Below are 144179 nucleotides of genomic sequence, written 5' to 3'. Positions count from 1 at the left end.
TACGGTGGGCTATAAGGCTATATTCACATTCAGCATGAGCGATACCACCAGTAATCATATCACAGTAAATTCCCAGGAGGCACATCGGATGTTTGTGCGCATTTCTTGAGATCCCCCAGCCAGGCACTTTGGTATTATAGAAGGGCAGCAGAAAAATGCGAAGCTCCTTCTAATACACTGATTGCGCATTTTGCACCAGTTCAAATGCCAGGGATGTGCCCTCATTTGCTTGGGGTCTTTACTCTATGCAAACTGGGAAATACTTTGCCTCCTTGCGCTTGCCACATTTTAAACACAGTGGCCAGAATGGCAAGATTGTTGGTAGAAACTGGATAGAGAGAAGGTTGCTCCCTGTTAAATTGTGTGTTAGACATGGTAAAGGATACATTCTCAAGCACTGGACAATTGTTCAAACCTATTACGTCAAATGCCTAAAGACAGTTCAGGGAGTTTCTGGATCATGCTCAAATAGGTTTGAGTGAAAATAGTTTTTCAAGCATATCAGGTCATTAACATTGTAAAAAACTGAAAAGGATTTAAGTACAGATTCCTTTAATTGTAGGAAAGTTCTCTTCTGAGAATTGTGTTGCGAAAAAGCACCAAATTCTGTACCGTACAGCAGCATTTGGTTTAAACTGTCTAGAATGTAAATTCAACCTTACAGGGGAACTTCATAAATATCCCACAAGGAAATAGGGCATATATGTGCAAATGATGGATTTCAAACTACAATTGACCAAAATAACATTGAAAACGTAACAAGTTGTAAAGGAATCTTTGCATCCATGAGGGTAAAGACATTGACACATAGACATAGGTGTACATTTAACAGACATCCAGGTGCATGACAGGTAGGAGGCTGGGGTAGGTCATTGGGGCAGTTTGAGCAGGGCAGGTGATGACTCCGGCCTGGTTGCGTGTATCAAGTGGACCTCTAGTCACAGTAACATAACCGGAAACTGAAAGCACCCTGCACCAGATCTGCAGCCTCCATCCCCCGTGGCTCTGGCAGCAGATTCAGTGCCCAGCAGCCGCGGTCCATGCAGTTAAGAGCGGTGGGACCGTGGGGTTGGGTAAGGGGGGTTTTAGAGGGACGATGCAGAGGGAACATTAATTATTTATTAATTTTCCTTCGGCATCCTCCCTTACCTGGCTCCACTGCCTCCCCACTGTTACCTGCATAGACCTCGGCTGGTGCTCAGGTTTTATGCAAGCTCCAGCACTGTGCTTGAGTCTGTCTCCGCAGATAGTGGTACTTGCCATCCAATTTAGCAAATTGGGTTTCGAGTACAGAGACTGAAATGATCAAGAACACCCAACCACCAAAGTAACAAATCCTTCCTTTTCTCCACTTGCAGGAGGCCCAGATTGTGGTACCTTTGAAGGTGGCTTACTCTCTGAAGATGCCTAACACTGCTCCCTTCTACTGTTCTTTACTACTGTCACTCTTCTTTCTAGGTCTCATTGGAGAGAATTTCAGGTCTTTAAAGAAATGAGAATTAATGCAGAAAATTATAAGAGGAAACTACAGGGAACGAGCATATCTTTTATTAAAGACAATCAATTAAGTAGTTTCATTGAACCACATGCTGAAGTTTGCAGTAAAAAATATGTGGAGGAAAAAGTAGCCTGAAAATATGTTGAGTAAAAACTGTTGTCTACTGAAAAAATAGAATTAAAAGAGTTTTTGCTACAAAAAAATGAAAAAATGCCCTGCATTATGGACCAAAGGTACGTGTTAAGGCAGGGGTGGCTCCTCCATGTGGTCGGAGGGCCATCGCCCCATTGCTTTCTCGCAGTGCGAGAAGCGGATACAAATAGTAGAAATACCATTTTATGTTTCTGCTTCTCGCACGCGAGAAAGCAGAAGAAGGGTTTGGTTGGGGGCACGGGGAGGAGTGGCTAGCCCAATGTTATGGGCTCTGACTGTTTGGTCGGGCCCAAGGCCGACCAAACCAGTCATGAGCACTCTCCTGTTTTGCATGGAGAAAACGACCTCCCCATAGACGGATGTACGGACAGCGTCCTAGAGCCTGTACGGACAGCGTCCTAGCCAATCACAACACTGACATTGCAGCGTTGTGATTGACTTAGGGAAGGAGAGGGAGGCTGCCTGCTTCTGCTTCCTGTGAGCAGAGAGAGTGCAGGAGACACGACGTGGAACTGGAGGCAAAAGTACGTTTTTAATTTATTTTCTATTTCATTGAATTAACCCTCGCTCCCCACATGACCCCCCTGCTTGCGCGACCTCCTGCCCTCCCACCTGCAAGTCATGCCGGTCGCGACTGTGTTAAAAACTAGGGGGACGGGAGCATCCTGCTGCAAATGTAGAGAGGAGCATTTACAGTGGGAAATGGGGACGAGTGACTAGTGAGGATTTCTTAGGATTCAGGGAAGGGTCTTAAGGTGTAGTAAGTGGTTGGTAGAGATCAGATATTAGTAGCACTAAGAGATAGTTAGGAGCTTTTCTGCTTCAGGGAAGAGTAGCTTTGAGGAGTAGTAATGTTTTTTTGTGTTTTGAGAAGGTAGTATTAATAGGTGGTTTGTGTTTTTAAAGTTCAGGGATACGTAGCATAATAGTGAGGTAAGGGATTTTTAGGGTTCAGGGTAGGGTAGAATTTGGATGTAGGAAGAATTGCTTAGGGTTCAGGAAAGGATAGGAATAGGAGGAAGTAAGAACTTTTAGTTTGAGGTAAGGGTAGCATTGCGAGATACTAAGGAGTTTTGGGGTTCAGGGAACTGCAGCTTTAAGGGGTCATTCAGTGTTCTTATGATTCAGGAAAGGATAACATTAAGGGGCAAGAAGGGATTATAGTGTTCAGGGAAGACTGATAACAAATTTTAGGTGTCTGACAAGTGCATTGTTAAGGGGTTATAATGTTTTTCTTGGTTTGGTTCAGGGAAATAAAAGCATTAAGGTGTGATTTGTGGTTGTAAAGATTCAGAGAGTGGAAACTGTTGGACCCAGCCCTTTCTGCAACATCATCCCAGATGTTTGCATTCCTTTGCTGAACCCACTTTTGCTGTGTTTTTAGGGCTCTGAGCACTTTGCTTCTGCTAACCCGTGTAAAGTGCTTGAGCTTCCCCTTGTAAACCTGGCAAAATTGGCCTACATCTGATTGGTACATTTAATTTCCTTTTATGACTAGTATATGGTACTACATGTACCCAGGGCCTGTAAATTAAATGCTACAAGTGGGCTGCAATATTCATTAACTCACCCTTAGAAGCCGTGGAAAATAATTTTAGGGCCTGCCAACGATCCTTTAGAGAAGTATTAAAATGCCTCTTTGACCTGGAAAAATAATCCTTTTGCCAGGCCTCAACCTTCATTTAATACCTATAAATCACCACCAAGGTACCCCCTAAAAGATCATAGGGCAGGAGGCATGGTATTGCAAAAGTAGAACATATGTACTCAAGTTTTAGGTGCCCTGACAGTGAGAAGTTCCTAAAGCAGTTTTTCACTATTTTAAGCTATCATTCCCATAGACTAACACTGGGTTGCCTTATTACACTCATTAAGTGATAACTTCAGTTTGGAATCAGATACTGAAATACTTCTACAGCTCATATGAATTTTAATTTAAGATCTATTTGAGTGGTATGGAATTATTTTAAGTTGCTACTCTGAAAATGCCCTCTTTAGAAAGTTGCCATTTGTTTGCCTAAACCAAATGTGCCTTTCTGCCAGTGTCCAGGGTCACATGACTGTGAATGACTCACCATTGGTGTGTTGTGTATTCCTTATAGGCGCGGGGGCAATTGGGGCCTGGGTGTATGGGTGTATATAGAGTGGGTATTCCTGACAGGTTGGCTGGGGGGAGTTGTGCCCTGCCCTGATTACACTTCAAATAACTCTGACACCAGGCCTGCCCATGCCTTTGTTATCCTAGACAGTTTAGAGCCGAACCCAGGGTAGGGAAAGAACTGACCAGAACGAGTTTGGGAGTAGGGCAGGGATTGCCACCTCCCCCTACACAAAGGCTGGCACTGGGTATAAGTGTAGAAGCTGCAGAACCTCTCATCAAACTACTTCTGAACCTGTCGAAGAGTCAGAAAAATGACAGTCCTGCTGTCTGAAGAAGGAAGACTGTACCTGCTTGCCTTGAACCCTGGATCCCCAGAAATGGCTCCAATGGTCATTTGGCTGACACCCTTTTTGAGCTACTGGGACCCAACTAACTTCCAGAAGCCTTCCTTGCAACTTCCCAGCTGACCAGCACGAACTAGACCTGCTGGAACCCTACTGTTAGCCTGCTCTAAATTGGATCCTGTTTCCCAAGAGGTGTCCCCCAGGTCCTGGACCCTTGACTGGCAGCAGAGTGTACTCCTCCTGCCTCACAATAAAACAGTAGGTGAAATTCCAGAAGTTTCGGCTCCTCACAACAGTGAGCGGATGCTTGGTGACAAGTACGGTCATCTGAAATGCCTACCAGCACGAAGTTCCAGAGGCAATCTGCTCCTGGCATCAGCTAAGACCAACCCTGTCAGCAACGATCGCCGTGTCTCCCTCCAATGTGAAGCTCCAGTGACCACCTGCTCTTCATGTTAAACAGCAACCGCCTGAGTCAATTTCAAGTACGAAATAGCAGATCTTATGGATAAATTGTGACTGCTTGCTAGATTGTTTATCTGAGGCTTTTTAGCTCATGCCTGCAGGGGATTTTCTGAATTCACATAGCAAGTGCTGTTAGTTTGAGAAAATAAATTAATCAAATATTGCCACAATAACCACAAGACTAATATTTGGAATACAGCAATGAATAATTATTGGTAGTTTCTCTGGGCAGCTAAGCCAACTAGGTAGTAAACAATAGCACTGTATTTTGATGAGAAGTTTAGATGGCTTTTCCACTGATATCTCCTGCCAGGATGCTCAGGAAATAATAATTCTAAATATTGAGTAATACATTTAGAGCCAAAATTTTCAAGGTTTTGTCATCACTCTTGTGTCACACAAGGGGGCACAAAGGTGTTGCAAAACCTAAGTGAGAATTATTGAGCCATGCTAGACTACCTTACATGGCCCTGCATGGCTTGATAATTCTAGTTACACAATGTAGTGCAAATCGCTGCCTTCCATTACTCTGCCCCAGGGAGGTGTTCCCTGGGTGGAGCGTGGGTGTTCCCATTCATCTTCTCATGGATTTTGGCACATTCCCAAGTTTACCATTAGTGGTAGAGATGGGAATACATCAAAATGCGACCTCACGGCCGATCACTATGTTCCGACAACCCGGAACACAGTGATCGGCAGTGAGGTTTCCTGGCATACACACCTCGGATCTTTCTATTGATACCGAAGATCCCCGCTAAACACTGAGTCACCCTCATGGCAATTGCAATGTAGAGCACTACTGACACCACAGTTACAATTGAAACTTTTCCATTACTTCTGGAGTTACACAAGTGAGCCGGAAGATTTTTTTGCCGGCCCAGTGATATCCTCAGAGTGAGCCAATTCTGCTTGAGTGTTCAGCCCAGCCGGGTTGGAAGTATCACCGACTGAGCGACGACCAAGACCACTGCCCACCATATACAGCCCTGAGGAAGTCGTTGAATTATTTTCCACAAGCGACAAAACACGTGTTGGCTGGTTTGCCTTTGTTCATTGGCTCAATGAGAAAGAAAAAGAAAGACAGAACAATTTCCAACCCACCAGAAGACATTTTTTTTAACAACTGTTGTTACTGTGTTGTAGTCCCTATAATAACTTACATACCATTTTGCCACTGTTTTTGTGTGCCTATGTTTTGGCTTTAATTTGTATTTGTGAGGGAATTTGTTCCACACAGAAATTGAGGGGTTACAGGGATTATCCCCTCATCTATCTGCCCATACTTATACTTTCGCATCCTAACACTAGCATGAATCAGCAGAGCGCCTATTTCTCCCTGGCCACTAAAAACCCTTCTTTAGGTAGCTCTTATGTCCAGCATTGGCTGAGCTCTCCTGATCCTCATGGCAGCACCTGCAGTGTGAATGCAGAGGCTCCTCCTGACCGTGACTGGCTCCGGTAAGAAGACTCCGAAGTCGAAAGGCACCCCTGCACTAAAGCCCCTGGGTCTTGGTGAGCTGACCTGATGGTGCTCCTACAACCCTCCTACATCTTTACTTAATTCTGCTGTCATTGGTCTTCTTCCTGCAACCTCCAGTGCAACGTCTGCAACTTGTTTGCCCAAAAGAAGAATCTCCATTAACTACATGTATGCTGGAGTAATTCCTCTGCTGGACAGCAATAAAAACGGGTGTGGTCATGACGAGCTCAGCTCGACATGAGCACCTGAGAGGTGTATGCCATGACGAGCTGAGCTCGTCATGAGCACCGAAGGGGTTAAAAAGCATTGGGCACTCGTTGCTGAAGTTGCACCCTGCATCCAGGCCGCCTTTGTGCCGCTGATGGTATGTATTTGGTGCTGCTTTGTGGCCCACCCCGGGGCTGGTTCTAACCACCAAAGCTTGACCCCTTCAACATAGTTACCTACCTGCAAAAAGTGTGGCTCCAGGCACCCCCAGTCTCCATTGAAAAGCATTGGGTCAAACTCCGATAGTCACCTCTGTACCAGACTGCTCCTGTGCCGGTAGTGGTGCAGTTATGGTACTCACCTGATGCGCTAGAGGATACGAGTATCTTGGTCAGTGAACGGCGCACCTGGCAAAGGGCTCCCAGCAATTTTCTATGCGCTACTAACACACTCTGGCAAAAGCATTGTAAATTCATTTGTGAAATCCATTTGTGAAATCAGTTTTAAACTTGACTAATTTTAAATCTTAATCATTTTTTAATTTACCTGAAGCAACCTTTGCACATTGTGTCTTTCCTGGTCCACCACAGATTGTTCCGTTTGCGTAGAGGGAATTCTGACACAGACCGGAAGTGCTGTTCTTTTGGCACAAGGCACAGCAGCGGTTAGCAGTCTCGCTGCTCAACCGGCTACATAAATACGGATGCCTTGAAGGACTGGACTTTTAAGAACCAGCGGTGCCAGGGAACAACACCTGAAACCTTCGTAGGATACCTGTTCGGCGCACAAGTGACAGAGACACGGGACACTTCCTTGGGCGTCAAAGATCAGCGTTTATTACTGCAGGGATGCAAAAGTCATGGGAAGTACAACAGAGTGTAGGTTCCAAGAGTCTGCTTCAAATTGCAAATGTGGATCGCTCCTTTTATACACATTTTCAGCATTCAATAACGTAACGAACAAAAGGTTACAACTCAGTTCCCACAATAAACTTAAAAGGGCTTCATTCATGGTGTCGGAAACCCGGAACATAATCACAGTAACATTTGTCGGTTCCCAACTGTAAAAGCACATTATCCTGCTGCTATGCACATTCCACTCTAGTTGTAAAAGGACGAGAGTAAGAGACAGGAACAGGTGCAAGGAAGTCAGACAACAGAAGAAGAAGGAGTGTGGAGGTAATATCGGAAGCGCAATCCCAGGATCAAAGGATTTGAGCCGAGCGCATGCAAGGCTGAAACAATAGGCCAACGTGGGAAGATTACCCAGCTGCGGAGCCATCTGTCTCTGCCGTGTCATCCCCCAGTCTTGGGAATCACAGGGTCATGAGGCGGACATTTGCTTGTTTGCTGACTACGTGAGGGCAAGAAACAAAATGGATGCCGTCTCTAAAATGGAACCCGAGGGTTCAAATGAAGAAACCTGTAAATAAGACGAACCCTTCTAAGTAGCGTAGCGAAAATGCGTACACCTATTAATCTCGTCATTTACGGTTCATAGATACCACCCTCGCTAGCATCGTAACGGTTCTCATTGGTCCTCAGACGCTCCTTTTGCCCTCATGTAGGCAAGCACTAGTCGGAATCATAATTAATTTCGATATTCATCAGATCATTGAAGTGTTGCTGGAGCATCATCTTATTCATCAATGTCTCGCCGGTAACAGATGGCCCTTTATGCACGTTGTAGCACAAAGGCCACATAAGGCAGGACCACACTGCACACAAAGACAACACGTGAACAGAAACGTCACAACAACCCCTATAATCATCAGAATTTTCCAACCCCAAGTTGACATCAGACCCCAAAACCATCCTAGAAGCGTCCAATCTCCCTCGTCCACGTGTATGGACTCTGAGATTTTATGCAACTTCGAGATGGCTTGATAAACCGTTGGAGCGTTATCAGGTATGAAAATGCAGCAGCTCGAATGGATGACCTTACACACACCACCTCTGTCTGCTAGTACTACGTCTAGAACCATACGGTTCTGTAGCGTCATAAGCCTATCCGCTTGAAGCTCTGCTGTCAGATTACCAAGGGCGCTTGCAGTTATGTTAGCAGTTGCTTCCACTACACGAGTTAACTGTCTCAGATTCCTGCTATTGACCATAGGGTCCCAAAACGGTAGGAAACCCTTAAAGAAATCTCCTGCTTCTTGACCGGCAGTATCTTCTTTACTAATGACACCTCTCACAACTCTAGTTTTGTGGTAATCTGAGGCAACAGTGAAAGTCGGAGGCAAAAGATTCGCGATATAACAGGTACCCGAGAAGTCATGAGGTAACCACGTATATGCGCGATAATAACATACAAAATAGGTACCCTTGGCAGTCAGAAAGACAAGGGAAGAGAGCATTGGTAAAACGTAAGTATCAACACAAGCACTCTTCCCAAGCTGAGCTCTCGGATTGCGACCAAGACCTTGCAGACAGAAATGACCGAGATGAGGTACGATCCAGATTGGAGATGAGCTTTTAAACTGCCTATCATTCACTGATGTACTATACTCGACCTCACTCAGATCCTTATAAGCTCGCACCTCTTCCTCTGGGATAAGTGTTGCGTCAAAAATATCTCTATTTAAATCTGCAATTGCTATCGCCAAAGACTTGTGGTACGGGCCAGGACCAAGGTCTGCAGAGCGAGGCTCTCGATGGGGGTAGGAATCTAGTGCACTACGGAACATGGTCTGGAATGCTCGAGCTGACCCCTGGGGGCTATAAGGAAGAACAAAATACGGAATACCCTTATCCATGGTATGTGGCATTAACCCACATACCCAACAATTGGTAGTGTTCATCACCAACTGATGCTGATGTAGAAGTTGAACAAAAGAATTGTTCATAAATTCCGCACGTCTGACCTGTTCATGTTGGGGCAGAAGATGAAAGGAATGTGGAGACATAGTGGAAACAGAATTTAAATCATGAGAAGGAGGAGTAGGTAAAGTAGAAGGCAGCAATGATTGAAAACCAAAATATACTCCACCCACCAGCAGCATAGAAACAGTTAGGAACAACATAAAAACCTGTAACAAAAAACATTTTTTTCGAAATGTCTTGTGCAATTTGGATCTTTGCGCCACCATTTTCTCAATTTCCAACAGCTTAGAAGACTTCATCTTCCTAAAGCCGTCCGTGACGTTCTTGACGCACTTCGTTCTGAGTAGCGATTATCAATCCACAGGAGTTCCCAGAAATCGACAAAAGTAATCGACCTAGTGTCAGATACCTGCTAAACAGGAGGAAGTACCCGCACGGCCCTACGGTTAACCCAGATGAAAAGGTTTTTTATCAAGAGTTCATTGAATTCAATAAACGCCTCCTAGCTGTAAGGGAAAAGGTACACAATATATATACATATATATATATGTAATGTCCACAATTTTTATGGCAACAATAGAGGTGATGTAGATTCAAAAAAATTTAAAAAACAGAATTTATTAGTCTGTTAGCGCGGTCGAAGAAAGTATCGACTTCTTCCGGGGCGAGTCTGCTCTTCAAACAGTGGATCAGACGGCAAAAGAGTGTTCGATTGTCCACGCAATTGTTCAGAACTTGAATTCTCCAATGCTGCTGAAAGAGGGTTAACTTCGGATGGTTCAACAGGGGTGCCGGGTCTTACTGTGTTATCTCCTACAAGCTGTGCGTCACTAAACGGCACGTAACTTAGAGGGACGTACGTTTCAGACGAGCCGAATCCTTTTCTGATCCAACTATCTGCTGGCAATGGGAGCGGAACTTTCTTGGTGTGGGTGGCATGCACCCAATGTTTTCTCCCTTCCAGCCGAACCGCAGTCCTCGTTGCCAGCAACACCTGGTAAGGTCCCACGAACCTTGGCTCAAGATTTCGTTTTCGTCCAAAGTTGCGGGTAAGAACCCAATCACCTGGTTGGAGCCGATGACCAGGACCCTCTGTTTGTGCCGGTAGAGCCTCAAAGACCTGGTGATGAATCAAACTCAATTTAGCAGTCAGATCATAGAGATAGTCAATTAACATTGGATATTCAAGTCTGTCAAATTCTTTAGGCCTCGGAACTCCCCAAATGTTCGCAGGACGGCCGAACACAATCTCATATGGGCTGAGCCCTACTCGAGAGTGCACAGTCGCCCTGGTCGATAAGAGAGCTAAAGGCAAAGCGTCGGGCCATGATAGACCAGTCGTTGCCTGGATTTTGGCAAGTTTCAGTTTCAGAGTGCCATTATATCTTTCCACTAAACCCGCAGACTGAGGATGATTAGCACTATGAAACTTCTGATTTATGCCAAGACCACGACATACACTCTTCATTACACTTCCCACAAACTCACTTCCGTTATCTGATCATACAATCCGTGGCATTCCATACCTGGGGAAATATTCTTTGAGTAGAACCTTTGCTGTGGACAGGGCAGTATTATCCTTTAGGGGGTAAGCCTCAATCCATCTGGAGAACGCACAAACTACAACCAAGACGAACTTCAAATTATTGCATCTCTCCATGTGGATAAAGTCTAACTGAATAATTTCAAAGGGACATGTGGGAGGAGCAAAATGACCACGTGGAGTGGGGTGCCCTTGCCAGGATTATACATCAAATATACCATGCAATTTTTAACCACTCTCTCCGCACATTTAGTAATTCCATCATTCTTCCATACGGGCGACAGCAACTTACATATGCCTTTCGTATTAATGTGTGATGTACCATGAGCCATAGTAACAACAGCAAGCACGTATGCATCTGGTAACATCCATCTCTGCTTTTCCGACAAATCAACCCAACATCCATTCTCGTCTAATTTTCCCGTACTTTCTTTCCACTGAGTCTTTTCCATCTCAGTAGCTTCATTCTGTATCTTCTTCACACTCTCAACTGTGTCCTCACACATACTAGTCTCCGCTGGCCATCTTACTGAACTCGCAACGTACATTCGATTTGTCAGATCTCTAGCCGTCTCCTTCGCAATCTCATCCTCAAACGCATTACCGCCACCAACATCATCCTTCACCTTCCGATGCGCACTACATTTGATTATTGCCACCTCTTTAGGCAATGTAAGTGCGTCCAAAAGGTCATTCACAAGCTGTCCGTGCTGAATCTTCGTACCATGCGACGTCAAAAATCCTCTTTCTCTCCACAATCGACCAAAACTATGCGCCACACCAAAAGCATACTGGCTGTCTGTAAACATATTCACCCGCTTCCCTCTGGACAACACACACGCTCTCGTCAAGGCGATCAACTCAGCCTCTTGGGCCGAATTCTGACTCAATCTCGCAGATTCCACAACCGTACTCAATGTTACTACAGCATACGCAGTCGCCACATCACCATTTGGTAACTTAAAACATGACCCATCCACATACAAAGTACCATCGGGATCTACCAATGGAGTGTTTTTCAGGTCAATACGACCCTTCGTCTCCTCTTCAGTTCTCAAATAGCAATCAAGTGGTGTTACATCACTTAATTCCATGTCGATCGGCAACAACGTTGCTGGATTCAACACATTACACCGTTTTATCCGTATGTGACTTGCCAATAACGTCAACTCATATCCAGACAACCTTGCGCTCGTCAAATGTTGAGTTTTCGTTCGGTTCAAGAGAGTGTCGACTGCATGCGGGACCATCACCGTGAGCATATTATCCATGACCAGACCTGCGGACTGTCGAATGGACGCCGCAGCTGCCGCTGTTGCTCTCAAACAACTCGGCAAGGCTCTAGCTACTGGGTCTAAGGTTGAAGAAAAATATGCGCATGGACGCTGTTTGTCGCCAAATTGTTGTGTCAGAACACTCAACGCACAACCGTCCCTCTCGTGAACATAAAGTGTGAACGGCTTATTGTAATCAGGAGTACCCAACACAGGAGCCGAACACAAAGCATTACGCAATTCAGAAAAACTTTTATGACACTCTTCAGTCCATGGCAAAGGAGATGAAACATCCTTGCACGTAAGGGCTATCAATGGTTTCGCCGACAATGAAAAATTTGGAATCCATTGTCTGCAGTATGACGTAATACCTAGAAAGGCACGTACATCTCTCTGAGTCTTTGGCACAGTCATTCGAGCAATCGCTGCAATTCTCTCTGGGGTCAACCTTCTCCCATCCTTTGACAGTAAGTGACCTAAGTAGGTTACTTCTTGACAACAATATTGTAGCTTAGAAGGTGACACCTTGTGATGTAAGTCACATAGGTGCTGCAACAATGATACTGTAGCGGTTTTGCAAATAGCCTCTGTATCAGCTGCCACTAATAGGTCGTCAACGTATTGAACTAAGGCTGCGCCTGTCGGCAACACAAATGCATCAAGCTGACTTTTAAGTGCTTGGCTATAGATCGATGGACTCTCACAGTAGCCCTGTAGTGCGCGTTTAAATCTAAAACTGCGACCACCCAGTGAAAATCCGAATAAGTCTCTGCTTTCCTCAGCGATCGGAATACTAAAGAAAGCATTCTTTAGATCGATTACCGTGAACCAGGAGGCAGAAGCCGGAATCAGGGTCAACAAAGCCGTGATGTCAGGCACCACAGGAAACTGGGGAATCACGATTTTATTTACTTCTCGTAAATCAATTACAAAGCGGTATACAGGAGGTTTAGTTGGATCTGTGCGTTTCAAAATCGGTAACACAGGACTATTACACACATTGCCTCGAGTTTCTTCAATGACATCCTTTTCGATCAGGTCATAAATGATCGCTAATAGTGCTCGCTCACCATCAAAAGAGATACGATACTGTGGTATACTTGGGAAACGCACATTCGATTTCAACTGAACCACATAAGGTGGGATGTTCAATAAGCCTACATCATTGGGACCCGTAGCCCATAACGACGCAGGAAGGGAACTCAATTCCGGTGGGAACTTATCAATTGATAAGTACATAGGAGAGATCGCTCTCTGACCTAATGTAAGCTCCACTCCCGCAGGAGAGCAGTACAAAGTCGCATATAACCGTTTTAACAAATTCAAGCCCAAAAGATTCTCACCACAACCAGTAGATAAAATCAATGGGGCCTCTAGCTCATGAGGATCAATCGTAAGGGACAAAGGGCTAGAGACAGGATTGCTAACAGGGGCGCCAGAGAATCCAATGGAAACATTTGTTAAGCCGGACAAAGGTGCGCCAGGGAGTTTCGAATGCATGATGGAACTTTTCGTCGCACCAGTGTCTACCAGAAAAGGCTCAACTACGCCAGATGTAGCAACTGCGACGTAAGGCCCACTCTGATCAACCGGAACTGATACTACTCCCTCTCTCTGTCGGTGGCTGTCCTAGTAGTGGTTACCTGCATCAATCTCATGTTCGACGTAATAATCGTCCACATGATACTGTGCTGATTTATCGGACCTCACATTTCGTTGGTCAAAATAATTATTCGCATCTGATGGGGTATGAGGGCGCTCATGATTTTGGTTTTGAGGGGCACCGCGGCCTCTACCTCGGGTGCTTGTTGAGGACCACCATGACCCCCTCGTGCCGACACACCGTTAAGCCGGTCACGCAAAGCTGGACAATCATATTTTATATGGCCCTCTCTTCTACAATATGCACACTGATTATACCCAAGTGTAGATCTAAAGTCGGAGAAGTCAGATCGGGACTGCATCCTGGAAGATTGTAATTGTGGTCGATATTGCTGTTGCGAATCATTTTGATTTGAACGTGGAGGATACGCTTGCTGTAACAAAACCTTCGTTTTAAGCTCCTTCGTTTTCTTGTCTGAACGATCACTTTCTTCCTTTTCCCTATTCTCATAGTATTGAGCTGTCGCTAATATTTGAGCAGTAGTTGAAACCGCCCAAGCACTTTCTGAATTTTTCAATTTGTTGCATAGCTCAGGCAACAAATTCAATACAAATTTATCAACAAATAACCGTTGGCCTCCCTCGGTGCCCATATCCTGACCACTATGATCGACAAATGCCTCTTTGAATCTGGTAAAGAAATCGGAGACACTTTCGTCCTTCTTTTGCTTACAAGCTGCTAATTTATCCCAGTTCACCCTCATCGCTGGCATAATCGTTTTCATGAACGTAATGATGCTTTGGGGCAGATCCGTAATTAACTGCTCAGGCTTAGCCCCACCCACTTGTCGGCCATCGGCCGCTATTATTGCAGCCCAAACACCGCCTAACTCATTCGCATGGTTTTCTTGGCGAATTTTCGCCCAAATCGGTTGTGGTACGACATTGCCAAACAGCATGTCGATGTCCGCAAGATTCATAATAGTAGCGTCTACCAGTTGAGACAACTCCTTATAATAACCCGCCGGATTCTTGCGTGGATCAGGCAAGGACTGCTTCACCTGTAAGACTTCTGATCGCTTCCATGGGAGGTGTATCCAAACTCTTTGGAAATGTGGCAGAACCGCAGGATTTCCATCAGGATTACCTGGCATCCATACTGGCGGAACCTCTCTCATAGGATACTGACCAGGAGTCGCTTTCCAATTGTCGGAGTCGTCATCAAACGACACTCGAGGAGGCACTGTGGATCTATAGGCTAACAATCGCTCTAAGGCACGTCGTACCTCTCCACCTACTATCGTACCGTTCGAAAATTGACTCTGAAGTTCAATCATATCGGGCGGTACATCATCTACATCATCACTATACCATTGTTCTCTCAAAAAGTTACACATTTCTTCGAACACGAATCTCTGCGTAGGCTCATTAAACTGAGAAAACGTGTCGAAAACCATGTGTGGAGGGTAGTTAGCAGGGTGTCTTATCCACCTACGCGCCATATTCGCTAACGTTGCACTCTCCCTTCCACCAGGGATTTGACTTCGTCTCTGGGGAGTTTCAGAAACATCGGATGGAAATAACTGCCCAAGGAGTGGTGAATAGAGGGTAGCAACAGTATTAGGGATACGGTTACGAACAGAAGGAGAAGAAGAAAGAAGAACAGGAGCAACAACATTAGAAGTGAAAGTAGGAACAGCGGGGGTAGTCAAGGTAGTTGGAGTAGCAGAAACTAGAGGCTGAGGAGGTACAGGCAAAGGAGCAGTTGGAATAGGAGTAGTTGGAGGGACAAACACAGGACCAACAACGGGTTGAGCAGCAGCCGCTTGAATAACGGGAGGGACAACAGGAGGGACTATAGGAGCCGTAGTATCCTGTGCATAAGGAGGTGGTGATTTCAATAAATATGCTAGCAAAGGATCCTCTTTCGCTTCATTCGCGTCTTCGTTCTTTTTATCAGAACTAGACGATAAAACCGTATAACATTTATCCACCTTCATATGATGCAGTCTGGTGGAAATTTCTATATCTTTTTCTACTTTATCCCGCTGACATTGCTGCACGACTTGCATTATCGGAATGATACCCTCTCTTCGATTCTTCTTAAGCTGTTTGATTTCTTTCTGCTTGGCCTCTTTACGCCATAACCGAAGGGAATCAAACATAGCTGGCCTAGCTTTCTTCTTAAATAATTTAGTTTCTAGATTATCTAAAATCTCCATTTCAAAACGTCCGTGTGGTGGCCAACTAAGGACACCATCCTTTCTCGTATAACGGACCCAACAGTCATTATATATAATAGGGCCCACACCATGTCGACTATAGAGCTCATATAGCGGAGTTCCAACTGGAGGTATCGGACACGAGTCCTCCAACCGGGAATCCTTGTTGCAACATTTGAAGAAACCAATGAAACCACTACGGCTAGGCATCATGCAAACTAACCAAGTATCAAACTTCAAGGGTTACCAAAGTACTAAATCTTCGTGAAAGACAAAACCCTCGGTTTTTGGCAATTGCAACTGTCAAATAACAACTAAGGACCAACAACTAAGCACCACAAATGCAATGGAACCATGCAAACAACTAAGCACCAACAACTAAGGACTGGGAGCGACCCACAAATACTTAACTGAGAGCTCGATGGCGTCACTAGGAAGGCCCGTCTATCGTCTCGCCATACAAAGGACTACGCCAGGCCCCAAAACAGGTCGACAGTCAGAGCATCGATCCGTTGCAGCCGTCAGGAGGCGGGAATCTTCGCGGGAAAAATCTTTGGACCACTTATTTCGACAACAGGATCGATGAAGCGGGGTGCACCTTTTCCTCAGAGATTTCACACGAAGTTCCTCGCAATCGTCAGGTTTTGGACCGGTACCGCTGAAGTAGCCCCATGTTGGGCGCCAACTGAAGGACTGGAGTTTTAAGAACCAGCGGTGCCAGGGAACAACACCTGAAACCTTCGTAGGATACCTGTTCGGCGCACAAGTGACAGAGACACGGGACACTTCGTTGGGCGTCAAAGATCAGCGTTTATTACTGCAGGGATGCAAAAGTAATGGGAAGTACAACAGAGTGTAGGTTCCAAGAGTCTGCTTCAAATTGCAAATGTGGATCGCTCCTTTTATACACATTTTCAGCATTCAATAACGTAACGAACAAAAGGTTACAACTCAGTTCCCACAATAAACTTAAAAGGGCTTCATTCATGGTGTCGGAAACCCGGAACATAATCACAGTAACACTTGTCGGTTCCCAACTGTAAAAGCACATTATCCTGCTGCTATGCACATTCCACTCTAGTTGTAAAAGGACGAGAGTAAGAGACAGGAACAGGTGCAAGGAAGTCAGACAACAGAAGAAGAAGGAGTGTGGAGGTAATATCGGAAGCGCAATCCCAGGATCAAAGGATTTGAGCCGAGCGCATGCAAGGCTGAAACAATAGGCCAACGTGGGAAGATTACCCAGCTGCGGAGCCATCTGTCTCTGCCGTGTCATCCCCCAGTCTTGGGAATCACAGGGTCATGAGGCGGACATTTGCCTGTTTGCTGACTACGTGAGGGCAAGAAACAAAATGGATGCCGTCTCTAAAATGGAACCCGAGGGTTCAAATGAAGAAACCTGTAAATAAGACGAACCCTTCTAAGTAGCGTAGCGAAAATGCGTACACCTATTAATCTCGTCATTTACGGTTCATAGATACCACCCTCGCTAGCATCGTAACGGTTCTCATTGGTCCTCAGCCTGCCTCGACGCGCAGCGGATGCCCTAGAGGATACTAGTAATCTTGGTCAGTGAATGGAGCGCCTGGCAAAGTGCTCCTAGGAATTTTCTATGCGCTACTAGCACACTGTGGTTAAAACATTGTTAATTCATTTGTGAAATCCATTTGTGAAATTCATTATAAACTTCCCTAATTTCAAATCTAAAACATATTTTAATTTCCTGAACCAATCTTTGCACATTGTACCCTGCACTCGGTCAGCTCGGCATCTTCCATGGTCCACCACGGAATGTTCAATTTGCATGGAGGGAATTCTGACGCAGCCGGGAAGTGCTGTTCTTTTGACACAAGGCACAGCGGTGGTTAGCAGTCTAGCTGCTCAACTGGCTGCATGAATACGGATTCCTGCCTCGACGCGCAGCGGACGCGCGCAGAGGATGCCCGTCTGCGCCCGTCTGCTCCCGACCGGGCCCAGGGGCCAGAAATGCTGCCCCCCCACACCTCAAAAAGCCTTCCCCATCCCATATACTCACGTGATGAGCTTATGAACCTGGCTGACAAACAACAATCTTACATGTGCTGCATTAAAGCTGCTCCAACAGAGGTGGAATGACCTTTTTCCTGCCTCGACTGTAAATGGGGATGCCATTTACAGACCACCTTTAGCAGCAAACTTAACCCATCACTATAGTAGCCTGCCACTAACATGCATCTATTTTAACACCAGGTAATTTCCAAAACATAGCATGGAGATTTGGGTACACTGGACGATTTAAGCCCAGACCTGTCCTTCGCCACCTAAACTTGGCTTGACGACAATAACTCACCTGATATTGTTTCAGCCCTTCCACTTGATTACAAAATATAAAAACAAGACAGGAAAGGTAAGAGAGGCGGAGATATCGCCATTCTCTTTAAAAACCATCTCTCTTGCATTCACAACGCAACTACTCAAGTAGGCTCCCAAGAGATCCTAGCCTTTACAGTTATGAACGGTGCCCATATATTACTGGGAGGAGCAGTGATTTACAATCCTAAAGGCCAATACCCCGGACTAAGGGGCCGATTAGGATCGCGGACGGACTTGAGTCCGTCCGCGACCCCTGAGGAGGAGGGAACGTCCGCATGGGCTGCGGCGTAACCTCCGAGCAGATTAGGATGTGACCGCCAGGGTGGCGGTCACATCCTCTATCTTTAACATTGCGGCGGATGCAGCTTCAAGCTGCTCCCGCCGCAATGTTAAAAATGCATGCATCGCATTTGCATGCACAAAGCAGCAGGCACTGCGCAGTGCCTGCCACTTTGTGCATGCAAATGCAGGGGAGTACCATAGGTACCCCCTATGTGCACCACCCACCCCCCTTTCACCCAGGGGGTCCGCAACGGGCCCCCGAAGTGAAAGTCCGTATGCTTTTCCACGGCGGAAAAGCCACCGCGGAAAAGCATGTATTCACCACCATCCTAATATGGCTGGCGGTGTCTGATAGACACCGCCAGCCATGTTAGAGCTTTTCCGCCGCGATCCGAAGGCGACCGCGGCGGAAAAGCTGCGACGGAATTCCAGACCCACCAGCCATCCTAATTTGGCGGTGGGTCTTTGGAGGCTCCGCAGCGTTTTTTACGCATCCTCCGGGCCGGCGGTGGCTTCCGCCGGCCCGGAGGATGCGGAAAAAACGCAATCATAATCGCCCCTTAGTTCTAATTCACTTGCACAACGTTTTCATCTCTGCCTAAAACAGAATCAATTCCTGGTCTTAGGTGATTTTAATCCCCATTATGAAAACGCTGCTGATTCAGGTGTTAAACACCTGGAAAATGATATGGCCATAATGCAATTAACTTAAAGGCTATCAGATCCAACACATGTGGCTGGACACACACTGGACCTAATATTCTCAAATATAACAACCATCAATATTCATGAAATTAAACCACTTACATGGACAGATCACTTCTTAATCTCCTTTTCCCTATCTATTCCAACCAAGTCATCTAAGGCTGAAGCTACACAACAGTTAGGGTTAAGATCTTGGAACCTAAATGCTCAGGAAACCTTTCCTATGCACTTCACTCACCTAGACCAGGACACATTCCACTCTCACTGTGCAAGCGCCTCAGCCACTCTACTACAACAAGAAATAGTGAAGTCGCTTGATAAATGGGCCCCCAAACTAAAAAAAAAAAAAAAAACTACCAACTTGAGATCCGAAAAGTGGTACACTCCTGAACTAAAAATAAACAAACAAAAATCTCGCACTCTGGAGCATAAATGGAGACTGTCAAAGGACAACGTAGATAGGCAGAACTACCTAACTGAACTAAAAATGTACCACCACGCTCTAAAAAATGCCAAAACAAAGTACTATACAAGAAGGATAGAAGAGAACAGCAGCTCGTCCAAGAAACTCTATAAAGTGGCTCGTGAACTGTGTAAACCCACCAGCCAATCACAAACCATGGCTCCTATGGTAGAAAACTGCAAATTAATAAATAATTCCTTCACTGACAAAGTGACAAAAATGTATGCATCCTTCGATAATCCTACCGAAGAGGATAACGTTGAGTGGGAAAATCTGGCTCCTCACCCCTTTTACAGAGGAGGAAGTGACGCCCTTTAGACCTTTGCCTTGCTGCTGTTTTGGAAGGATTTGACACCACGCCTCGCGGAACCCGCTTCGCGGGTCCCGCTTCGTCCAGGCAGTGCATCTGAAGTGTTGGCCCCTGCTGGGTGAGTGACAGGGCTGCGAGCGCTGGGACCGGGACTCGCTTTCCCAGGAGTCCCGGCTATCCCAAGGCCGAGTCACCTGGCCCGCTCTCCCTGACCGCCCCGCCCCGCCTAATCACTTCAAAAGGACCCTGCCTGCTGTTGCTACGTGGGACGCCCTTTAGACCTTTGCCTTGCTGCTGTTTTGGAAGGATTTGACACCACGCCTCGCGGAACCCGCTTCGCGGGTCCCGATTCGTCCAGGCAGTGCATCTGAAGTGTTGGCTCCTGCTGGGTGAGTGACAGGGCTGCGAGCGCTGGGACCGTGACTCGCTTTCCCAGGAGTCCCGGCTATCCCAAGGCCGAGTCACCTGGCCCGCTCTCCCTGACCGCCCCGCTCCGCCTAATCACGTTTCCACGCCCATAAGAGTCGGCGAACCCCGCTGCGCGGGAGCGCCCGGGGCTAAGCCCGGGCAAAGGGCGGGCCCTCTGAGGCCCTTGTAGGCCAGTGTAGGCTGGGCTGGGCCTACCCTCTTTCGCCTGCTTTGTACTGGATCAGTGGTCCTTGATACAGGCGACGGACATGACTTCGCCGGCTGTGGAGGGAATCACTGGGAAGGTGGTGGGAGCCAGAAATGGGACTTTGGATAACTTTTTCTCTAGGGCACCGGGTGATGGGTATAAGGAAACCTCCCTGGCTGAGCGTAGGGCTGAGCGTCGTCGCTCTATTGAGAACCTAAAAAATAGGCCCCTTACCGACACCTTTCACCATCTTGTTGCCCAGGAGGGAGGCTCATCAAACATTAGTGAGGACCTATTATCTCAGGATGGCGTCCCTTTTTTATTGCGAGATTGTATTCCCAACCCTTGTTTGCCTCCCGACCAGGACTCAAGTGCCCCCCCCCCCTTCCAAGTCTCAGTTGTATGGCTGTTGATCTAACCACCCAGATCCCTACTGCAGTAAACCTAAGGAAAACGAAGCCGAAGCAAGTAGTAGTGGTAGAGATGCATGGCCCACCTCCAAATAAGAGAAGAAGGAAGTTGAGGGGAGGGCAGGGTAAAACCAAAATCCCCCACTCCGATTTTGGGAAAGTTTCAAACCCCCCCCCATCTCTGATAGGGCAATAGTGGAGGTGCCAGAAGTTCCATCTGTCAGGGGTACCAACCTCACAGACCATGACAATGTTCTTGGGGATACACAATCGAATGTATTACCCCCCGTTACTTCGTTAGGGAACCTGGAATTTTTACTTAGGTCATTGCTCCTGCCCATTAGTGAGAGCATAAAGAAAGTGGAAGTTAGACTCACCAACCTGGAGACTGCCATAAGTAGTATGAAAACCTTGGCTACTATCTTAGGTAGACCCTCTGAGTCTAATTCGCCCTCTAATCCTCCTTCTAACTCTCAAACCCTTGCAACTAACCTAGGACCTCCCTTAGTGATTACTACTGCCCCCCCTCCGCAACCTCTTATGGTCAACCCTGCCCGATACTAAATAGCAAACCTATTATTCCACCTTTGCAAACAGTAGGTCCAGTTCACCCTACGACCGCTTCCAATGGGGCTATATCCAATGACTACTTAGCTCCCCCACCCCCTGAAAAGCCTGCCCTTAGACCACGTAGACCCGACCTGCCCCCTGAGGCCAACCGCTTCATGGTAGTTATGGCTGGGGTCCCCCCTCTTGAGGTGGGCGAAGGTGAGAACTTTCACTCACTTAAAAGTAAAGTCATTAAATGGCTGAATTGGAATAGACCCCTCCCGGCCCATTTTAATAATGAAATTATCATGGTGAGAAGGGTACCCTGGCTGGGTAAAACCAGAAAATTTATAACTGGGGATTGTATTATGGTGAGTTTTCGAGACCCTAGGACAGTTCTACACATATGTGCCGGGTTTAATAGATCTCCCGATTCCACCATTCAGACATTGCCAGTGTCTTACTTCTTCCCCCCTACCCATATGCACCATGACCAAGTCCTAGGTAATTGGAAGATGTAAATGTAAATGTGGGATACTTGTAAAGCGCACTGTTACTCTACCCGAGTGTCCTGGCGCTGTAGACCGCTGGGGAACCCGTCCTGGTTTTCCCTGTGAGATGGTCCCTTTCTGGGTATCTCCAGAGTGAAACCAGGCATCCCCAGCGTCTGTGGGGGGCCGTTGTAGAGATGAGGCAAGCTTAATGCCCAGAGTTACCGAGTGTGTTCCCTGGTTAGAGTAGGCACTGAGGCGAGAATTATCGAGTCCGTTGACCCTGGTCCAAGACCCTGCCGCGTCGGGAATTGAACCCTGGTCCCAGGCCGTTCTCTGCTTACAGGTCTGCCGCCTCTAACCAGTGAGCCACACCAACCCAGAGGGTTGAACGGAGGGGTAAAATTCGTGGGCATGAGCAAGACCCGTTTTTCTGCCTCCGGAGACCCCTTTTTGTGATTATAACCGATTCAACTGTCTTAATGCTGTTGATTGACTGCCTCCAGCCCTAGTTCTCACCCCCCTCATTAGTGGTAATGGTCTAGTTGTAACATTGGGTACCAGCTCTTCATTCATTCCCCCATCTGTGATGCCTCCTACTGCTGTCCCGGTGTACTCACCTTCCCAGGGAATAGAAACCAACGATAATAATGTAGTTGCAGATATGGGCCAATGTCTTGTAGCCGTAACCCCGTCCACTTCTACACTGGTGCACATACACTCTCATGGAGCTCATTCACCCGTCCCTGCCCATTTTCCTGCTACGATGGATCCCCCAGTTGCCAACAAGTCTCCAATCTCCAATGTACCCGAGACCATTGAACCACCCCCCGGTTTCTCTGGTTTTAAATTTGCCAGCTGGAATATTGCAGGTTGGAGCCGGCAAATGTCGTCCTTGGGCTGGAGCGAAATCCTCTCTGATTTTGATGTTTTATGTCTACAAGAGACTTGGGCAACCACTGATATCAATCTCGATGGATTTGTGTCATATAGCAACCCGGCCCAAAGGTCCAATATGGGCAGGGCCAAAGGGGGGCTAGTAATTCTACTTTCTGTGAATCTTCCTGTTTGTATGAAATTACACCAGTCTGTGGGTCACCATTCACAAATTTTAATTCTGGAACATGTAAGGGGCCACTTAACTATGTTGATTAACCATTACAACAATTTGTTTGATGCTTCTAATACTACTGTGGTGGATGAGTTGGGTTTAGCCGTGAGTAACATTCGTAAGGGCATTCATAAATCTTTTGATATCATCTGGGGAGGGGATTTTAATATTCGTACCTGTCCCCATTCATTTACCAGAATTTGCGGATATGATGCGGATAACGGGGAAAACCGGGCACACTTCATTCACTCACCCTATGGTGATTCTCTTAATTCTTTTATGTTAAATTTGGACCTTATGATTCACCCTCCGGCTGCAGATGCTGATGGTAACCCTGTTCCAACTTTTGTTGGATCGAATTCAGCCTCTGTTATCGATCATTTATTGGTTTCTACACATTTTGTCCCTTTTTGTACGGTCCCCATTGTTGCCGACCTTGGAAGTAGTGATCATAATGCTATTACCTTGTCGATCTTTGTATGGGGGCTACCAGTTAACACTCAACGCTTGATAATTGAAGATGTAACCCCCTGTAGGCAGAATGGTATCCGTATTAAGTGGTGTATGGGTAACTCCGAGAAGCTGCAGCTTAAAATCGTAGAAGCAGGGTTTGCTGCAATATATAAATGTTTGGATCCAGAGGCATCCCTTGAGTGCATTATAGTTGATTTTGTGGAGTTAGGCACAATTATAAAAAGATGTCTTACCATTACCAAAGGCCAAATTAAGAAGGAAAATGTTGGTTGGTTTGATAGTATGTGCACTAAATCTCTCCGGGAACTCAAGCAGTCACTCACTAAACAGCCCAGAGACAGGGAGGCTATTATATCCCTTAGACTGATATACAAAACACATCTTATATGCAGGAAACAAGAGCTAAGGGAACAAGCTTGGGATGCTCTTAATAAAGCAGCTATATTGCACGATAGTAGGCTCTTTTGGACTACGGTTAATAGCCCCTTTCTTGTAGAAGAAGACTTCCCTATACTGTCAGCCCAGGTTAGTGAAGCGAACTGGGTTGCACACTTTTCAAAAATTTTTAACCCGACTAGGGAGGATTGCGCCAGTTTCTCCCCCCCCACGTTCGAAATGAAGTTATCCTTGGACATTACACTACAAGAAGTGGAAACTGCTATTAGTCAGAGTAAAGGAGGAAAGGCACCGGGACCTGATGGGGTCCCGGTTGACCTGTATAAATCCAACCCGACACTTTGGAGTCCACTCCTAACACAGGTGTTTAATGCCACAGTCATGGAGAGTACACCACCTATCTGGAGTGAATCCATAATCCTACCCATCTACAAGAAGGGAGATAGAGGAGAGGCCAAGAACTACCGCCCTATCTCCCTTCTGGATTCCTCCCTCAAAATTATGAGTAGGGTTCTCCTGATGCGTTTAGAGGAATGGGCGGAGGAAAATACAATTCTGGCCAAGTCCCAATACGGCTTCCGTAAAGGCCTTGGGACAATAGAGCAGTGTGGATCACTGAAATTATATCGACCACAAAAATATCGAGATACAAAAATATCGAGGTTAAAATATCGAGGGACAAAATATCGACTGGCTATCTTCAAACAGGTAAGTACTAAAATATCGACTCAAAAATATCGAGTTACAAAAATATAGACTGTCAAAATATCGTTTTTTATAAATGTTTTTAAATTAAGTTAAAACTAATATAATAATAAATATATTTAATATAAACTTAGTTACAATTATTAAATAAATGTAATATTCATAAATAATTAATGTAAATTAAAAGAAAATATAACAAAAATAATACATATATATATATATATAAAATCATATTATTAAATAAACATATATAATATTTTTACCGTAGCATAGCAAAATGGTTAAAATTTATTGTAACAACTCTAGTAAGTTCAACAGTAGCAAAAGCGTTGGATAGCATAGGGGTAACATTTACTATTCCCACTCCAGTGAGTGCAACAGTAGGGAAAGTGTTGGATTGCGTAGGGGTAAAAATTACTATTCCCACTCCAGTGGGTGCAACAGTAGGGAAAGGGCTGGATAGCGTAGGGGTTAAAATTACTATTCCCACTCCAGTGGGTGCAACAGTAGGGAAAGCGCTGGATAGCGTAGGGGTTAAAATTACTATTCCCACTCCAGTGGGTGCAACAGTAGGGAAAACGTTGGATAGCGTAGGGGTAAAAATTACTATTCCCACTCCAAAGAGTGCAACAGTAGGGAAATCGCTGGATAGCGTAGGGGTTAAAATTACTATTCCCACTCCAGTGGGTGCAACAGTAGGGAAAGGGCTGGATAGCGTAGGGGTTAAAATTACTATTCCCACTCCAGTGGGTGCAACAGTAGGGAAAGCGCTGGATAGCGTAGGGGTTAAAATTACTATTCCCACTCCAGTGGGTGCAACAGTAGGGAAAGCGCTGGATAGCGTAGGGGTTAAAATTACTAATCCCACTCCAGTGGGTGCAACAGTAGGGAAAACGTTGGATAGCGTAGGGGTAAAAATTACTATTCCCACTCCAAAGAGTGCAACAGTAGGGAAAGCGCTGGATAGCGTAGGGGTTAAAATTACTATTCCCACTCCAGTGGGTGCCACAGTAGGAAAAGCGCTGGATAGCGTAGGGGTTAAAATTACTATTCCCACTCCAGTGGGTGCAACAGTAGGGAAAGCGCTGGATAGCATAGGGGTTAAAATTACTATTCCCACTCCAGTGGGTGCCACAGTATGTAAAGCGCTGGATAGCGTAGGGGTTAAAATTACTATTCCCACTCCAGTGGCTGCAACAGTAGGGAAAGCTCTGGATAGCGTAGGGGTTACAATTACTATTCCCACTCCAGTGGGTGCAACAGTAGGGAAAGCGCTGGATAGCGTAGGGGTAAATATTACTATTCCCACTCCAGTGAGTGCAACAGTAGGGAAAGCGTTGGATAGCGTAGGGGTTAAAATTACTATTCCCACTCCAGTGGGTGCAACAGTAGGGAAAGCGTTGGATAGCGTAGGGGTAAAAATTAGTATTCCCACTCCAGTGAATGCAACAGTAGAAAAAGTAAAAACTTCATAAATAAATATAATTAATAGAAATATTATTACCAAGTAAATTTAATTTCCTATACCAATTACTTTTATTTACCAATTAAAATTTAATTAATGGACAATTATTAATTAATTAACAATTATTATTAATAAACATATTTAATTAATTATAATTAAATTACTTCCCACCCTATTCCCCTATAAACCCACAACCCACTACAGAAAATAATTTACTAAAAATTAATGATTTAGCAAATAATCAATTATTATTAATTACCAATTATATTTTAATTAATTACCAATTAATTATTATTAAAAAATTATTATTAATTTACATAATTATTTTATTATAATTAAATTACTTCCCACCCTATTCCCCTATAAACCCACAACCCGCTACAGAAAATAATTACTAAAAATTAATTATTTATCAATTAATCAATTATTATTAATTACCAATTATATTTTAATTAATTACCAATTAATAATTAATTAACAATTCTTATTAATTTACATAATTAATTAATTATATTTAAATTACTTCCCACCCTATTCCCCTATAAACCCACAACCCGCTACAAAAAATAATTTACTAAAAAATAATTATTTATCAATTAATCAATTATTATTAATTACCAATTATATTTTAATTATTTACTAATTAATAATTAATTAACAATTATTATTAATTTACATAATTAATTATTTATATTTAAATTACTTCCCTCCCTATTCCCCTATAAACCCACAACCCGCTACAGATTTATATTACACAATTATTACAAATTATTAAAAACGTACCTTATTTTCGATTTTTTTTGGGTCTATATTCTATCTAGTCGATATTATGTCTTGTCTATATTTTTGATTCGATATTTTGGCTATTAATATCGATATAACTCGATATTTTTGTAGTCTATATTATGTCTGGTCGATATTTTGTCTAGTCTATATTTTTAACTCGATATTATGTCCAGTCGATATTTTGGAATCGATATTATGTCTGTTTACCGAGCAGTGTATCAATCTCGACCTCCTCATCGGAAAGTACACGAAAGCGAAACAGGGCTCTCTATTTCTCTGTTTCGCTGATCTCTCGAGTGCCTTTGATTTAGTGGACCATGCTTTGTTATTGTCCACTTTATTGGACATGGGAGCCCCCCCAGCAATAATATACTTCCTGGCCAGACTCTACAACAACTTATCGGCTCAGATCCGTTATGGCCAGGCAGGTGAATGCACTGGGAAAATTAGGGTTAACTCAGGCATAAGACAAGGCTGTGTGCTGGCCCCTCTTCTTTTTTCCCTTTTTATAAATTCTATGGAGTCCGAATTGAAGAGGGTACAGGCTGACTCTCCGCAGGTTGGTGGTTTTCCTGTGCCAGTCCTGCTATATGCCGACGACACGATTTTACTCTCGCGTACTCCTAACGGGCTCCAAAATTTAATGAACTATTTTTATGATTTCATTAAGGGGAGAAAATTGAAAATCAACAACTCCAAGACTTACATTATGGCCTGTGGCAAACGGATGAAACTTTCCAAGCCGTTTCATTTTAATAATCACAAAATTGAGGTGGTGGATAGATTCTGTTACCTTGGAGTAACATTCAATAACAGAGGGACTTGGGCACCCGAGATTTTAAACGTGAATGCTAGGATGGGCAAAAGCTCCTCTGGAGTATTCCGCTTTGCATCTAAGCTAGGTAGTCGCCGCATACCTGACATGTTAAATATCTATAGGCATAGATGTGTATCCATTGCTCTATATGGTTCTGGTATATGGGGCTATTGTAACCACAGGGAATTGCAAGTCACTGAGAACCGGTTCCTTAAAAGACTCCTTTGTCTACCCTCCTCGGCATCTAATGAACTGTGCCATAGCGAGGTGGGCATGAACCATCTTACAGACCTAATGGGAATGAGACCTTTAATGGTCTGGAGGTCAATCTGGGTTAAAGATGAGACCGATTTTACCAGGCGGATTATTTTAGATTGTCTCCATTTGGACAACGCCCGCAAGATCCCCTGGTTAAACTATGTTTCATCTTCCTTTAGTGGAATCTTTAACCTGGACATTGTTAATGACCCCCTTAGTGCTGTTACTGTACCTAAAAAGGAACTCAAAAATGTCTTTATAGGGACCAAATCTAATTCACGCAGGGCTAAATGCAGCCTCATGTCAACTCATGTATTTTATTATTCTAATATGTTGGAAGACAAGGGCATGCCTATGTACCTTAAAACTATTACCAAGCAATCGCACCAGTTTGTTCTCACAAGGTTGAGACTTGGTATTGTTCATAATTTAGTGGCTTTTCCAGTGATGAAAATTCATAGCCAATCTCCCTGCCCCTGTGATGGCCTAACTAGGCAAAGCACTTTGCACTTTATGCTTATTTGCCCTCTTTATATACACCTTCGTCGTTATTATCTCAGACCTGTTTTTAAGAAATATTCTGTGTATACTACAGCCCAAGCATTGAAACTGTTATTTGCACTTGATACTTTGGATATCTGCTTTTTTACTGCTACTTTTTTACTTAAAGCTGTTTCACATAGGAAAAGCCTGGTGTTTTAATCCTTTAATCCCATTATTGATGAGCTGTTTTTTTTCTTTTTCTACTGAAATGTTGTAGCTTGTGTTTTATATATTGTATGCTTTTGTGATTGTTTTTAATAATCGAATAAAGCCTTGAAATTGAATTGACTAAGGCCATGATTGAGGTCAAGGCAGGATCCCCACTGGACCCTTGCTCGCATTTTATTTTCTCCAAACTAGCACCAATTTTATACCCCCATGTCACTAAAATATTCAACCAATCTCTGAAACAAGCGGCATTCCCGGACATTTGGAAGAAAACTATAGTATTTCCACTTTTAAAAAAAGCAGGACTTGGAATATATGCCCCAGCTAACTATCGACCGATCTCTCAACTAACTTTTTTATCCAAAGTTCTGGAGCACTTAATTAATAAGCAACTCACCATTTTCCTTGAATCTAACAACCTATTCGACTCCTCACAGACGGGCTTTAGAACTAAGAACAGCACAGAAACAACTCTACTAGCTGTGTCCCATACCATCAGAACACTAGTAGAGAAGGGCTGAGCCATAGCACTGATCTAATTAGATCTCTCTGCTGCTTTTGATACAATTTCCCATACTAAACTACTCCAGATCTAGCACAAAAAAGGGATCTGTTCCAAAGCCCTATCATGGTTCGCCTCTTTTCTGAAAGATCGAACTCAAACAATTCAAATGGGATCCTGCGCCTCCACCGCAAAGAGGATTAAGTACGGAGTCCCTCAGGGAGCTACCTTAAGTCCCACTCTTTTTAATGCCTATGTTTCATCTCTGGTGGATATCAGTAGGAAATGGGGATTTGATATCTGCTCCTACACCAATGATACACAATTGGTTATTACCCTGATAGACAGGCTGGCCAACACTGAAACAAAAAAGAATCTAATTAACTGTCTTACTGAACTCGCAGATTGGATGTCCCAACACTGTCTTAAACTGAACGCTGAAAAGTCAGAGGTTCTGCTCTTCAGTGGTGCCCAGGATGTCTGGGACAGTAGCTGGTGGCCCCAGGTCCTGGGTACCGCTCCAGAACCCAAGCGAGCGGCAAAAAATCTGGGCATCATCTTCGATGATATCCTATCTATGCTGGACCAAGTATGCACACTGTGCGGTAAATCCCACACCACCCTGAACCTTTTCAGGCGACTCTTTCGCTGGATTTCACAAAATTGCAGACGCACGGTCACCCAGGCTCTGCTCATGAGCAGACTTGATTATGGTAACGCCCTTTATGTAGGCATGGCTGACTATCTTTTCGCCAGACTCCAGGTAGTTCCAAATGCTGCCGCCAAACTAATATGTAATAAAAAAATATATAGCTCAGCATCCCACTGCCTGAAGGAATTACACTGGCTCCCACTCCGCCAGAGAGCCAGCTTCAAGCTCCTCTGTTGTGCGCATAAAGCCCTCCATAAAAAGGGGCCACAATTTATACATGATAAATTACAATTCCACATCCCCTCGCGTAACTTGAGATCACGCCATCTAGCTCTCGCCTCTATCAAGCACACTTCCAAGGCCAGAATGGGCGACTGGTCCTTTTCCAAATCAGCTGAGGTCCTCTGGAACAACCTACCCCTTGATCTTTGCTTGACAGAAGACTATCTACTGTTTAGGAAAAAATTGAAAACTTTCCTGTTCCCTAGAGACTGACCCTAGCAATGATCAACTACATCTCGCTCTAATCCGTCCTAGCGCCGTGATGTCCCCAGTGGATGATTGATGTGCTCTTCAAATACTGTAAAATACAAATACCCTTGCTGATCTACTGGAACTGGCCTGTTGGTTATCCCCAAAGTCAAAAAGACCTGAATGGGTGGCAGATCCTTCCGGCTCCTGGCAGCTAGGAGCTGGAACAAACTCCCGCTTGAGCTTCGATTGGAACCCTCGGAGATCAGGTTCAGAAGAAAGCTCAAAAGACATCTGTTCCTTCAATAAAATTCCTGGGAGCCTGAGCACAGTAGGGGGCTTTGGGATTTCTCACTCACTATAGCGAGGGGACATGCCGGTGGGCGTAACCAGGCGCTTTATAAGCTTCCTTATTATTATTATTATTATCTGGTTCCAAAGACTGGAATTGTAATTGCACTACTTACCTGTTTAACCGCAATATGGTTTTCCCCATAGGATAACATTGAACTGTTATGAAACGCTCATAAGTATCGATTTTTCAAAGTGGAAAGTTATTTTATTTAACAACTTACTTACCTTATTGCAAAGATCTTAGTCTTAAGATAAAATACAAACAAAATATATTTTTCAAAAATTGGTATGGATCTCCTTCTTGAGTCGTGTGTCCATTATTGGTCAATGTTGTGCAATAAATGTCTTACACTCCTCTGTGTTAGGCCTAAGGCTGCTCGCCCACACTACCACTGGTAGAGCACTTTGGGGTTAATAATGAGCCCTGTATACTTTTGGGGAACCCCTGGACTCTGTGCAGGGTATAACCACCTAGTGGCAATACCGTATATAGAGCCAACTTCTTACAGTAAGGATCAGAGATTGGTAGTGATCAGGAGTAGTTAGGAGCCTTTCTACTTCAGGGAAGGGTAGCTGGAAGGAGTAGTAATGTTTTTAGGGTTTTGGGAAGGGTATTACCAATGGGTGGTTCGGGTTTATAAAGTTCAGGGATGTATAGCATAATAAGGTAGTTAGGCGGGGCGTTTACAGTTCAGAAAAAGGGTGGTATTAAGAAGTAGGAAGAATTCTTCAGGGTTCAGGATGGATAGCAATAAGAGGAAGTGAGATCGTTTTCTTTCAGGTAAGGTTAGCATTGATGGATGCTAAGGAGTTTTAGGGTTCAGGGAACAGCAGCTTTAAGGGGTGATTAAGTGTTCTTAGGATCCGAAAAAGGCTGGCATTAAGGTGTAAGAAGGGGTTATAGGGTTCACAGAAGACTGCATCATTTAGGGCTAGTAAGGGTTTTTCATGGTACAGGGGAATAATAGCATTAAGGGATAGTATGTGGTTTTAAGGATTCCGGGATTAGAAGCTGTTGGACCAATCTCTTTCTGCAACATCACCACAGAATTTTGCCTTCCTTTGCCGAACCCACTTTTGTTGGGTTTTAGGGCTCTGGGCAATTTACTTCTACTAACCAGTGTAAAGTGCTTGTGCTCCCCTTCTAACCCTGGTAAAATTGGCCTACATCTGATTGGTACAATGAATTTACTTATATGACTCTAGTATACGGTACTAGATGTACCCAGGGCTTGTAAATTAACCACAAGTGGGCTGCAGTTCTCAATAACCCACCCTTATTAATCAGTTAAGCAATTCTCAGGCCTGCCCATGCAGCCTTTAGAGAAGTATTAAACAGCCATTTGACCTAACTTTTTATTCCTTATAAATCACCGCTAAGGTAGGCCCTAAATGCTCATAGGGTAGGGTGCATGGTATTGCAAAAGTAGAACATGTGGACTTCTTTTTTAGGTGTCCTGACAGTAAAGAAGCGCCTAGAGCAGTTTTTCACTATTGTAAGCTGTCTTTCCCATAGACTAACATTTGGGTTACCTTATTACACTTATTAAGTGATAACTTCAGTTTGGAAAGTGAAATACTTCTTCAGCTCATATAAATAGTAATTGACGATCTTTTTGAATGGGGAGGTCAGATTTGAAGTTACCACTCTGAAAATGCCCCTTTTAGAAAATTGGCATTTTTCTGCCTACGCAAATGGGCCTTTTCTGCCAGTGTTCATTGTCATGACTGTGATTGTATCAACTCTAATGTGGTGTATTCCTTCTAGGTATGGGGACAATTGGGGTCTGGGTGTATGGGTGTTGAGGCAGTGTGTCTTCCTGAAAGGGTGGCTGGGGAGGAGTTATGCCCTGCCCTGATTACACTTTGAAGGAGCCTGTCTGCAGCAGGCATGAACCTGACACCATGCCTATCCTTGCCTTTGTCACCTCAGACAGTTTGGAGCCAAACCTAGGGAAAGGGAAAGAACTGACAAGATCCAGTTTGGGAATAGACCTGGGATTACCCCGTCCACACAAAGGCTGGCATTGTGTATAAATGTGGAAGCTGTAAAATCTTTCATCAGAACACTTTTAGACTTGTTGAAACGTCAGAAAAAGGACTGTTCTGCTATCTGAAAAAGGAAGACTGGACCTGCTCGCCTTGAAACCAGGATCCCCAAAAGTGACTCCAAGGGTCATTTGGATGACCTTTGTGAGCTACTATGACCGAACTAGCTTCCAGAGGCATTCCCTGCAACTGTCAAGCTGACCAGCACTAACTGGACCTGCCTGAATCCTACTGATAGCCTACTCTGGATTGAATCCCGATCCCCAAGAAGTGCCCCCGAGATCCTGGACCCTTGGCTTGCATCAGAGTATACTCCTCCTGCCTCACAACATAACTCTAGGTGAAAGACCTGAAGGTTTGGGCTCTTCACAACCATGAGTGGACTCTTGGTGCCAAGAACGACCATCTGCGATGCCTACCAGCATGAAATTCCAGCGCCATCTGCTCTTGGCATCAGCTAAGACAAACCGTGTCAGCAATGACCGCTGCATCTCCCTCTAGTGTGAGGCTCCAGTGACAACATGCTCTTCGCTCCAAAGAGCGACCACCCTTGTCAATTGCCAATATGAATCTTCAGCGGAAACCTGCTCCTTGTGCAGATGAAGACCTCCATGTGACTCAGCCAATGCAAAGCTCCAAGCTGAGGCTCATTACATGTAGTTGGACTTTGAGAAGGTTAAATCCTCACCATGGAAAACCTGGACCCTGTATTTGGCCAGGGCTCCTTTGCAGTCAGTCTGAACTTGTGACTTTTATACTTTCCAGCCCAATAAGACACCCATGTGTGGTGCTTTGTGCTTTTTGACACTGTTTTCAAAAAGTCATAACCCCAGTATGACTTACTGGGTTTTTGTAGTTTTGGTGTCATTTCATTTAATAATATTTACTGTATTTTTCTAAATTTGGTCGGGATTAGTCTTGTGTTGTGTTTTCACTTTATTACTGTTTCAGTGATACATACACATTTTACACATTGCCTCTAAGGTAAGCCTGGCTGCATTTGTGCAAAGCTACCAGAGGGTTCAGCACAGGTGTATGTAGTGACTTTTATGGTTCACCCTGACAAGATTGTGTTTGTTACTTGAGCATAGCTCACAACTCTCTCAACTAATAAATTATAACTAAAATTCTTACAGCGGTATTAAGGGGTACTGAGAAGTTATCAGGGTAGTTACATACATTGAAGAATTAATGTAATAAAAAGCATTGGTAAAGCCAATAAATCCAGCCCTTTTGACTGTTGGCTTTTCTATTGTCTATGTTGATGATGGGCTGCACCTTAGGCGAATCATTGAGTACCTGGGGCTTGGTCTTCTGCTGGTTCTCAGGCCACTTTTTGAAGGAAAGTATTATAAGTCCCAAGTGTCTGTGTTTGGCTGGTTGGGCACTTTTAGCACCACTTCCATGAGACCAGGCTGATGGGGAACTACTTCAAGGTCAGAAGTTGTTTCAGGCAGGGTACAGTTATGGATTCAGGGATGTTGGAGCTTTTTGCATCCTTGTAGATCAGAACAGAAGGCCAGCCAACTAGTCCTTGCCGTCACTCCGGTAGTTCTAGGATCAAGCAGCAGGACAGGACTCAAGCACCAGGGCAGTCACATTAGGGTACAAGGCAGGCTTCAAGCAGCAGGGCAGTCCCCTTGTAGCAGTAGGGAAGTCCTCTGAGGTATAAAGCATGCCTCAATCAGAAGGGCAGTCCTCTGAGGTACATAGCATCCTTCTGGGGGTTCTCCGCAGGTCCAGGAGTAAACTGATGAGTTTCTCTTAAGGTCCAATATTTCTATCTGATGCCAACCTTGGAAGTGGGTAGAAATGACTAGACTTCTCCTACATTTGAAACTGGAATTTTCCTTTCTCCCGTTCACAGGCTCCAAGAGGTCTAGGGTGACAAAGGTTTGGTGTCAAGCCCTTTGTGAATGGGCTAGAGGCAGCCTGTTTGAAATGTAAGTGAGACAAACTTAGTTCTGCCCCTCCCATCTTGTCAGGATGGCCCAACCTGCCGACACCTAGCTCCCCTTTGTCTTACTCTCTGGGAGGAATACATAAAGGCCAACTACCACTCAATGCAGCCATTTGACCCAGAAAACAGGCTGAGGCACCAAATGGTTAGGACACGAAAATTCTAATTTTATAAAAGTGTCATTTTCAGAATTGTGACTTAAAATCTAACTTTACCAATAAATTGTAAATCTTTGGAGACCAAACATGACATTATTACCTGTTACCAATCAAAAGTTAGCACTTATTAAATGTAATAAGGTAACCCAAGTTTATTCAACGGGAGAGGTAGGACTCACGGTAGTGAAAAACAAATCTGAGCGTTTTTCAATACCAGGATATACAAAACTTAAAAGTACATGTCCAACTTTTTAAATACACTACACAGTGCCCTGTGGTCTGTTCAAGGCCTTATATGTATCAAAGAGGGGGATTTAGGCCTGGCCAAAGGATTTGTTAGTCAGGTTTAATTGGCATTAGGGGCAGGCCTGAGGCATGTTTTCAAGTGCTATGTAAGTGGGTGGCAGAATATGTGATGTAGACTCACTACAGTAGCATGTCTAGGCCATGGGTACATCTTCTACAGCTTTACTAGGGCCTAATAAGTTAATTGAATGTAAGACAATTTTGCCACGTTTAAAGGAGTGAGCACAAATATTTTAGCATTGGTTAGCAGTGGTACAGTGCACACAGTCCAAAAGTCAACAAAAACAAACTTCAGCAAACATGAGGAGATAAGGCAAAACGTTTGGAGGAAGACCACATCAAAAACAGTCAGGTCTGACAAATCCCTATATTCAGGCACAAACTTGATGCATTTCAGTCTTGATCACATGACCACAAAACACCAAACATATCGGGACGGACATTGAAAGTGGACTGTGAAAATGAGTGTCATCTTGGAATGGATCTCTTTACATACAGACAATACATTATAAAACAATGTTGGAAATACTAATAGATATGTATGGTCTGGTTGTAGTGATGGATAAACCTAGCTTCCCATATAGGAGAAGTTGATCTTTGTGGGACATACTAGCCCAGAGAGACATCACACAGGAGCCTGATACACAGATGAGTAGTCTTACAGGCTTATATTCATATGGTAAAAACTCAGGTAAATGTGGTAAATACTCAGCAGGCTTGAGTATGAAATTCCAGATGGGCATGGCACTAAGAAAATTGCACAGCTTCTCATAGGCACATCTAGTTTTGTGGTGTATGAATTAGTATGTCCCGGTATTAAGAGATACATTGCCAGCACAATAGATCCTGCTACAAAATGATTCTCGAACATATGCATGCTCTAGCTAATGGGGATCTACATTACTGTATGCTTACAAATTTAAAAGAAAAACTTTACAGTAACAAGAATAAATTGACATACTCTGCCAACAAACAAGTTCCCCGGTTCACCAGCGGAAGAAACAGTGTGTAGCGCTCAGGCAAAAGAAATCCAGGAATATCTTAGACCTAGAGGCGAAAGGTCCACGGGAGTTGGACACTGAAGAGGACTAGAGGGTTCAATTAGGAGATATTTGATGCTCTTTTTATGTATTGTTTGGAATTTCTTTCCCTCTAACCAATTCTACTTTAAACTAACAAACAAAGGGATGTGTAGAATGGAACAAGTGAGGTGCAGAAAGAGCCAACAGAGGCGCAAAAAGAGGCAAGAGAGCTGCAGAATGAAGCATGGAAAGTGCAGAATAAAGCAGCAGGGGTGCAGAAAGAGGCAAGATAAGTGCAGAAACAGGCAAGAGAAGTGCACAAAGAGGCAAGAGTATTGCTGAATAAAGCAACAGAGGTGTAGAAAGAAGCAAGAAAAGTGCAGAAAGAGGCAAGTGAGATGCAAAATCAGGCAGGAAATTGAGAAAAAGAGGGAAGACGAGTGTAGAAAAAGACAACAGGGGTGTAGAAAGAAGCAAATGAGGTGCAGAAAGAAGCAACATACGTGCAGAAAGTGGGAAGAGAGGTGCAGAAAAAGGCAAGAAAAATGCAGATAGAGGCAAAAGAGGTACATAAAGAGACAACGGGGGTGCAGAAAGAAGCAAGACAGGTGCAGAAAGAAGCATGGAAAGTGCAGAATAAAGCAACATGGGTGCAGAAAGAGACAAGAGAAGTGTAGAAAGGAGCAAGTGAGGGGCAGAAAGAGGCAACATATGTGCAGAAAGTGGGTAGAGAACTGCAGAAAAAGGCAAGAAAAATACAGAAAGAGGCAAAAGAGTTCGATAAAGAGCCAACAGGGGTTCAGAAAGAGGCAAGAGAAGTGTAGAAATGAGCAAGTGAGGTGCAGAAAGAACTAACACAGGTGCAGAAAGAGGAAAGAGAATTGCTGAAAGAAGCAAAAGAAATGTAGAAAGAAGGAACAAAAGTGCAGAAAGAGGCAAGTGAGATGCAAAAACAGGCAGGAAACGTACAGAAAGAGGACAGACAAGTGCAGAAAGAGACAACAGGGGTGCAGAAAGAAGCAAATGAGGTGCAGGAAGAGGCAACATACGTGCAGAAAAAGGGTAGAGAACATTAGAAAAAGGCAAGAAAAGTGTAAAAAGAGGCAAAAGAGGTACATAAAGAGACAACAGGGGTGCAGAAAGAGTCAAGAGAGGTATAGAAAGAAGCAAGTGAGGGCAGAAAGATCCATTAGAGGTGCAAAAAGAGGCAAGAGAGGTGCAGAAACAGGCAAGAGAAGTGCACAAAGAGTGAAGAGAATTGCGGAAGGTCGCAACAGAGATGTAGAAAGAAGCAAGAAAAGTGCAGAAAGAGTCAGGTGAGATGCAAAACAGGCAGAAAAGGTACAGACAGAGGGAGGACAAGTGCATAAAGAGACAACAATGGTGCAGAAAGAAGCAAACGAGGTACAGAAAGAGGCAACAGACGTGCAGAAAGTTGGTAGAGAACTGCAGAAAAAGGCAAGAAAAGTACAGAAAGAGGAACACGAGGTACAGAAAGAGACAACATGGGTACGGAAAGAGGCAAGAGAAGTGTAGAAAGAGGCAAGAGAGGCGCAGAAACAAGCAAGAGAAGTGCAAAGATGCAAGAAAGTTGCTGAAAGAAGCAACAGAGGTGTAAAAAGAAACAGAAAAAGTACAGAAAGAGGCAAGTGAGACGCAAAAACAGGTAGGAAAGGTACAGAAAGAGGGAAGATGAGTGCAGAAAGAGACAACAGGGGTGTAGAAAGAAGCAAATGAGGTGCAGAAAGAGGCAACCGACATACAGAAAGAGGATAGAGAGGTGCATAAACAGGCAAGAAAAGTGCAGAAAGAGGTACATAAAGAGACAACAGGGGTGCAGAAAGAAGCAAGACAAGTGCAGAAAGAAGCACGGAAAGTGCAGAAAGAAGCAACAGGGTGCAAAAAGTGGAAGATAAGTGTTGAAAGTAGCAAGTAAGGTGCAGAAAGAAGCAATAGGTGTGCAGAAAGAGGGAAGAGAGGTGCAGTAACAGGCAAGAGAAGTGCACAGATGCAAGAGAATTGCTAAAATAAGCAACAGGGGTGTAGAAATGTCGTACAGGCCTCAGCCTGGCCCGCTAGTGCAAGGGGTTCGCCCTTCTGCGCACGAAGTCCTCAGACCCAGAGGAATAAGTTGGCACGGAAACTGGAATTGCAAAACATCGAATTTATTACACCTCATGAGGTGGTGCTAAAGTTCAGACAGTACCCTTCGGCACTATGAGAAGTAGCACAAAGGGCTACCGGACACATGGTTTATTTTTACCCACATAGGGGCTCAAAAGAAGGCGGTACAAGGCACAACAGCACATTTTATGTCCATACAAGGCAATATCGAGAAGCACAATCGATCAGTGGGAGGAGTTAACAATCGTGGGGTCTCGGCTAACACATTCCAATCTAGGGCTAACCATTAGCAGATGTGGACCCTAACGGTCAGCGGCAAAACACAGGGATGCTATTATTAGACTGTTGCCGGGCAGATTCAAAAGGCCATGAGCAGAAAGGTAGGACAATGCACATGGTCGACACGAGACAATGTATGGCAGTCAAGATGGCTGCCGTAAATACAAAATGGATGCCGCCAAATGCCAAGATAACGGTTAAAACTCGATGTCTTTTAGCTAACGCTCAACTCAATCACCATTATAATACAACAGATGACCCTTTTAGCGTTAGCTAAAGACATAAGCTCTTTTAGGATAATCTGTGCATTCATCTCGTATATCTATGCACATTATATTGGTTACTTCCTTGTCCACTAATTGTTGCACTTTTACGGCATTTCGTCTGGACGGTATGCAGGCAGTTATGCACATAGAACATAGCATTGGACCACAGTGTATACATATGCAACAGGTGAAAATCAATGCAATTGCAATACATAGGATAGTCAATAGTTTCCAACCCCAAGCAGAGATAAGAGCCCAAAACCATCCCGCAAATGTCCAAGTACCATTCTTCTCATGAATATCAGAAGCTATTTTATGCAGTTTAAGAATTGCTTCATAAACAGAAGGTGAGTTATCAGGTATGTACACGCAACAACTACTTCCGATCACCTTACATGCTCCTCCTCTATCTGCTAACATAACATCCAAAACCATGCGGTTTTGAAGAGTTACAATTCTGGCAATTTGTAGCCCTTTAGTAATATTGCCAAGTGCTACAGCAGTTTCATTGGTGACAGCTTCCACTACTCTAGTTAAACGTCGTATTTTTCTGCTGTTTAAGGCAGCACCTACAAACGGGAACAAGCCTAAATTAAAATCAACATATTGCTGCAGACTAGTGTCCGTCCGATCAATATCATTGAGTCGAATTGTTCATTTATATCGATTCATGGAAATGTTTTGAAACAACTTAAAATCTTGGTGATAAGAAGCAGGTGCAAGAAAAACAGGCGGCAATAGGAAAGATACATAACACACACCGGACCACCCTATAGGTAATCTATGATAGCCATGACTTCCACATACTACATATGTGTTATGTGAAGCTAAAAATGTACTATCGTTTATTCCATCTAAATTTAATACAACAACGCATTCGCTGGTCCCCACTGGAATTCGTCCAGTACTTTGCACGCACAAGTTCGCTTTGGTTCGTGTTACAGTAATCACAGATTCATTGTTCGTGGTAGAGTCTCTCGTATGAGTGAAAACATAAGGCGTAGAAACATTGTCCAGTCGGTATTCTTCCCACTCCCATATAGTTCCATTCGCCTGTGGATAACCATGTTCATCTTGATAACACTCTTTAGTCAAGCGGAAAAGAAGTCCACCTACAGTAGGTTTCCTATTCGAAAAGAGAAGAGTGTACCAAGCTCGACAAGAACCATTATGCGAAAGAAGAAGTGGAATAAATGGCGTTCCACCTTTCTTCTGATGAGCTAGAAGCATACCACAAATCCAGCAATTCGTGGTATTCGTGGCATCGTGAGTGTGGGGCAACATTTGGACAAACGTATTGTTCAAGTAGGACTCCCGATGCTTATGCTCATGATATGGAAGAGTGAAATGCTGAGGCTCTTCCGGAATCGGAGTAGTAGGAACCATGAGAATTTTTCGGGCAGGGCTTGCTATCTCGATCAACCAGGTAGTTACTGCAATAACTAACAATACAACAAAAACACTCGACATTCCCAAAATCTTTTTCTTAGTAGCATTCATAGTCTCAGAAGTCTTCTTCAAACAAAAAACCAGAAAAAAATAAAAATAGTCAATGAGCTCTTTACCCTGGGCAGCCGTTGGTTTCTTCGCCACAGATCAAGACAGGTGTCACTACACTATGCAGGGCTGATCCCCCTCCCTTGTCATATCGGCACTCCGTTTACTACCCAGAGCAGTTGCTCAACCAGTCCCGCAACAAATAAAACTTCAACGCCTTTTCTTCGATCTCAAATTATAACGTGCTGCTCCAGAAGTTGTCTGGTCCGGGATGAACTCCGCAGATCCGTCAGGTGATACAGCAGGGCCTTTTTCCGTAGCTAGAATCTCTTGATGATCAGTCAGAACAGTAGGATCCACAAAGGTCGATGATACCTTGCGACAATGGATACTATGAACCCAATTGCGCCTGTTGGTCGTCCGGACTGCCGTTCTCGTCGCAAGGAGGACTTGCTCTGGGCAAAGCCACCTCGGATCCAAACTGTTCGACCTCTCAAAGGATTTAATCATCACCAGATCTCCAGGACGGAGACCATGGCCCTCACCTTGGGATTTATCCGGGAGCGCTTCTCGAACCTGTTGATGAATAGAAACCAAGCTGTCAGTTAATTGTGCCACATAGTCATTCATTAAAACACAAGGTACATCATACACAGATCTTGGCTTCGGAACTCCCTAGATGCTCATCGGCCGCCCAAACACTACCTCGTACGGGGTAAGACCCGTTCAAGAGTGTGACACCGATCTAATGGATAGTAGTGCCAATGGCAGCGCATCTGGCCATGTAAACTTCGTGGAGGCTTGGATTTTCACAATCTTGAGCTTGAGAGTACCATTATACCTTTCCACCAACCCTGCAGATTGTGGATGGAACACAGCATGACATTTTTGCTTAATGCCTAATCCCTTCAGGACATACTTAATAACTTCCCCAATGAAATGAGGTCCGTTATCACTCCATAAAAGTCTGCAGACGCCGAACCTCGGGAAGAACTCCTTCAGTAGCACCTTAGCAGTTGTAATAGCTGTATTATCTTTCGTGGGGTATGCCTGAATCCATTTACTGAAAGCACAAACCACCACTAGGACATACTTCAAATTATTACACCGCTCAAGTTGAATGTAGTCCATTTGCAAGACTTCAAAAGGTGCAGTTGGTGTAACAAACCCTCCAGATGGAGCTCGCGTCCCCTTCCCAGGATTGTATTGCAAGCAAATCAAGCAAGATTGTACTACTCTCTTAGCTGTGTTGGCAATCTCAGGATGCTCCCAAACTTGCGTAAGCATTTTCGACATTGCAAGAGCTCCAACATGTGCCACACCATGTGCCATCTGAACCATGGGTTGCACGAAAGCTATAGGCAGCTTCCATCGATCCATTTGTTTTTTTCTCCAACAACCTTCATCATCTAACTCTCCTTCTTTAGACCATTGTTCACGTTCCTTATCAGAAGCTGTCTTCTGTATCTCTCGTACTTCCTGCCTAGCATCGTACCATCTTTCAGCTTGCGACTTCACCACATACATAGGAGTGGTATCTCTCTGCCTGGCAGTCTCACGTGCTATACGATCTACAAAAGCATTTCCTTGACCAATCTTGTCTGTGACTTTCTTATGTGCACTACACTTCACTATAGCAATTTTCTTTGGCAATGTCAATACAATCAGGAGATTGTGCACTAAATCTCCATGCATTATCAGCATTCCATGAGACGTAAGGAAGCCTCTTTCCTTCCAGAGTAGGCCAAAATCATGCGCTACTCCAAAAGCATAGCGGCTATCTGTGTAAACATTCACACACAAACCAGCACTGAGCTCACATGCTCGTGTCAGCGCTATCAACTCAGCTGCTTGAGCCGATCTCTGTGGTATGCGAGGTGTCTCCACTATCGTCTCAAGGGTGGTGATTGCATATGCGGCTGCGGTCGTACCATCTGGTAATTTCAAACAAGACCCATCAACCGACAATTCACCATCTACATCTGGAAGGGGCGTATCCTGTAAATCGATACGACCCTTTGTCTGTTCCTCAGTCAGAAAAATACAATTGTGCGTTTCTTGCGACTGAGGCTGAGTTACCGGATATGGCAACAGAGTAGCTGGGTTCAAAGTTGCACATCTCTTCAATGTAATGTGGGGGGCTAACAGTGTCAATTCATATCCTGTAAGACGAGCACTAGTCAAGTGCTGCGTCTTTGTCTGATTCAAAAGGGCATCAACAGCATGCGGTACTAACACTAACAACTTGTGTGACAAAACTATTCCCTCACTCTGTCGAATTGATAACGCTGTTGCTGCAACTGAACGAAAGCATCCAGGCAATGCTCTAGCAACAGGGTCAAGAACTGCAGAGAAATATGCACACGGGCTCTGCTTATTGCCGTGTAACTGGACCAACACTGACAACGCACATCCATCTTTCTCGTGCACGTAAAGTGTGAAAATCTTCGTGTAATCTGGTGTGCCTAACACTGGTGCTGAACAAAGAGCTTGCTCTATATGGTTCTGGTATATGGGGCTATTGTAACCACAGGGAATTGCAAGTCACTGAGAACCGGTTCCTTAAAAGACTCCTTTGTCTACCCTCCTCGGCATCTAATGAACTGTGCCATAGCGAGGTGGGCATGACCCATCTTACAGACCTAATGGGAATGAGACCTTTAATGGTCTGGAGGTCAATCTTGGTTAAAGATGAGACCGATTTTACCAGGCGGATTATTTTAGATTGTCTCCATTTGGACAACGCCCGCAAGATCCCCTGGTTAAACTATGTTTCATCTTCCTTTAGTGGAATCTTTAACCTGGACATTGTTAATGACCCCCTTAGTGCTGTTACTGTACCTAAAAAGGAACTCAAAAATGTCTTTATAGGGACCAAATCTAATTCACGCAGGGCTAAATGCAGCCTCATGTCAACTCATGTATTTTATTATTCTAATATGTTGGAAGACAAGGGCATGCCTATGTACCTTAAAACTATTACCAAGCAATCGCACCAGTTTGTTCTCACGAGGTTGAGACTTGGTATTGTTCATAATTTAGTGGCTTTTCCAGTGATGAAAATTCATAGCCAATCTCCCTGCCCCTGTGATGGCCTAACTAGGCAAAGCACTTTGCACTTTATGCTTATTTGCCCTCTTTATATACACCTTCGTCGTTATTATCTCAGACCTGTTTTTAAGAAATATTCTGTGTATACTACAGCCCAAGCATTGAAACTGTTATTTGCACTTGATACTTTGGATATCTGCTTTTTTACTGCTACTTTTTTACTTAAAGCTGTTTCACATAGGAAAAGCCTGGTGTTTTAATCCTTTAATCCCATTATTGATGAGCTGTTTTTTTTCTTTTTCTACTGAAATGTTGTAGCTTGTGTTTTATATATTGTATGCTTTTGTGATTGTTTTTAATAATCGAATAAAGCCTTGAAATTGAATTGACTAAGGCCATGATTGAGGTCAAGGCAGGATCCCCACTGGACCCTTGCTCGCATTTTATTTTCTCCAAACTAGCACCAATTTTATACCCCCATGTCACTAAAATATTCAACCAATCTCTGGAACAAGCGGCATTCCCGGACATTTGGAAGAAAACTATAGTATTTCCACTTTTTAAAAAAGCAGGACTTGGAATATATGCCCCAGCTAACTATCGACCGATCTCTCAACTAACTTTTTTATCCAAAGTTCTGGAGCACTTAATTAATAAGCAACTCACCATTTTCCTTGAATCTAACAACCTATTCGACTCCTCACAGACGGGCTTTAGAACTAAGAACAGCACAGAAACAACTCTACTAGCTGTGTCCCATACCATCAGAACACTAGTAGAGAAGGGCTGAGCCATAGCACTGATCTAATTAGATCTCTCTGCTGCTTTTGATACCATTTCCCATACTAAACTACTCCTGATCTAGCACAAAAAAGGGATCTGTTCCAAAGCCCTATCATGGTTCGCCTCTTTTCTGAAAGATCGAACTCAAACAATTCAAATGGGATCCTGCGCCTCCACCGCAAAGAGGATTAAGTACGGAGTCCCTCAGGGAGCTACCTTAAGTCCCACTCTTTTTAATGCCTATGTTTCATCTCTGGTGGATATCAGTAGGAAATGGGGATTTGATATCTGCTCCTACACCAATGATACACAATTGGTTATTACCCTGATAGACAGGCTGGCCAACACTGAAACAAAAAAGAATCTAATTAACTGTCTTACTGAACTCGCAGATTGGATGTCCCAACACTGTCTTAAACTGAACGCTGAAAAGTCAGAGGTTCTGCTCTTCAGTGGTGCCCAGGATGTCTGGGACAGTAGCTGGTGGCCCCAGGTCCTGGGTACCGCTCCAGAACCCAAGCGAGCGGCAAAAAATCTGGGCATCATCTTCGATGATATCCTATCTATGCTGGACCAAGTATGCACACTGTGCGGTAAATCCCACACCACACTGAACCTTTTCAGGCGACTCTTTCGCTGGATTTCACAAAATTGCAGACGCACGGTCACCCAGGCTCTGCTCATGAGCAGACTTGATTATGGTAACGCCCTTTATGTAGGCATGGCTGACTATCTTTTCGCCAGACTCCAGGTAGTTCCAAATGCTGCCGCCAAACTAATATGTAATAAAAAAATATATAGCTCAGCATCCCACTGCCTGAAGGAATTACACTGGCTCCCACTCCGCCAGAGAGCCAGCTTCAAGCTCCTCTGTTGTGCGCATAAAGCCCTCCATAAAAAGGGGCCACAATTTATACATGATAAATTACAATTCCACATCCCCTCACGTAACTTGAGATCACGCCATCTAGCTCTCGCCTCTATCAAGCACACTTCCAAGGCCAGAATGGGCGACTGGTCCTTTTCCAAATCAGCTGAGGTCCTCTGGAACAACCTACCCCTTGATCTTTGCTTGACAGAAGACTATCTACTGTTTAGGAAAAAATTGAAAACTTTCCTGTTCCCTAGAGACTGACCCTAGCAATGATCAACTACATCTCACTCTAATCCGTCCTAGCGCCGTGATGTCCCCAGTGGATGATTGATGTGCTCTTCAAATACTGTAAAATACAAATACCCTTGCTGATCTACTGGAACTGGCCTGTTGGTTATCCCCAAAGTCAAAAAGACCTGAATGGGTGGCAGATCCTTCCGGCTCCTGGCAGCTAGGAGCTGGAACAAACTCCCGCTTGAGCTTCGATTGGAACCCTCGGAGATCAGGTTCAGAAGAAAGCTCAAAAGACATCTGTTCCTTCAATAAAATTCCTGGGAGCCTGAGCACAGTAGGGGGCTTTGGGATTTCTCACTCACTATAGCGAGGGGACACGCCGGTGGGCGTAACCAGGCGCTTTATAAGCTTCCTTATTATTATTATTATTATCTGGTTCCAAAGACTGGAATTGTAATTGCACTACTTACCTGTTTAACCGCAATATGGTTTTCCCCATAGGATAACATTGAACTGTTATGAAACGCTCATAAGTATCGATTTTTCAAAGTGGAAAGTTATTTTATTTAACAACTTACTTACCTTATTGCAAAGATCTTAGTCTTAAGATAAAATACAAACAAAATATATTTTTCAAAAATTGGTATGGATCTCCTTCTTGAGTCGTGTGTCCATTATTGGTCAATGTTGTGCAATAAATGTCTTACACTCCTCTGTGTTAGGCCTAAGGCTGCTCGCCCACACTACCACTGGTAGAGCACTTTGGGGTTAATATTGAGCCCTGTATACTTTTGGGGAACCCCTGGACTCTGTGCAGGGTATAACCACCTAGTGGCAATACCGTATATAGAGCCAACTTCTTACAGTAAGGATCAGAGATTGGTAGTGATCAGGAGTAGTTAGGAGCCTTTCTACTTCAGGGAAGGGTAGCTGGAAGGAGTAGTAATGTTTTTAGGGTTTTGGGAAGGGTATTACCAATGGGTGGTTCGGGTTTATAAAGTTCAGGGATGTATAGCATAATAAGGTAGTTAGGCGGGGCGTTTACAGTTCAGAAAAAGGGTGGTATTAAGAAGTAGGAAGAATTCTTCAGGGTTCAGGATGGATAGCAATAAGAGGAAGTGAGATCGTTTTCTTTCAGGTAAGGTTAGCATTGATGGATGCTAAGGAGTTTTAGGGTTCAGGGAACAGCAGCTTTAAGGGGTGATTAAGTGTTCTTAGGATCCGAAAAAGGCTGGCATTAAGGTGTAAGAAGGGGTTATAGGGTTCACAGAAGACTGCATCATTTAGGGCTAGTAAGGGTTTTTCATGGTACAGGGGAATAATAGCATTAAGGGATAGTATGTGGTTTTAAGGATTCCGGGATTAGAAGCTGTTGGACCAATCTCTTTCTGCAACATCACCACAGAATTTTGCCTTCCTTTGCCGAACCCACTTTTGTTGGGTTTTAGGGCTCTGGGCAATTTACTTCTACTAACCAGTGTAAAGTGCTTGTGCTCCCCTTCTAACCCTGGTAAAATTGGCCTACATCTGATTGGTACAATGAATTTACTTATATGACTCTAGTATACGGTACTAGATGTACCCAGGGCTTGTAAATTAACCACAAGTGGGCTGCAGTTCTCAATAACCCACCCTTATTAATCAGTTAAGCAATTCTCAGGCCTGCCCATGCAGCCTTTAGAGAAGTATTAAACAGCCATTTGACCTAACTTTGTATTCCTTATAAATCACCGCTAAGGTAGGCCCTAAATGCTCATAGGGTAGGGTGCATGGTATTGCAAAAGTAGAACATGTGGACTTCTTTTTTAGGTGTCCTGACAGTAAAGAAGCGCCTAGAGCAGTTTTTCACTATTGTAAGCTGTCTTTCCCATAGACTAACATTTGGGTTACCTTATTACACTTATTAAGTGATAACTTCAGTTTGGAAAGTGAAATACTTCTTCAGCTCATATAAATAGTAATTGACGATCTTTTTGAATGGGGAGGTCAGATTTGAAGTTACCACTCTGAAAATGCCCCTTTTAGAAAATTGGCATTTTTCTGCCTACACAAATGGGCCTTTTCTGCCAGTGTTCATTGTCATGACTGTGATTGTAGCAACTCTAATGTGGTGTATTCCTTCTAGGTATGGGGACAATTGGGGTCTGGGTGTATGGGTGTTGAGGCAGTGTGTCTTCCTGAAAGGGTGGCTGGGGAGGAGTTATGCCCTGCCCTGATTACACTTTGAAGGAGCCTGTCTGCAGCAGGCATGAACCTGACACCATGCCTATCCTTGCCTTTGTCACCTCAGACAGTTTGGAGCCAAACCTAGGGAAAGGGAAAGAACTGACAAGATCCAGTTTGGGAATAGACCTGGGATTACCCCGTCCACACAAAGGCTGGCATTGTGTATAAATGTGGAAGCTGTAAAATCTTTCATCAGAACACTTTTAGACTTGTTGAAACGTCAGAAAAAGGACTGTTCTGCTATCTGAAAAAGGAAGACTGGACCTGCTCGCCTTGAAACCAGGATCGCCAAAAGTGACTCCAAGGGTCATTTGGATGACCTTTGTGAGCTACTATGACCGAACTAGCTTCCAGAGGCATTCCCTGCAACTGTCAAGCTGACCAGCACTAACTGGACCTGCCTGAATCCTACTGATAGCCTACTCTGGATTGAATCCCGATCCCCAAGAAGTGCCCCCGAGATCCTGGACCCTTGGCTTGCATCAGAGTATACTCCTCCTGCCTCACAACATAACTCTAGGTGAAAGACCTGAAGGTTTGGGCTCTTCACAACCATGAGTGGACTCTTGGTGCCAAGAACGACCATCTGCGATGCCTACCAGCATGAAATTCCAGCGCCATCTGCTCTTGGCATCAGCTAAGACAAACCGTGTCAGCAATGACCGCTGCATCTCCCTCTAGTGTGAGGCTCCAGTGACAACATGCTCTTCGCTCCAAAGAGCGACCACCCTTGTCAATTGCCAATATGAATCTTCAGCGGAAACCTGCTCCTTGCGCAGATGAAGACCTCCATGTGACTCAGCCAATGCAAAGCTCCAAGCTGAGGCTCATTACATGTAGTTGGACTTTGAGAAGGTTAAATCCTCACCATGGAAAACCTGGACCCTGTATTTGGCCAGGGCTCCTTTGCAGTCAGTCTGAACTTGTGACTTTTATACTTTCCAGCCCAATAAGACACCCATGTGTGGTGCTTTGTGCTTTTTGACACTGTTTTCAAAAAGTCATAACCCCAGTATGACTTACTGGGTTTTTGTAGTTTTGGTGTCATTTCATTTAATAATATTTACTGTATTTTTCTAAATTTGGTCGGGATTAGTCTTGTGTTGTGTTTTCACTTTATTACTGTTTCAGTGATACATACACATTTTACACATTGCCTCTAAGGTAAGCCTGGCTGCATTTGTGCAAAGCTACCAGAGGGTTCAGCACAGGTGTATGTAGTGACTTTTATGGTTCACCCTGACAAGATTGTGTTTGTTACTTGAGCATAGCTCACAACTCTCTCAACTAATAAATTATAACTAAAATTCTTACAGCGGTATTAAGGGGTACTGAGAAGTTATCAGGGTAGTTACATACATTGAAGAATTAATGTAATAAAAAGCATTGGTAAAGCCAATAAATCCAGCCCTTTTGACTGTTGGCTTTTCTATTGTCTATGTTGATGATGGGCTGCACCTTAGGCGAATCATTGAGTACCTGGGGCTTGGTCTTCTGCTGGTTCTCAGGCCACTTTTTGAAGGAAAGTATTATAAGTCCCAAGTGTCTGTGTTTGGCTGGTTGGGCACTTTTAGCACCACTTCCATGAGACCAGGCTGATGGGGAACTACTTCAAGGTCAGAAGTTGTTTCAGGCAGGGTACAGTTATGGATTCAGGGATGTTGGAGCTTTTTGCATCCTTGTAGATCAGAACAGAAGGCCAGCCAACTAGTCCTTGCCGTCACTCCGGTAGTTCTAGGATCAAGCAGCAGGACAGGACTCAAGCACCAGGGCAGTCACATTAGGGTACAAGGCAGGCTTCAAGCAGCAGGGCAGTCCCCTTGTAGCAGTAGGGAAGTCCTCTGAGGTATAAAGCATGCCTCAATCAGAAGGGCAGTCCTCTGAGGTACATAGCATCCTTCTGGGGGTTCTCCGCAGGTCCAGGAGTAAACTGATGAGTTTCTCTTAAGGTCCAATATTTCTATCTGATGCCAACCTTGGAAGTGGGTAGAAATGACTAGACTTCTCCTACATTTGAAACTGGAATTTTCCTTTCTCCCGTTCACAGGCTCCAAGAGGTCTAGGGTGACAAAGGATTGGTGTCAAGCCCTTTGTGAATGGGCTAGAGGCAGCCTGTTTGAAATGTAAGCGAGACAAACTTAGTTCTGCCCCTCCCATCTTGTCAGGATGGCCCAACCTGCCGACACCTAGCTCCCCTTTGTCTTACTCTCTGGGAGGAATACATAAAGGCCAACTACCACTCAATGCAGCCATTTGACCCAGAAAACAGGCTGAGGCACCAAATGGTTAGGACACGAAAATTCTAATTTTATAAAAGTGTCATTTTCAGAATTGTGACTTAAAATCTAACTTTACCAATAAATTGTAAATCTTTGGAGACCAAACATGACATTATTACCTGTTACCAATCAAAAGTTAGCACTTATTAAATGTAATAAGGTAACCCAAGTTTATTCAACGGGAGAGGTAGGACTCACGGTAGTGAAAAACAAATCTGAGCGTTTTTCAATACCAGGATATACAAAACTTAAAAGTACATGTCCAACTTTTTAAATACACTACACAGTGCCCTGTGGTCTGTTCAAGGCCTTATATGTATCAAAGAGGGGGATTTAGGCCTGGCCAAAGGATTTGTTAGTCAGGTTTAATTGGCATTAGGGGCAGGCCTGAGGCATGTTTTCAAGTGCTATGTAAGTGGGTGGCAGAATATGTGATGTAGACTCACTACAGTAGCATGTCTAGGCCATGGGTACATCTTCTACAGCTTTACTAGGGCCTAATAAGTTAATTGAATGTAAGACAATTTTGCCACGTTTAAAGGAGTGAGCACAAATATTTTAGCATTGGTTAGCAGTGGTACAGTGCACACAGTCCAAAAGTCAACAAAAACAAACTTCAGCAAACATGAGGAGATAAGGCAAAACGTTTGGAGGAAGACCACATCAAAAACAGTCAGGTCTGACAAATCCCTATATTCAGGCACAAACTTGATGCATTTCAGTCTTGATCACATGACCACAAAACACCAAACATATCGGGACGGACATTGAAAGTGGACTGTGAAAATGAGTGTCATCTTGGAATGGATCTCTTTACATACAGACAATACATTATAAAACAATGTTGGAAATACTAATAGATATGTATGGTCTGGTTGTAGTGATGGATAAACCTAGCTTCCCATATAGGAGAAGTTGATCTTTGTGGGACATACTAGCCCAGAGAGACATCACACAGGAGCCTGATACACAGATGAGTAGTCTTACAGGCTTATATTCATATGGTAAAAACTCAGGTAAATGTGGTAAATACTCAGCAGGCTTGAGTATGAAATTCCAGATGGGCATGGCACTAAGAAAATTGCACAGCTTCTCATAGGCACATCTAGTTTTGTGGTGTATGAATTAGTATGTCCCGGTATTAAGAGATACATTGCCAGCACAATAGATCCTGCTACAAAATGATTCTCGAACATATGCATGCTCTAGCTAATGGGGATCTACATTACTGTATGCTTACAAATTTAAAAGAAAAACTTTACAGTAACAAGAATAAATTGACATACTCTGCCAACAAACAAGTTCCCCGGTTCACCAGCGGAAGAAACAGTGTGTAGCGCTCAGGCAAAAGAAATCCAGGAATATCTTAGACCTAGAGGCGAAAGGTCCACGGGAGTTGGACACTGAAGAGGACTAGAGGGTTCAATTAGGAGATATTTGATGCTCTTTTTATGTATTGTTTGGAATTTCTTTCCCTCTAACCAATTCTACTTTAAACTAACAAACAAAGGGATGTGTAGAATGGAACAAGTGAGGTGCAGAAAGAGCCAACAGAGGCGCAAAAAGAGGCAAGAGAGCTGCAGAATGAAGCATGGAAAGTGCAGAATAAAGCAGCAGGGGTGCAGAAAGAGGCAAGATAAGTGCAGAAACAGGCAAGAGAAGTGCACAAAGAGGCAAGAGTATTGCTGAATAAAGCAACAGAGGTGTAGAAAGAAGCAAGAAAAGTGCAGAAAGAGGCAAGTGAGATGCAAAATCAGGCAGGAAATTGAGAAAAAGAGGGAAGACGAGTGTAGAAAAAGACAACAGGGGTGTAGAAAGAAGCAAATGAGGTGCAGAAAGAAGCAACATATGTGCAGAAAGTGGGAAGAGAGGTGCAGAAAAAGGCAAGAAAAATGCAGATAGAGGCAAAAGAGGTACATAAAGAGACAACGGGGGTGCAGAAAGAAGCAAGACAGGTGCAGAAAGAAGCATGGAAAGTGCAGAATAAAGCAACATGGGTGCAGAAAGAGACAAGAGAAGTGTAGAAAGGAGCAAGTGAGGGGCAGAAAGAGGCAACATATGTGCAGAAAGTGGGTAGAGAACTGCAGAAAAAGGCAAGAAAAATACAGAAAGAGGCAAAAGAGTTCGATAAAGAGCCAACAGGGGTTCAGAAAGAGGCAAGAGAAGTGTAGAAATGAGCAAGTGAGGTGCAGAAAGAACTAACACAGGTGCAGAAAGAGGAAAGAGAATTGCTGAAAGAAGCAAAAGAAATGTAGAAAGAAGGAACAAAAGTGCAGAAAGAGGCAAGTGAGATGCAAAAACAGGCAGGAAACGTACAGAAAGAGGACAGACAAGTGCAGAAAGAGACAACAGGGGTGCAGAAAGAAGCAAATGAGGTGCAGGAAGAGGCAACATACGTGCAGAAAAAGGGTAGAGAACATTAGAAAAAGGCAAGAAAAGTGTAAAAAGAGGCAAAAGAGGTACATAAAGAGACAACAGGGGTGCAGAAAGAGTCAAGAGAGGTATAGAAAGAAGCAAGTGAGGGCAGAAAGATCCATTAGAGGTGCAAAAAGAGGCAAGAGAGGTGCAGAAACAGGCAAGAGAAGTGCACAAAGAGTGAAGAGAATTGCGGAAGGTCGCAACAGAGATGTAGAAAGAAGCAAGAAAAGTGCAGAAAGAGTCAGGTGAGATGCAAAACAGGCAGAAAAGGTACAGACAGAGGGAGGACAAGTGCATAAAGAGACAACAATGGTGCAGAAAGAAGCAAACGAGGTACAGAAAGAGGCAACAGACGTGCAGAAAGTTGGTAGAGAACTGCAGAAAAAGGCAAGAAAAGTACAGAAAGAGGAACACGAGGTACAGAAAGAGACAACATGGGTACGGAAAGAGGCAAGAGAAGTGTAGAAAGAGGCAAGAGAGGCGCAGAAACAGGCAAGAGAAGTGGAAAGAGGCAAGAAAGTTGCTGAAAGAAGCAACAGAGGTGTAAAAAGAAACAGAAAAAGTACAGAAAGAGGCAAGTGAGACGCAAAAACAGGTAGGAAAGGTACAGAAAGAGGGAAGATGAGTGCAGAAAGAGACAACAGGGGTGTAGAAAGAAGCAAATGAGGTGCAGAAAGAGGCAACCGACATACAGAAAGAGGATAGAGAGGTGCATAAACAGGCAAGAAAAGTGCAGAAAGAGGTACATAAAGAGACAACAGGGGTGCAGAAAGAAGCAAGACAAGTGCAGAAAGAAGCACGGAAAGTGCAGAAAGAAGCAACAGGGTGCAAAAAGTGGAAGATAAGTGTTGAAAGTAGCAAGTAAGGTGCAGAAAGAAGCAATAGGTGTGCAGAAAGAGGGAAGAGAGGTGCAGTAACAGGCAAGAGAAGTGCACAGATGCAAGAGAATTGCTAAAATAAGCAACAGGGGTGTAGAAATGTCGTACAGGCCTCAGCCTGGCCCGCTAGTGCAAGGGGTTCGCCCTTCTGCGCACGAAGTCCTCAGACCCAGAGGAATAAGTTGGCACGGAAACTGGAATTGCAAAACATCGAATTTATTACACCTCATGAGGTGGTGCTAAAGTTCAGACAGTACCCTTCGGCACTATGAGAAGTAGCACAAAGGGCTACCGAACACATGGTTTATTTTTACCCACATAGGGGCTCAAAAGAAGGCGGTACAAGGCACAACAGCACATTTTATGTCCATACAAGGCAATATCGAGAAGCACAATCGATCAGTGGGAGGAGTTAACAATCGTGGGGTCTCGGCTAACACATTCCAATCTAGGGCTAACCATTAGCAGATGTGGACCCTAACGGTCAGCGGCAAAACACAGGGATGCTATTATTAGACTGTTGCCGGGCAGATTCAAAAGGCCATGAGCAGAAAGGTAGGACAATGCACATGGTCGACACAAGGCAATGTATGGCAGTCAAGATGGCTGCCGTAAATACAAAATGGATGCCGCCAAATGCCAAGATAACGGTTAAAACTCGATGTCTTTTAGCTAACGCTCAACTCAATCACCATTATAATACAACAGATGACCCTTTTAGCGTTAGCTAAAGACATAAGCTCTTTTAGGATAATCTGTGCATTCATCTCGTATATCTATGCACATTATATTGGTTACTTCCTTGTCCACTAATTGTTGCACTTTTACGGCATTTCGTCTGGACGGTATGCAGGCAGTTATGCACATAGAATATAGCATTGGACCACAGTGTATACATATGCAACAGGTGAAAATCAATGCAATTGCAATACATAGGATAGTCAATAGTTTCCAACCCCAAGCAGAGATAAGAGCCCAAAACCATCCCGCAAATGTCCAAGTACCATTCTTCTCATGAATATCAGAAGCTATTTTATGCAGTTTAAGAATTGCTTCATAAACAGAAGGTGAGTTATCAGGTATGTACACGCAACAACTACTTCCGATCACCTTACATGCTCCTCCTCTATCTGCTAACATAACATCCAAAACCATGCGGTTTTGAAGAGTTACAATTCTGGCAATTTGTAGCCCTTTAGTAATATTGCCAAGTGCTACAGCAGTTTCATTGGTGACAGCTTCCACTACTCTAGTTAAACGTCGTATTTTTCTGCTGTTTAAGGCAGCACCTACAAACGGGAACAAGCCTAAATTAAAATCAACATATTGCTGCAGACTAGTGTCCGTCCGATCAATATCATTGAGTCGAATTGTTCATTTATATCGATTCATGGAAATGTTTTGAAACAACTTAAAATCTTGGTGATAAGAAGCAGGTGCAAGAAAAACAGGCGGCAATAGGAAAGATACATAACACACACCGGACCACCCTATAGGTAATCTATGATAGCCATGACTTCCACATACTACATATGTGTTATGTGAAGCTAAAAATGTACTATCGTTTATTCCATCTAAATTTAATACAACAACGCATTCGCTGGTCCCCACTGGAATTCGTCCAGTACTTTGCACGCACAAGTTCGCTTTGGTTCGTGTTACAGTAATCACAGATTCATTGTTCGTGGTAGAGTCTCTCGTATGAGTGAAAACATAAGGCGTAGAAACATTGTCCAGTCGGTATTCTTCCCACTCCCATATAGTTCCATTCGCCTGTGGATAACCATGTTCATCTTGATAACACTCTTTAGTCAAGCGGAAAAGAAGTCCACCTACAGTAGGTTTCCTATTCGAAAAGAGAAGAGTGTACCAAGCTCGACAAGAACCATTATGCGAAAGAAGAAGTGGAATAAATGGCGTTCCACCTTTCTTCTGATGAGCTGGAAGCATACCACAAATCCAGCAATTCGTGGTATTCGTGGCATCGTGAGTGTGGGGCAACATTTGGACAAACGTATTGTTCAAGTAGGACTCCCGATGCTTATGCTCATGATATGGAAGAGTGAAATGCTGAGGCTCTTCCGGAATCGGAGTAGTAGGAACCATGAGAATTTTTCGGGCAGGGCTTGCTATCTCGATCAACCAGGTAGTTACTGCAATAACTAACAATACAACAAAAACACTCGACATTCCCAAAATCTTTTTCTTAGTAGCATTCATAGTCTCAGAAGTCTTCTTCAAACAAAAAACCAGAAAAAAATAAAAATAGTCAATGAGCTCTTTACCCTGGGCAGCCGTTGGTTTCTTCGCCACAGATCAAGACAGGTGTCACTACACTATGCAGGGCTGATCCCCCTCCCTTGTCATATCGGCACTCCGTTTACTACCCAGAGCAGTTGCTCAACCAGTCCCGCAACAAATAAAACTTCAACGCCTTTTCTTCGATCTCAAATTATAACGTGCTGCTCCAGAAGTTGTCTGGTCCGGGATGAACTCCGCAGATCCGTCAGGTGATACAGCAGGGCCTTTTTCCGTAGCTAGAATCTCTTGATGATCAGTCAGAACAGTAGGATCCACAAAGGTCGATGATACCTTGCGACAATGGATACTATGAACCCAATTGCGCCTGTTGGTCGTCCGGACTGCCGTTCTCGTCGCCAGGAGGACTTGCTCTGGGCAAAGCCACCTCGGCTCCAAACTGTTCGACCTCTCAAAGGATTTAATCATCACCAGATCTCCAGGACGGAGACCATGGCCCTCACCTTGGGATTTATCCGGGAGCGCTTCTCGAACCTGTTGATGAATAGAAACCAAGCTGTCAGTTAATTGTGCCACATAGTCATTCATTAAAACACAAGGTACATCATACACAGATCTTGGCTTCGGAACTCCCTAGATGCTCATCGGCCGCCCAAACACTACCTCGTACGGGGTAAGACCCGTTCAAGAGTGTGACACCGATCTAATGGATAGTAGTGCCAATGGCAGCGCATCTGGCCATGTAAACTTCGTGGAGGCTTGGATTTTCGCAATCTTGAGCTTGAGAGTACCATTATACCTTTCCACCAACCCTGCAGATTGTGGATGGAACACAGCATGACATTTTTGCTTAATGCCTAATCCCTTCAGGACATACTTAATAACTTCCCCAATGAAATGAGGTCCGTTATCACTCCATAAAAGTCTGCAGACACCGAACCTCGGGAAGAACTCCTTCAGTAGCACCTTAGCAGTTGTAATAGCTGTATTATCTTTCGTGGGGTATGCCTGAATCCATTTACTGAAAGCACAAACCACCACTAGGACATACTTCAAATTATTACACCGCTCAAGTTGAATGTAGTCCATTTGCAAGACTTCAAAAGGTGCAGTTGGTGTAACAAACCCTCCAGATGGAGCTCGCGTCCCCTTTCCAGGATTGTATTGCAAGCAAATCAAGCAAGATTGTACTACTCTCTTAGCTGTGTTGGCAATCTCAGGATGCTCCCAAACTTGCGTAAGCATTTTCGACATTGCAAGAGCTCCAACATGTGCCACACCATGTGCCATCTGAACCATGGGTTGCACGAAAGCTATAGGCAGCTTCCATCGATCCATTTGTTTTTTTCTCCAACAACCTTCATCATCTAACTCTCCTTCTTTAGACCATTGTTCACGTTCCTTATCAGAAGCTGTCTTCTGTATCTCTCGTACTTCCTGCCTAGCATCGTACCATCTTTCAGCTTGCGACTTCACCACATACATAGGAGTGGTATCTCTCTGCCTGGCAGTCTCACGTGCTATACGATCTACAAAAGCATTTCCTTGACCAATCTTGTCTGTGACTTTCTTATGTGCACTACACTTCACTATAGCAATTTTCTTTGGCAATGTCAATACAATCAGGAGATTGTGCACTAAATCTCCATGCATTATCAGCATTCCATGAGACGTAAGGAAGCCTCTTTCCTTCCAGAGTAGGCCAAAATCATGCGCTACTCCAAAAGCATAGCGGCTATCTGTGTAAACATTCACACACAAACCAGCACTGAGCTCACATGCTCGTGTCAGCGCTATCAACTCAGCTGCTTGAGCCGATCTCTGTGGTATGCGAGCTGTCTCCACTATCGTCTCAAGGGTGGTGATTGCATATGCGGCTGCGGTCGTACCATCTGGTAATTTCAAACAAAACCCATCAACCGACAATTCACCATCTACATCTGGAAGGGGCGTATCCTGTAAATCGATACGACCCTTTGTCTGTTCCTCAGTCAGAAAAATACAATTGTGCGTTTCTTGCGACTGAGGCTGAGTTACCGGATATGGCAACAGAGTAGCTGGGTTCAAAGTTGCACATCTCTTCAATGTAATGTGGGGGGCTAACAGTGTCAATTCATATCCTGTAAGACGAGCACTAGTCAAGTGCTGCGTCTTTGTCTGATTCAAAAGGGCATCAACAGCATGTGGTACTAACACTAACAACTTGTGTGACAAAACTATTCCCTCACTCTGTCGAATTGATACCGCTGTTGCTGCAACTGAACGAAAGCATCCAGGCAAGGCTCTAGCAACAGGGTCAAGAACTGCAGAGAAATATGCACACGGGCTCTGCTTATTGCCGTGTAACTGGACCAACACTGACAACGCACATCCATCTTTCTCGTGCACGTAAAGTGTGAAAATCTTCGTGTAATCTGGTGTGCCTAACACTGGTGCTGAACAAAGAGCTTGTCGTAACTGTCGAAAAGCATTCTCACATTCATCTGTCCATGGGAGGGGTATCTTTCGTCAAAAGTGCTAACAAAGGCTTAACAAACTGTCTACAAAAAGAAGTGAGACACAGAAATGCACGTACTCCTTTCTGTGTGGTGGAAACTGGCGTGTCTAAAATTGCTTGTATCCGATCTAATGTCAATGCACGTCCCTCCTTAGACAAAAGGTGACCTAAGTAGGTTACCTTTGGTCTACAATATTGCAGTTTCTTTCGAGAGACCTTATGATGATGTAAAGCAAGAAAAGAAAGCAAAGACAAAGTACATTTTTCGCACTGTTCTGGGGTGTCGGCTTCCAACAAGATGTCGTCGACATATTTTATGAGAGCCACACCTTCGACCAATACAAAAGAATCAAGTTCCCTTTTCAATGCTTGACTGTAAATACTCGGACTTTCAGTATAACCTTGGGGAACTCTACAGAATCAATACGATCGATTATTCAAAGTGAAGCCAAACAAATATCGGCTATCTGAATGAATAGGGATCGAGAAGAAAGCATTCTTCAAATCGATTACAGTAAATGTGGTAGCAGTCGGAGGGACTAAGGTAAGAAGTGTTGTAATGTCTGAAACCACAGGATATTGTGGTATCACAATCTTATTCACCTCCCTCAGATCAATAATGAACCTGTAAATTCGTGTGTCTGAATATTTCTTCAAAATCGGAAGAATCGGGCTGTTACAAACATTGTATGGGACCTCTTCAACAACCCCAACTTGTATCAAATCATGTACAATTCGTATGAGTGCTTCCTCTCCCTCCTGTGAAATGCGACATTGTGGCAGGCGAGGTAACACAGCTCCCTCCTTGACACTAATCTGGATCGGAGGAATAACCATCTGACCCACATCAGTGTCTGAGGTAGCCCATAAGGATGGAGGAAGTGACGCTAACGCAGCATCTTCTTTAATCAAACACACTCTGTCAGATTCGATATAGTTATCATTTAGAATGACACGCACCCCTTCAGGAAAACATCGTATCGTAGCTCTAAAATGTTTTAACATATCAAGGCCAAAAATATTATCTGGAGTTTTCGGGGAAGGAAAAACGGGCATGGAGCATCAAATTTATCAATAGAAAATGAAAGTGGTTGGGACAATGAGCTAAGGGAAGGTGTTCCATCGAACCCTATCGTAGTAATAGTTGTGCCAGACAGGGGAGCCCGCGGAACCAATTGTTTAGACAAAGCGCTACGTGTAGCTCCTGTATCGACCAGAAACCGATCAGTAGAGCCCAGAACATGTGCTGAAACATAGGGACCCGTCTGATCTACTGGGACTTCAACTGATTCCTTACCCCGTCCCAGGCAATCCTATGCATGAGCAGAATCATACGAACCAGAAGTGGTATAATCAGATACTTGACATTGGTGTCGCCGAACAAATGTGTTTTGCCTTTGTTGTGGACGGGAATTCATATCGGATCTGGCTCGATCATTCGTATTACCACGAGGCGCTGAGTAACCTGAGCCAGGCCCTCCTTGGCCCCGCTCCCGAGCCTCTCGCTGAGCTCGAAGCATCGGGCAATCTCGCACCCAATGACCAAACTGTTTGCAATATACACATTGATTCGGAGCTACGTTTCAACGACCAGAGGAAGTATTGGAAGCTGTTCGACCACTTCTTTCATAAGTCCTGTCAGAGCCCCTATCGTAACTTCTAGCAGGTGGACCATACACTTGGGCTAACATGACTTTCGTTTTTAACTCTTTCGACTTCTTGTCCTCTGTCCCCTTTGCCTCTGCCTCCTGGCGCTCATAATACTGACTTGATGATGTGGGTGGAGGATGCACAGGGTATTTTTTTAAGTCGTTTTTTGAAGGTTGGTTAGTTGTTAGGGGATGATTGGGTGCTACATACAGGTGGTGTGTCCGTCCAACACACGTCTATGATAACTGTCGCGGATGTGTCACCAAGCAGTTTGGTGGCATCCCTGTTATTTGTGCACACCTTCGGTGCTTGAAGAACCAAGCTACCACAAAGATAGATGTTTCCAAAATTTATTCACATTTACATCATTCTTCATGATGACTTTCAATATGCGTTTCAAACGAGAAACACCGACACAGACGCCGTTTGAAACGCCGAACACCTTTTCCCCGAATATCCAGTGTTACAGGATATACGAGCTCCCCGATGAAGGGTTCCCCACCCGAAATGCATAGGAGCTATTAAACGGAATGCATAATCTATTGATTGAACTCAACTAACTCATATTGAAAGTCATCATGAAGACAATGATGTAAATGTGAATAAATTTTGGAAACATCTATCTTTGTGGTAGCTTGGTTCTTCAAGCACCGAAGGTGTGCACAAATAACAGGGATGCTCATAATACTGAGCCATCGTCAACACAGAGGTCGGAGAGGACGCAGTCCAAGAACTTTCGCTAGCTTTTAATCGACTCGCTATACTGGGTAATAAATTCGAAACATATTTATCTACAAACAAATGTCTGCCTGTATCGTCAGTGAGAGACTGACCGCTAAAATCATGAAAGGCTTCCTCAAAACGAGTGAAGAAATCAGAAACTGATTCATCTGCTTTCTGTTTACACAATGCTAAAACAGTCCAATCAATCTTTTTAGGGGGGATAACCGTTTTCAGTTTAGTTAAAATGGCTGAAGGGAGATCTAATATTAGTCTATGTGGTTTTTGGGCAGGCTCCCTATCCGCATCTATGCGCTCTATCTCTTTCCATTCGGCCCCAAAAACAGTGCGATCATCAATTTTACGAACGGTCCTCCATATATCTGGGGGCAAAATGAGAACGAAAAAAAAATCTATATCACACAAGAATTTAAAGCACCCTCGACTTCTTCATAAAAGGCAGCAGGATTTTTACGCGGATCAGATAAAGCATTTTTAAGTGCCATTACATCTGCTCTATTCCAGGGAGTGTAAACCCAATTATAGATAAAATAGCCCTTCGCATCAACAGAATTTTTATCATCATTATCACCCGTTCCTTTAGGAGGAACATACAAAGGCGCGGCTTCCCGCATGGGTTTCATGACAACTGGTATCATCTTATCTGTCACGAAGATAGGACGTTGTGCCACTCCGGACGGATTAGTCTGTGGAACGGCGTCCGCAGCCTTTTTCTGCTCCTTCAGCTGTTTCACGAAATCGGGTGCCTGGGAAAAAACAAGAAGACCATCACGTATTTGTTTATGATCACTTGCAATATCGACAGGTTCTAAAACGTTGGAATATTTCCGAAACATTTCAACTGCTTCGTCAGCAAATGAGGCAGTGAAATACATTTGCTCTTTCTCTGTCCAATTCTGCATATTAGCAAGAAGATCGGCAGCAGAATGTGTGCTGCGCAATGCTTTACGAGCAACTTGTCTGATTTCAGCCGATCGCTCTGCAGACAGCAAAGATCGAGAGTCCCGCGTTTTCTGCTGTCCTGCATCGGAATCCTCATCACCCTCAGCCGGAGCAGACGGAGCAAGATACGGAGGTGGAGGTCGATCTAGTAACAAAAAATCATCTTGTGGTTTATTAAGGACAGGATAGAGAGGCTGCCGGACAGGATATTAGCCAGATATCTGTAACCTACGTTCTTTTTCCTCTCGTTCCTGTGTTTCTTTCGTTTCCTTTTTTCGTAACTCCAGCGCTTTCTCATACACAGTCTTTCGCTGTTCCTTCTCAATCAACGCTTGCTCACGCTTCTCCTGCTGTCGTACTTCTTTCTCCCACATTCGCAAACACTCAAACATGTCACGTCTAGACTTTCGCTCAAACAAACAGCGCTCCACATATTCAACCTTTCGCGCATCAAACGACCCATACAACGGCCAACGCAACTCAGGATCCTTTTTGGTATATTTGTGCCACAACGTGCTGTACATTATGGCAGAAAGACCAAACTTCACATACATATCTCGGTTAGGAGTCCCCTCGGGGGGAGCCGGCTGTGATTCCTCAAGTCGTAAACTGGCGCCACCAAACAAGCAGCACATCTTTCGAAGTGCGCGGCAAACAGGCATTGCTTCAAAGGTAGTGCAAAATATACACTATCATAGGTAAAGAGCGCTTAAGGTACTTTCTTAGTACGATGCGCTATACATAGAACAAGGCGGAGAAAACTCCGTGCATCACCTGCCTATATGAATTGCAACCCATATATTGCTACATAGGACCCAAACCAAACCTAAGTAGACAAGTCTATCCAAATACAAAATGCTCGGGTAAGCGTACCTAAAACTGCCTTACCAATACGGGAGCTTCAAAATGCCAAAACCTACAACAGGCGGTAAGCGCCGCAAGCGACTCTTACGAATCGTAGGCTGTCCAGGTTCCAACTGCCAAGTTTCAAATTCGACCAAACGGTCACTGCACAGCAAACCAGCAGAAGAGATCTCAGTCGAGGACCGGCGCCACCTGGATGGTCGGATCAGAAAGTAGGGAAGGAACACCTCGGATACCAAGACACGGGTCTTATCTGGTAGCGATCGCAGCCTCAGCGAAGTTCCGAACCTTCGTCACCACCAATCCTTCGGGCATCCGAGTCGCCGATGAGCCCCACGTGCCGCGCCAATTTGTCGTACAGGCCTTAGCCTGGCCCGCTAGTGCAAGGGGTTCGCCCTTCTGCGCACGAAGTCCTCAGACCCAGAGGAATAGGTTGCCATGGAAACTGGAATTGCAAAACATCGAATTTATTACACCTCATGAGGTGGTGCTAAAGTTCAGACAGTACCCTTCGGCACTATGAGAAGTAGCACAAAGGGCTACCGGACACGTGGTTTATTTATACCCACACAGGGGCTCAAAAGAAGGCGGTACAAGGCACAACAGCACATTTTATGTCCATACAAGGCAATATCGAGAAGCACAATCGATCAGTGGGAGGAGTTAACAATCGTGGGGTCTCGGCTAACACATTCCAATCTAGGGCTAACCATTAGCAGATGTGGACCCTAACGGTTAGCGGCAAAACACAGGGATGCTATTATTAGACTGTTGCCGGGCAGATTCAAAAGGCCATGAGCAGAAAGGTAGGACAACGCACATGGTCGACACGAGGCAATGTATGGCAGTCAAGATGGCTGCCGTAAATACAAAATGGATGCCGCCAAATGTCAAGATAACGGTTAAAACTCGATGTCTTTTAGCTAACGCTCAACTCAATCGCCATTATAATACAACAGAAAGAAGCAAGAAAAGTACAGAGAGAGGCAAGTGAGATGCAAAAACAGGCAGGAAGGGTACCGAAAGAGGGAATACGAGTGCAGAAATAGAAACAGGGGTGCAGAAAGTAGCACATGAGGTGCAGAAAGAGGCAACATATGTGCAGAAAGTGGGAAGAGAGGTGCAGAAAAAGGCAAGAAATGTGCATCAAGAGGCAAAAGAGGTACATAAAGAGACAACAGGGGTGTAGAAAGAAGCAAGACAGGTGCAGAAAGAAGCATGGAAAGTGTAGAAAGAAGCAACAGGGTACAGAAAGAGAAGTGTGGAAAGTAGCAAGTTAGGTGAAGAAAGAGGCAACTGGTGTTCAGAAAGAGGGAAGAGAGGTGCTGAAACAGGCAAGAGAAATGCACGAAGAGGCAAGTGATTGCTGAAAGAAGCAATAGAGGTGTAGAAAGAAGCAAGAAAAGTTCAGAAAGAGGCAAGTGAGATGCAAAAACAGTTGGGAAGATTACAGAAAGAGGGAAGACGGGTACAGAAATAGAAACAGGGGTGCAGAAAGAAGCTAATGAGGTACAGAAAGAGGCAACAGACGTGCAGAAACAGGGACGAGAGGTGCAGAAAAAGGCACGAAAAGTGCTAAAAGAGGTACAGAAAGAGGCAAAAAGAGGTGTAGAAAGAAGCAAGAAAGAGATACAGAAAGAGATAACAGGAGTACATAAAGAGGCAAGAGAAGTGTAGAAAAAATCAAGTGAGTTGGAGAAAGATCAAACAGAGGTGCAAAAAGAGGCAAGAGAGGTGCAGAACAGGCAAGAGAAGTGCACATAGAGGCAAGAGAAATGCTGAAAGAAGCAACAGAGGTGTAGAAAGAGGCAAGTGTGATGCAAAAACAGGCAGGAAAGGTACAGAAAGAGGGAAAATGAGTGCAGAAAGAGACAACAGGGGTATAGAAAGAAGCAAATGAGGTGCAGAAAGAGGCTACCCACAAGTAGAAAGAGCGTAGAGAGGTGCAGAAAAAGGCAAGAAAAGTGCAGAAAGGGGTACATAAAGAGACAACGGGGTGCAGAAAGAAGCAAGACAGGTGCAGAAAGAAGCATGGAAAGTACAGAAAGAAGCAACAGAGGTGCAGAAAGAGGAAGAGAAGTGTGGAAAGTAGCAAGTAAGGTGCAGAAAGAGATTAACAGAGGTGCAAAAAGAGGCAAGAGAGGTGCAGAAACAGGCAACAGAAGTGCACAAAGAGGCAAGAGAAATGCTGAAAGAAGCAACAGATGTGGAAAGAAGCAAGACAAGTGCAGAATGAGGCAAGTGAGATGAAAAAACAGGCAGGAAGGGTACAGAAAGAGGGAAAATGAGTGCAGAAAGAGACAACAGACGTGCAGAAAGAAGCAAATGAGGTGCAGAAAGAGGGAAGTGAGGTGCAGAAAGTACAAGAGATTTGCAGAATGAGGTCAAGAGACGTGCAGCAACAGAAAGAAACGTGCACAAAGAAGCAACAGAGATGCAAAAAAAGGCAAAAGAGGTGCAGAGGGAAGCAAGAGTGGCTTGCACACAAACAGTAAAATGTAATACCCACATTCAGCAATAAGTAATAGGTGAACATTCAAGTTTGCAAAGGGCCTTCCACCACGCTGTAACACTTGTCGCTGCATTTCTGGTAACGTTTGACCCGTTTCAGCTAGAAATAAGGCTTTTATTGTTCAAATCTGCAGATTAGGGTGCAGATGATGAATTATGTGGCTAATGCAGGGAATGTATAATTGTGCGAAAGTTGGTGCAGCCAAACAGTCATAATTCCAGTGGCCCTGCTCATACCTCTGACTAGGTCCACAAGTGCTCCTCAGTGATTTCATCTTTTTTTGTCCCACTCAGTTCATAATTGAGCATCTATGGAAATGAGCAAGACTAAACCTGAGGTTACTGCTCCACAACACAAACTACCATACCACATAATTACTCTCCATAACACATAATGCCACTCTACATAATTGCTATGCACTAAATACCACATACTTTCAATCCACAGAATTTCACTGCACAAAACGTACATCCACTCCACTCCAAAAAACATTAGTAAAAAACTTTTGCATTTACAACGCCAATAGCTCTAATTCTCACAAATGCGAAACCTATTACATTTCAAACACTTTTTTAACCAGTAGTCGCTTTTGCAAAGTGGTGGAAAAAGGGTGCTGTGCCTCCGACCAGCGCTCAGGAATTCCAGTGCGTAGGGCTTACAGGATGTACCAGTAGGGTTTCTTGGCCTCCAAGTCCCTCGAGAGTAAATTGGACTTCATCGCCCATCCCGCAATCTGCCAGGAGGTGCGTTTGCAGAATGGTTGAGAAAGGGGAACCTGGCCTCCGAAGACGTCTTAACAATCCCACTGTGTGGGACTTACTGGAGGTAACAAGAGGGGCAGTTGGCCTCAAGGACATCCTTGAGGACTAACTTCCCCTCCTATTACCACCAGTAAGTCCCACAGAGCAGCATTGCTAAGTTCGAAGAGCAGGCCACGCCACCTCTTGCCACCACTCTACAAACGAGCTCCCTGGCGCGCTCTTGGATGGGGATTGAAGTCCCCTTAGCTGCTGGGGGCCCTTTAGGGGCCAATTAGCCTATCTCTTACCTCCAGTAAGCCCCACACAGTAGAATTGCTGAGAGGTGGACAAAGGCCACACCCCTTTCTCCACCATTCTGCCAAATCACCCTATGGCGCGTTCTATGTTGGGGGATTAAGTCCCCTTGAATACTGAGGGTCCCTGGGGATCAACTAGCCAACCAGGTACCTTCAGTAAGCACCACACAGCTGGATTGCAGAGAGATGGTCCAAGGCCACGCTCCCTTTTTACACCAAGCTGCAAATGTTGCTTCTGATGCACTGCTGCTCGGAGGATGAAGTCCTCTTGTGTCCTGACATCCTCAGGACACAAGAGACCGTCATCGCCCCACCAGCAGTGCACCAAAAGCCGCGTTTGCAGAGTGGTGTAAAAAGCGGCGTGACCTTGGACCACCTCTCTGCAAAGCAGCTCTGTGGCGCTTACTGGAGGTACCTAGTAGACTAGTTGGCCCCCAGGGACCCTCAGTATTGAAGGGGACTTATCTCCTAATTTACAACGCACCAGGGGGTGGTTTACACACTTGTTATATCAGGCCCCACCCCCTCCCTGCACCACACTGCAAACATGCCCCCTGGCTCATTGTAAGTTGGGGGATTAAGTCCCCTTGAATCCTGAGGGTCTCTGGGGGCCAACTAGCCCACCAAGTACCTCCAGTAAGTACCGCAGAGCTGCATTGCAGAGAGGTGTTCCGAGGCTACTCCCCTTTATACACCACGCTGTAAACACGGCTCCTGGCGCACTGATGCTCGAAGGATGAAGTCCACTTGTGTCCTGACGACCTCAGGACACAAGAGGACATCATCGCCCCACCAGCAGTGCACCATGAACCGCATTTGCAGAGTGGTGTATAAAGGGGAGCAGCCTCGGAACACCTCTCTGCAATGCAGCTCTGTGGTACTTACTGTAAGGATAGAACCAACCGTCCTGGTAGACCTATTGTATCTTCTAAGGATGCACATCTAGAAAACACATCTCAATATGCATTGCTAGAATTGAGGGGATTGAATGGGACAGTCAATATATTCTCATGACTTTGAATGTATATTCGCTCAGTACCAGCATACAACACCCAGGGGTAAATCATTCATTCAACCATTTTCTCAGAGCAAGACTTTTACATTACATGCCACAAACTAATATGATCTTAGAAATGATGGAATATTGCTTATGTTCATTGGGTGTTATTTACAGACATCTTAGGGGCACTGTGATAGGCACTTGATTTGCCTTCAGCTGTGTGAACCTTTTCATGAGCTGTTGAAAGAAGCAAATATCCACTGCGCACAACACTGCCAGTAGTATGCAACATTAGGTTCTCTTGTTCCACTTTATTGATGACATTTTCAAAATTGGAAAGGCTCAGAAAATTCAGAATTTGAATTTGTTGAAAAGCTGAAGAATAAGATCAATTTGTTTTTCACATGTGCCATCAGTAAATAGTGGATGTACTTAGTGAGTTGAAAGATGGTAAATTAGCTACTAGCTTGTTTAGGAAACCCACAGCAGGTAATAGCCTTCTCCATGCCCACAGCAGTCACCCGGAAACTCTGAAAAGCAGTATCTCTTACGGAGAGATGCTAAGGGTTAACAGGAATTTTAACTTGGAGGGAGCTTATCTATGTGAACAAGAGAGTATGCTGTAGAGATTTATGGATACAGGATATCCCAAATGGGTGCTTGATAGAGCTATAGCCAGGGTCAATCACTCAATCAATCAGGGGTTTGTAAGCGCACTACTCACCCGTGAGTATCTCAAGGCGCTGAGGGGGAAGGGGATCAGCAGGTCTGTCAGCCGAAGAGCCATGTCTTGAGAGTCCTCCTGAAGGTGAGCTGGAAAAACATGGCTGCCATAGAATTCTGACCCAGTATGGATCCTAATATGGAAGGTGACAGTTCTGCGAGACTTGCAACAGTAGCTCTAGGAAAGTTATTTGTAAGTACTGGAATGTTCTGTCAAATGACTGACAATTGGGTTGTAGTGATGGATAAACCTAGCTTCCCATATAGGAGAAGTCGATCTTTGTGGGACATACTAACCCAGAGAGACATCACACAGGAGCCTGATACAGAGATGAGTAGTCTTACAGGCTTATATTCAAATGGTAAAAATTCAGGTAAATGTGGTAAATACTCAGCAGGCCTGAGTATGAAATTCCGAATGGGCATGGCACTAAGAAAATTGCACAGCTTCTCATGGGCACATCTAGTTTTGTGGTGTATGTATTAGTATGTCCCGGTAATAAGAGATACATTAGCAGCACAATAGATCCTGCTACAAAATGATTCTTGAACATATGCATGCTCTAGCTAATGGGGATCTACATTACTGTATGCTTGCAAATGTAAAAGAAAACCTTTACAGTAACAAGAATAAATTTACATACTCTGCCAACAAAGAAGTTCCCTGGTTCACCAGCGGAAGAAAAAGTGTGTTGCGCTCAGGCAAAAAAAAATCCAGGAATATCTTAGACCTAGAGACGAAAGGTCTACTGGAGTTGGACACTGAAGAAGACTAGAGGGTTCAATTAGGAGATATTTGAAGCTCATTTTATGTATTGTTTGGAATTTCTTTCCCTCTAACCCATTCTAATTTTAACTAACAAAGAGAGGTAGAATGGAGCAAGTGAGGTGCAGAAAGAGCCAACAGAGGCGCAAAAAGAGGCAAGAGAGGTGCAGAATGAAGCATGGAAAGTGCAGAATGAAGCAGCAGCGGTGCAGAAAGAGACAAAAGAAGTGCAGAAACAGGCAAGAGAAGTGCACAAAGAGGCAAGAGAATTGCTGAATGAAGCAACAGAGGTGTAGAAAGAAGCAAGAAAAGTGCAGAAAGAGGCAAATGAGATGCATGCAAAAACAGGCATGAAAGGTATAAAAAGAGATAAGACGAGTGTCGAAAAAGACAACAGGGGTGCAGAAAGAAGCAAATGAGGTACAGACAGAAGCAACATACGTGTAGATAGTGGGAAGAGAGGTGCAGAAAAAGTCATGAAAAATGCAGAAAGAGGCAAAAGAGGTACGTGCAGAGACAACAGGGGTGCAGAAAGCAGCAAGACAGGTACAGAAAGAAGCATGGAAAGTGCAGGATAAAGCAACATGGGTGCAGAAAGAAGCAAGAGAAGTATAGAAAGGAGCAAGTGAGGGGTAGAAAGAGGTAACATTTGTGCAGAAAGTGGGTAGAGAACTGCAGGAAAAGGCAAGAAAAATACAGAAAGAGGCCAAAGAAGTACATAAAGAGACACAGCGGTTCAGAAAGAGGCACGAGAAGTGTAGAAAGGAGCAAGTGAGGTGCAGAAAGAGCCAACACGGGTGCAGAAAAAGGCAAGAGAGGTGCAGAAAGAGGCAAAAGAGGTACATAAAGAGACAACAGGGGTGCAGAAAGAGGCAAGAGAGGTGTAGAAAGGAGCAAGTGAGGGCAGAAAGAGCCAATAGACGTGCAAAAACAGGCAAGAGAGGCGCAGAAACAGGCAAGAGAAGTGCACAAAGAGGCAATAGAATTGCTGAAAGAAACAACAGAGGTGTAGAAAGAAGCAAGAAAAGTGCAGAGAAAGTGAGATGCAAAAACAGGCAGGAAATGTACAGAAAGAGGGAAGACGAGTGCATAAAGAGACAACAGGGGTGCGGAAAGAAGCAAATGAGGTGCAAGAAAGAGGCAACATACATGCAGAAGAGAGGTGCGGAAAAAGCCAAGAAAAGTGCAGAAAGAGGCAAAAGAGGTACTTAAAGAGACAACAGGTGTGCTAAAAGAAACAAGACAGGTGCAGAATGAAGCATGGAAAGTCTAGAATGAAGCAGCAGGGGAGCAAAAAGAGGCAAGAGAGGCGCAGAAACAGGCAAGACAAGTGCAGAGAGGCAAGAGAGTTGCTGAAAGAAGCAACAGATATGTAGAAAGAAGCAGGAAAAGTGCAGAAAGAGGCAAGTGAGATGCAAACACAGGCAGGAAAGGTACAGAAAGAGGGAAGATGAGTGCAGAAAGAGACAACAGGGGTATAGAAAGAAGCAAATGAGGTGCAGAAAGAAGCAAGGACATGCAGAAAGAAGATAGAGAGGTGCAATAAAAGGCAAGAAAAGTGCAGAAAGAGGTACATAAAGAGACAACAGGGATGCAGAAAGAATCAAGACAGGTGCAGACGGAAGCATGGAAAGTGCAGAAAGAAGCAACAGGGGTGCAGAAAGAGGATGAGAAGTGTGGAAAGTAGCAAGTAAGGTGCAGAAGGAGATTAACAGAGATGCAAAAAGAGGCAAGAGAGGTGCAGAAACAGGCAAGAGAAGTGCACAAAGAGGCAAGAGAAATGCTGAAAGAAGCAACAGAGGTGTAGAAAGAAGCAATAAAAGTGCAGAAAGAGGCAAGTGAGATGCAAAAACAGGCAGGAAGGGTACAGAAAGAGGGAAAATGAGTACAGAAAGAGACAACAGACGTGCAGAAAGAAGCAAATGAGGTGCAGAAATAGGCAACATACATGCAAAAAGAGGGAAGTAACGGGCAGAAAGTACAAGAGATTTGCCGAATGAGGTCAAGAGATGTGCAGCAAAAGAAAGAAACGTGCACAAAGAAGCAACAGAGATGCAAAAAAAGACAAGAGAGGTGCGGAGGGAATCAAGAGTGGCTTGCACACAATCAGTACCAATTTAATACCCACATTTAGCAATAAGTAACAGGTGAACATTCTAGGTTTGCAAAGGGCCTTCCACCATGCTGTAACACTTGTCGCTGCATTCCTGGTAACGTTTTACCCATTTCATCTAGAAATAAGGCTTTTATTGTTCAAATCTGCAGATTAGGTTGCAGATGATGAATTATGTGGCTAATGCAGGAAATGTATAATTGTGCGAAAGTCGGTGCAGCCAGTCATAATTCCAGTGGCCCTCCTCATACCTCTGACTAGGTCCACAAGTGCTCCTCAGTGATTTCATCTTTTTTTGTCTCACTGAGTTCATATTTGAGCATCTATGGAAATGAGGAAGACTAAACCTGAGGTTACTGCTCCACAACACAAACTACCATACCACAGAATTACTCTCCATAACACATAATGCCACTCTACATAATTCCCATACACTAAATACCACATACTTTCTATCCACATAATTTCACTGCACACAACGTACATCCACTCGACTACAAAATAAATTAGTCAAAAACTTTTGCATTTACAGTGCCAATAGCTCTAATTATCACAAATGCGAAACCTATTACATTGCAAACACTTTTTTAACTAATAGTCGCGTTTGCAGAGTGGTGGAGAAAGGGTGCTGTGCCTCCGACCAGCGCTCAGGAATTCCAGTGCATAGGGCTAACAGGAGGTACCAGTAGGGCTTCTTGCCCCCCAAAGTCCCTCTGGAGTACATTGGACTTCATCCCCCATCCCGCAGTCTGCCAGGAGGTGCGTTTGCAGAATGGTGGAGAAAGGGGAACCTGGCCTCCGAAGACGCCTTAGCAATCCCGCTGTGTGGAACTTACTGGAGGTAACAAGAGGGGTAGTAGGCCCCAAGGACATCCTTGAGGGCCAACTACCCCTCCTATTACCACCAGTAAGTCCCACAGAGCAGCATTGCTAAGTTCGAAGAGCAGGCCACGCCACCTCTTCCCACCACTCTACAAACGAGCTCCCTGGCGCGCACTTGGATGGGAATTGAATTCCCCTTTGCTGCTGGGGGTCCTTTAGGGACCAATTAGCCTATCGCTTACCTCCAGTAGGCCCCACACAGTAGGATTGCTGAGAGGTGGACAAAGGCCACGCCCCTTTCTCCACCACTCTGCCAACACCCCCCCGGCGCGTTCTATGTTGGGGGATTAAGTCCCCTTGAATACTGAGGGTCCCTGGGGACCAACTAGCCACCCAGGTACCTCCAGTAAGCACCACACAGCTGGATTGCAGAGAGGTGGTCCGAGGCCACGCTCACTTTTTACACCAAGGTGCAAATGTTGCTTCTGGTGCACTGCTGCTCGGAGGATGAACTCCTCTTGTGTCCTGACTTCCTCAGGACACAGGAGGACATCATCGCCCCACCAGCAGTGCACCAGAAGCTGCGTTTGCAGAGTGATGTAAAAAGCGGCTTGACCTTGGACCACCTCTCTGCAACGCAGCTCTGTGGCGCTTACTGGAGGTACCTAGTAGACTAGTTGGCCCCAGGAACCCTCAGTATTGAAGGGGACTTAATCCCCTAATTTACAAAGCAAAAGGGGGTGGTTTGCACACTTGTTATATCAGGCCCTGCCCCCTCCCTGCACCAGAGTGCAAACACGCCCCAGGCTCATTGTAAGTTGGGAGATTAAGTCCCCTTGAATCCTGAGGGTCTCTGGGGGCCAACTAGCCCACCAGGTACCTCCAGTAAGTACCACAGAGCTGCATCGCAGAGAGGCTACTCCCCTTTATACACCATGTGCCCCCCCACAAATCATCAATACCCTGCTCCCTTGTCTTGTTGTTCAACCTCTTTTTCACAGTTTTCTTGTCTGGCTGCCAACACTTCCTGGTTTGGAGTGTTGGCAGTTAATTAGAACAAAGCTTTCACTCTGGAGGGTTTGCGAATCCTCCTCGGTGCTCAGATATATACATTTTCTCTTTCTTCAATTTCTCAGCAAATACTGAATGGATTTACAACATTTCACAAAAGGACTCTTTCTGAACCAAGGGCTACCTTTTTGCCAAATTTGGTGTAATTCCGTTCAGCAGTTCGGGCTGTAGCTTTGGCTAAAGTTTCCTATGGAGTTAACAAGGGAAAACGTGTTTTGGTACGCCCCTTCTTTCTTCGCCCCTGCTTGACAAATCACCCCAAATCTTTATTGACAGGAGCTGACCGTAGCGCCCCACTATTTTTGAAAAGTTTGCGAACATTCATCAAACAATGCCAAAGTTCTTGGGAAAACAAAAAAACACATTTTGAATAGAAATGCGGTCCTAACTATACCTACCTACTGGTGACCGCCAGTAGGTGATATATATATATATATGCGTAGAGCTCAACCCAGATCGCCAAACCCCCTATTCAAGAGGCATTACGAGGACCAGAAAAGAGGAGATGACCACAATATGCAAGTGAGCAGTACTGTCTTTATTTAAAAAGAGCGCCCTGCCAGCATGACGTTTCGGCCTGCCCAGAGGCCTTGATATTTATATATATATCTATATCTACTGAAAAAACCATAGGTTTCAGGGGAGTTATAGTTAGTTGGACATTTCACTCGTACAAAACCATTGAAATTCCCCCGTTATAGTTAGTTCAGCTAACTATAACTCGCGCGCCACCAATGCACTGCTGATGACATCACATATTACATCACTCATGACATGATCAGTGACATCACTCATGACATCACTGATGGCATCTCAAATGACATCACTGATAACATTATGTTATGTTATATGTTATGTTATATGCGGTTTTGAAGCGGCTCAATTACTACAGGAGTATCCTGGCGCGAGGTAGGAAATGCTAGAGGCCTGAATATAAGAGAAGACAGAACTTAGAATGCAAGTTTAAACAGATAGGTTTTAAGTGCTTTCTTAAAAAGAATATAATTCGGGTTGGACCGGAGGGTCAAAGGCAGAGAGTTCCAGGCAATAGCCGCTTTGACAGAAATGGACTGGCCGCCAAAGCGGGAGCATTGGAACCGTGGAACCGCCAGTAGGTATTGGATAGCGGAGCACAAGGGCCGATTGGGAAGATAGAAGGCGATGCGTTTCCTCAGATATAAAGGGCCCTGACCGTAGATGGCTTTGTGAGCAAAGGAAAGTGTCTTGAAGATAATACGCTGCGAAACTGGAAGCCAGTTCAGGCTGCACAAATGGTGCCGGACGCTAGTTCGCCTGGAGATGTTAAACAGGAGCCTGACTGTCGCATTTTGGATTATCCGAAGACGCTTAACCAGATAAGCCGGCGATCCGCTCAGCAGGGCATTGGCATAGTCAAGACGCGAGAGAATCAGTGCTCTAGCCACTGTTTCTCTCGCTGCTTTAGGAAGAAGAGGAAAAAAATTCCGTAGGTCCTTGAGCGTGCCCAAGCAACCACATGTCAGTTTCTTAATGAGGGCCTCAAATTGTAAATCTTCCCCAAACCATACCCACAGATTTTTGGCTGGATTGTTCACAGAGCTAGGAAATGGAAAACCAGCCGGCCATAGCGCTTCTCTGAAAAGTGATGGAAACTGCCCGTAGAGAAAGATTTTGTTTTTTTCCTCTTTACATTTCAGCTGGGCAGAAGCCAACCAATTAAAAACAGAGGAAAGGCAAGTCTGAATCATAACCGTGTCCAAGTCCGCGCTAGGCCAAGTGAACAGCAGCTGTGTGTCGTCTGCATAGGCTATTATTTCAGCACCCAGTTGTTCGGCCAAAATAATCAGGGGGGTCAGATATATATTAAATAACAGCGGACTCAGAGTTGACCACTGGGGCACCCCAGTGGAAAGAGGCTTGGCTGAAGATGGAAAAGGAGGTAGCCAAACCTGCTGAGACCGAGATGAAAGGAAATAAGTTAGCCACTCCAGAGCTGAGCCAGTGACGCCAATGGCTGACAGACAGGACAATAAAAGCTGATGGGGCACCGTATCGAACGCGGCAGAGAGGTCCAACAATATTAGAGCCGCTCTGCCGCCTGTGTCCAAACAGTCCCTGATGGCCTCTGAAATATCAACCAGAGCCGATTCCGTGCTGTGAGCAGCACGGAATCCGGACTGGGCAGGGTGGAGGGCATGAGATGTTTCCACAAATGTGTTTAATTGCCGGAAGGCCATTTTTTCCGCAGACCTTAGCCATCGCTGGTAGAAGCGAAATCGGCCGGTAATTAGCTGGTACCGCTGGATCAAGACTAACCTTTTTTAGCAGTGGCAGGAGTTTAGCCTGCTTCCAAGCATCCGGAACAGTAGCTGATCTAAAGGAGAGGCTAATGATGTGAGTGATCTCCTGACTCACCGCCTCCGCCACCCCACCGAGAACCCGCTCTGGACAGGGGTCGATAGGTGAGCCTGATTTCAGGGATTTTAAGACAGCTAATGTATCTGCTTCAGATGGCGGAGAAAACTCCTCAAAGGAAAAAGTACCGGAAAATGGTAGAGTTATCCAGTGAATGTGTGTTTTTCTGAAAATTAAATATTTTTTATATATGTATATTTCACGGTCGATGGAAGAATAAATGGGTATATAAGTGTCTAAATAGATGATTTTTTTGTAAAATTGATTGTATAACTGACTGATTAAGTGTATCTTAGTGAATCATGGGTTAGTGAGTAATGTTTAAATATGTACATATCTGTATCAGTCTCTCACTTTGTGTATAAGTGACGGCATGGGTTGTTGAGTAGCTATATGAGTGTCTATATGGGTTATTAGCTGGTTTTTTGAGTATCAGTATGAGTGTCTGAGTTTCTGTATGGTTCGGTGGGTAGTATTACTTAGTGCATAGATGCATGAATGAGTGACTCACTGTTTGTATGTGTTGAAGACAGCATGTGTGCAGGACTGTATAGGTGGACGAGTGTGTTTATTGGTGTGTTAGTGAGTGAATAACTGTCTCAATAGTGTCTTTATGAGTAACTACATATGTTTTAATGAATGAATGAACGAGCAATTTGTATAGTGCAAACTAAGCCCAAGGGTGTCGAGGCGCTTATGTACAAACCACCCACAGACGACTTCGGATAACATACTTAGACCTTGCTTTTGGGAAACAACGAGGTCTTGAAAGACTTGCGAAACACAGAGTGTTCTTGTTGCCCCGAGAGGGCGACAGGAAGAGAGTTCAACGCCTTGGCTGCAGTCAGGAAGAAAGCTCTCCCCCCACCTCAACCTCGGAACCACGAGGAGATTACGATTTGCTGACCTGAGGTTCCTTAAGGGTGTGTATCTTTTAATGATGCCTTTAAAGCCAGAAGTGCCCCGACCATAGTATGCATTGTGGGTGACGCAAAGGGTCTTAAACAGAACCCTAAGGTCCACCGGAAAGCCAATGCAACAGACTGAGAGAAGATGTGATGCTTAGGGAGATTCAAAACCAGCCTTTTAAACTAGTATATGTGAGTATTGGTGTATATAAGTGAGTATATGTGAGAGTGAAAGATTGGAAGAGTTCCTGTACAAATAAGTAGGTGTTTCTATAAGTGATTGTTTAAGAGAGGACATATGTGTAAGTTTCTGTAGAAGTAAGTGTGGTAGTGTGTGTATAACTGTATATGCAAGTAAATGGATGTTTGATACTTTGTTTGCATGTGTGACTATGTGTGTGAATAATTTAATGGATGAGTGGCAGTGTATAACAGGATGTATAGGTATATGAGTACATATGATGAGTTAGTACATGTATGAGTGACAGTATAGGGACTGTTGGTGAATGAGTGGATGTATGTGTAGATGTTGGAATTACTAAATAGGTGTGTTGTAAGTGGTATTGGTATGTCCATTGCTTTGAAAATGTTAGTTTCTATTTTTGATTATGTGTATCAAAGGTTATATTAGGGTGAGAGGAGGTCTGCCACTCTATCACAAGGATGATGTAATTAGTGGTGTCATCAGTGATGTCATTTGAGATGTCATCAGTGATGCCGTGAGTGATATCACTGACCATGTCATCAGTGGTGTAATATGTGACGTCATCAGCAGTGCATTGGGGGCGCGCGAGTTATAGTTAGCTGAACTATAACGGGGGAATTTCACTGGTTTAGTACAAGTGAAATGTCCAACTAACTATAACGCCCCTGAAACCTATGGTTTTTTCCCAAAAAATTCAAGGTTTTTTAAATGCTGATTTGTAACTATAACATGCCTGAAACCCATGTTTTTTTCAGTTAATTGCTAAGGTGTTTTAAATGCTAGTTTCTAACTATGCTTACAGAGGTAGGACATATGAAGAAAGAAGAAAAAACACACAGAAAGAAGAAAAAGAAATGCAGACAGAAGTCCTCAAAGACAAAGAAAAGTGCAGGAAGAAGGAAGACATGCAGAAAGAACAAACAGAGGAGAAGAAAGAGGCCTTGTTGCAAAATCATCCAGTACAGTCAACGTTTTCAGATGGGTGCTGGTAACTGACTCTGACTAATCAGTCGTAGAGCCAGTGCTATGCTAAAAGACACTTAGAATACAGTTAAAACACCTACATACACTAGGGACCACTTTGCGTTGGGGTACCCCTGTTATTAGCATGACCTCCTCTGTGAGCCTCTAGCATATAATCGGGTAGGGGGATTAAAACAACCTCTTAAAAAGCGCCACAGGGCACCTTTGCACACTGGTGAAGGGGGGGGGCTGAGCTGACATGTGTAAACATGCCCTGTGGCCGTTTTAATTTGGTGGATAAAGTCCCCTTGAATCATGAGTGTCCCTTGGGTACAACTAGCCTACCAGGTATCTCCAGTTAGCGCCACAGAGCTGCTTTGCAGAGAGGTGTAAAAATGGGCCCGGCCTGGACAACCTCTCTGCAACGCAGCGCAGTGGGCGCTTATTGGAAGCACCCGGTGGGCTAGTTGGCCCCCATAGGTCCTCAGAATTGAAGGGGGATTATTTCCCCAACTTAAAACGCGTCATAGGGTGTATTTGCACACGTCACATCATGCTCCGTCCCCTCCCTTCACATCTGTGTAAACACGTCCTGTGGCTGTTTTAAGTTGGGAGATTAAGTTCATTTGAATCCTGAGCATTCCTAGGGTCCAACTAGCCCACTAGGTACTACCAGAAAGTGCTGCAGAGTTGCGTTGCAGAGAGGTGTAAAAAGTGGTACGGCCTGGAACACCTCTCCGCAACACAGCGCAGTGGCACTTACTGGAAGCACCTGGTGGGCTAGTTTATTCCCCAGGGGTCCTCAGGATTGAAGAGGAATTATTTCCCCAACTTAAAACGTGCCATAGGGCGTGTTTGCACACGTCACCTTAGGCCCCGCCCCCTCCCTTCCCCACTGTGTAAATACGCCCTGTGGTCATTTTAAGTTGGCAGATTAAGTCCCCTTGAATCCTGAGGGTCCCTAGGGGCAAATTAGCCCACTAGGTACCTCCAGTAAGCGCCAATGCAGAGACGTGTAAAAAGGGGCACGGCCTGCACCACCTCACTGCAACGCAGCGCAGTGACGCTTACTGGAAGCACCTGGTGGGCTAGTTGGCCCCCAGGGTCCCTCAGGATTGAAGGGGAGTTATTTCCCCAACTTAAAACGCTCCACATGGCGTGTTTGCACACGTCACCTCAGGCCCCGTCCCCTCTCCTCACCACTGTGTAAACTCGCCCTGTGGCTGTTCTAAGTTGAGAGATTAAGTCCCTTTGAACCCTAAGGGTCCCTAGGGTCAAACTAGCCCACTAGGTACCACCAGTAAGCGCCACAGAGCTGTGTTGCAGAGAGGTGTAAAAAGGGGTGTGGCCTCTGAACACCTGTCTGCAACGCAGCTCCCTGGCGCATACTGGAGATACCTGTTGGGCTACTTGGCCCTCAGGGACCCTTAGTATTGAAAGCGAATTAATTCCCCAACTTACTTCTCGCCACGGTGCCCATTTGCACAATGGTGAAGAAAGGGGGTGTGACCTGAGGTGACATGTCTGCAATTACACCCAGTGGCGTGTTTTAAGTTGGAGAATTAATTCCTCCTCAATCCTGATAGTCCCAACTAGCCCACCAGGTACCTCCAGTATGCGCCAGAGAGCTGCATTGCAGAGAGGTTTTCAGAGGCCATGCCCCTTTTTACAACACTCTGCAACGCAGCTCCATGGCGCTTACTGGAGGTACCTGGTGGGCTAGTTGGTCCCCAGGGGTCCTCAGGATTGAAGAGGTATTAATTCCTCAACTTAAAAAGCGCCACAGGGCGTGTTTGCACACATGTCTCCTCAGGCCCTGCCCCCTCCCTTTACCACTGTGCAAACGCGCCCTGTGGTCATTTTAAGTTGGCAGATTAAGTCCCCTTGAATCCTGAGGGTCCCTAGGGGCAAATTAGCCCACTAGGTACCTCCAGTAAGCGCCAATGCAGAGACGTGTAAAAAGGGGCACGGCCTGCACCACCTCACTGCAACGCAGCGCAGTGACGCTTACTGGAAGCACCTGGTGGGCTAGTTGGCCCCCAGGGTCCCTCAGGATTGAAGGGGAATTATTTCCCCAACTTAAAACGCTCCACATGGCGTGTTTGCACACGTCACCTCAGGCCCCGTCCCCTCTCCTCACCACTGTGTAAACTCGCCCTGTGGCTGTTCTAAGTTGAGAGATTAAGTCCCTTTGAATCCTAAGGGTCCCTAGGGTCAAACTAGCCCACTAGGTACCACCAGTAAGCGCCACAGAGCTGTGTTGCAGAGAGGTGTAAAAAGGGGTGTGGCCTCTGAACACCTGTCTGCAACGCAGCTCCCTGGCGCATACTGGAGATACCTGTTGGGCTACTTGGCCCTCAGGGACCCTTAGTATTGAAAGCGCATTAATTCCCCAACTTACAACTCGCCACGGTGCCCATTTGCACAATGGTGAAGAAAGGGGGTGTGACCTGAGGTGACATGTCTGCAATTACACCCAGTGGCGTGTTTTAAGTTGGAGAATTAATTCCTCCTCAATCCTGATAGTCCCAACTAGCCCACCAGGTACCTCCAGTATGCGCCAGAGAGCTGCATTGCAGAGAGGTTTTCAGAGGCCATGCCCCTTTTTACAACACTCTGCAACGCAGCTCCATGGCGCTTACTGGAGGTACCTGGTGGGCTAGTTGGTCCCCAGGGGTCCTCAGGATTGAAGAGGTATTAATTCCTCAACTTAAAAAGCGCCACAGGGCGTGTTTGCACACATGTCTCCTCAGGCCCTGCCCCCTCCCTTTACCACTGTGCAAACGCGCCCTGTGGTCATTTTAAGTTGGCAGATTAAGTCCCCTTGAATCCTGAGGGTCCCTAGGGGCAAATTAGCCCACTAGGTACCTCCAGTAAGCGCCAATGCAGAGACGTGTAAAAAGGGGCACGGCCTGCACCACCTCACTGCAACGCAGCGCAGTGACGCTTACTGGAAGCACCTGGTGGGCTAGTTGGCCCCCAGGGTCCCTCAGGATTGAAGGGGAATTATTTCCCCAACTTAAAACGCTCCACATGGCGTGTTTGCACACGTCACCTCAGGCCCCGTCCCCTCTCCTCACCACTGTGTAAACTCGCCCTGTGGCTGTTCTAAGTTGAGAGATTAAGTCCCTTTGAATCCTAAGGGTCCCTAGGGTCAAACTAGCCCACTAGGTACCACCAGTAAGCGCCACAGAGCTGTGTTGCAGAGAGGTGTAAAAAGGGGTGTGGCCTCTGAACACCTGTCTGCAACGCAGCTCCCTGGCGCATACTGGAGATACCTGTTGGGCTACTTGGCCCTCAGGGACCCTTAGTATTGAAAGCGCATTAATTCCCCAACTTACAACTCGCCACGGTGCCCATTTGCACAATGGTGAAGAAAGGGGGTGTGACCTGAGGTGACATGTCTGCAATTACACCCAGTGGCGTGTTTTAAGTTGGAGAATTAATTCCTCCTCAATCCTGATAGTCCCAACTAGCCCACCAGGTACCTCCAGTATGCGCCAGAGAGCTGCATTGCAGAGAGGTTTTCAGAGGCCATGCCCCTTTTTACAACACTCTGCAACGCAGCTCCATGGCGCTTACTGGAGGTACCTGGTGGGCTAGTTGGTCCCCAGGGGTCCTCAGGATTGAAGAGGTATTAATTCCTCAACTTAAAAAGCGCCACAGGGCGTGTTTGCACACATGTCTCCTCAGGCCCTGCCCCCTCCCTTTACCACTGTGCAAACGCGCCCCGTGGCATGATTTAAGTTGGGGGATTAACTCCCCTTGAATCCTGACTGTCCATGGGGTGCAACTAGCCCACCAGCTACCTCCATTAAGCGCCACAGAGCTGCGTTGCAGAGAGGTGTAAAAAGGGGCATGGCCTCAGAACACCTCTCTGCAACGCAGCCCCCTGGCGCATAATAGAGGTTCTTGGTGGGCCAGTTGGCCCCCAGGGACCCCCAGTATTGAAGGGGAACTCGTTCCTCACCTGCAAACACGCCAGGGGCGCGTTTGCAGAGTGCTTCAAGGAGGGGGCGCAGCCTCCGGCGTGATGCTGTTTTTTTTTAAGAAGGGGGGCTTTATGGCCTCCCTTCTTTTTCTAATTTATTGGCCCTGGGGGCCCCATCCCCAGGGCCTGTCCCCTAATTTTTTTTTTTATAAAAACATTTGGAAGGGGGCCGCATGGCCCCCCTTCCGAGGCCTTAATCGGCCCCCGGGAACCCATCCCCCGGGGCACGGCCTTTATTTTAAATATGTTTTTGGAGGGGGGCTGCGTTGCCCCCCCTCCTTAGGCCACTTATGGCCCTGGGGACCCTATCCCCCGGGGCCGGGCTTTGTTTTTTAATTTTTTTTATATATTCTTTTTATAATGGTGGAGGGGGTCGCGTGGCCCCCCTCCCATGCCACTTGTAGCCCCGGGCTGGCTCTCTGTTAGTGACTGTGGGGGGGTCCCACCGGCTCCGTGCGTCCCTCGGGAGCCGGCATTGCTTTTCCACATGGGGAGCTGCTAAGATGCAGCTCCCCGTGTCGAAAAGCAATTTGGTTTGCATTTTGAAAGAGATAGTAGGTTTCCCTGCTCTCTCTTTCAAAATCTAAACCAAGTTTGCTATGGCAGGGCGGGAGCTGCAAGGCTCACGCCCTGCGAAAGCAAACTACAGTGTCCCGGGGGGTGTTGGGTTTTCGTATTCAAGATGCCCGTACACTGCAGGAACGAGGAATGGCCCAGTCCCCTGCCCGCACCCAAATGCTGCACACCGAAAGAAACACAATGTGCAAACAAAAGGGCACAGAGAGAGGGTGGCAGAGAAAGGAAAACAAAAATAGGAGACGGCACTGCTGGAGCCTTGAAGGATGCTTCGTTACCTCCTGGGATCACCGACCCACCTCACTGCTGCACATAAACACAAGGCAAATACTCTGTCAGTTACTACTGTCGAGACTCCTATTATCAACCCCCACTCCCCTTCTCTTGACCATGCCCCAATCAGAAAGTAACAAGTGACCTCCTTACCAGCACAAGTACGGGTGGTGCGGGCTTCTAGTGAGGGACTCTGTCTTGTCTTGACTCGACGTTTTTCCTCGTTGCTAACACACAGTGCAAATAAATAGGACAAAAAATATATTCCTCACCCTTCTCTTAGGGGGAAAAAGTAATCATTTGGACATAAAAAACCCCCGTGAATCAGAAGCTCTAAGGAGCAACTCTGCATCCGGGTCGGGAAAGCAGGAAGTCAAAGTGTCCGAAACCACAAAACAATGTGGATTACACACGAAATCCAGGAACCAAAGCTGGTAACCAATCAAACACGCGGCCGCGTGTTCCGTCACACTACCAGCCTCCAATGGATAGAAATCAGTAACGAAGAGGGACTGCTTCAGTCCGTATTCGGCAAATTCCCAAAATACGGCGAAAAACCACCGGTTACTACACAAAAGGGACATGCGGAAGAGGGGCAAGGAAGAAAGAGGGGACAGGGAGGGAACTACGGCCAAACGACGAAGTCCACAAAAAAGTGCTCACGAGCCCGTAAACACTATGCAGGATACCCGACTAGACTTGGACGCTCGGAAAAAACACACAGGAACCGGAACTGACTCACGAAATCCCGACATGGGAAAAAAAAACAAGCAGGGAAAGGAAGGACTACAGCCCTTTTCTAGACACCACTGAACAGGGAGGTCACATGACAAGGTAAAACATGGTCGCAGAGAGGGGACTGGGTCTGATTCCTAACAGGGGGTGGGCACCCCAGGACACTGCAGGAGCCGGCACTGGGGGGTGATGACCCGAGGGCTACAAGAAGGCTCCAGGAGGGGGGCCGCACTGTCCCCTCCCACAATTTCCAAAGCCTCGGGGGTGGTGGTCCCCAGGGCTGAGGGACCCCCCAATGTTAATATTTAGAGCCCTGGGGAGGTGGTGGTCCCCGGGGCATGTGGGGGGGTTTGAGCCCCCACACAGTTTTTTTTTAAGAAACCAAAAATCAAGCCCCAGGGCCTGGCGGTCCCCAGGGCTGTGGGACCCCCCAATTTTAATATTTAGAGCCCTGGGGAGGTGGTGGTCCATGGGGCATGTGGGGGGGCTTGAGCCCACCACACAGGTTTTAAAAAATAAATAAAAAATCAAGCCTCGGGGGTGGCCATGAGCCCCAGCAAATATTGAGCATAAGCCCCAAGTTGGAGGGTCCATTGACCCCCCACACATTACATCAAAAAGCCCCATGGGGTGGTGGTCCACTTGGCTGGGGGGCCCCTTTGGACCCCCAACCCAATACTAATATTGCCCCCTGGATTTGGCCCCCGGGGGTTGAATATTAACAAAGCACGGCAGTCCGCGTTCTTTTTTTTCTCGGCAGGATCAGCGCACCCTGCGTTGCTTTTGCTGATGTTAAAAAAAATAAAAACTTTTTGGGGCCCTGGGGGTTCTTGTGGGACCCCCTAAGCAGGCCTAGGATTTCAGGGTGTTTCTACCATGCCGCCTTTTTGCGTTTTGCTCATTTCTTTTACAGATTTCTTGTGCCTCGGTTCTACCGAGGCAGAAGATGGCTGCCAACACTTCCTGGTTTAGAGTGTTGACAGCCAATTAGCATACAGCTCGTGATCGGGAGGGTGTGCGCAGGGTGCACACAGGGTGCGCGGATCCACCACGGCCATAGATATCACTATCTTTATAACTTAATTTCTCAAAAACTACTGAACGGATTTACACTATTTTTAAAAAGTTCGCTTCCTGAGCCAAGCAGTGCCTTTTTGCCAAATTTGGTGTAATTCCGTTCAGCAGTTTTTGCTATAACAGTGCCTAAAGTTTCCTATGGGAAAATAATTTTTTCACCACTATTTTTTTAATTTCTCAGGAACTACTGAACGGATTTACACCATTTAAAAAAAAAAAGGGCGCTTTCTGAACCAAGGGCTATCTTTTTGTAAAATTTAGTGTAAGTCCGTTCAGCAGTTCGGCCGTAGCCGTGTCTAAAATTTCCTATGAGAAATAACATGGGGAAAACATGTTTTAAACCCCCCTTTTTTCTCGCCCCCGCTTGTCGAATCACCCCCAAACATTAAGGATAGGAGCAGACCGGAGCGCCCCACGAGTTTTAAAAATTTCGCAAAGATTCTTCAATCGGCACCAAAGATATTGGGAATAGAATGTTGCGGATTTCCTATGGAAAATAGGTGCTAACTACCTACTGGCGACTGCCAGTAGGTAATACATATATATATATATATATATATATATATATATATATATATATATATATATGTATATATATATATATATATATATATATATATATATATATATATATATATATATACATATATATATATATATACATATATTATATATATATATGTATATATATATATATATATATATATATATATATATATATATATATATATATATATATATATATATATATATGAAATTGAATCCTGACCGCCAAACGTGGCGGAACAGCAGGCGTGGACCTCTTCAACAAACAGCAGTTCAAAACGCGAACCAAAGCCACAGCAGACAAAAGATGTTTTCACCAATCCATTTTATTGCAGAAAATGTAAGAGCCTGTGCCCTCCCTGACGCGTTTCGCTCCGCAAGCGGAGCTTGATCACATGACGCGTCAGGAGTAGGACGAGCATTAAATTGACAATAAAAGCCCAAGCGCCTAAAAAAACAGGACGCAAGGGTGGCATGAAAGCAAATGAACGTTGAAATAGCATTCAATACACTGAAAATTGTCTATTAACATCACTGAGAGATGGGGGGCACAATATCACTGCATAGTGCATTAAGAATTATAAATCAAGTTGGTCTTTTATCCATGTAACAGTAGTAATGAGACCTCAAACCAAATTAGATCTCAAAGCTTAAAACTCGAGGACATAGACGATTAAACAATGCCAAACAAAACATATATGTCACAAGATCAATATCAAACATGATTAAATAACCAAAAATCAATGACAGATCAAAATGTGAAAACAGTTCATTGCCAGTGCAAACATGATGGTCTATTTAATCTACGTCCAAATGTCTTAATAATATTTTTGCTCAAGTCAATACATAATTCTTCTTGTCATGCAAGCCCTCTCAGACGAGTGAATACAAAAAGTGCCTTCATGCTAAAGTGCCAATGCCTAAAATTCATTGTATAATACAATATAAAACTTTACTAATAGCAGCGGAGGAACCAATGTGAAACATTACCCTTAGTGCTGTGCAAAAAATATATATACATCAAACAGATTCATTATCTTTTTAATCATTTTTTAGAGATGTTAAACTTACGGTCAGATAGATAATACGTCACTAGACATCATAGAAAATGGTGTAATTCATCAAAGGCATTAAGCCCATTAGGGGCCCGGGTGTCAAGTAATAGAATGAAAAACGCCTCTTTTTGACGAAGCAGTTTTTCACGATCCCCCCCTCTGCCTGGGTTAGCCACCGAACATAACAAAGTGTACTTTAGATCTTTTAATTTTTTGTCATGTACAGCTTTGAAGTGGCGAGCCACCGGATAAGTCATATCCGAGTTGACAATGGCTCGGATATGTTGCAGGATACGTTGATAAGCTGGGAGTTTAGTACTCCCTATATAGGATAAAGAACATGTGCAGGTAAGTTGGTACACTACATATTCACTGCGACATGTCAGATGTTCTTTTATTGGGATCAATTTATCATTGAAAGCCGAGGCATAGTGGGTTCCATTCTCGGCAAATGTACAGGCACGACACGACGTACATCTAAAAAAACCTAGTTTGTTTAACCAATTAGTTTTAGGTGGCAGTTCTGGCTGTGTTCTGTCTAATGCGTCTTTCATAGACGGCGCCCTCCTAAAAGTAATGGCCGGTGATTTGGGCAAAAATGGTGCTAAGATGACGTCGGTTAATACAATTGGCCACTCAGATCGAATGATTTGGCTGATCTTAGAGATTTGGGCACAAAAAGTGGTGATGAACCGAACAGAGCCCTGTTCGGTGGTGTCCCTCTTCTCCTTGTTCCTGGGAGTAAGGAGATCCATTCGAGACCGAGCACCAACCTTTGCCAATGCCTGATCCAGAATGGTTCCACTATAACCTCGCCTCAGAAATCTAGTCCTAGATTCCCTTAAACAATGTTCCAAGCTATCAGGGCTACTACAGATTCTTTTTATTCTGATGAATTCACCCAAGGGTATGCTGTTAATAGTATGGGTCGGGTGAGCACTGCGGGCATGTAAGATGGAATTGCCCGCAGTGCTTTTTCTATGGAGCTTAGTCTGAATGGTGTTCTGATCAATGTAAAGCTGGACATCCAGGAATTCGGCCGCGTCAGAAGTGATGCTAGCCGTGAACCTCAGATTCCTATCATTGACGTTGACATCTCTCACAAATGCCGCTGCCTGATCTTGGGTGCCTCGCCAGATGATAAAAATATCATCGATAAAGCGCCAATAATGCACAAGATGAGGAAGCCAATGTGTGTGAGTGACCTGGAGAACATGCTTCTCCCACCAGCCAACATGGAGGCAGGAATAGCTGGGGGAGAAGCATGAACCCATGGCCACCCCCCGTTCCTGGTGAAAGAACTCCTTCCCAAATTGGAAATAGTTATTAGCAAGGCACAGCTTTATCATGTCCATGAGCATTAGGTTGTGATTTCTAAAGTCCGCCTCTCTGCTGTTCAAGAAATATTCAACTGCATGAAGTCCTTGCTCATGGTTGATGCTAGTGTATAGCGCCTCTATGTCCATCACCAGAAAACAATAATCAGAACACCAAGTGACGTGACTAATTTTGACCAAAAAATCTGTTGTGTCTTTCAAAAATGAGGGAAGGGAAAACATATGGGGTTGCAGAAAAAAATCAACATATTTCGAGATGTTCTCATTCATGCTGCCTAGAGCTGAGATGATCGGACGGCCTGGGACAGGAGTGGTGCATTTATGGATTTTGGGCAAAAGATAAAACAAAGGAGTGATAGGGTGTGCAACATTGAGAAATTTAGTTTCCTCTTTGGTGAGTAAGCCATTTCGAAACCAACGATTGATGTTTTTTTTTTTCTCGTGTTTTCATGGCTTTTCAACATCATAAATTTAGTACTCTTTGTATAACAAGATACATCACCAAGTTGCCTGTTTGCTTCAATAGTGTAATCAGATTTTGCCCATAACACTGTATTCCCTCCCTTGTCAGAATTTTTGACGATGACCTGGTCATTGCCCTGGATTTTCTTTACAAGTCTCATATATTGCATGTTATTAAAATCGACCTGTTTTTTCCTTTTCAGCACCTTTATATTCAAAGATTTGAATTCTGTTATAATCCTGTCACTAAAGACGTCAACAGCGTCCTTAGGCATCAAAGGTAAAAAAGTTGATTTTCCACGGAAGGTAGTAGGTGGAGAACAATTAACACTCATGGCCTGACTTACTGACAAGTCAGTTTGCGTGTTACTTTCATGGTCTAGAGACAATAATGACTGTAAGCCCTGTAAATCTTTAACCTGCAACGATTTGACATTAGATGTTATCTCATCAGACACAGCATGTATTGATGCATTATCAGGATGTAGTAAAAAATATTTTTGCAATTTGATCTTTCTGATAAATTTAAAAACATCAATCCGTGCTTGGACATAGGAAAAATCGTTAGGAGGACAGTACGACAAACCCAACGAGAGAAGTTGTTCCTCTGCCTTGGATAAAGTCAAATCAGTCAAGTTAATTACAGTATTATCATGCTCACTCGTTAATTGTTCCAATTCTTGCGAGTTTTGCCTCGTTTGCCACCTCTTTTTGGCGCTGCGTTTCCTGCAGCGTCGCTGTTGGCTGCCGCTTTGTCTGCTTGAGGAGGAATGTTCCGTGAGCGCAGAGAGTACCTCCGGTCCTCGCTGACAAAATTCAATTCATCAGCCATAGAGAATTTGGTTAAATCAATTGAGCTTAACACTGCACGTGATAAGCTTTCTTCAGATCCACTGAACGATGCCACTGAAAGGTTGTCCTGATTGGTTGAGGTAGGATCTATATTTGACCCGCACCGGCATTGGTGGTTGTTTGTTGCCCGGTGGACATGGCCTTGCGTTTGTATGAATCATATTTACGAGAAAACGTAAATATGCGCCCTGTCTCATAGTCCTCTTTATCCCTGGCAAACTTATTAATTTTTCGTTCTTGGATTGTTTGCCCCAACTTGGTGAGTCTTAAATCAATTTCCTTTCGGGCATTCGCAATTAATTCAGTGTCGCCTGATGCCTCTAATAATGCATTAGTTTTTTCTATTTCAATTAACAAAAGTTCTCTATCAGAGTGGGCATATTCAGTCAGAATTAATAACATGTTCCTCGATGACTGAAGACTGTTCTCAGCCCACCTCTGAAGCATTTTGGGGTCCGGATTTTCATATGTTGGTACTATCATAACTCGTAATCCTCTAGGGACCCGGTTAACTTCCAAATACTTGTCCAATGATTTTTTCTCCCACCATTTCGAAAGTTCACTGCGAAGTAATTTTTCCAAGGTTTTAAGTAGGTCTTTAGTACTGTTACTCGCATTTGCTGTACGACCTGCTTGAGCGTTTGTGAGATTTGCAGTGGGTAAGTTCTCATATAGTGCCTCCGCCGCCATTTCCCTACTCCTGAGAGCGTCGGTGGATAACATAATTGCAGTTGTTGTTTTAACGGCTTAAAATGCCGCTGGATTTAAGTTCGTAAATACTGCTGGTTAAACGATGGATAAATATCGTCAATGGTCGCTTTGTAAATGCTGGTATTTGCTTAGGGCCTGCCTCATTCAGTAAATGTCACTGGCGCGCGCCTGCAGCTCCTTACCAGAAACGGTCCAGAACGCCGAGTGAAACCTGCACCTCAATCTGCTTCCCGACACTTCTCCGGATCAGGTGCCGCACAGCGCCGGCCAGTTAAGTAACCACAGTAGGCAGGGGGCACGGTCAAAGTACTTTTTCAAGTTCAATCGTTGGAACGCAAGCGTTCAGAGTTTGACAGCAAACCGTGCCTCAAATCCCAAGCGGGTCCACGAACCGGAAGCAAACCAACTCCGGTGAGGAAATATGAAATTGAATCCTGACCGCCAAACGTGGCGGAACAGCAGGCGTGGACCTCTTCAACAAACAGCAGTTCAAAACGCGAACCAAAGCCACAGCAGACAAAAGATGTTTTCACCAATCCATTTTATTGCAGAAAATGTAAGAGCCTGTGCCCTCCCTGACGCGTTTCGCTCCGCAAGCGGAGCTTGATCACATGACGCGTCAGGAGTAGGACGAGCATTAAATTGACAATAAAAGCCCAAGCGCCTAAAAAAACAGGACGCAAGGGTGGCATGAAAGCAAATGAACGTTGAAATAGCATTCAATACACTGAAAATTGTCTATTAACATCACTGAGAGATGGGGGGCACATATATATATATTTTAAACAATGTTCCTGTTCGCCAATACAAGACGAAGAAAAACCAGGTGAAGACCTCTAGTACGCCTCCATACCTCCGCGGCAATCAGGACACGATAGACAATAATCGAGTGAAAAGCAGAGTGAAAATTTATTCACGAAGCAAATAAAGACTTAAATGTCAATCCATGACGCTTTTCGCTCCACAAACGAGCTTGGTCACATGATGCGCCCCAGAGAGCATAGCAAATTTATAGTAGAAACAAAAAAACATATATATATATATATATATATATATATATATCAAACACACAAAGAACGCCCATTTGAGGAGCCTCAGTGGAAAGTTAACAGCCTTTAATTGTAGGATAAGAACACTCGCTGTTCGAAACGCGTTGGGCGTTGATATTAATCGGAGAGACATTCTGTTTGTGCCGCACTGCTGCAATCCTACAATTAAAGACTGTTAACTTTCCGCTGAGGCTCCTCAAATGGGCGTTCTTTGTGTGTTTGATTAATAGCGGCCATGCCTGGTCGCGAGGAAGCCCGCTACCTACCCGGCAGATCCAGCGCTTTGATAACTTCGGAGCGCGCTGGAGCGGAAAGGGCGTTTGAAGTAATGTAATACGAGCAGTGCAGTGAACAAAGAGTTTTATCTTCTGCCTACTAAGGATTTTATTTGGATTACATTGCAGATGATGAAAGCACCCACAAGGGTAATACTATGGGGAACTACAGGCTCCAGCATGCCTTGCAGCACTCAATGTCGGAGGAGGAGCCAGGTGAACTTATCAAGGTGTATTCCCCATACACGCTGCCATCACTGCTTCCTGTGCCCGTGAACAAGAACACTCGCTGTTCGAAACGTGTTGGGCGTTGATATTAATTGGAGAGACATTCTGTTTGTGCCGCACTGCTGCAATCCTACAATTAAAGGCTGTTAACTTTCCGCTTAGGCTCCTCAAATGGGCGTTCTTTGTGTGTTTGATTAATAGCGGCCATGCCTGGTCGCGAGGAAGCCCGCTACCTACCCGGCAGATCCAGCGCTTTGATAACTTCGGAGCGCGCTGGAGCGGAAAGGGCGTTTGAAGTAATGTAATACGAGCAGTGCAGTGAACAAAGAGTTTTATCTTCTGCCTACTAAGGATTTTATTTGGATTACATTGCAGATGATGAAAGCACCCACAAGGGTAATACTATGGGGAACTACAGGCTCCAGCATGCCTTGCAGCACTCAATGTCGGAGGAGGAGCCAGGTGAACTTATCAAGGTGTATTCCCCATACACGCTGCCATCACTGCTTCCTGTGCCCGTGAACAAGAACACTCGCTGTTCGAAACGTGTTGGGCGTTGATATTAATTGGAGAGACATTCTGTTTGTGCCGCACTGCTGCAATCCTACAATTAAAGGCTGTTAACTTTCCGCTGAGGCTCCTCAAATGGGCGTTCTTTGTGTGTTTGATATATATATATATATATATATATATATATATATATATATATATATATATATATATATATATATATATATATATATATATATATATATATGTATATATATATATATAAAAAATAGTTTAGTTAGTGGAATCTATTTATTTCACCTTATAATTATTTCATATAGTATAATATCCAACCTTTACTACTTTAAACTGTATATTTATTAGAAAAACACGTTTTTTATTTATATTATAATGCCGTGTCCATTTTCTTTTTTATATTTTTGTCATTTACAATTTTTTAAGTATAGGAACACAATGCTGTAGTAAACAATATTTTTTAAATGATATTTTTGTCAACGCTCTTGATTCCCAAAATATTGTTACATTAAGCCATTTGTTTTCCTCCTTGTTCTGAACATCGTAAAGTGTAAATCTGCATATCACATCCATATATTCTCTGCAAAGCATTATAACAACCACCATATAAAAAAGTCCTGAAAAATAGGACCACTTTATCAAGAGTAAAGCCTCAACGCTGTGTGGGACAAACCATAAAGCATGACTTAAATAGAACAGGGGTGCGAGGAGTACGCACACATCTAATCATATAAGGCATATTTGTTCTGAATGAGTCCAATGTATCCACAATTTACCCAGGACACTCATTTTATATATTTAGCTATGAAATTCATGGCATCCCCACTGAAAACTGTTGTTTAAAAAGGTGATGTTCCTGTCATTTTAAAGATATAGCCCCCTCCTTAGAAGATGCTTTCCCACAGGGATGTAGTGGTACATTCCATTATTAGTACAGTCCCCTCAGAAAAGTACAACTAACATTGTAAGTTTGTAGATAAATGTTAGGATGGTGTTATTACAGTGTAATTGTTGTGAAGAGTTTGAAGAGTCTCATTTAAAGCATGGCAGACCTCCTAAAGAAAGCTGAATCATTTTAGGAAAAGGACAAAAATCATGCTATGAAACGTCATTATTTAAAGCAGGCCATGCTAAGAAGTGACAGTGCTGTACAAATATGAGTATAGAAGTCCTCTTAAGGAGTATTGGTGGTGTCCCTTTTGCACATATTACGCCTCCATGCTAGGGGTAGCCAGAAAATGTCTTTCCGCTCTTGGAATTGGCAGAACTTTGGTCACTCCGCATTACTCTTTAACTGGGAGTTCCGGACACATTCTGAAAATCACTGCATGGTGGTAATGTGCTCCTGTATGAGCAACCCAATGACAATGGGCACAATCTGAGTCTCTAGCATGTGAATTGGCAAACAAATGCGAGATTTGGTGTCCCCTTTCACAAATTCTGGTCGCCATTTTCTAACCGGGGCTGTTGCGAGTGATCAAATTCAGAGGGCTGCTTCTCAAGTAGATTTTCTTCTCATGAAGCAGGAAAATCAACTCAAAATAAGATTTTTGAGTAACTTTCCTACCTGAACGGACAGTTCATGTATTTCTTTAGCACAAAACACATTATTTTATTTTTCTTTATTTTTGCAACGAGAAGGAAGTGCTGCAGAGGCTCCAACTTTCTCTTCCTGTCCACAAGGCTGCTTCCTGTGCTTTGTCCATTACTTGGTCACTTTTCATTTGGATTTTGAGGGGAAAGGTTCACTCTCTTCTTTGTCTGCAATCCTTCTGCATATACTTTTGGATTTTCAAGAATTCGTTTTTGAAGGATCAAGTAAGTTAAAGAATATTTGGATAAGTTTGTTGTTTGATGGAGGGCATGTACCAGCATCTTTTAACCTTTTATGCTTTTTCTTCCCTTTTTTTCATTTGATAGTGGATGGCCTGAAGTTGCAGTAGGACTTATTTTACATTCACCTTTTTAGTTTTGTCTAAGGGAAAATGTTGGCACAAGTTTGGGAGGACTGTGAACATGGTTTTAAAACTTTTAAAGCACTTTTTCTTAATTTTCATGTGTTTTCTTTGTAAATTATGCACTATTAGTTTGTTCATTTTACTGTGGGGCTGAGTCTGCCCACACCACGTGCCACGGTCAGCCAGCTATCTGGGTATTGGGTAGATAAATATTTAACAATGGTTGTTTAAGTAGTATATGGGTTTTTTAAAACATCTATTGATTTAGGGATGGCCTCGGATTAAATGTAAATTGGATTTCTTTGTATTGAAAGTTATTCTGCAAACTGTTAAAGTATTTTTGTGAGTTTTTTTTAATCCTTGAGATGTTTATGGTTTGTGAAAGTGGACAGATAATTTTAGTTATTGCCATTGCTGAGTTAATGGTAGGGTTTTCTTTGTTGTGTACCCTGCCTCCTTTCTTTGCTGGTGAAGTGTTTGCCATAGGTGTGTTTGTCACCATTTTGTCTCTATTCCCCAATGCATGTAGATAGGTGGCCATTTTGTTTTGTGTAGTGAGTGTGCTTTTTGCCTTAGGCTTGCATGTGTTCTTTGCTGTCCATGCTTTTGCCCTTGGTGTTCATGTGGCTGGCGACCATTTTTATATTCACAGCGCTTTGCTTTTGCCATAGGCCTGCATGTGAAATTTGTTGTCAATGCCTTTGCCCTTGGTTGCTAAGTGGGCTCCGGCAATTTTGTAGTCATTGTGCTCTGCTTATGCAATAGGCTTGTGTGTGTTTGTTGACCGTGCCTTTTTCCATTTGTGGCAATGCGGCTGGCAGCCATTTTGTAGTCAGTGTGCTTTGCTTTTGCCATAGGCCTGCAAACGTTCTTTGCTGTCCATGCCTTTGATCTTGGTGGCTATGAACCAGTGTGACCAATTTGTCCAGCCACTTTGTTCCTTTTCTTCCACTTTCAAAGCCATTTTCTAGGGACATTGGTAGGAGAGGCTTATACATTTTTAGTTTTTGTTCACTTTTTTTCATTTCTGATGTGACTTTAATGTGCTTGAGGAATTATTGTAATATGTATGTATAAAGTTTTTTATGCATTTGTCCATTTTCCCCAGCTCCTCCTTGCCTCCCAAAGTATTTTTCAAAGTCCTTATTCTTTTATGGATTTTTCCATTTTCCCTTGGCCTGCCGCCTGCAATAGGCGCACACCAACGATAATATTTTAAGGATTATTAATTTTTTTGCTGGCCGGCACCTCTGCCTGCCATCGGTACACAGCAGCAATCATTTTTTTAAGGATTATTCCATTTTCTCCTGGTCTGTAACCACCACCCGCCATAGGCCATATGCGCACACCAGCAATCATTTTTTTAAGCTTATTAAATGTGTCCCCTGTCCTCCCTACCTACCACAGCCATCTCATAAGCCACTGAGGCACATAAAGTAAACTTTGCAATTTGTATGTTGTTGATATTTTATGATATTATGGTTTGAAATAGATACACTATTGTTAATTATTTGTATTGTGACCTCTCTAAATTATTTTGTCTTTAGATTCAAACCACAAATGCCACTTTTTACTGAATTGTTTTCCTACTTGTTTGCTTTTAGATGCAGAGGAGACATCATCACACATGGCACAACCAGGCAGAAGGACAGGAACAATGCCTACCAGCTGATTCCTCCCCTGCTTCCACTTTTGAAGCTAAGTGCCAATTGCCAGAGCTAAGAAAGAACTTGTAGATGGCTCTAAAAAATGGTATTCCTGCTAAGAAAGTGGTAAGTAAGGAGTAGAAGAAGAAGTATGTTGCCACCATGTCTCTCAGTGATGCAGCCACTGCATTCATGGTGATGAGCATTGAATGTGAACTGGATTTATCTCAGCCACAAACTAGTAGCCAGTCTTCATAGGAAAGTGAACAACAGGAGCTGCAGCCAACAACAGTTCTTCCTGAAGTAAGTGCCAGGAAGTGCCTATTCCAGTTGTGGGCCTCTGGAGGTTCTTCCTGCTGTTGGGAGCTGGAAGAAACCTAAAAATAGCAAGAAAAACAATCTACGACGCCGTCAGCAATGCCGCCATGACACCTCGACTTCCACCGAGGCCAGGCGCACCACTCATGTAGTACATGATGCACCCCATAGCATGCACCTCTTCTCCGACGCCCTTCGATGACAGCCAACACCTGCAGTAATCAGCCGTCTCGACACCAGCGCCCACTGCGACGTCGTTACCACCAGCACCTGCATCCTGTTATCACGGAGCCAATATCCGCTGAGTGTGACTCCATGAGTACTTCTACTTTGCATCAACTCACCAGATCCAACGCCTCACCGCTAACACAGCCGACTTCCTTTCCCAGTTCTGGACACAACATGTCGCCTCCTCACGGACATGATGCCTTGCTTCCCACGTGGCAGCCAGGGTGCCAGCATCGACCTCAGCACCAGTGCCTCATCTCCATGACGCAGTACATCGTCGAAAGACTTCGTTCCAAGGTACTGTTGTTTGGGGGTCTGTGTGACTCCGTGCCCAACGCTGCGCTCCTCGTGGTCTGCGCCGTACTTTGGATTATTGCCACAACATCATAATAGCCCCAGGTAGGACTATTTGTTTGCTACAAGTTCTATTTTTCAAATAACTGTTCTCAAGTTATATTTTACTACCTATGTGTTCGATTTTTGTAGTTTTGATCTTGTTTGGTTTAGATAAAGATACCTTATTGTTCTAAACTGGTGTGGTGTCCATATGTGGTGTTTTCACAGTACTACTTTGTATTTTGAGTACATATACTTTACACATTGCCTTTGTGACAAGCCTTTCTGCTCGTGCCAAGCTACCGGGGGTTGGGGGGTAAGCAGGGATTATCTAGAGTGTGTATCAAGGGTCCCTACTTGGACAAAGGTACATACCTCTGCCAACTAGAGACCCCCATTTCCAATATTGGTTGTAAGCGGTGAGGATTGAATTTCTATTTATACTTGACCCACAGTAATTGGTGTACATTGCTAGTTTAGTGCATACCACTACGCAACCACATACTGTGTTTCTGGTTCTACTTTTTATTGACCCTTAAATTATCCCGGCACCATGTCTGTAAATGGTCAACCAGCAGAAGTTGCAGAATTGGATTTTGCTATTAGAATTGTTGCTCACATAAAAAGTAGATCAACTCAGACAATTTTGCAATTGCTTTGGATGCTCCATGAGGAGCGCCTCTGGGAAACAGGAGCTGCAGAAGGCCTTGAGTGCCTGTTAGGAGGCCAGAGAAGCCTGGAAAACAGGGGATGCAGTTTTGGATATGGATTTGCCCGAAGCAGGTTTTGTGTCTCAAGATTTGCCCTTATGAATAGCAACCTCTGTGGCTGGCAGCAGTGGTTCTTCCAGAAATGTGTCTCTGGAGGAAATGGAGTAGAGGCAAATGATCAGAAATCATGAATTGGAGCGGCTGAAGCTCCAGATAAGGAAACTGGAAATGGAAAAAGACAAGGAAGCTACCATCTCCTTGGATAAAAGGAATTTGCTTTGGCACATGAATTGAGCATGAGGGCGCTGGACATCAAGGCCAAACAGGCGGAGTCCAGTTCAAATGATGGCAGCGTACATCCAGTGCAATCTGGGGTTAAGGTATACATTCCCAAAGATCCAGTGCAGAATTTCCAGAAAGGGGAAGATATTTATGCCTTGTTTGCATCCTATGACGCAGCATTGTCTATGAATGAGGTCAATGAGAAACATTGGGGTTAGGCCTATGGGAACACTTTGAGGCCAACGGGAGGAACACTCAGACACCTTTGGAGGAGGCGGGTACTCTCACCTATCCCATTATGAAAGAGGCTTTATGCCTCAGGTATGGGCTCACACCTGAGCAGTACCAGTAGAAATTCAGATCTTTCAAAAAGCTTGAATCAAATACATGGGTTGAATGTGTTAATCATTATTGCAGTGCACTGGATGGTTGGCTAAAGGGCAGAAAGGAAACCTATTACCAGGGGTTGTACAATAAGATTGGTTGGGAGCACTTGAGTAGTCGTTGTGTTCCAGAGCTGCGCCAGCATCTTAAGGATAGTAAGCTGATTGAATCCAGAAAGCTTGCTCAAGAGGTGGACTGCTGAACGAGTACCACGGTCCACAAGGGGTATATGGGAAACACAGCCATTGGTGGGCAGGGTCCTAGGGTAAAGAATCTCAGCGCCCCATTGGTAAAGCACCATAGCCCCCCCTAGGGGTAGGCCAGAATACTGGAGTCCCCACAACTGTTATGCATGTGGCCAGGAGGGTCACATGCAGGGAATCCCAAGACAGCACTATCCCGGTGCACCGTCACCGACGTTAGTAATGGTAGGGCTGGTGGATGAGTTGGTTCCTAGTGAAGGGGGGAGCTACCTGGTATGGCCCTTTTCTCATTAGGAGATAAAGAGATGGTCCAGGAAACCTGTCTGCTGGATGACACTAAGAAATACCTGCAGTGGGTAACCATCAATGGGAGGAGGGTGGAAGCTCTGAGAGACACAGGAGACAGTGTGACATCTGTGAGCTGTCAGTGGGTGTCTGAGGAGCAGGTAATTCCCAATGTACTTCACCCTGTAGTTGCTGCAGACAACTCTGAGTGCCTGTGTAAGATGGCACAGGTTCCCTCTTAGTGGGGTCTTGGTTCCTTCCTTTCAAGGTTGCTGTGAGTCCATCCATGCCGGTTGATTGTCTGCTTGGCAATAACCTGGAGACTGAGTTCCCCTTGGAAGGAGGTGAAACACCAGGCTCATTTGGAGATGCTGGGGCTGCCTTAGTGGACGTGTATGATCATTTGGTCAATGGTAGCCAGTAAGGGAAATAAAGAGGACCTGGAGCCTGAAACAGTGGCTCAGGTGCAGGCCAGAAATAGGAGGGGTGAGTGGGTAAAGGAAATCTGCCCCAGAACTTCCCACAATCCAAGAGGAGGCTGACCTTGAGGGGAATGCCCTGGAACCTACAGGGGAGCAAGTTGCCAAACTGGGAGACCTACTCAAGCTGACTCATTGGCAGCAGAAAGGGATCCCATCAGGGAGGAGTACTACAAGGCACAGATGGAATGCCCTACTCATGTTGCTTTATAGCAGCAGGCTGCAGACCAGGCAGCAGGTGATTATACTTGCTCACATTGGATTTATTGAGAGAATGGTCTCCTATATAGTGAGCTTAAGCTTGCTGAGCCAGGGTAAACCTGTGTGCTGGTGGTACCCGAGTGCTTCCGGAACATTCTACTCGGTCTAACTCTTGATGTGCCTTTGGAAGGACATTTGAGGCACGACAAAACCTTTAAAAGGCTTGCAACACACTTCTTTTTGCCCCAAATGCGATGATACACTGAAACTCATTGTAGGTCTTGTGAGACTTGCCAGGTAAGCGGCAAGTGGCTAGCAGCAAGAGCAGAGGGAAGTGTAAGGCTCCCCTCCAAACTTTCCCTGTTGTTAGCACCCCCTATGTGTGGGTGGGCATTGATATTATGGGCCCACTGGAACACAGCCTTAGGCAATAAGTATATCTTGTTCTTGGTGAACCATGCCACCCAGTACCTGGAAGCTGTCCCACTCAGGACAATCATGGCCCCTGTGTTGAGCCTTGCATTGATGGGGATCTTTTCTTGTATGGGTTCCCGAGAGAGGTGGGCTCTGACTGAGGTACAAACTTCATATCTAGGTATATGAAGTCTTTATGGGAGAAGTGCAGTGTAATATACAAATGTACCACTCTTTACCAAACCCTCAAGAAAATGGGTTGGTTGAGAGAGTCCACCAAATCCCTGAAAGGCGTGATAAAGGGTCTTACAAAACCCATGAGATGCAAGTGGGACATTTTCCTTCCATGCCTGTTGTTTGCCTACAGGGAGGTACCACAGAAGTCTGAAGTAACTATGCTCCTGGCTACAGATGATGGAATGGAAGAGGAGAGAGAGTTTTTTCCTGACCTCCTTTCAGCCAAGGAACAGGATGGATAAGTGGCTGGTGTGAACCTCTCTCCCACTCTGACTCCAAAGAAGCAGAGGGAGAGTCGCTAGATGCTGGGACAGTTTGCATCCCTGCTCTCTCTGACCCTCGGAACCACCAACTGGTGTGTCCATGATGTGAACACGGAGACAAATTATCTGTAATACGCAAGATTTACAGGTTATCTGAAAGGGTAAGAGCTAGCATCAAGGAAGAAGTTTCCAAGATGCTGGCATTAGGGGTAATACAGCCCTCCAACAGCCCCATGGCTAGCCCAGTGGTATTGGTCCTGAAAGCTTCTGCACTAGGTGCCACTCAACTGCTATTCTGTTTGGACTACCATGGGCTCAATGCCATCACTAGGACTGACACGCACCCAATACCAAGTGCTCACTGATCGGCTAGGAGCTACCCAGTACCTCAGCATGTTTGATCCAGCATCAGGGTACTGGCAAATTGCCTTATATGATGGGGCAAACGAGAGGCCTGCACTTTCAACACTGGAGGGACACTACTAGTTCTATGTCATGACCTTTGGGTTGAAGAATGCCCCTGCCACATTTCAAATACTGGTCTACCAGGTACAGCCTGGGCTGGAGGAATTCAGCGCCTCCTACCTGGCTCACATTACTGTGTTCAGGACCAGCTGGAGGAGCACTCACAACACCTCAGTGAAGTGTTGTAGGCTCTGCAATAGGCAGGCCTCAATATCAAGGCCAGTAAGTGCCAGACGGGGCAGGGCTCTGTGATGTAGTTAGGGCACCATGTAGGAAGTGGCCAGGTGATTCCCCTACAACCTAAGATCAACACGATTCTGGCTTGGGAGCCCCCCAGATTCAGACAGAGGTGAGAGCTCACTGGATACTATAGATGGTTTGTCAAGGGGTATGGCATCATTGTTGCCCCCTTGACAGAGCTGACTTCAAGGAAGCAGATTGATAATTGATCTGGACTGATGCCTGTCAGACCGCTTTTGATGCCCTAAAATCTGCCATATGCATTGCGCCCATGGTCAAGGCACCCAATTTCTCCAAAGAATTGGATGTGGGAGCAGTTCTCTCACAATTGAATGACGAGGGCTTGGACCACCCTCTAGTAGGAGGCTACTTCTCAGGGAACGGAGGTAGAGTGCAATTAAGCAAGAAGCTTTTGCTGTGGTCTGGGAGCTGAAGCAGCTAAGGCCCTACTTGTTTGGGATTCAATTCCCGGTTCAGGCAGACCACAGGCCCTTCAGACGGCTGATGCAAATGAGGGGTGAGAACCCAAAACTGGTGAGGTCGTCCATTTCCCTACAGAGGATGGTCTTTACAGTGGAACACCGCCCTGGTACAGAACAGTTCAATGCTAATGGTCTGTCCAGATTCCTCCGCCTTAGTGATGAGAACTCCCAAGTCGTTGAGTAGTTCTCCGTACTTTTCAGCTGGTGGGGACATGTGTTAGACTTGGAATCCTTGGCGTGGTTTTCCCTGACTTTTTTGCCTCTACCTCCTGTATTTTTGATGCTGTGCTGGATTGTGTTTTTTCTGGCTTAGATGCTTTGGGCACTCTGCCACTGCTGATCAGTTCCAAAGTGCAAATGCTCCCTGTGTAAATGGTTATCCATGATTGGAATATTTGATTTACTAGTAAGTCCCTAGTAAAATGCACTGAGTGTGCCAGGGCCTGTAAAGCAAATGCTACTAGTGGCCCTTCAGCACTGATTGTGCCCCACACAAGTAGCCTTTCAAATGTAACCCAGAACTGCCACTGTGTGTTTGCGCACGCAGTTTTCAACTGCTGTGTTACCTGGAAAGTGCACTCACTTGCCACACCCTTACCTTCCCTTTTCTTACTTGTAAGGCACCCTTCAGGAAGGCCCAAGGTACCCCCATGGGCAGGGTGCAGTGTAGGTAAGAGGTGAGACATGTGCTGGTGTGTTTTACATGTTGTGGTAGTGCAAATTTCATTTTTTCACTATTGAAAGGCTATCTGTCCCACAAGCTAACATGAGAGTTACTTTGTAATATCCTAAAAGTATAAATTTCCACTCACAATTTAACAACATATCTTTTTAGGGAGACAGTTATTAAATTGTGTGTTTGAAAATGTAGGCATGTTCTTATTCTGTGTGCCTCTGCTGGTTTGTGTATTAACTGTCTGGTTTTGGAGTGACTGGCACTGGGGATGTGCATTCACTCTATATAGCCACAAGGGGGGTTGAGGTATGTCCTGCTTTTCCTGGGTAACTAAGAGCTAAGCTGAACAGATATTGGCTGCATTTTAAAGTGGTGGGGGAAGTGCTTCTAACACCTGACTAGGCTGTGTGTCCTCTGCACAATGTTGTCTTTAGCTCCTGTAGTGATATTGCACTAAAGAGGATAGAATTGGTTTGAAATGGGCTCAGAGGCCCTAGACACAAATAGAACAAAGACAAAATAGGGTATAAACAGTGTACCTTAAACCCCAGCTAATTAGATCACTTCTGGACGTAAGAGGAATTTTTGCCAAGGAGAAGAGCTGGAGAACGGTGAGGAGGAGTACTGCCTCGTTACAGGGTATTTGCTGGGTTGGTCTGCAGTTGCTGTTTCTACCAAGGAAGAGAACAAATACTGGAACCTTGCTGTGAACTTGCTTGAAGAAGGATCTCCAAAGGCTTGTGTGTGCTGGCCTCCTGTTCTGAAGTCTCAGGGACACAAAGACTTCACCACCAGCTCTCCTGAACTCCACTGCTGGGAGTTCTGACCTACCAGGCGTTGCCTATTCCAGTTTTGGGCCTCCGGAGGTTGTTCCTGATGTTGGGAGCTAAAGAAACATAAAAGAAGCAAGGAAAACAATCCCTGATGCTAACAGCAACGCCAATGTGACTTGCACCAAGGCCAAGCACACTGCTTGTGAAGTGCTCTAAGCTCCTCCTGCCCCCTAGCTCTAATGCCCTTCGACGCATTTTGATGCCTACAGTTCTTGGCCTTCCTGACGCTAGAACTCGCACTGACGCTGTCACCACCAGCGCCTACATCCCATTATTGTAGCACCAATAACTACAGAGTGTGACTCCATGAATCTTCTACTTCGCATCACCTCACCAGAACTGATGCCTAACCACCGAAGCAACTGACTTCCCCTACCCTGGACTCAACACGTCACCTCTTCACGGACACGACGCCTCAACTCCCCGTGGCAGACAGGAAGCAGGCCTCGACCTTGGAACCAACACCTTATCTTCACAACGCTGTGCATTGTCCAAAGACTTAGTTCCAAGGCCTGGTTGTTTGGAGGTCCATGTGACTCCATGCCCGACACCGTGCACCTCTCAGCCAGAACCGTACTTTGGATAAGTACCAGTCATGCCGTCGTAACAGCCCCAGGTGCAGCTATTTGTTTGCTTTAAGTTGTATTTTTGAAATAACTGCCTTAAAGGTATATTTTACTACCTGTATGTTCGATTTGTGTTGTTTTTTTCTTGTTTGGTTTAAAGATACATTAATTTTCTAAACGGGTGTGATGTCAATTTGTTGTGTTTTCACTGTATTACTGTGGGTTTTGAGTACAAATACTTTACACATTGCCTTTGGAATAAGTCTGTCTGTTATTGCCAAGCTACCAAGGTAAGGTAAGGTAAAGTTTATTATGCATAGTTAATTAAAACTAGTGCAAAGCATGTTCCAAAAGGATCGTAAAATATCATACTTTAAAACCGTTAAAAAATAAACATACGATTAAAAGGTACAGTGTGGCTGACCATGCGCCTTTTTACAAAGATGGAACAGTGGTTTCCCTTGCTTCCTTCGGTCCGTCTGCTTGTTAGCCTGTATCTGTGTTGTTGATCCCCGGTTCAGGCGGTCTTGGAATTCTTTGCTCGACCATCACGAGAAATTTGACATATCTGCAGTTCAATTTAGTGTTTGCAGGATTCAGGCTACCAATGGTGTGAGCATGGGTTATCTAAAGTGTTTATCCCCCTTACCCTGACTAGAAGCAAGGGTCCCTACTTGGACAAAGGTACATTCCTCTGCCAACTAGAGACCACCATTTCTAACAATAAGGCTGCTAAAAGATATGAGGTGGAAGGGAATGCAAAGGATATATGGCATTGGGTGTGGTATCTCATTCCAGCTATGCTGCCCTGTTATGGTATCTGTAAGTATAATACTGTTTGATCAAGAAAGCCTTCTCGACCAACATGTTTGGTGACTAGAATACTTAGTCCTGGCTGTGATCCTCTTTACTTCACCAAAACTCTCTTTTGAGCTTAGAACTACACAACATCTAATAAGGGAAAGCTTACTTAAAAAGGGTGCAGGAGAAATCTGCAGACAGGAGGAAGTCGGCTGCTTGAACAGGAAATATAGAAAACACAGGCAAATAAATGAATATCAAACAGTACAATGGGAGTTGAAAAACAAGTAAATAGTAAGTATACACAAGACTAGGTGGAATAGAAAGTAAGAAATAATAAACATGACTTACTGGGGACAGCAGAGCTATTTGTTGTGACGCTGGTGATGGTTCTCGTCCCACCTGCTGCAGCATATGTGGCAGTGGTGGCAGGCCTAGGTGCACTCTTGCTCTTCGGTGCTTATGAAAGAAGATAAAACACAATAATTGGTAGTAACCTTTACAAACAAAACCAATTTGACCTGCAGAGCATTGTACTTTATAAATCAGATAGCCTATTCCTAGTTTCCTAACCCTAACCTTAAATAGCATTTTGAGCTATCCATGCATTCTAGCAAATAATCTATCCATCTCTGCCCCCTTTTGATGCGTTAGGATGGTCTGCCTTTGCGTACTGCACATCAAGGAGATTCGGACTATGCGTTAAATAAAGCCATAGAGAAAAACGCTAACAGCCCTGCTATACTACTATTGTTAGAGCGACATCCCTTAATCCATCCAGTTGAGCACCTCGCTGGCAGACGAAGAACAGAATCCTGTCAGTATCATTCACTTGATGTTCGCTCCACTCCTGCGTTCCTTTACCTTCCCTGTCATGCTGACATCATGCACCACTACTCTATCAAGGAATTGTTGTGCTATTGCCTCGAAGGATTGTTTTTGTGCGGAGAGGTGTCCCTTCCTGCACAAAACAATCCATGCGCCATGCCATATAATGTAGCATCCTTGCACCATGGCACAAGGGTGGCCGCATTGGCATTAGGCAGCACACGTGCACCAGCACAGAGAGAGACCAAGAAAGTTATCTTGCTGCCCTGTGCTGCATTACATCGATAACTCTGACCCTTGATGCACTCAGCAATGTACTGTACAGACTAACCCTTCCATATTTTCATGCCCATATTTTCATCTCCACTCCTTTTGGAAAAAAGTCAGTGTATGCAACTGCAGGCACTCTCTGATGCAAAAAAGTGCATTTATTAATGTGAGTGGCACACACTAAATTCTCTTGCCTGCTCATAAATAAAACGTCCTTTTTGCACCAGAGGGCATATTTGGCCACTGGCCACAATAATTGTTGCAAATATATATCTATATTATCTATATTATCTATCTATCTATCTATCTATCTATCTATCTATCTATCTATCTATCTATCTATCTATCTATCTATCTATCTATCTATCTATCTATCTATCTATCTATCTATTCAGCAGTTATAGCTACCTGGGCTATCTATCACTTACTCCCCGGCACTTACACTTCTTATGACCTCACATATTACATCACTCATGACATGGTCAGTGACATTATTCATGATATTACTCATGACATTTCAGATGACATCACTCATGACATCATCATGAGTGTGTTTTCAAGTGTTTATAGGTGTTAAATATATCTACTGCAAATGCCCTAAACACACACATTACAGAGAATGACTGGGTCAGCCATTTTGAGGGCATGTTTAAGGGCACTGCAGCCCAGTTTTCCCTATCTGAGGGGGAACCGAAAATTCAAGCCTATTTGTAGTAGAGGAAGAAGTGAGGCAAGGAATTACTGGTATGGAGCGCAATAAGGCCCCGGGTCCTGACAGATTTCCTCCCAATCTTTATCTGTCTGATGTGGAGTTCTGGGCCCCCTTGCTTAACTCTGTAATTAAAGCAGCCGTGAGGTCTGGACCTCCTGCCTCTGGTCTACCTCCATAATCGTCCTGGTTTTTAAAAAGGGGAACAGGGATAGCACTAATTGCAACAGGCCTATATTCCTGTTGTACTCCGTGGTCAAAGTGGTGAGACAGATCCTGCTGTGCAGGTTATCGTCTTGGGATCTTGACAATAACATCCTGTTGGATGCCCAGTACGGTTTCCACTCTGGCAGCCCTAAGACTGACCAATGTCTAAACCTGTTTATGATATTGAATAAGTACACGTTAGCCAGCTCTGGTGCCATCTTTTTGGCCTTTATGGACCTGTCTTCTGCATTTGATTGCGTGAACAGAGGTACACTGTGCCCGATCATTCTTTTTCTAGAGGTGGACAGGGACATAGTTTCCTTCCTACATAACCTCCATCAAGTCATTAGGCTCATTAGGATGGCGGATGGAGGCACAACGGCGGTGTTGGCGGAAAATGTATTTTTCCGCACCCCATCAGGGGGCCTCGCGGCCATAATACAATGGGCAAACATGGCCCATTTCCAGTCCTCTGCGGTGGACATGAACCATCATAAAAATGCACCCGCCACCGTGGCAGATCCAATAGAGACCCATCCCGAACGCTGGTCAAATCAGGATACCCGAAACAGCCCATCACCCCACAGCGGAGAAACCACCCAACCAGAGACGGTAGAAGCACGACAGCAGAGCGCAAAACCAGATTCCCAGTCCCCTCCACCCGGTCCCGACTGCAATGGATCCAGCTCTACAAGCCTTTCCGGTGCTGTACCTGATCCACTACCAGCAAATAATGGACTGCCGTGGACAACGCCGCAGGTACGCAATCACACAGCTACGCACACAAACACAACATACAACTCCTGTACTGACATACGGTTCCTGTCCACATCAGACACTCAGGTGGAGACAGGAACACATCCCCAAGTGTACCCACACATGTCCTACCTTAAAGAAACTCACCCCTCTGCATCCGGGTCATTCATCAACCGCAAAAGCACCGCAATGTCCCGGTCACGTCACAACAGTGGTGCAGATGAGGGAAAACCTGCGCACAATGTAGTAGGCAGGGCCGGCACAGGCAAGGGCTGTCCATAAAGATTTACAGGGCCCCACATCCACCCTTCACACACTACGCCCCCCACACCCATTTGGGGACATGCTGTGTGCTCCTCCTGTGTCCTCCCTGCACATTTCATCTTCCAGGTATAGCCAGACCCTGCACCTCACACACCAGGGAGCCTGTCTTAGAAGGTGGGGGTGAAGAGGAACACCCTGCACAGAAGCTCAGGGGTAGGGCATCCCCCCTCCTCACACCTACCTCCCACTCATGTCAAACAAATTGAGTCGAATCACAAAATGAAGACTCACAATGCATATGAACATCCACTGAACTGCCCACACTGCCTGTCAAGTCAGACACACCCCACACTGACACACAACCACATATCAGATGTCAGCAGCAATGGAGGGCAAGAAATGGGCTAGCCGAAAGTAAAGTGGACAGTGCTGGAAAGCCATGGAGCAAGCCACAAAGCATGTTTACATCAAATGCAAGAGAAGGAACATATCACACCACCCTTAGACCATCAACCAGACATGGGTGGCACAGTGAATAAAATTAAACCAAAGTGACCTCTGTGCAACAACTCAGGGAGACATCAAGGTTATATGGCCCCCCTAATCAAGCTTATATCGACCTTTAACGTAAACACCATCTCATATGCGGACGATACGCAGCTAATCTTGGTCCTGGATAATGACACCACCTAGGCGGAAGAAAATCTCCACAAATGCCTCACAGCGTCTTTCAGTTGGATGAATAATAACCACCTGAGATGTAACTCTGAAAAAAACAAAATTCTACCTTTAGGCCAACAAAACTTTTTATTTTCTCCCCTAAACTTTGGTGGCCCGAAAATGCCACCCCCCCAAACATAATAAACATGGCAAGGAATCTAGGAATAACATTTGATACTACCCTATTGTTTAAACAGCAAACATTGGCAGTTGCAAGTACCTGCTTCCACATCATAAAAAGCCTAAAGAAATTCTTTGACCTGATTCCCATCTCAGCTTGTCAAACTGTTGCCGTTGCCCTTATTACATCCAGCCTCTATGCAGGAACTAACAGATCAATTCTGCACACGCTTCAGATGGTCCAGCATGGCTGGTACTGAAGAGGCCCAGGAGATCAGCTGCATCAGCTGCACTAGATAGTCTGCATTGGCTACCAATTCACAAACGCGTCCTGTTTAAGGTCCTCATCATCACTTTTAGGGCTTTCCACTCATCAGGCCCCCAATATCTTCGAACTGGTTTTTAAGCGCTATGATCCCTCCCGAAGTTTAAGATCATCAAACGCCAATCTGTTGAAGATTCCAGCCTTCAGATTGGTGTCGAAGGGAGGACAATCGCTTACAGTCATAGGATTAAAGGCATGGAATAAACTTCTTCCACAAATTTGCCAGATTACATCGGAGTCCCTGTTCAGGAAGGCACTTAAATCAGTGCTTAATTTGTCAAAAAAATGAAGTCCATGTGCTCAAATTTTTGTCGGAGGCCAAACCCACTCTCCCCCTGGCTCCAATCACTTCCTCCACTGTCTCCACCCACTTACTCTATTGTCTCCGCCCACATCCTCAACTGGCACTGCTGAAAGTCAGATGTAACACCCGATCTGAATTTCAGCAAGGGAGTCTTCCTCCAAGTAAGGTTTTGATAGGAGGTTCCCCTGCCATGTGAAAAGTTGGAAAAGACTAAATCAAAAGTGCATTTAAAGCACAATTTTGAAAATAAATTAGCTACAATGACTAATGCATTGAAAACGGACCTGTGAAACATTCTAGTGCTCTGTGCCGATTGAGGGAAAGGAAAATACTGGGGTATGCAATTTTTAACAGAGTCTAATTGTGTATCATGAGTTCAAAAAAACAACTTTTACATATCTTATGTGACAAAATAAACCAAAACATTCCAAAAACACTCTAAACTGAAAAATTGAATACAATCATGCACTCAGGGCCAGACTGGGAACCCATAATAGCCCAGGCAAGTTTTGTTAGACCAGTCCCCATACGGTGCGGAGCGAGAGCAGCAAGCCTAATGACTGCTAGAGGGGGTTGGGTGGGATTCTCCTCTCAAGAAAAATTTGTAAAAAGAAAGAACAAAATAGTGCACAACACATTTTTCATTACAGATTTAACTGTCCTAACTTTCAGAGCATAGTAAATCGTAAATGATGACCTGACATGAGAACCCAGGCCAGAAAGCATGGAAATGCCACACATAGACACCCATACCATAAACCGTGGAAATGTCACACATAATCAATCACCCATGCCATAAACTGTGGAAATGTCACACATAATCAATCACTCATGTCATAAAGTTTGGAAATGTCACACATAAGCACCCAGGCCATAAACCGTGAAAATGTCACACATAGGCATCCAGGGCCAGGTCATAAACTGTGGAAATGTCCCACATAGGCATCCAGGCCATAAACTGTGGAAATGTCCCACACAGGCATCGAGGCCATAAATCATGGAAATGTCACACATAGGCGTCCAGGCCATAAACCGTGGAAATGTCACACAGGCATCCAGGGCATAAACAGTGGAAATGTCTCATATAGGCACCCAGGCCATAAACTGTGGAAATGTCACATATTGGCACCCAGGCCGTAAACAGTGAAAATACAGTAGAAATGCCACACATAAGGCCTCAGGCCAAAAAGCATGGAAATGTCGCACATAAGCACCTAGGGCAGAAAACATGGGAATGTCACACATAAGCCATAAACCTTGGAAATGTCACACAGGCATCCAGGCCATAAACCGTGGAAATGGCATATAGGCATCCTGGCCAATAACAGTGGAAAATGCATTGGAAATGTCTCACTTAAGGCTTAAGGCCAAAAAGCATGGAAATGTCACAGATAAGCACCTGTGTCATAATCCATGGAAATGTCACATAGGCATCCAGGCCATAAACCGTGGAAATGTCACACATAGGCATGCAGGCCATAAACCGTGAAAATGTCACATACAGTAAGCATGGGCGGATTTTGCGAATCGGCAATCCGCAAAATTGCGTATTTACGGATTCGCAATCCGCAAAATCCGCGAACTCTCGCAAATTTTGCGGATTTTTTTTTTGGGTTCGCAAGTGTTTCTGCCGTTTCGCAAGGGTTTTTTACCAGTTCGCAAACGCGAACTTACTTGTCGGGTAGCAACGGTCGCGACCATGTTGTTTCTACGTCTGGTTCATCACAGCACCCTCTTTTTCACCACTGCCACCCTCTGTTTCACCACTGCCACCCTGCGGCTCACCCATGCCACCCTCTGTTTCATCACTGTAGATTATAGGGGGAAAAGCACACCTGCCCTGCCTCAACTGACATGAATGAATTAGGGGCTGATTGATTAATGTGTCACTGAATTTGAACTTCCAGTCTGGCACCTGCTTCCTTATCTGTAATTGCTTTCTGTTGCAGTCTAATTTTTTTTAGCAGGACCTTTGTGGCATACTTGAAGCTATTCTCTGAGCCTGCTGTGAGGGTCAGAGCAGGGTCATAGAATAGTTGCAAGTAGGCTACTGAACTCTGGAGGGGCCCCTCAGGAAGCACTAGAGGGAATGGTTACTAATGATAAGATTGAACTTTTGCACCTGCTGAGTGCTTTCAGTTTAGCAAAAATCGTTTTTCGGCAATTTTGTGCGATTCGCAGGGCGCCAATTCGGGCGAGATCGATTTCGGAAGCAGCGAATTCGTGCGAATACACGATTTGTTTTTTTTTTGCGGCGTGTTTGTTCGCGTGATTTTTTGCGTGTTCGCAAGCCGCTTGTAGCACAACGTTTGCGAAGTTACCCTAGCGGTCGTACATGGGCGCGGCCATCTTGTTTGCGTGACGTAATTCCGTTTCCGGGCGCTATGTGTAATCTCGCAAAGTGTGCAGCTCGCCAGTACATGTTCGCGTGTGATCGCGGGGGAAATCTCGCGCGAACTTACCCACGCGGTCGTGAACGGGCGCGGCCATCTTGTTTTTCATTCATTGCTATGGTTCTGGGCATGCTTTCTGTATCCTCTGTCAATCTCTGCCATCCTTTGCTTGTTTGAAGATTTTTTGGATCTATTTTACTTAATATCTATCCCTCTATTTTTCTAGCTCTATATTTTTGTGTTTTTCGCTACTTTTGGTTAATTTTAAAATACTTTTTTTAACTCTTTTCTTTTCTTGTTCCCTATTCTATTTCTTATTTATTATTTACCTTCCTTTCTGCCCAGACCATGGTAAAGAGAGCCGGGAAGCAGCCCGCGAAGGGGAAGGGTCCCGCACCCCGTGCCCGGCTCCCGTGCGGGCGTTTTAGGGGGGAGCAAGTTATAGCTCAGGAGATTTTTAGTGCGGAGGAGGTGGCCGCACTAGTCTTTTATGTCCAGCGCCGCCTCCCCAGGACCATCATGGGAGGCGGCATGAACGCTACCGGCTACGGGCTCCGGGAGTGCCGGAAGCGGTGGGAGAAGGTGTGCCGGGCCATGTTTGAACACTCTGGGGTCCGGCGCACCTACAACCAGGCCACCCACCGCTGGACGGATCTCCTGGACCGGGAACGTGACTTGCTGGACGTGCTCGGCATCGAGATCCCCGGGCTTGGTGAGTAGTAGTAGCTATTTCTAGCTCTTTCATCACTACTCTGTTTTCTCCCGCTCTGTGTGTTATTATATTGCAAATTTTAGTTTTTTACCAAGAGCAATAATGCTGGCGATTACATTGTAGGTAAATTATATTTCAAAATCTTCTGTGCATTTCAGGTGCACTGCTCTCCTTCTCAGTAGCGTTGCTACTATGCTTATTTGTTTTCTATTTTGTGTTCATTTCATTGGCCTGAGAAATTATGTATGAGTGTAGTGTAAAGAACTGCGTAGTGCTAGACACTAAGGGCCAGATTTTCAATTACCGGCGCATCCCTGCAAAGTAGCAGGGATGAGCCAGTAATTGTGCGCCACGCCACCACCACCCATGGTGCGCCGGATTTACAATGCGGCGCACCATGGGCCCAAAACGTCACAGAAGCGTTACGCATCTGTGCCGTAAAGGCGGCGCATTGCTGGAGTTGCGTCACAACGATGGCGCAGCTCCAGCAATGCTCTGGGGTGCCCTATCTCCCCAATGCTGCGTCAAGCCGTAGTCTGCTTCAAGCAGGCGCAGGGTTTGAGTCACGCATCATTGTCCTAAAAGTGACTAATTGAAATCTTGTAGATTTCCCTCAGCCACTTTTAGGATGCGTTCCTGCGCCGGAACGCCCCCTGATGACGCAGGGCTTTACAACGTGATGCATCTCTCATATGCGTCACGTTGTTAATATACGCCGCACCATGGCGCCTCTTTTGTTCTGCCGCTGCGTCACAAAAGTCACGCAACAATGGAGCAAAAGAGCTGCAAGGGGCTTGTAAATCTGCCCCTACAGACTCAAGTCCTGTCCTTCCTTTGTACACCTGGCAATAGGAAGAAATAGTGGTGGTGGATTGATAGTTTGAGTATTTTAATGACTGGTTAATGTAGTAGGAAACTTTTTAGTGTTGTCGCTGATCTGCAATCACGATGGAGTTTGTCTGTCACTTAGCGTGCTGCGGACTGCTGCCTGCCAGTCCTAGGCGAACCTTTTTAGTAGTTTGTTTAGTGAGTTACATAACTTTCCAAGTCGACGGTCCGCAAATCAAGCAATACTAATATCGTAGTAGACCACATGAGATAGGTCAATATATCCCGTGGAATAGTTGTCTATTTGCTATTTCGCCAAAATATTTTGTTATTGTTCTTTTGAAAAGTTTGATTTGGTTGACAACAATCATCCATGTTTTCGGGTCTTTCTTTCTTTCATGTTGTACATCAGCTCTCCCCAGGGGCAAGAGGACAGAGGAGGAGGGGTCATCGGCTGCTGCTGCTGTTCAAGGCCAGGATCGGTCCCGGTAAGTTTTAATTTTAATATAGAGTACCTATTTTTTCCTAACGTTCCTCATTCGATTTTTTCTAAATCGTCTTTGATCTTCTTGTAGACTGTATCTAAATTCTTATCCTGCCTCTACTAAGACTCCCAGTGGTATTACTAGATTATTCTTATTAGTCTGTCTGTGTAGCTAACTAAGATTGCACAGTTGGCAAAAGGTGTTAAACGAAACGCCCATTCTAGTCAGCAATAGCTCTATGCACTGAGTGCAGTCCTCTGGGATTGTCCATAATGTCTTTTCAAGTCTTCTAAATGTTTATGCTTTGACAATTCCCAACAAAAAAAAGGTGAATAACCACCAAGAAAGAATAAGATACTACTTTACTTTTGGTTTGGATAGGAGGACAATCCATACTACTACTGTTGCAGGGACAAATCTGCACAAACAGAACTATGGACACTAAATAGTGCATTGTTTATCAATTATAATAGGCGCAGGTAGACTTTCCACATACCTCAGTGATATCAGACTTTGAAGAACCCCCAATCTCCTTACTGACTAGATAGTGTGGCAGAGTCATTTAGCTCCCGAATTCATCGATGATTGAACCCCAATGATGATTATCCAACGCAGGGCAAAAGTACGGAGTCAGACTCCAGAAGTGTCAGAGGCACGGACTCATGCTTGGAAATTGCAAAACCTTTTGCTCAGTCACTCTTGACCAAAAACCACAGAGTCTATTTAAGTTTTAAAGCTTTATTAAAAGTAAAAATATTTATTAAAATCAAGCTTGCCATAAAACATAAACGGTTGATTAAAAATGGAAAAGTGCTTAGTGATTTATTTCACACATTTATTGTGGGCGAGCCGAGCCCTCACCTGGTTTGACTTTGAACTTTAATTTTTCTTTTTGGTGCTGAATCGTTGGTCACTCCGTCCTAGTGATGATGATTTGTTCTTAGAAGTGAAGCTTCTGTCTGTTATGAGAAAAGTGGTGCGTGTTAAAAAGCAAGCATTCATCAGTTGTGCCAAAAAGTGCAGCAAGACAACACCCTTCCCTGGAAAAAGGGACATTTTTACTTTAGAGTAGACAGTCACAAATTATGAAATTGGTTTCTGTATTCACATTTCTTCATTCCTAGACAAAATACTAGTGAGTGGTGTATGTCTAGGACATCTAACATTCTTAAATGTACTTTGTAGGTGGAACATCTGGTGCTGGGCCCAGCGCGGAGGTGGAGGACAGTTCTGGTGAGGAGGCGGTGCAAGTGCCGTATGAAACTGCTGTGCGGGTTGCCACGGTAGTGGCGGGCAGTGGTAAGCTCTTATATTCCTTACTTATTGAGATTGCAGACTGCTAGTGTGCTCTCTGCACAGGTGTAGTATATATGTTCTACAGTTAAGTTACTATACTGTTAAGCAGACTTTCAAATTTAGAACAAAGTTTTTTATCAACCAGGTAGTAGCCTCCTCTAAATTTACTTCAACTCAGCGGTGAATTTTTTTTCGAGAATCCAAATCAGATCTGAGATGAACTTGATGGATGGGATGAACGAAAAGCGAAGGAAGGATGTAAGTAAGTGTGGATGGACGAGCAAGTTCATAGTAATGATGACTGACAAAGAAGAATGATACGTGTTTGATTGGTGCCCGAGGTGGCTGGGAAGGAATATGATGCATGGCTGGGTGAAGAATGAAGCAAGGATGGGTGGAAGGAGAACAGCCTGGGTGGGTGAAACAGAAACTGTATGTGTGTGCAATATATGCTTTGGTTGAAATTCAAATGCAAGTCAAGCACGGATGGATGGCTTGCGGTTTCCCAAATAAAATTAAAAGGTTGTTTTCCCATGAGAAAACGTAAGGTTTGTCCAGATGAGAGACATGAAGAAGAATGATTGACATATAGTTTGAATGGATGAATGCCTGGATCATGGTACTATCTGACTCTTAGTTAGCATATGTGTATCTAGAGAGAGTAGACGGTCACTGGATGAACTAAGTGTTACTTTGAAGAGCATGTAACACCGCACACGCATGTCCGTCCCAGTGTAGGAAAGGCAAGGGAAAGAAGTTGTAATTTTGTCCGAATACTACCATGAATAGTAGCAGTAGTTTGTATTGCAAGCACAGCATATATCCGGCTATTACGATGGCCACTCACTACCTCTGTTAATAAGTTTAGTAGAGCTCGGTCATTCATGTGTGGATGTATCACTGTCCACTTAATAAAAAGCAAAGCACCTAACGTCATCCCATATGTAAGCAAATACATACCATGTGCAGTGATAGATAATCAGAATATTTATCTTCTTCATTTTCCTTTTCTAGTATTCATTGGCACTGTAGGGTGAAAGTTAAATTAATTAAGCAGTAGCCCTTGTAACAGAGTATTCTCAGTGCCACCGTAATAGAAAATTAAGAGCATCACCACCTGCATGTACTGGACTGGTACAGCAACGCAAGTCTGTCTTACTCATCATGGCGGGCGTCTGTTTTTCTCGGGTGCAAGTTGACTGCGCTGGCATTATGCCGGCTTGCAGAAGTTAACGTACCAATTTTGCTAAACAAGAGAGAAGAAGAAGAATAAGACTGGTGTACTGTCATAGTCGACTCTAATGGAGTGAGTCCATAGTGCTCGTAGAATTGATTCCTTAAACTACCACTAATGTTAGAGCAAGGATGAAGAAGTGGGAGGTTAGATAGATACTGGCCACAATAGTTATGTACTGCGCTTGCAAGTTGCTAGTTCTACTGTGACACAACTTTCTGCTGAATCATTTTGTGTTAATCTTAAAGAGCATTGGTTACAGACTATGTCTTTCTTTCTTCATATAGATGCTCCTTCCAAACCAACACGGAAGGAGCTGGCTAATAGGGCACGGCAACGGAGGCTGGAGGCCACTGCTGCCGAATATCGGCGGCTGGTGGCCCAGGAGGAGGAGGACACGCACAGTACGTCGACAACATCCACGGCGACACGTGCATCCTCCTCTGCACTCCCTGGGTCAGCCAGCCAGAGCAGCAGGTCTCCAGCGGTGCGGAGCTGGGGTACCGCAGCCACCCGCCACCGCCAAACAGCAAAGAAATTAGCTGCCCCTCTGTTCTGCCTGATTTCTCAGATTAGATAGGACCAGCTCATCAGAGCATCACCAACTCAGCCAGAACGTTACCACCTCCCCCTACCTAGGGCCTATTTACAATAGGTAACAACATATATCTACCACCTAAGGACAGGGAATTCCTAAGATACATACCCAGACCTCTTATAATATCAGCAATCGGCGGCCTCGCGGTCCCATACGAACCCAGACAACCTACCCAGACGGCAGCAGCAACGGCGATCTCGCGGTCCCAGACGAACCCAGACAACCTACCCAGACGGCAGCAGCAATATCGGCGATCTCGCGGTCCCAGACGAACCCAGACAACCCACCCAGACGGCAGCAGCAATATCGGCGATCTCGCGGTCCCAGACGAACCCAGACAACCTACCCAGACGGCAGCAGCAATATCGGCGATCTCGCGGTCCCAGACGAACCCGGACAACCTACCCAGACGGCAGCAGCAATATCGGCGATCTCGCGGTCCCAGACGAACCCAGACAACCTACCCAGACGGCAGCAGCAATATCGGCGATCTCGCGGTCCCAGACGAACCCAGACAACCTACCCAGACGGCAGCAGCAATATCGGCGATCTCGCGGTCCCAGACGAACCCAGACAACCTACCCAGACGGCAGCAGCAATATCAGCGATCTCGCGGTCCCAGACGAACCCAGACAACCTACCCAGACGGCAGCAGCAATATCGGCGATCTCGCGGTCCCAGACGAACCCAGACAACCTACCCAGACGGCAGCAGCAATATCGGCGATCTCGCGGTCCCAGACGAACCCAGACAACCTACCCAGACGGCAGCAGCAATATCGGCCATCTCGCGGTCCCAGACGAACCCAGACAACCTACCCAGACGGCAGCAGCAATATCGGCGATCTCGCGGTCCCAGACGAACCCAGAAAACCTACCCAGACGGCAGCAGCAATATCGGCCATCTCGCGGTCCCAGACGAACCCAGACAACCTACCCAGACGGCAGCAGCAATATCGGCGATCTCGCGGTCCCAGACGAACCCAGACAACCTACCCAGACGGCAGCAGCAATATCGGCGATCTCGCGGTCCCAGACGAACCCAGACAACCTACCCAGACGGCAGCAGCAATATCGGCGATCTCGCAGTCCCAGAGGAACCCAGACAACCTACCCAGACAGCAGCAGCAATATCGGCGATCTCGCGGTCCCAGACGAACCCAGACAACCTACCCAGACGGCAGCAGCAATATCGGCGATCTCGCGGTCCCAGACGAACCCAGACAACCTACCCAGACGGCAGCAGCAATATCGGCGATCTCGCGGTCCCAGACGAACCCAGACAACCTACCCAGACGGCAGCAGCAATATCGGCGATCTCGCGGTCCCAGACGAACCCAGACAACCTACCCAGACGGCAGCAGCAATATCGGCGATCTCGCGGTCCCAGACGAACCCAGACAACCTACCCAGACGGCAGCAGCAATATCGGCGATCTCGCGGTCCCAGACGAACCCAGACAACCTACCCAGACGGCAGCATCAATATCGGCGATCTCGCGGTCCCATACGAACCCAGACAACCTACCCAGACGGCAGCATCAGTGGCGATCTCGCGGTCCCAGACGAACCCAGACAACCTACCCAAACGGCAGCATATCCTATGATTACCATTACATAAAGGGATCAATCTCACTATTCATCAGGGGTATAGTACTACAATATTCTGGATCACACAATAGTTGCCAAATTAGATGATGTACAACTTATCCTTCAATTCAAGGGCTCCTCTCTCCCTTATTCAGTTACCACTTACCTGATCAGGGTTAGCATCTGTTCACATAGTAGCATCCGACTAGAAGAACAGGTTACCTTTTCATGCAAGAACAAGAAGTACACTGGTTCACTATGCAAAGGTTATTATCAAATACAAGTTCTCCTCTACCCCCTTGCTCAGTTACCATTCACATGGACGGGAGATGCATCCGTTCACCTGACTGCACCTGACCAGAAGAAAGGTTAGCTTCCTTAATAATAACAACCTCTGCACAAGGGTTCACTAAGAACTGGGGTATCTTTATTACAATAACAACAATAGCAACACATAATAGACACATACACAGATCTGCAGGGTCTCTGTAAATACCACATCCACATCTAACTAACAGGGACTGTAAATAGACTGCACACCGCTGAAAGGAAAAGGATTAGTAATACAAGGTTAATGTTTCATGGGCACTAACATAACAGGACAGATATCACCTGATTAGTATGAAGTCTTGTTCTAGCTGTCATCTGGATTCCTCCCTCGTCTGTGATTCTCCTCTGCACTCTGGACATGCATCTGCGCTGATCACTCTGCACTGGACACCTCTCCCCCACGAACTGTCTCCGCCTTCCAGCTTCGGTCTAATTGTTTCTGCCGCTCTGATAACCGTTCGCTCCACTAGCTTCTTCATTCTGTCTGATTATCTCTGTTCAAATGTCCAATTCACTCCAGCTGCTCTCACAGATTAATATAACTTCAGTCTCTTCCAAAAGGCATCACTTCAGACTCCAGCTGATCACAACTCCTCCTGATAAGTAACTACTTCTGACTGCTGTCTTCAGCTCCAAACATTGCTTCATCTCTCTCTGTTCAGAACACCATCTACTCACTACTGCTTCTAGTTTCTCTCTCTCTGGTTCCAGCTCACTGACTGTCTGTCTTCCCTCTGTTCCAAGCATCCACTGTCTCTTCTCCCCTGCTCCATCTCCTCTCCTTCTGCACTCTAACGCTCTCCGTTCCAATCATCGACTGCACTCCTTCCAACCCAAAGTCTTTCTCCCTGACTCCGCCTCTGCACTTCACTAATATGGAATGCTGTCTCCTCATGGAAAGTTCCAGCCATCAGCCTGCCACCCACCAAATTCTCGCACCTCCCCGTACCAAGGACACATCCCCAGCCGGCCGGCCCGATGTTGTGTCTTCGGCACGAAGAAAAATACAATCCTTCGACAAGGGCCGGCCTGAACCGGTTCTCTCCAAGCGAACAACACCTCATAACTAAAACATTACCTTTACCCTGCAAGCATCTCAGTTCTGCAGGGACAGAAAGCAAAATGGAGTCTCTCTAGTTCTGGGCCTTGTAGGCCTGAGAAGGATGAAATAACACTTAGCTCTATCAGAGTACCTACACAAACCATACCAATATATAATATAAAGTCAAGACAACAGGATCCACCCTCTACTATAGGTAGAATCATGAAAGGACACATAATTATGTCAAAGCCAATAGGCAATAGATGGATTAGAGTCAACAATAAGGGATCTATCATCATATTAAGCAGCTATCCTCTAGTTTATGCTTCTAGGTATGGCAAAAAGGCCTTAAAAGGACCAACACAAGGCAAGAATAGAGATTCAGGATGGTAGCAAGCTTAAAGTCACCATCACTCATAAATAGAGCCCAAAAATCGAGCAGAACACCCCCACAGCAGGTGCAAGGCACGCGCGCACCGCCTTTCACTGAGGGTGTCCTACCTCGAGCAGGAGCTCCTCAACACCAAAACCCTGCTCGAGACCCTCCGCAAGGAGCATGCAGACCTGGCCCGAAAAGTCAACTGCAGCAGCCAGCAGTAGGAGGAGGAGACTGTCCCTTGCCCCTTTTTTAAAGACTTCTGGGGGGTGGGAATTGGGAGTTGGGTTTTCTATTTTTTGGACTTAGTTTTGACGGACATTCGTTGGGGTTTGGGAGGGGGTGGGTTGGGTCTTGCGGGAGATTATTTATGTTAGGGATATATAAATATACTTTAAACTTTATCTTAGCATACGTGTTTTTTACTGCTTTTGAGGCTGGTGGGTGGGGGTTTAACAGTAAGTTTGTTTTCCTGAAACTTAAGTGGCATCTTGATTCAAGTTGGGTAAGTACTAGTAATTGCCCAAATGTTTTCAAAACTAAGTGCCTGTCATAGAGTAAGTGAATTCAATAGTCCTAGGACCTTCAGTCTATTGTCTCTCCTAATACTCCATTATACTACCTCCCCCCAAACGCTTATCTTACCTGTAATTTGTGTTTGGAAATAGGGCTAGGCACAGGGCTGGCTGCAGGGGTAATTGCGATTAAGGTTGGCAATCCTGGGCGGATGAAATGTCATCATTGCGGTGGTACTTGTGGTGTTACACAGTGGCAGTTGCAGCATCTGAAAAAAAAGAAAATGAAACCTTGTTTGTCCTTACCGTAGCATTAGAACGGTACGATAGAGAATATAGCAGGTGACAGTACACTAGAACAGTGCCACAATGTAGCCGAACAAATGGTAAAGTATTGAAAGTACTTGCGTTGAATTTCTTTGACATTGGCTACTACTACAAGAAATAGTACTGAAGGTGAAGGACACAGCAGCGTAATATTAATTTGCCACGTCTAGGAGGCGGATGTTCGTAATGCCAATCAAGTTGATGGCCCACATGAAAATCTGCTTTCATTTGCCAATAGTGATTCAGTGTCAAGCTGAGTAAGAATATATCTTCGGATTCCTTCACCAGCCTGTTGCTATGACCTTATCCTCCCCAGCAAGTGTGTGGAATTATTGCTGTCATTTAGTCACACATCAATCAAAACCACACAGCCCGGGGGAAGAGGGTTAGGGTTTGGAAAATGGATGGGAATGGGGTTTTTTGGGAAAGTTTTGTTGAGATAAGAAAAAAAAAGCACAGCATGGACAAACAATAATTGAAGATAAACAAATCGTTGGGTACAAAGCTAGCCATAAATCTTGTAAGTGACATAAAGGAAGTGCATGCACTACTGCATGCATGGTTACTGAAAAGTAAGTAGTACTTTCGACAACCGTGAATGAAAGAATGCGACAGTACAGGGCTGCAGTAATAATTATGCGTTTTTCACTTGCCTATCTCTGCACTCAGAGAAATACTGCTTACATTAAATTAGGTTTAAAAAATAGCAGAAGTAAAACCTATAGAATGGCTGTAGGGATGAATTTAGAAGCAGAGATCAAAGAAATGCAGAGTCACACTCATAGAAGTTCACAGCAATAACATTACTTAAAAGATAATTAGAAAAGAACGGATACTGTATCTGTATGTTTTTGTAGTTGTCCTGTTGAATTTGGTAAGTTGCATGCATCCAACTCCTCCATTCCATCTGACGCTCCGTCCATCAATGTTGACCTACAGACTGCTAGTCGTTTGGAGTGAGTGAGCAACAAAGATCCCTCTGAGGCTGGATTAATTTCCCCATTGAACGGGCCAACCTCGCCTGCCGGCCTGAATTGAGGTCAGTGACCGGTCGCTCTCTTCCCTTTGGTCCCTAGACTCAGACCAACGCGCAATAATAATGTGAGCTGCTTTGACCCTCGAATGCTCTTGAAGCCTGACACCACGCCCAAAGTTCTGCTCTGCGTTTACTGCAGGTGTGACCACGAATCACGACATACCTACACTACGGCAATCTCTTGTGCCCTCGTGCAGAATCTTTCTCCCAGTCCCCGTCCTGAAGAGAACCTCGAACATTGAGGTTCGAAACGCGTCGACAATACCACCCTGTGGCTACAACTAAGGGTGCCGCTAGGATGTAAATCATACTTCCACTCTGTACCCTAGCTTCGTAACCCTGAAAAACATTATACCACAGGCTCTTGTAGACAGGCAGGCTTGTTTTCTATCTCAATCCCGCCTGTCACCTGGTTCTTCAATTCCTAGGACTGGTGCCCGTTTTCTGTTTATGGACTAATTTTTGCACTGTATATAATTGCAATTCATTTGGACTATTGTATATGTTATTGTTTTCTTTGGTGTGTCAAACCATTTTTGTTTAATTCATTGTTGCAAATTTGTAAATGTGTACATTTGTAGATACTGTATATATGAACCTTTTGATCTGACAGTGGTTCTGTTTGTGTCTGTTTTCCAAAATTTGGTGACAAATGTATAAAAAAGAAAAATAAATTCGTTTGGAATACTAATCCAGGGGTCACATGGTACAGATTGACTGTGTGACTAAGGAATTGTTGTGTGAATAATCCTGTCCAACCACCCTGTTCTGTTTTCCCTATTGTTGAGATCCGGGTTGGGCAGTTGTAGGATCCGATACCTTCACTGTTTCACAGCAGGAGGAGCCTGCTGGACAGGTACAGGAAGTTGGAGACAGTGGGGCACTTCCTTCCTCCCACCCCCCCCCCCCAAAAGTGCAGGCAAATGTCAACCTGAGGAGTTATTCTGATAAAAATCAACATTTTCAAGGTTATGCTGCCTGCTGGTGGATTTCTTGTGCGAAATTGCAAATTTTGCAATCTCGCAATTGCGAGATTGTCGCTGCCCGCCGCATCTACGTGTTCGCAAGTGTTTACTCCCGCGATGCGTTATCACGGGCCTTTATGACGTACTCGCGTTGACAAACTCTCGCTGTGCAAGTTGGCAAGCCGCGATGACGTAATCGCGGTCGACAAACTCCCGCGGGATCCCGCAGCAAGATCCAAAATGGCGCAGCACACGCAAACATGGAGAAAAACAACTCTTCAAACGCTGAATGACGGTAAGTGAACGCTGCGTGCCGCAAAATTGTATAGTATTCTATTTGGCAAGTGCGACCAAGCAAAAAAATCCGCTTTGCGCGGATTTGTGAATTTTCGGCAAATTTGCGAGAGTTCGCGGATTGCGAATTTGTCGAAAATCCGCAAAATCTGCGAGCGGAACGGATTTTACGCCCACACTTAACATATAGCCTGGGATGAGATGAATCATGACAAAACGAGAGTAGGAGGACAGAGATGTACAGGATTTGATTAAGTCTTTGACCACTCTCGCTATTGTTGTATAGAGGTGTTGTTTAATTTTTGAGAAGTATAAAGTGGTTTCGCGCCAGTGTGAGGGACGCATATGCAACTATAATTACTAAGGGAAGCATGCAAACACTGCTTAAAAAAGTAAGACATGAGGATGATAGGCTAAGAGGGCATGTTTAAAAATTCAGAAGTATTTATTCAAAATTTTAGGCTAGGGTTCACGGATGAAAAATCAGCAATTAAACAAGAGGGCCACCAAACACCAGCATGATGCAGCCTAGTCTAGAATGAGAGCTGTTTCCTACAACCATAGCAAATAAATGGGACATTTTGTATTAGGACCCAGAGAGAAGAACATAATAGGAAGGATCAAACATAAAATCTCGACAATGTCCTCTACTGGGGATGAGAATTGCAGGTGCTGCAGGCGAGGGATTTGTAGAGAGATTTTTCGCACGCACTGCCTGTAGGAGAGAAAAGGTTTTGAAGGAGAGCTCTCTCTGTTCCTTCCGAATTCTTTATGACCAAATACATTTAAAGACGCACTGGGGAGTCACCGAGGGAAGAAAGAAACTCAGTTAAGGGTTCACAGCCTTTCCTTAGGATAGTTCTGTGGCCTAAAAGCTGTACCTACAATACAGTGTGCAACAGCCATCAGAAACTATTTATTTATAAAAGTGCACACAGTGTTACCAGCTCCTATAATTAGTGCTGTAAAGCTATGCAAAGGTGTTCTAAAAATAGAGCCAAGGGGGTGTTTTATCTCGGCTAATAAGCCATCTCAGGTGAGTGCCTGGAGGATGGTGAATATAAGCAAACTCGGTCATGAACAAAGCCACAATTCATAATATTTATAACATGCTTAAAGAAATAGCGGTGCTCTATTTGTTAGAGACTGCCTCGACTGCATATACCACACAAACTCCCTGAGCAGTTGAGCTACGAGGTTTGATGATGTAGAAATCAGGATAGAAATATCAGGAAGCCGAAAAAAAAGAAAACAGCATTTCATTTCAGGTTTGTGCAAGTAAAAGTAAGTGAAACCAGTATTTATAGTCACATTAGGCCATGGGTTAAGCCAAGGGCAAGGCCCTGCCCTTCCAGCCTCCTGGCCTTGGGGCCGGAGCATTGCACAAAGTGCCTGCCCTGTGCCCGTGGCATGAATGCTCGGGCCTCTGTCTCCATGACCGTCACCACAAGCATTGGTTTATTTAATTTCTTACTGGTTACTGCTGGTGGCAATGCTTCATTAAGAGCCCTGCTGCTGCTTCTCAGTGCCCGCCTCGATGTTGTGGTGACTCGTGCAATGCGTGTGTGCCGGGGTGTGGTCCCTGGAATGAAAAAAAGTTACTCACGCTGCCGCAGGCCCCTATTCCCATAGAACCAAATAGAGCCCAATCAGTGGCCGGCCCACCGGCAAAACTGAACTGAAGGCAAATTGAATTGCATTCATAGACAATGGATTTATTATCAGGCTTGCTCTCTCAGCAGCACAGCAACACTCTTCTTCATTGAGGGACTCAGGAGACTGCAATAGAGTGTGAACAACACTTCAGTAAGTCAGTCTCAATTATATTTGACACTTGACGTACAGACTGCAGTGCAGTTGGGTTGTGGTTGTGAGTTTGCAGTTGCAGTGTAGACCTGGCCCTGATAAATAAGTGCCGGTGCTAAGCACCAGAAAGCACCGGCACAAATTAAGCATTGCATAAAATCTGGATTTTTGGTGCACCGGACACACTCTGCAAAACTATGATCTGATATCCTATTGTATACCGTTAGCAGTGAACCAGCTTTGGGTTCAATCTTTTGGTTTCCGTTACAGATCCAAGATGCTCCTCGGAGTGATAGCTTCGCTATATAAATATACCTTCATATTACATTACATTACATTACATCATGGCAAGCTTTGCATGGGCACAGGGATGATAGGAAGTGTCTGAAGTCAAACAGTGATCAACCGTACATCTATGTCTACCTACTTGACTTGTGTATGTCAGCAGCACAACACACATGGATCACTGTCACACTCCCTGACTGTCAAACCCAAGTTGGACCTTCACACATACCCCTCCTCTACCCAACTCACACCTGCAGCAGTCAACACCATTGTTAAACACACAGAATGGTGCAAATGATGCCCTGTGAGTTCACTGAAAACCAATCACACACCTTGGGGTGCATCTACAAATGCCAGACTCACACTCAGGTATACCTGAGCCAATACTGACACAAAAACAATATCCAAACACAAATCTCACAAACAACATACACAGAGGTCCAACAAGCCCAGCCATGTGCAGCCAACCAGTGGAAAGGCAATGTGACCCTAGACAGAACAGGAGTACACACCATTGTCACTCAGTGCCAATGCGCAGACACCATACCCCAACACCCAACACAGTCCGAGTCACTGACATATTATCGAAAATGAAAAAATTGACATACACAAATATCGAGTTCTAAATATCGGTAACAAAAAAATCGACGTTCTATACTAATTAATAAAACGTACAAAATATTCATAACACAATATCGTCAGCAAAGATATCGACTACACAAAAATCGCAAATACAAATATTGTAATCCAAAATATCAAAGGTTATAAATAAACATAGTACATATCAAAAATATCGAAAACAAAATATAGACATCAATATTATCGACAATAACAAAATATCGACAACTCAAAAATACATGAAAAGTAGTATTTTCCACACTATAATTCAAATAAATAATGTATACACTCATATAACATTTAAAATATAAAACAAACATAACTAACACAATTTATAAAACATAAAATAAATAAAATCTACTACAGAAACGAAAACATTTAAAACAAATACACTCAACATCTACAATACTTAAAATAAATAAAATACCTTTTTTAAAACAATATACCTTCATAATGCCCTTCATCAAAGAATAAAAAATACAAATCCTCGACGTTGCCAGTTTACATTTAACTAAAATAATTAGCAAACTAAACAAAATTCAAACGAACCAATAGAAACACAAATAAATAAATCTGACCAATAACATCCAACAACTAATTAAATACTCACTATATAAAGAACTAAACTGAAAACTATTACACCTTCAACGAAAAAATCAGGAAGGAGAAACTCTGACAGATTTTCTACACCCTCAAAGACTCTTCTAAAATAAAGCCAACTGCACATAGCAAAAAGTAAGTAAATAAACATTTTAAATACACTTAATTTAAATGTAACCTATATTTTATTTACTTACTAAAATACTAAATTATATGTTTTATCTCTTTATAGTTCCACAACAGATCTAACTATAAAAAATAAGAACATTTTCAACTTGCAAAAACAGCAAACTGCAAAAGTAAGTATACTTAACATTTTTTTTAATATAACTAAAACAGAGCAAAACACCTAAAATGTTCTAACCATCATACCAACTCCATTCAGACTTTTACATCTTGTAAAAAAAGTTTATAAAATATATCTAAAACAAAGAGAATGTAAACTTGGTCCTAAAAAAACACCACCACCACATATAAATAAAAAACTTAGCAATAAATATACTTTACTTTCTTTCCACAGATCACGTAAAAAAAAACAGCAGCAACAAAATAAGAAAACATCTACATTCAACTGCAACTAAATAACAGTTGGTAAGTATATAATAAATTATATTAAATCACAGTATTTTGTCTTAAGACCAAAACTTAAGACAAAATACTAACTTAATGGAAAATACTAATTTAAGACAAAATGCTGACTGAAGACAAAATATTAACTTAAGACAAAATACTAACTTAAGACAAAATCCTAACTTAAGACAACATACTAACTTAACACAAAATCCTAACCTAAGACAAAATACTAACTTTACTACTACTAAATGCCTTCTGTAAATACCAAAAGTAAGTTTAGGATTTTGTTTCAGATTAGTTCTGTGAATTGGCCCCTGTGTGAATACTGGACAAGTCTTCGACTAGTTTAGATCAAGGTGTCCCTACATGTGAGTTGTGCTGTAAGATGAAGTGTTTTGCCATGCATTGTTGACGCTGTCTCACAGTCAACAAGTAAGATTTTGGACACATCACATAGGGGGATTGGATTGATATGTGTCTCCTTTCATCTGACCTAGGAGGTGACCAAATGTGCATCGTCCATTCACAGTGCTGGCAGACATGAAGGATGAGGACATCATACGAAAATTCTGTCTAGATTGACCTGCCCTTCAAGACCTATGTGCTTTGTTGGAGCCCCATCTGAGGCTACGCAGAACCCATCCGACTGCTTTGACACCAACCTGTAAGGTGATAACGGCTGTGCATTTCTTTGATACAGGTTCATTCCAGTACACAGTGCCCACTGCAGGTGGGATATTGCAATCTAAGTTGAGCATGGGGCTCGAGATGTCCTGTCTGCTATGATGACCTACAAGGACAGATACATCCATTTCCCCAGGAGGCATGAATTAGCGGCTGTGAAGGGTGATTTTTATGTTCTTGGCCACATCCCTAATGTCGTTGGTGCCACTGATTGCACACATGTTGACCTGGTTCTACCACAGGCACGTGAGCACATATATAGGAACAGGAAGCATTTTCATTCCATTAATGTGCAAGTGATATGCCAGGCGCATAAGATAATCTCACATGTCTGTGCCAAATTTCCAGGATCAGCCCATGACTCCTACATCCTGCATAACAGCATCGTACCACAGCTGATGGCAAATCTGCATCCAGAGCATGCGTGGATTGTGCGTGAGTACGCAGAGTGAAGTATTGTGCTGTATGTGTGACATGCTGTTCTCAGCTACTGTTTATCTTACAGAATTGGTCTGTGTATCTCACATCTATGTGACTCTGCATATCTCAACCGGCCTTGGTTGCTGGGCCCACCCTCACCCTCACACACCCTCTACCTCACACACCCTCACCCTCACACATCCTCTCACCCTCACATACCCTCTCACTCTCACATACCCTCACACCCCTTCCCCTCACACCCCTCACACCCTCACACACCCCCTCAAACACCCTCTCATCCTCACACACCCTCACCCTCACACCCCCTCACCGTCACACCCTCACCATCATACCCCCTCACCCTCACACCCTCACTCTCACACACCCTCACCCTCACCCCGTCACCCTCACCCCATCACCCTCACCCTCACACCCCCTCACCCTACCCTCACCCTCACATCCCCTCACCCTCACACCTTCACCCTCACATACCCTCTCACCCTCACACACCCTCTCACCCTCACACCCCTCACCCTCAAACCCCTCACCCTCATACCCTCACACCCCTTCACCCTCACACACCCTCACCCTCACACCCTCACCCTCACACCCCCTCACACCCTCACACTCACACCCCCTCACATACTCTGACACACCTTCACCCTCACACACCCTCACCCTCACACCCCCTCACCCCCTCACCCTCACACACCCTCACCTTCACCCCTGTCACCCTCACCCCTGTCACCTTTACCCTCACACCCCCTCACACTCACACCCTCACCCTCACACTAAGTATGGGCGAATTCGTGCAAAAGCGTACTCCACAAAATCCGCTAATTTTTGCGAATTCACAGATTCTTTTATTTTTTCCGTGTTCGCGGGTTTTCAGCGCAGCTACCGCGAAGTTACCCATGCGGTCGTACATGGGCGCGGCCATCTTGTTTTCAGTGTTCGCGGTGCGTATTTCCGTTTGCGGGTGCTAGTTGCATGCTCGCGTTGTGTATTTCCGACGTGCGGGGTACAATTGCGTGTTCGCGTCCGTTTTTACGTGCTCGTGGGGGAAATATCGTGCAAACTTGCCCACGTGGTCGCAATGGGCGCGCCCATCTTATTTGTCATTCATTGCTATGGTTCTGGCCATGCTTTTTCAATCCTCCTTCAATCTTTGTAATCCTTTGTGTCTTTGAACTTTTTAAAAATCTTTTTTACTCATTATCTATCACTTTATTTTTGTACATCTATATTTTGTGTTTTTTTCTACTTTTCATTACTTTAAAACTACTTTTTTTTAACTCTCTTTCCTTTTATTGAATTTTTCCCTATTCTGTTCTATTTTATTTTCCTTTAACTGTCCAGGACCATGGGAGCCGGCAAAAACCTGAAGGGGAAGGGACCCGCACCCCGTAGCCGGCTCCCTTGCGGGCGCTTAAGGGGGGAGGCAGTAAATGCCCGGGAGATCTTCAGCGCGGTGGAGGTAGCTGCACTGGTCTTCTTCGTGCAGCGCCACCTCCCCAAGACCGTCACGGCAGGCTCGGTACCGGGAACGGCCTCCGGGAGCGTCGCCAGCTATGGGGTGAGGTGTGCCGGGCCATGTATCGGGAGTCTGGGGTACCGGCGCACCTACAACCAGGTGACGCACCGGTGGTCGAACATACTGGACCGGGAAAACGACCTGCTCGACCTGCTTGGCGTGGAGATCCCTGGACTTGGTGAGTACTAGTAGCTATTTAATCACTACTTTGTTGTCTTCTGCTCTGTGTTATGATATTCCAATTTTTTTTTTCCGAAGAGAAAGAATGCTGTCGATTACATTGCAGGTAAATTATGTTTCAAAAGCTTCTGTGATTGCAGGTACTCGCCTGCTCACTGGCGGTGCTACTATGCATACTTGTTTTCAATTTTGTGCTCATTTGGCCTGAGTGATTATGTATGAGTGTACTTTACAGAACTGCGTAATGCTAGACACTAGAGATCACATTGCAGGTAAATTATGTTTCAAAAGCTTCTGTGATTGCAGGTGCTCGCCGGCTCACTGGCGGTGCTACAATGCTTACTTGTTTTCAAGTTTGTGCTCATTTGGCGTGAATGATTATGTATGAGTGTACTTTACAGAACTGCGTAATGCTAGACACTAGAGACTCAAGTCCAGTCCTTCCTTGTACTCCTGCCACTAAGAAGAGATAGTGGTGGTGAATTGATAGTTTGATAGGAAACTTTTTAGCGGTCTGCAATCATGGCGGACTGTGTCTGTCACTTTGCGTGCTGCGGAGTGCTGCCTGCCAGTCCTAGTAGAACCTTTTTGTAGTTGGTTTAGTGAGTTACATAACTTTCCAAGTAGATGGTCCGCGAATCCAGCAATACTAATATCCAAGTAGACCACATCAGATAGGTCAATAAATTTAGTGCAATTGATGTCTATTTCCCCGAAATAATTTGTTATTGTTGTTTTGAAATGTTTGATTTGGTTGACAATATTCATCCATGTTTATGTCTTTCTTTCATGTACATCAGCTCCCCCAGGGGCAAGAGGACAGGGGTGGCAGTGGCGGCGCCGGCGGAGCAGGAAGTCCAGGATCGGTCCGCCGAGGGCTCCACTGCTGGCCCCAGTAACTTTTCCTGTTAATATTAATAATTATACTTCCCTAAATTTTACAGCACCTATTTATTCCAAACGTTCATCATAATTCTATTTTTTCCTAAATCGTCTTTAATCTTCTTGTAGACTGTTTCTAAATTCTTATCCTGCCTCTACTATGACTCTCTGTGATACTACTATTTTATTAGTCTGCCTGTGTAGCGAGATAAGCTTGCATAGCGGGCAAAAGGTGTTAAACAAAACTCCTATTCAGCAATAGCTCTAGGCACTGAGTGCAGTCCTCTGGGTTGTCCATAATGTCTATTGAAGTGTTCTTAATGTTTATGCTTTGACAATTCCCAACAATAAAACGTCAATGGCCACCAAGAATAAGATACTAGTTTACTTATTGATTGGATAGGAGGACATACTACTACTGTTGCAGGGACTATTCTGCACATACAGAACTATGGACAGGAAATAGGGCATTGGTGATAATAGGCGCAGTTAGACTTTACACATACATCAGTCATAACAGAAGTTGAACCCCCAATCTCCTTACTGACTAGCTAGTGTGTCAGAGTCATTATTTAGCTCCTGAATGCAGCGATGATCCCCAATGATTATACAACCCAGAACATAAGACTACGGAGTCAGAGTCCTGACCTCTCAGAGTCACGGACTCATGCTTGCATATTGCAAACCCTTTCGCTCACTCACTCATGACCAAAAACCACAGAGTCTATGTAAGTTTTAAAGCTTTATTAAAAGTAAAACAACTAGCTTTGTGTGTACTCTGTATATTACATTTCAATTGTGCATTATATAAAAACATTTATTAAAATCAACTTCATAAACGGTGAACGCTTGAAAAAACCCGAAAAGTGGCTGATTTCACACATTTAGGGGCCGATTATGATTGCGGTGAATCCGCATCCTCCGGGCCGGCAGAAGCCACTGCCGGGCCGGAGGATGCGGATTCACCGCTGCGGTGTGTGTACAGACCCCCCGCCATATTAGGATGGCTGGGGGGTCATTGGCGGACGGGGAGACCATCTGCCGCTTTTCCGCCACGAGACCGCGGCGTAAAAGCTCCAATATGGTGGCGGTGTCTTTCAGACACCGCCAGCCATATTAGGATTTGCCCTGGGACATGCCTTTCCGCGGCGGCAATGCCGCCACGAAAAGGCATACGGTCTTTTCTTTGGGGGCCCGTTGCGGGCCCCCAGGGTGAAGGGGGATTGGGGGTGCACATGGGGGGTACCCATGGTACCCCCCTGCATTTGCATGCACGAAGCGGCAGGCACCGCGCCATGCCTGCTGCTTTGTGCATGCAAATGCACTGCTTGCAGTTTTAACATTGCGGCGGGTGCTGCTTCAAGCAGCACCCGCCGCAATGTTAAAAATACAGGATGTGACCGCCTGGGTGGCGGTCACATCCTAATTCGCACGGAGGGACCGCCGCTGCCCCTGCGGACGGTCCCTCCACCTCTGGGGTGGCGGACGGACGCAGGTCCGTCCGCCATCCTAATAGGCCCCTAAGTGTGGGAGAGCCCTCACCTGGTTGGAACTTAAAGTCTTGGTGGTGATGATGACGACTCCGGCTAACATATGATATTGGTCTTGTTCGTAGAAGGGAAGCTTCTGTCTGTTATGAGAAAAATGGTGCGTGTTAAAAAGCAAGCATTCATCAGATGTGCCAAAATGTGTAGCATCACATGTTATGGCTAAGCATAAATTAAAAACACCCTTCCCTTAAGAAAGTGACATTTTTAGTTTAGACTAGAGTCACAAATTATTACATTTGTTTATGTAGTACTAGTAACATATTTTTTCATTCCTAGACAAAATAGGGAGGGGTGTATAAGGCATCTAAAAATATTAAATGTATTTTCTAGGTGTAACACCATCGGCACAGCCCACCACCAGTGCCGGGGCCAGCGCGGAGGTGGTCACTCCAGGTGCAGATGCGGTGCCACAGCCAGCAGGAACTTCTGTGTGGGATGCCACAGTAGTGGCGGGCAGTGGTAAGCTATTATATTCCTTACTTATTGAGATTGCAGAGTAGGCTCGCTGCAGAGGTGTATATGTTGTACAGCACAAGTACACTTTACTGTTAAGAAGACTTACAAATTTAGAACTAAGTTTTTGTCATCCAGGTAGAAGACAGTCACCCTTGACTTCGCATTAGCAATAGCATTAGCGGCTGGAGTTGACGAGTAACCAATGGCCTCCTCTAAATTTGACTTCAACTCAGCTGTGAAAGTTTTATCGAGAAGCCAAGTCAGATCAGAGATGAACTTGATGGATGGGATGAACGAAAAGGGAAAGAAGGGTGTAAGGAAGGACGAGCGAGTTAAAATTAATGACAGGCAAAGAATGATACGTGTTTTTGAATGCTGCCCGAGGTGGCTGAGAATATGATGCATAGACGGTTGAAGGCTGAAGCAAGGATGGGTGGAAGGAGAAAGAAAAGAGTACTGCCTGGGTGGGTGAAACAGAAACTGTATGTCTGCGCAATATATCCTTTGGTTCAAATTCAAATTCAAGTCAAGCACGGATGCATGGCTGGCGGTTTACAAAATAAAATAAAAAGGTTGTTTTTCGGTGAGAAACAGTAAGGTTTGTCCAGTTGAGACATTAAGAAGAATGAACTGACATTTACTTTGAATGGATGGATGCCTGGATGGTATCTTCCTCATAGATAGCATAGGTGTATGTAGACAGAGTAGACGGTCACTGGATGAAGAGTGTTACTTTGAAGAGCATGTAACACTGCACGTCCGTGCCAGAGTAGCAAAGCAGAGGAAAGTGGAAGTTGTAATTTAATTTTTCAGAATACTACCATGACTAACAGTAGTTTGCAAGCACAGCATATATTGTGTATCTATATTGTATAGTTCACATTATCAAGTCAAGTAAGTCACAACTCACAAGTGCCTTCCTCCGGCGATTACGTGGACCACTCACTACCTCTGTTAATAATTTTTTTACAACTCTGTCATTCATGTGTGGCCTATCGGTGTTCACTCAATCAGACAAAGCACCTAAAGTCATCGCATATGTAAGCAAATATCCTGTGAAGGGATAGATGATCATATTATATAACTTCTTCATTTTCCTTTTGTAGTAGTCAGGGGCAGGGCAGGGTGAAAGTTAAATAATTAAGCAGTAGCCCTTGTAACAGAGTATGGCCAGTGCCACCCGTAATAGAAAAGTAAGAGCTTCACCACGTGCATGTACTGGACTGGTAACAGTAACGCAAGTCTGTGTCATCATGGCTTGCGTCTGTTTTTCTCAGGTGCAAGTTGACTACGCTGTCATTATGCCGGCTTCCACAAGTTTACGTACCAATTTCGCTAAACAAGAGAGAAGAAGAAGACTGGTGTACTGTCTGAGTCTAATGTAGTGAGTCCATATAGTGCTAGTAGAATTCCTGAAACTCCCACTAATGTTAGAGCAGAGGCCGACGAAGTGGGAGGTTAGATAGATACATGCCACAAATGTTATGTACTGAGCTTGCAAGTAGCACTAGCAACTTTCAGCTGAATTATTTTGTGTTGATATTAAAAAGCTTTGGTTACAGTATATTTTTCTTTCTTCATATAGATACTCCTTCTAAACTAACAAGGAAGGAGTTGACTATGCGGGCCCGGCAACGGAAGCTGGAGGCAATTGTCGCTGAATATTGGCGGCTGGTGGCCCAGGAGGAGGAGGATGACTTGCAGTCACAGTCAACATCCACGACAGCTGCATCCTTCTCCGCTGCCACTGGGTCATACAGTCAGCGCAAAACTCCAGCAAATACAACAGCTGTCCCCCACAGTACCTGCAAGTGCAAGGCTCGTGGGCACTGATTGACCCTGCGAGTGGGCTACCTTGAGCAGAAGGTGGCGAGGCAGATAGCCCTGCTCAAGGACCTCCGGAGAGAGCTGCGTGACCACCTGTCCACAGGAGGACACCGCCGGCGAAAGTAGAGAGACTGTCCCTTGCCCCTTTTTTAAAGACTTTTGGGGGGGTGGGAATTGGGCGTTGGGGTTTTTGGACTTTTGCGGACATTTGATTTCATGGACATTGGTTGGGGTTAGGGAGGGGGGTGGATCGGGTCTTCTTGTGGGATAGTCTATTTTTGTTAGGGTCAAATAATTATTTATTTCAACTTAAACATAGCATACCCACTGACGTCCGCACTGTTAATGCGAATCACTACCGGGGCACGATCACAGACCGTGCGTGTGCTTGGAAGAGGAGGAGCGAGGGGTGAATCGAGAGGAGAGAGCGGCGGTGATCGGTGGTCCCGGTGAGCGAAATTCCGTCAGCACTCCCGCCCGGTACCCCGCTTCATCAAGCCGCGACTAAGCTGCGACTAAGCTCCAATCCGTGGCTTCGCACTACGGGCTCTACGGGCTCCAGGCCCAACAACTTTCCAACTTTCCCTTAAGCTCCACAGCCTCCCGTACTCACCTCCTGTCTTCTGCCTCGATACTGCAGTGGCCCCGCCTCCTCCCCGCTTTGCACCGTTCGGACCTGTGGACACCCACGGGAGAGCAGGGACGCGAGGGCCGAGGCGAGGCAAAGACTGAGGAGGGGGGGGGTGTTGTCTGAGGCACGAGGAATCCTTCTACAAGCCCGTGGTGCTTGACTGCATCTGCAACGCTGCAATTGCTGCTGCATTTTAACTTTGCTTTTTGCTCATTAATTCTGCCTCAGCATACCCCAGCAACTGGCGTTCCCTAAAAGTTCCTGAAAGCTGCACCAGAGGCTTCGAGTTCCCAGTCGTCCACCATCTATAAGCCACCTGAGAGGTGAGAGCTTGGTTGGGCGCACGCGAGCGTGGCTGCCGCTAGAGGCAGCTGCTAAGTAAGAGCCGGTGGGCAGTGAGCCAGGCAGAGCCGACTAGGTCTATCCCTGCCTGAGGCCCGTCCCTGTGTGCCCCGCTCGCCATTCTATTTTTGCTTCTGTTACTTACTATTGCTGCCTACTACTTACTGCCCACTGCGGTCCGCCTTATCTGAAAGGCTTTTCATAAAAAGCTCCTCTGAAGTGACTAAAGTGACTAAAGTGCCAAAAAAGCACCCTTTTAAACGCAGCGCATCAGAGACTTTCAAGATTCTGAAAAACTGCGGTTGACAAAAGCATCTTTTGAAGTGACTAAAGTGCCCAAAAAAAAGAAGCACCTTTTTAAACGCAGCGCACCAGAGACTTCAAGATTCTGCAAAAACTGCAGTTGATTATTACACCTCAACTATCACTTTATTCTTTAATCACTTCGCAACCATTTTTTCTGAAATGACATTTGTTTTCCGTCACCTCGCTTACCTGTTATTTCATTATAATGCGCACTAGGAGTAGCTCTCAACCACTAAATACTAACCGCCTTCATAAGTCCGCCAAGCGCCAGAAGTCTAAACTGCTATATCCACAAGAGCCTGGTAGGGGCCCTCAAATACCCCCTTGCCAACTGCACTCGGAGCAAGGGGAAGAGGTGGTCATGAAACCTTTAAAGACCTCACTGGGACGCTTAAAGGGCGATAAAATGTTACTTAACCAGCAGCAACCAGCTCGCTTGCAGTACTCACCAAAAACTAAAAACAACAGTACTGTTGACATCAGAGAGCACTTTCTTCGGATCAGCAAACTAAACCAAACTGCCCCAAATTCTCATCAGGGTATCCATGGAAAGGCTCCCCAACAACCACCAGCGTCGCCAGCTGATCCAGACCCGATGTCCCTTTACCCTGAAATAATCATTGAACGCAAGACCTCAGCTTCTGTTAGTGCACCGGAAAAATCATTCTCAAGGCACCCCATATATGATGCACTACTTCAATTGCCACCACCAGAGCTCCAACCAACTCGGCTACGCATAAATAAATCGTTTGGAACTCAATGCCCCTTGGTAGCACCAATTCTATTTGCTTCGCCGCCCACTGAGAGCTCAACCTCCCTCCCAGTATCTAAGAACGAGCCTCCAACTCCCAAGTGGGAGAAAGGAAATTGCAATTATAACGCCGAGAACTCGACATGTGGTAAAGATGACTCTATAATCTGGGTCGCTTTGCTTCATCCTCCAACCAAAGCAGTAAGGCCCTCGCCATTGAAATCTGGCCCAGCACGCGAAGACGCGATAAATGCGCTGAAGAGTCCATTGAATGACTTCTCCCAAATCCACAGCTTTGACCTTCCGTCACAGACATCCACTCCGTTTCTTAGTGGGGTACCAAACTTCGCCCACGCCAGAAATAGCGATCTGCTCATGGCAGCATCCAAAGTAAGCCCACTAAAAGGGCTACCAGCAACCAGCAGTAGTTATAATGCTGACATTAAAGACTACAGTTTTATCTTAAGCCAAAATAAAACCATTCAAAATGAACAAATTAATACGTCCACCAATTTATCCTCGGCTCACAACTCTGCCATTGCAAACAACCCACTATCAAAAGCCCCTGAGCTCGGAGCAACTCAATCCCAACCCAATTGTGGAATGCTAAAAATCGAGGCACTTCTGTCAGTTACCAACAGAGCCTTGAGCTCTATGACTTGTGCGGCCCACATGCACGCCAATAAACTTGATACCCAGATATCTATTCTCCAATTGGTGGCTGACTCCATAATCGGAATCGATTCAAAATTGGATCAACTAAATTTGCTTATACGAAGAGCCCAAATAAGTATGAACCAAAATCAAGCGCCCGAAGCAAATCCGAGCATGGAACCAACTGTAAACGAACCTGCACACCCAACTCAAGGCCAAAAAAACTGCATTTGCGAGCCTTTATTGAACAAACTTGAAACTCTACCAGAAATAATGTCCACGCTAATAGAAGGCCTGAGGCTGAAGACACAAGCTAGACCACAGAGTCTTAGTATTTCCCCCACTCATATTCGAACCTTGGAAACTCCTTCTGAACAGCTCTCCTTTGCGCCTCCGGTCTCGGCTGGCAATCTAAGTTTACAAACGCCAAATGTCACAAAAATACCCACGCAACTCAATACTGAAGCACATCCCTCTACCCTATCAAATCACTTTACACCCGCTACCAAGGTCGAAAACGACCAAAAAGTAAGCACCTACCTATCCAGAAAAAATAAGAAGAAATTGAAGAAACTAAATAAAGAAAAAAAAAGGGCAATGCTCTAACACAATGGCTTGGAACAAAAGTGGACAAGTCCCCAATTGAGCTGATCAATAAGGCAGAAAAATTGGCAGCTTCTCAAAAAGAAAAAAAAGAAAATTTTGAAACTCTATCGAACTGCGCACAGCCACCAGTAGACCACAAGTCTCCCGGTAATTGCCTAAAGCAAACTGATGGTCCCACAAAACCTTTTGATAACAGCTCCTTGCTTCCAATTGTCGCAGTACACAAAACTGCCATCAAGGACCAAAATCCAAAAGAAGGTATAGTGGCGGGTGTCTCCCCATTGACCCGTCTGGGAGAGGAAAAAATCCAGCCCAAAGTTAACGCAAATGCAGATAGTTCTGACAGTAAAATGCCCCGTCCCCAAGAACCTTCATCGGGTGGCGACCCACCAAGAATGCCTCGCCCTTTAATGATTAAACCAAGCACACAAGCTAACACAGAGTCCCCGGGCATTGACTTTGACGCTTCTCGCATCAACCCAGCCTCACTGTTTCAAGATCCTTGCCTGGGACAACAACAGCATAGAAAAATATTGCTCTATCCGGAGTATGAATCCCAGGGAAAATGGGATATCTTAAATAGAAGCAATATCCTCAGGCTATGCCTGCACCTGCCGGGTTTAGAAAGTGTGACCTCAACTGATATTGAGACAGTGTCCTTCATAGACCCTATCTTAGGACAAAGAAATGAGTCCACACTGGTAACTTTCTTTAACCCAGAACGCGGGGCTACGCTAATGAAGAATAAAAAACTACTGAACGAATGGGGCATCCAGGCTAGCCCTTATATCAACACCAACTACCCGTCCTTCCTAAAAAACCTTTCTGACACAGCTATGTTTGTCAACACTAGACCGGACCAAAAACAAATAAAGCATTCATCCCAGTCATCTTCGATGCTGCAGGGCCTCCGGCAAGAGCCGAAAACAGTCTCATGGACTGAGAATCCACTGCAAGTAATTGCCTCCACAGCTGGCGGCCCACGAAAATGCATATTAAAACCTTACAAATCGGAAGACTGGTATTGGCTCTCTCAAGTGTTAGAGTAATGCACCGATCCCTGTGTATAGCCACAAACCTACCCATGAGGCGGTCCATCATTTAAATATATGCTCTTGGAATATTCGGGGCCTTACACAGGAGAAAACCGAGCGATTAACTGAAGGTTTACTGAAAACCTACGAAGTCTTTGCCCTACAAGAAACCTGGGCCCTGGAAAATACCATCTGGGAAGACTTTACTGTATTAGAATCCATCGTCACTCCCTCCAAGGTGGGCGGTCACGCATCTGGGGGTGTGCTGATCGCTGTGAAGAACTCCCTACCTACGAAGATTGAAACACTCCATAGTGGGGACGGCGACCATGTCTTTATCAGCATGGAGATCGAGAGTCAGGTAAAGGGGAATCCAAAGCAAACTATTATCCTTGGTTGGTCTATTTACATCCAACAAAAACGAGGCGCGAGTCCACCTTGAGCACGTTACTCCCAATAATGAATAACCTGGAAGATCTCTACCCAACTGACCTGTGGCTGATAATGGGTGATTTTAATGCAAATTTAATGGAAATCGATTCTACCCAATCCTCCCAAATAACATCTTTTAATGCAATGTGGGCAATTCCTGAGATAAAATCACAGTATCAGCGAAAGGATATGAACGGAATAAAGCTGGCAACAAAACTGAACCATCTCGGCCTGCGCATCCTCAATGGAAGGATGGCTACAGATCAACCGGCCGCTTATTCACACATATCCTCGTCTCGAATGGCCACCCTAGATTATATATGGATATCGCTAATGGCCTTTCATCTGGTGTCCCAATTTCTGGTGACACCGTCTTCAGATAGCGATCATGCCATTTTAACATGCAGCATTTCCCTCGGGCCACTACATCGTCCGAACATAAATCCAATAGGGACTGTTTCAGGCCTGCAGAGTGTGAGGAAACTCCGATGGTCAGAAAGTAACCAGGATGCAATCGAAAAGGAGTTGGATAAACTTATGATCAGAGGCCCCCTAGCTGCTTGCACCCAGGCGACAGCTCTCACTTGGGAAGCCATATTGACCAGCTTTAATTACCTTTTCGCCTCAAAACCGCCAAATCACCTCCCTAGGGATACTCCGATTCTGACAACTCTGTCAGTACAACAACAACACACAAGAACTGCCAAGAGTAAATTTAACAAGTTACAAAGAACAACTGTTTGCAACGAAAATGACCATAAACTTTTGAAGGAGGACATCACGGCTGCGCGGAAAGCCTATAGGAAGGAACGCTTTACCCTAAAGAAATTGGAGGAAGACCAGCATTGGGTAACAGCCTTTGAGATTATAAAATCTAAAGACCAAAGGAAATTCTGGAATTGGGTCAACAAAGCCAGCAAAACCACCAAACCACCTACCGCAACCAACATCTCCCCCGTGGATTGGGAAACTTACGTTAAAATGCTCTACACAGCTCCACATGACCAGATTACTAATAGCCCGGCATTTCTTGATCAACCAGTCAACCAAGATGAAACCACCACCCCCGTCAATACACTAACGGACGACATAACCGGAACAATAAAGAAAATGCGCTCGGGCAGCGCCCTTGGACCCAATGGAATTCCGACTCAAGTTTTTAAAGCCTCTGCTTGAAAATGGGCCCGGATACTGACACCCCTCTTTAAGGTCGGAATACTGGGCGGACCCATCCCGGCGTCTTGGCAAGGATCGCTTCTTGTCCCCTTTCATAAGAAAGGAACGCGCTCTAACCCCGATAACTATCGGATGATAGCTCTCTTAGACGTGGTCGGGAAAGCATATGCCAGCATTCTTCTATCTGCACTTACTATGTGGGCGGAAACTAACAACCTAGTTCCCTTTACTCAAACCGGCTTTCAAAGAGGCTGCCACATTAAAGACAACTTGATATGCATTGCTCATCTGTTGGAATCTACCCTAGCCGTAAAAGGCAAAACCTTACATCTTGGTTTTATCGACTTTCAAAAAGCCTTTGACAGTGTAAGACGGCCAAAATTATGGGAAAAACTTGCAAGATGGGGCATTCCACAGTCGTTACTTAAAGCATTAATCGCTTTACATACTGATACCTGGGTCAAAGTGCGAGTTACATCGAGCTGGTCGACCTCCAATAAAATCTATACCACTAGAGGTTTAAAGCAAGGGTGTACCCTTGCGCCAATGCTTTTTAATCTGTACCTCGCGGACCTTCCCGAATGGTTGTCACGCACTCGTGCTTTCCCTCCAGGAACAGAGTCAAGAAAGATCCAAACTCTTCAATATGCAGACAACACCATTCTGCTAGATCAAACCCAGGTCAGCCTCCAGAGACTGTTCGATTCCCTCGCCCAGTACTGCAAAACGAACATGCTTGAGATAAACGTGACAAAAACCAAAGCAATGATAATATCACCTGGAAGAACCAAAAAGACCTTGTGGTTCATCGAAGGGAAAAGATTGGAAACTGTCACTGCCTATAAGTATTTGGGGGTGTGGATCGACCACAAAGGGAGACCCTCTGTGCATACAACTGAAATGCAGGCAGTTGCCCGTAGTCTGGAAGGGGCCTTTATAAGAACGAAAAGTGCTCTGCACTCTCAAAACCTAGTTCCACTAATAAAACTGATTGCCGCAAAATTAATCCCCACTATCTCCTTTGGTGCAATAATATTCAAGGACAAAACGAATAATTGGCTGGACAGAGTACAATCGTCTTGTTACCGTAGGGTGTTTCGGCTGCCAAACTCAACTGCCCACGCCCAAATTCGGAAAGAATTTTCGTTGTTCTCCCAGAGGTGGATAATGAGTGCACGCTACATTAACTATTGTTTAAAAACAAAGCATGCTAGCCCCCACTCTCTAAAGAGCTGTCTATGGTTAGTCTTCAGCAACCACAAAACACTGTGGAACAAATATCTGACATCATGTTTAGAATCCCTCAAAGCAAAGGACATATGGTCATCTCCGTTGCCCATTGCGGCAAAAACAAAACTTCTAACCAAACAAGCAAAAATCCTATCAAGTGACCACGACGAACAACGGGTCGCCCAGCTCTTTCATGGCCCCTGGGTCTCTAAATTATACATCCAGAAAACTCTTCCGTTATATCTGGCAGCTCCTATGAAAGTAGACCTAAAACTTCAATTAATGCGATTCCGCTTTGGTTTAATCCCGCTGATGGCATACAAGTTTGGCCAGGGGTATAGGAAAGAGGCATCGTCTCAATACCGCTTTTGCAAGAAGGAGGAGGAAAATCTTATCCACATACTGTGCATTTGCCAAAAACTCCGAGCCCAAAGAAACTTCTGGTTGCGTCCCATTTGGCTTCTTCTTAACATCAGGACCTGCCAGGAAGCACTAGACGCTTGCATGAGGGGAGACTTCCCGCAGTCGGCGGCTCGTTTTGTTAAGTTTATTTTAGAAATCAATTCCCTTAATTTGTCTTCTGACCCAGCTTGAGTTTCTTTCCATTTCCCGTTGACATCATTGCACATTTTTTTTATTAATTAATAATTTTTCTGTTTTTGTTTGTTCAGTGCATTCTTTCACCCTCAATACGTAACGGTCATTCTAGTGTGTGTATATTGCAATGATTTTAATTATTGCGCAATAAAAGAACTTACTTACTTACTACTAGCATACCCGTTTTTTTACTGTTTTGTGGAGTAGGCAGGGGGGGTTAACTTAACTGTAAGTTTGTTTTCCTGAAACTTAACTGGCTGATTGATTCAAATTGTCTAATCGCCCAAATTTGTACAAAAGAGCCGCTGACAGAGTTAGTGAATTCAATTGTTTTACTACTTTACTACCGTCAGTCTCTCCTCTCCTCCTACTTCATTATTCTTCCTCCCCCAAAATGCTTATCTTACCTGTGATTCGTGTTTCAGAATAGGGCTAGGCACAGGGCTGGCTGCATGGCAAATGGCGATTAAGGTTGGCTATTGAATCCTGGACGGATGAAATGTCATCGTTGTGGTGGTAGTAGTAGTGGTACACACTGGCAGTAGCAGCATATGAAAAAAAAGTAAATTAAACATTGAGAGGCCTGAGCGGAGCATTAGAACAGTACGATATATAGTACAGTACACGAGAACAGTGCCATAAATTGTAGCCTAAGCAATCCTAAAGTATTCAAAATATAACTATTAGTTGCGTGGAGTATGGCTACTACAAGAAATAGTACTGAAGGTGTAGGACACAGCAGCGTAAGCATTCGGCACGTGTAGGAGGAGGACGTTGTTGATGAATCCACTTGATGGCGCACATGAAATTCTGATTTGATTTGCAAATACTATTGGGTGTGTGTCAAGTAGAATAAGAATAAGAATGTATCCTCGGATTCCTTCACCATCCTTGAAATTGATTTTCTGTTGCTTCGACCTTATCCTCCCCAGCAAGTGTATGGAATTATTGTTGTCATTTAGTCACACCTCAATGAAAACCAAACAGCCCGGGGGAAGAGGGTTAGGGTTTGAAAATTGGATGAGAATGGGGGGTTTTGGGAACGTTTTGTGGAGAGAGGAAAAAAAAGCACAGCATGGGCAAACAACAAATGAAGAAAAACAAATCTTTGGATACAAAGATATCCATACATCTTTTAAGGTACATAAAGGAAGTGCACTGCATGCATGAAGTTGTTTGCTAAATAGATGGTTAGGTTACTGAAAAGTAGTAAAGTCAAAGTCAAAAATAGCTTTATTCGATTGTTAGAAAGCAATCATAAAAGCATACAAGTTAAAAATTAATCACATTTCATTACATTATACAAGATCACCATATTATAAGAAAACACATATGAGAACATATACAACAGTTCATTAAAGGGAGATTTCCACTCAAGTCATCATCACTATGCATAACGTGCACTACATGATCATAGTTCTTCTCCAATATATCACTTTTTCAGGAGGACTGTGATTATTGCAACGCCTCTTTCATTATCCAAATATTGTAGACATAGCAGGGCCGGACGACATTGGCGCAGACCCATCTGTCTCAAAAAAGGCAATAAAATCCTGCGCCTAATAGTAGTGTAAAATTTGCAAAATAAAACAACGTGTATGGTGCTTTGGGGAGACAAGTCGTCCCAGGGGCAAGGCTGTGGATCTCACGAACAGTCGTTAACGGCTGGAAAACTAACCAGTCTATGAAAGATTCCCAGCCTAAAGCGAAATAATAAAAATCTGTCATAATTGCCAGGGACACAAACCAAGTAGAGTTGAATATTAAAAGTAGTTAATAACAATTGGTGTTGCAGGACAGTTGATTTAAGACCTCTGTTGATGTTCTTAAAGTATCGAACAGAGTCAGGCCCTCTTTCCTCAGGTCTTTTCTCGAAACGGCTGAGATAGTGAGAGGATTTAAAAAGTATTCAGGTTTGCCAAGATCCTTGAAAAACTTAAACACGTAACTCAGCCAGGGAATCCTCATTACTCCTTCCAATTTCAAGATATCAGACAAAATTTCCCTATTCAACTTGGTTTCCTCTTTTGTCCACAGCCTGTGCCATAATAGCACAGGCTCAAGCTTAATCAAGTCAGATATGAATGGAAGGCCTAATTCTGCATGGCAGATATAACTAGAGGTACTGTTTGGTACAGCTAAAATATATTTTAAGAAAGAGTTTTCAACTACCTGAATGGGTGTCGGGTCTACAAAGCCCCATACCCCACTCCCATAAATAGCAGCAGATACACATTTTGCCTTATAGATTTTGATTAGCTCAACAGGAGGTCTTGTACCCAATTTTTTGGCAAAAGTCTTGAGGGCAACAGTAGAACGTACCATCGCCAGTTTCTTCGCTGCTACAGCTTGGGCCCAAGACTCATTCTGTGCAAATAATATACCTAAGTAAGAAAATTGCTTGGTTGCCTCAAGCTTCTGCCTTGCAATAAAAATGGCCCTTTTGGTCTTAAAATCCTTGCCACAGCGCATGATGAATTTTCTAGATGAATTTACCCTTAGTCCAAGATCTTTCATGAAGAGGGTAAAACTATCCACCACGCGCTGAAGACCCACTTAGGTACGAGACATTAACACAGCATCGTCTGCGTACAAAAGGGCTGGGATGGACGGCCTGCTACGTACGGGTAATCTAGGCTAACTCTGCACAAGGCTCCCTTCAAACCATTTATGTAAAAATTAAAAAGAAATGGGGCCAGGACTTAACCCTGCCTGACTCCACTCCTGATTGGGATTTTAGCCATGCATTCATCCTTCAGGCCATATCGGATGCGAGCTGACGCGTCACTGTAAAAACGTTTAAGAAAATAAATAATATTTTCATCAACCCCTAAGTGTCCTAGCAGACTCCATAGTTTAGTGTGAACCACGCAGTCAAATGCGGCAGAGAGGTCCACAAAGGCCAGGAACAGATTTCCTTTCCTGGCCCTTGTGTACTTTCCCACCAACATTAAAAGATGTAAGCCCTCCACCACTGTTCCTAGGCCGGTCCGAAATCCGTATTGTAAATCAGATAGAATGGAATTGTCATCAGCCCAGTCCAAAAGACGGTCCAAAATTATCCGCCCAGCTATCTTCGTGAAAGAGTCCAACAGGGAGATAGGTCTATAACATCCCGGGTCGTGCCTGTCCCATTTTTTGAAGATAGGCACGATTATGGACTCCACCCAGGTAGACAAGAATCCCGTAATACAACTTGCATTAAGCACCTGGACCAGAAGGGGTGCCCACAGAGGAATGGTTGCCGTAAAAATGTCTATGGGGATACCGTCCGGGCCAGGAGCCTTGCCACCCTGGATAGCGTGTAGTGCTTTTTCAACCTCATCCAAGGTAAACGCCAAATTCCTTGATCTGGAATAGACAATAGGTGGGCAAGGGGAAGAAGATAATTCCTCTCCCTCATATACCTGAGCGAAGTGCCCAATCCAGTCTGAAAAGTAGTACTTACTACAACGTACTAACTATGAATAAACAATTTGACAGTACAGGGCTGCAGTAATTACGCAATTGTACTTGCCCATCTGCCCTCAGACAGAATAGTACATTAAATTAGTTTTAAAAATAGCAAAGAAACTTATCAAATAGCTGTAGGGATGAATTTGAAGCAGAGAGCAAACACACAGAGTCGCACTCATAGAAGTTTGCAACAATAACATTATTTAAAAGATAAGGAGAAGTGAAGAGGATACTGTAACTGTATGTTGTAGTTGTCCTGTTCAATTTGGGAAGTTGCTTGCATCCAGCCATTCCCCTTATTCGCGGTACTCCTCCATTCCATCTGACGCTCCGTCGATCAATCTTGGTGACCAGACACACTGTCCACTGCCTGCCTGGTGGATGCAGAATTGCGGATTGCTATGGTAAGCCTGAGTTAATGTTTTTCCCATCGCACAGGGTTAAAGCCGGCCTGTAATTGTCGATGGAAAAACAGGAAGGGATATTAAAACATCTCGGAGAAAAAATATAAGGTACGGAGTGTAGTGCAAAAATAACACTTTCACTTTCAGAGGCGACAGTATTACATACAAGCATCATTTCTAAAGTGCGTACTCTGAGTCTCCTTTCAAGGATAGTAATTAGCACACAGCAGGCCAGGGCCATGCAGACGGTCAAGGCAGGCACCACTGAGTGAACCAGCCTCCATGTAGCATACCTCTTTGACACAGACAGACAAAGAAGATCTAATTTTATGCAGCAAACCACATAGCCACAATTTACATGAAGTGCTGTCTGGACTCTGGCATAACAACACTACAATGGCTCGACCACTCCATACCACGACTAGACAGACATGTAGTT

General features: G+C 44.7%; 2 long non-coding RNA genes across 2 annotated transcripts; both read right to left on the bottom strand.

The window, feature by feature from the left end:
- Window positions 1-53198: 53198 nt before the first annotated feature.
- Window positions 53199-102645, bottom strand: LOC144769620 (uncharacterized). The gene is made up of 2 exons (XR_013598734.1): window positions 102536-102645; window positions 53199-55791 (listed from the first exon to the last, which is right to left on the bottom strand). It is a non-coding gene; the product is annotated as an uncharacterized LOC144769620 (long non-coding RNA).
- A 9320-nt stretch (window positions 102646-111965) lies between these two features.
- Window positions 111966-118347, bottom strand: LOC144769613 (uncharacterized). Its single transcript, XR_013598733.1, has 4 exons — window positions 118215-118347; window positions 113519-113647; window positions 113362-113427; window positions 111966-112064 (listed from the first exon to the last, which is right to left on the bottom strand). It is a non-coding gene; the product is annotated as an uncharacterized LOC144769613 (long non-coding RNA).
- Between the last annotated feature and the right edge of the window lie 25832 nt (window positions 118348-144179).

The sequence above is a fragment of the Lissotriton helveticus genome, chromosome 1_1, assembly GCF_964261635.1.
Source record: "Lissotriton helveticus chromosome 1_1, aLisHel1.1, whole genome shotgun sequence".
NCBI classification, from domain to species: domain Eukaryota; kingdom Metazoa; phylum Chordata; class Amphibia; order Caudata; family Salamandridae; genus Lissotriton; species Lissotriton helveticus.
Note: the sequence above shows the minus strand (reverse complement) of the source record. Positions and strands in the feature narration are given on the sequence as shown.